General features: G+C 35.8%; 4 protein-coding genes, 1 non-coding gene and 3 pseudogenes across 7 annotated transcripts; 4 read left to right on the forward strand and 4 right to left on the reverse strand.

Annotated features, from left to right (window-relative positions):
* Nucleotides 1-18563: 18563 nt before the first annotated feature.
* On the reverse strand, nucleotides 18564-38230 carry LOC132168153 (uncharacterized; annotated as a pseudogene).
* Nucleotides 29090-36927, forward strand: LOC148587526 (uncharacterized; annotated as a pseudogene).
* A 12936-nt stretch (nucleotides 38231-51166) lies between the features above and the next one.
* Nucleotides 51167-51257, reverse strand: LOC132168339 (small nucleolar RNA snoR8a). The gene has a single exon (XR_009438853.1). It is a non-coding gene; the product is annotated as a small nucleolar RNA snoR8a (small nucleolar RNA).
* Nucleotides 51258-66402: 15145 nt separating this feature from the next.
* LOC132184022 (uncharacterized) lies at nucleotides 66403-101398 on the forward strand. 3 transcript variants are annotated; one of them, XM_059597505.2, is made up of 10 exons: nucleotides 66403-66543; nucleotides 68190-68506; nucleotides 68596-68880; nucleotides 68953-69213; nucleotides 70889-71431; nucleotides 71544-71693; nucleotides 71962-72063; nucleotides 97028-97075; nucleotides 97240-97703; nucleotides 100628-101398. In XM_059597505.2, exons 1-10 carry the CDS (start codon nucleotides 66512-66514, stop codon nucleotides 101276-101278), a joined length of 2853 nt encoding a protein of 950 aa, XP_059453488.2. In that variant the 5' UTR covers nucleotides 66403-66511; the 3' UTR covers nucleotides 101279-101398. The 3 variants fall into 3 exon arrangements, with proteins under 3 accessions (XP_059453488.2, XP_088369243.1, XP_088369244.1); XM_088513117.1 differs by having other exon boundaries at nucleotides 68596-69213; XM_088513118.1 differs by having other exon boundaries at nucleotides 66404-66543; nucleotides 67028-68506; nucleotides 68596-69213.
* Nucleotides 88851-89642, reverse strand: LOC148587527 (uncharacterized). The gene is made up of 2 exons (XM_088513352.1): nucleotides 88992-89642; nucleotides 88851-88906 (listed from the first exon to the last, which is right to left on the reverse strand). Exons 1-2 carry the CDS (start codon nucleotides 89640-89642, stop codon nucleotides 88901-88903), a joined length of 657 nt encoding a protein of 218 aa, XP_088369478.1. The 3' UTR covers nucleotides 88851-88900.
* An 11139-nt stretch (nucleotides 101399-112537) lies between the features above and the next one.
* Nucleotides 112538-115908, reverse strand: LOC132168147 (UPF0481 protein At3g47200-like; annotated as a pseudogene).
* Nucleotides 115909-125126: 9218 nt separating this feature from the next.
* On the forward strand, nucleotides 125127-132836 carry LOC148587528 (uncharacterized). Its single transcript, XM_088512662.1, has 4 exons — nucleotides 125127-125522; nucleotides 125619-128528; nucleotides 128857-129657; nucleotides 132462-132836. The coding sequence occupies exons 1-4, from the start codon at nucleotides 125127-125129 to the stop codon at nucleotides 132834-132836; spliced, it is 4482 nt and encodes a 1493-aa protein (XP_088368788.1).
* A 6595-nt stretch (nucleotides 132837-139431) lies between these two features.
* On the forward strand, nucleotides 139432-140472 carry LOC148587529 (uncharacterized). Its single transcript, XM_088512663.1, has one exon. It carries the CDS (start codon nucleotides 139432-139434, stop codon nucleotides 140470-140472), a length of 1041 nt encoding a protein of 346 aa, XP_088368789.1.
* The last annotated feature ends 3707 nt before the right edge of the window (nucleotides 140473-144179 follow it).

Below are 144179 nucleotides of genomic sequence, written 5' to 3' on the forward strand. Positions count from 1 at the left end.
CCGTTACATGTTCCGTCCTGACGAGGTTCTTGATGAGAAAACAATAGCTTTAGCTATGGTCTCGTTATATGTCCCGTTCTGACGAGGTTCCTGACGAAAAAATAGTAGCTTCAGCTATGGTCTTATTACATGTCCCATTCTGACGAGGTTCGTGACGAGAAAATAGTAGCTTCAAAATCACTCCCTTCACATCCTTGTTCTGACGCAGCTCCTGACGAGAAAACAGTAACTCCCCATTACATGTCTCATCCTAACGGGAGGAAACCAGTAACTCCCTATTACATGTCTCGTCCTGACAGGGCTTCTAATGGAAAACAGTGACTTCTTCAATCAGCCTCGGAGAGCCTAAAATCTATTTTCCAAAGTTTTAAACACACAAAGAATGACAACAACAACAAAGACATTACAAGACAAGTCATTAAATTAGGCCAACCTAAAACCTAACAGTCATCTTTATGTTGTTGCACTTTCAGGTGGTAAAGATCATCAAAATATAATTGATAAGTAGTTGCTATTTGATGAACTTTGTAAAAGATCTGTCATTGTATCCTATGTAAACTTGTATTTGTAACCTCTCATAATTATATATAATGCATCAAAACCTCTACTTTGTGGTGAGGAAATTCACACAAAACTCGGTCTCATCTAATCTAGCTATCTGTTGATAATATATAGACTATTTAAGATCACGATTCATTATGTACTTTAACGTGTTGTTCATATTAAGTGTCAAAATTCCACCAAATCATAATTTCGTAATTGTTGAAATAAATATAGAACATTTTCATTCATTGAATACGTCTAAAACATGGTTACATATTCATTTGGAATCATGGAAATTTGTAGAGATATACTATTTAAAGCAGATGTCCAACAGAGCGACATGTATATATATAGATAGATAAAATCTATTGCTATTCTTTCCTTTCTTTTCTTTTAAAAATATAGCCCAATGATGTTCGTAGGTTCTTATATTTGTCATGGTCCATTGAGGTAATGCGCACTTGCTCAGATGTGCTGGGCGAACTTGGGGAATCCGGTGGGACTCGTCCCATTGGAGGAAAGTCAAACATACTACCTCTACTTCTTGAGGCATAGTAGCTTGCCAACTTCTTCAACCCTTGGCATTTAAGTGTTCAGTTGATTCTTTTCATATGACGAAGCTGAGAATTTTCTCTTGGTTTGGATGAACAGAAAAACTCTTCGGATGCAGGAACTAGAAATAAAGAGAATATGACATATGTTGTCATGAACCTCAAGAAAATATAAAAATAGATTGATGGAACCCAACAACAGAGAACAAAAATATGCTAGATATAATAGCTCCTTTCGGGTAGGAGAGACCACAAATACTCCAATTGGGGCCGGAGATAAACCACAAATAAGCTTTAGCTTAATAATTCTCAATGCCTTGTTCTTTACAAAGACCTCTTATTTATACTACTTAATAACCGACTTCTGTAAGACTTACTTGTAAACGTAAAACTAGTCCTAATTGTAGCAGTAAAACTATTACGTCTAGACTTAGGATTACTACTACAAAGTAAAGTAGAATTAGGACTCTAGCTACTGCACACCGACTTCCTGTACGTTGACATCTTGGGCTGCTATCTCCTCTTGCTATCTCCTCTTGCTATCTCCTCTTGCTTATCCACGTAACCCCTTGCTCCTTGCTTAGCTGTATCATTCTCTTGCTTATCCACGTAACCCCTTGCTCCTTGCTTAGCTGTATCATTCTCAAGGGCCATGTATTTTGGGTTGGGCTGATGAGCCCTCTTGGTTCGACGTGGCAATGTTGAGCTACTATCATAGATCATCAGGTATCATAGATACATGAGACTGGCTTTTAAAATTAAAAACTAACATCTTAAAAATGATATGATTCATAAGTTTTGTGCACTATTCTTTCTTCTTTTAATCCATTCAACAGTTCCCTGTTTCTCTCAATTAGACTGAATTTTATTTTAAGTTAATAATACGCAATTTAATTATTCAATGGAAATATAATGCTCTCAGTAAATACCATTTCTTGTAAAAGAGAGGTTAAAAAGTTCTTATTATCTGTATTTGTCAAGTAACGCCATTGGTTTGTTCTCTCTGTTCTAATATTTTTCCCTTTTTATGCAATAATCTCATAGCTTTAGTGCCTCCCCTAAAGCACCAAAAATCATTTTTAACTTCTTCAGATGGCATCTATATCTTTTACAGAAGTTTGATAATGTTTTTAGTTAAGTTGCTTGGACACATTCTTGTTGAATGTCATTCATGATTTTCTAACACTATTGATGCTGAAAATGCATGCATTTTTATCTGTAAGAAAGATACAACCATGTGAGAATCTAGTATACTGAATTTGCTGTTGAATGCTATTGCTTGCATTTGTTTTATATTAAGTTTTTGATATATGTCTTTCGTATCATTACCTATCGATATTTGTGATTTCATTATCTGATTTTTAGATACTTGCCTTAAACTTGATAAGTTAATGATAATTTACTGATACACACAATTAACTATTCATTTCAGGTTGCTAGACATGGACTCCTCATGTAAGAAAAAACGGTAATAATCTTAATGTAGGTTGCAATTTCAGGAAAAGATCGAGTAGCCTTGAACGCCTTCAATAGCTTCAACTTCAGGTTTCAAGAAGGGGAATGAGTAATTATAGTAGTTTTCATCAGGAACAAACTTATTTTGTTGGGAAATAAGTTTGCTATTTTAGGAATTAGGATGAAATTTCATAGAAAATATAAGTGAAAATTGCGAAAAGGAAGACGATTGGTCGATATTTGGCTGACTAATTTTGAGCTATAATGCTATAGTAACATGATGGTTTGTTCCCAAGGGGTAGCTCAATCGGCTGTAAACTATGCCTCATGCAGCGAAGGTCACTAGTTCGAATCTCCTTCTCCCTTTCCTTATGTGGACATGTCAAAAAAAAAAAAAAAAAAAAAAAAAAACAATGGTTTTATTTATGGTGAAAAGGAATATTTGGATGATCAGCCTACAGAAACTGTAAGATGAAAATAGCCCATCATTTGTGATTTATGTTTATATGTAGGTGTATGAAAACCTGCATATGCATGTATGTTTGTGTTATGCATTTATTATGTATTGTGTGAATAAATAGATGAATTCAAGCTAAACTTTGGGTTTTTAGTGAAAATTGTTTAATGGGGGTACATCTACACTTCTCAGGCTTCCAGTTGTATTGCATATGCTATTCCTTGATCAAAAGTTATAGTAACTTGGTTTTCCTTTCATCAATATCTTTTGATGTTCATCAAAATCCTATGATCACAAGGATACATAACATAGCAACCAAACACGTGCCTTGCACGTGCTTTCCCGGCTAGTGTTGACTGTAAGTGCTAGTGGCAGAGCTAAAATTTTAGTTTAGAAAGGTCAAGATTAAAAAATAAAAATTAATTAAAAATATTAAATAATATAACTAACGAAATAAATAAACAATTCATCAAAAAATGTAAGTTGCAATTTATTTTTCACCCTTAATTTATTCAATTTATTTTGAACCATGCTAAATTAAAATGACACCATATATATATTTTTTAAATTGTGTTTTTGTAAAATCCTAGTTAACGAGTTAATAAGGTTGTTTTTATAGATATGTTATTCGGCTTTGGCGTGTAATTAATTTTTTGTTTTTTAAGCAAAGATCTACTAGTAGATTTGCTAGATCTAACTCAAAACAAGCTCTTTAAAATTTTTGATTGTAGCTCAATAAAATTGTTGTTGTTCTTCATATTCTAAGATAACTACAGTTATATATTTTATATAATTAAAATATATAATAAAAAAAATATACATGAAAGCAGTCTAAATATAAAATATTATATAAACATTTTTATTATTTAATAATAAATTGAACTACATCAATGATTATCAAAAAAAAATAAGGGTTGATTTTTCAATCTGCTATGATCACTGTCTTTCCATACCTCCTAGAAAAAAAATAGCTAAATAAATTTGATTTGTTGATCAAATTTTATGAGAAATTTGGCAAGTTTAAGAGAAATATGGTTGTTGATCGGCAATTGAGGTATGTGAGATTTTTTAATTTTTTTTGTTGACCGGCAATTGAAGGTAATTCTTGATGTATGTGAGAAATTATTTGACAACTTGATAATTGGATTTGACGGCACACTTTCACAATATTCAAGACTCCCCTTCAAAACACATTGTTTAAAGTTTAAACTTCAAGTCTTTAATTAATAATTTTTTTTTCTTAAAAAAAAAAAGTTTGATGTGTCCAAAATAAGTAGGATGTCAGCTACTGTTCACCATCTTCATATATAGCATTCATTCTTAAAAAAAAAAAAAAAAAAACATGAATTGAAATCCCCTCTTATTGAAAAGAAATTGAAAAAATTTTAATCGTTAATCATAACCTTTCATTTTAAATCCAATGGTGTATAAAATGCTAGCTGCTTTTCTATCATCGAGGTATTAAATGCTATCTTTTGTTTTTTCGAGGTTTAAATAATTTTATAGACATTTGAATTTAAAATGAAAGGCCACGATTAACAATTGGAGAATTTTCAATTTTTCTTAAATTGAAAAAAATCTTGAAAAACTTTTAAATTTAATAATGTATAATGTTGTCACTTAAAATTTTTAAATCACATTATGTCATGTACATTTTTTTTTGTAGAAAATGTTATGTACATCATTCAATACAATAAACGAAATTAAAATCATAAATTAGTTTCTTTAATTGCTTTTAACTCAGGAATAAATGTATCCCAATTTGGCCTTGTAAACCGAAGGCCTAAAGCCCATCCATTAGGCCATGATCTAAGTCCCAATCAGCAGGATTCACAATTAATAGATAGAGATCTGGCCCAAAAGAATCAACAATAAATACTGCAGAGGCCCGGTTGACCGAGGACCAACGCCCGGGAATAGACTTCCCGAGAGTATCAAACCTTTCGCTTCCCAGGAATCACTTATCATTACAAACAAACATTGTCGGTTATCCAAACTCTCAGTGCATAGTGGATGACTTCCACTGGGTTAGAAACACTTGTCACAATTATCCAATAGAGAAATGCTAGACATCCCAAATTTTTGTTCTAAAAATTGGTTCCCAAATGATCTGTCATCATCTCATAAGTTGGTGACACATTTTTCAAAATAATAAATCTTATGAGATATTAATACATCATTTAAGAACCAACTTTTGGAAAGAAAATTTAGGATGTGTAGTACTTCTCTATCCAATATCACATAAATAATGTTAGAGTTCGCATACAACTGCTATTCTCAATTCAAATCGAGCTGCACGGATAATACCAAAGAGAGACAAGATCACACTACAAGACTCGGATAGGATCATCGCATAACAAAGATTATATCAAAGGAAGAGTTCTAATACGGGTAAATCTGCTAGCCTATTTATATATAGGCCAAACTCCAGGAATCAAAATTAAACAGAATTATTTTATCACTTATACATATTTTCTCAGAACCTTACTTGAGCGTTGGAGGAAGATCACGCAAGGCGTTTTCTCTTCGTGTTTGCAAGTTCGATCTCTGAAAATGTGCATATCGCACCAATCGGAGATTGTTGGACCAAAAAATGTCCTAACAAACTGGAAATTGAGAGAATCTTATTGTAGATTTTTGAATGACTTTAATAACTGTGATTCCAAAGACTTCCGTGCAAGTTTTGTGCTTATTAATATTAATATTAATATTATTATTATTATTATTATTATTTGTTTTGGGAAATATGGACATTTTTGTTTAGAGAAAGAATAGTTATTCCTTAACTTAAAGAACAGTCATTCCCTCGTGGCTATGAGAATGCTTATTCCAAGCTTAAAAATCGAGATGGTCCTTTTATTCATTTGCCGTTAGTAGACTTTAACGGAAATCAATGTCACTGGCTTGAGGATCAATAACATTTCAACACGTGTCTTAATTGCAAAATCATCAAATATGACTAGATTTACACTCTTGCAAGGTAATAATTTTTTTTTTTTAAAAAAAAGTGATAGGTTAAAATACTATTAATTTTTTTTAGAAAACAAATTGCACAAACCTTTGATAAAAAAAAAGGGTTAAATACTAAAACCCCCCTAGGGTTTCGATACTTTATTTTTTCCCTCATAGATTTTGATTCATAAGAGGTACTTGTGGTTTTGATAAAAACCAAATTGGTCATTCCATCCCTTAACCATTAGTTGACTTAAAGGAAGTCCACGTTACTGACACGTGGACCAATTAAAATTCGACACCTGGTATAAGTGGCCACGTCATCAGTGATGATGTGGCCACCTAATTAAATTTTTTTTTTAAAAAAAAAATATATTTTTTCAAAAAAAAAAAAGAAAAAACCCAAACCCATCTCTGGTGAATCTACCTTACGATCAACCTCAACAGTATGGATGATTTCCTCGAAATAATGGTTCTTGATGGCTGTTTTATATTAGAATGGCTTCATTTCTGTTGGGTCATGGATCAGTTTTATAAGGCCCAACGGGCCCTAAACCCTAAACTCCGTGAGTATGCAGACCTACCAAGGCCTCGATCAGCTTAGCTCAATGAGGTCTCGGACACCCACTCCGAGACACAACTTATGGGCCGAAATAGTCAAAGGCCGAAGGACAAGTCGATCATTCTACCGTGGAGATGCATTCATAATATTTTAAATCAAATGATCTTATCCTATGGTTGGTAAGATCATATACTTGTTATCAATATGTCAACTATCCCTATATCAATGGGAAAGGCCACCCTTCAAATTAGATAAGATCATCTATATCAATCAGGATGCATAACAGCTGTCGATACCTGAGCTGCGCACGTGAGACTGAGTCCTACTCGGACATTCTAACCTAACGTCACACGGAAGCTGTAGCACTTATCCTGTAATCTTAGGTCACTAAGATCACGGAGCAGCTAACAAACCCCGTCCCTATCTCAAATACCTGCATTACAGATATCAAGGGATAAGGCTCCGAGACGTGTGGGAGATCAAACTCCTTTCATACCTCTAAATACAAGTCACCTATCAGTGCAAAGGTAATCACAACTCTCGGAGAATCCCAGCCGAGAGAGCAACGGGGACTCTAATCCTATTGTTTGTTCTTGTGTGAAGGCCCAACGCATCCTCAAACATTGTGATACCATCGAGAGATTATTATGCTACGTCCATCCTCGAAAAACTGTGTATCAACATTTTGGGGCTGTTTGTGGGAAACGATTTTCATTAGTTCCTGACATCAATCGAAAATGGTGACTACACTTGTAACACATCCTCCGCCAGATGGCAGAGCCAAGCTGCCCAGCGCAGCTACAACTCCTCTTAACCTTGCCGAGTTCATGAGGCAAATGACTGCCTCCATGGACACGGTGAAAAAGCAAAATGATGGTCTTGCTACCAAGCTCACGGCTACTGAAGGCCGTAATGGCCGAAGGGAGTGCAAAGAAAAGCGTGAGAGGGAAAGACGGGAACTCATCTGCCAAGGCAAGCAGGTCCATGAAAATAGTGCAAGTTTAGTGCATGGTAGCCGTTATACCACGATCTAAAGCGAGGGTCATCATGTGAAATCCTGTGTTGAGAATGAGGATCATCACGAGAGACCCTGCGTTGAAAAGTCTCATCCTGAAAGACCTCACTGTGAAAGATCTCATATTGAGAGACGTCACGGAAGGTCTCATCGTGACCGATCTCATCGTGAGAGATCCCACATTCAACATACGAAGACCGATATAAGTGTTGAACTGGGAAATCTGAAGAGGAAGTATGCGGAGATGGCTGGCAAGATGGCCAGTAGGGAAAATGGGATAATGGTGGAAGAGTTGATGGAAAACACCAACCTACCTTTCACGGATAGGGTGATGAACTTCCCCTTATCCGACGAGTTCAAAATACCTCATATAGACAAATATGATGGCAATGGAGACCCTACAGAGCATATGGAGAGCCTTCTAGCACACTTCATCTTTCATAGTATCCCAAATGAGATCTCATGCTGGCCGTTTCCGTTAACTTTGGTAGGAGCAGCCAAAGAGTGGTTCTCAAGACTCCCTGCCAAGTCTGTGGATAACTTTAAATCCCTGGGATGTCTCTTTCTAAGCCAATTTTTGTCTACTCGAAAAAGGAAGAAGAGACCAGCTTACCTACTTTCTTTGGTCCAAGGGAAGATGAGTCCCTAAAAGACTTCATGCTCAGATTTAATCAGGAGAAATTGACAGTAGAGAGTCTAAGTGAGCAAACGGTGCTCGACGCTCTAATGCATGAGGTAAGAGCCGAAGGACCATTGATGGCCAAGCTAGCAAAGAAGTCTACGATGGTGACTCTTTGTCAGATTATAAACAAAGTGGAAGAGTACATCAATCAGGAGGAGACTGTTGCGGTCTCGATGAAGTCCCAAGAGAAGGAGACTCGAGAAGAGGGGGGTAGTGTGAAAGTAGCACTAGTAAGCTCCGGGAAAAAGCATGAGAAAAACCTGAAGCAATAGGACAAAAAAACCCTCAAACGGAAGAACGTTTCTTTACGAAAATTTAACAAGTTCACCCCATTGAACACCAATATGACCAAGGTGTTGATGGAGATCAGGAGAGACCCTAACTTCAGATGGCCAACAAGACTTAAGGGTCCCACGTCAAAGTGAGACCACACCAAGTTTTGCCACTATCATAATGAAGTTGGCCACCTGACCGAGGAGTGTGTATCTCTTTGTCAAGAGATAGAATTCTTCATTAAGAATGGTAAATTGGTGAGGTTCCTAGCAAGTGAGAGGGCCAGATGAAGGAATCCTCAGCAACCCCTGTTGCTCGAGGGAAACTGAGAAGCTGTCGGGGGCCGAGACCAGAGGCAAAGGCATGGTAAAGATCCAAGAGATGATTAGTATGCCGAACTAGTGTATAATTAATAGGCTGAACTGAGGAAGGATCGAGATGCGCATCCTCCACCTCGGAATCATGAAGTAGTGGGAGAAATTCTTACTAGGAGGAATAGCTAGTGGAGGAGAGTCTAACTCGGCCAGAAATGCCCATGCTAGGAGGGTGCAGATAGAAGAGATTCTCTTTCTTGAAAGGCCTGCCAAGGCCTTAAAGCGAGAGTCCATGGTCTTATTGTTCTTTGAAGAAGATGCGAAGGGAGTGATGCCCCATGACGATGCATTGGTGGTAACGGTGACAGTAGCCAACCATGTGCTCCGTCGGATTTTAGTGGACAATGGAAGCTCGGCTGACATCCTCTATTGGCAAGTTTTCAAGCAAATGGGCATTGATCCCAGTAAGATCAAACCGTTCAATTCCCCCTTAGTCGGATTTGCAGGAGAGCAAGTCCAACCTATTGGGATTAGTCAACTGGGCCATAGAACTTGGAGAATTCGACATAGAATTCCATCCAAGAACATCCCTAAAAGGGCAAGCAATAGACAATTTTTTGGCCGAATTTTACGACGTCTCTGAGGAAGGAGAGACCAACCCGAGAGAAGCGTGGGTAGCGTCTATAGATGGGTCCTCAACTCAAAAATGCGGCGGGATTGGGGTTGTGCTAAAAGGACCCAACTGTGAAAAGTGTGAATTAGCTGTACAATTGAAATTTAGCACCACCAACAATGAAGCTAAATATGAAGCCATGATCCTTGGGATGAACATGGTGAAGGAAATGGGAGTAAAAAACTTGGAAGTCAGAAGTGATTCCCAAGTAGTGGTTGGACATGTTTGGGAAGAATACGAGGCTTGGGGAAGCAAAATGAAGAAATATTTTGCAAAGGTAAAGGAGATCATGGAATCTTTCGACAAGATAACCTTACAAAGGTGCCCAGAGAAGAAAACTCACAAGCAGACGCCTTAGCTTGTATAGGCTTCGTGGCTGAGAAGGAAATCATATCGGTTGATCACCCAATCCAGGAGCTAGCCGAACCCTCGATTGGTCAAACAAATCAAGTGGTGTGCATTGAAGAGAGAGAGAGAGTAGTGTCCAGATTGGGGCTGCGACATCCTACAGTTTCTCAAGGAAGGCAAGCTGTCATCCGATAACAAGTTAGCACGGAAGATTCGCATACAAGCATCACGATATACGCTAGTTGATTTTGTCTTGTATCGAAGGGGTTACACCCTCCCTCTGCTCAAATGTCTATCAAAGGATGAAGTCGCATACGTGCTTAGAGAAATTCACAAGGGGGTGTGCGGCAGCCACTCGGGAGGAAGAATGTTAGCCCATAAAGCTATCCAAACAGGGTATTACTGGCCAGGAATGAACCTCCCATCAAGTGATAAAGCATTGTGACAAATGCCAACAATTTGATAGAGTGCTAGCCAATTCGCCCGAAGAATTAAGCCTGGTTTTGGCCTCATGGCCCTTCGCGCAATGGGGGGTCGACTTAGTGGGCCCACTTCCAATAGGAAAAGGAGGATGTCGGTTCATCGTGGTTGCTGTTGATTATTTCACTAAGTGGGCAGAAGCAGAAGCATTAGCCACTATAACCTCTAGAAACATAAGAAATTTTTTTTCAAAAGCAATCGTCTGTCGGTACGGCATCCCGCATGCTTTTGTAACTGACAACGGAAAACAATTCGATTGCGAACCTTTCTGAAGTTTGTAATTTTTGACTATTTAAAAATGAAAGTCAATTTATAGCGACTCATTTAAGCGTCGGAGAACCCTTGGTCAAAACGACCATCAAGCCCGATGATAAATTCCCTGTCTTGCAGTAGTCTTGGAAACTAGGGAGTAAACCCTTAGCAAAAAAATCTCCCTCATCGGGAACTAGGGAGTAAATCCTTAGCAAAAAAAATCTCCCTCCTCGGGAACTAGGGAGTAAACCCTTAGCAAAAAAAATCTCCCACCATGGAAACATTGGAACATACCCTTAATAAAATCCAACCAAGAAGACCGAGGATTCATCAACACAGATATTCAAGCATGGCAAAACAAACAAACAAGGCCAAAAAGGGATTCATTACACAACTACAGCGAAAGTCGAACTAGGAAGACAGAGCGCAACACAGCAAAAGAATCAAAGGTAAACATTTCATTGAAGACTTTTACATTAGAAGAAGATTCAATTACAAAAGATCAATTCAAAACAGTTGCGTGAACAATCAAGCTACAATAGACATTTGGCTACTTGTTTATCCAACTACATCGAAGACATCACATCCAGGATCGATTTGGTACTCTACGTTCAAAGTGACGTTATATAAAGAATCACATTTGAGCAATCATCCAGGAATATGATGAACAAAAAATCTAAGGCCCTGGAAAGGCCATTGCCGTTTATATCGAAGGCTACGAATGGTGACCTTCACTGGGCGAACCATTTTTCTCAAGAGCCCTAGCCTTCCAGAGCTGGTATTTCCTGCGAAGTCTCCGGCACTTCTCTTCCTCCTTAAGAAACAGCCAGGTGGCAGAGTACAAATCGAAGCCTTTCTCCCGTCTTTTCTTGTGAATACTAACAAGATATGCCTCGAGATCCGCAATCCGTCAATCTCATGACTCCAGCTGCCAATCTTTCCAGACTATCTGATAATCCTTCACATCGATGTCGGACGTCAACTTTGCCAACTGATTAGAGCGGTCCACCAAGCACCGCTCCCATGCCTCCAACAGCAAGCGTAGTTCGGCAATTTCTGCCTCAAAATCACCAAGAGCTCGAGAATGAGGCCGCTCAGTCGACGAGCAGGATGAGAAAGCCACACCCCCATGAAATGAAGATGAGGCAGAAGCAGCCGATGACTTTGTCTCTGCCAAACTCCCAGATGAAGAAATAGAACCCATGAAGAAAGAAATCAAAGAGAAAGAGTGTAGTCAGCTGAATGAAAATACCTTCAACCTAAAGGGATATTTATAGTGCGTAAGCCCTTGGAAAATGAAGGGTCACCTTTAGATGCGAAGAGACATCCCGCACAGAATCACCTAGGAAATCCAAACAGCGACGCACCACGTGTCCCGCCATCGGAGGCCATGCATCTAATAATGATGGACTCCGGAATCTAAAATGACAGATACCAAAAGACTAACGGAGAATTTAATGACTAAGGTTTACAATCCATTTTAATCCTCGGCCGTGGGGGGTAGGACACCCAACCGCAGAATACAACAACGAGGACATTCAAAGGTGGCCGGAAATATCAAAGCATCTAAAAATACCAGGATTCAAAGATAGTTCAAATATGCATAGAGCAAAAGCACTCAAAGCATCCAAAAAATGTCAGAAGTTCAACAACAATTCAAATAAGCACAGAGCAAAAATCCTTATACAAACAAACCAAAAAAATGTTTAAGTATGGGGAACGGCTCCCACTTCATCAGTATCATCATTTATGATGATCTCGAGACCAAAAGGCTTGGGGGGTAAATTCGCTTCCGGGCAAAACCCATGCAAATTGACTTTCGGAGCATCTAGAATCAACTCCCTGCCTGCGTCAACAACAGCAACTGACACCTCCAAGAAGTTTTACTCCACTGTGGCAGGGTCGATGCCAAACTGATCTCTACGGATGGTGAGGTACCGATGATTCTCAAAACCCCAATGAAACTCGTGGGCCCACAACAAATCCTGAAGCCAAGCAACAAACGATAGCTCTGCAAGGTACTGGACTGCCTTAGCTTTCCAATAGCGGTACCTTTGGCGAAATTGATCACATCAGGCCTGGGAAGCTCCCAAATCACCTACAAGCTTCTCATGAGCATCTTCCAATTGGGATAATTGAGCCTCAAGCGTTTCAAAAAAGTTTTCGAAAGCCCTCTTCGGAAACTCAAACCTTAGAAAGCTCCTCTGCGATTTTCACATTTTCTGCAACTAATCTGGCAGCTGTGGGCTCCGCCTCTGTAACATGCTCCACCAACTCCTGGCCGTCCCGGTTAGCAACGTATAGGCACGTCTGAAGATGGACATTGGCCAACTTTGACTCACAGAGCCTTAGTTTGATTGCAAAGAGCTCGTTCTCCTTCTCTGGCAATAGACGGCAGAGACTCTCCACCTCAAAGTTAGGGTCCTGAGAACTAGAAGCCTCTTGCCACTTGCTCAGCTTCTAAACTAAATCCCGAAGCTCAACCCACTCATTAGCATACTCCCGCTAGCCTTCTGGAAACTCTTTATACCAACTTGCAATGAGAGTGGGGCACTACAGAAAAGGAAATCACGTCAGAAACAGCAAAGGTACTCGAAAAAGGGATACAAGGAGAAAATGTAAACAACTTACCGAATAATGACAATGGATCAACTTGTCCACAAACATCTCTAGAGTAAGCCGACCCTATCCTCGGCTATAGCCCGCTAGAAGCTGCTTAGTGACAGCCAATAAAGGGTTTCCCACAAAACCCGAGGCTAAAGATCTAATAATCAGTAAACTCCTCTCAGAATGCCCCCTAAGTGGTTGTCCTCGATATACGGGAGCCTGGTCGAATAGCTCAACTGGGGGGTCTATAGGCCTATCCTCAAAAGGAGATGTAGTACGAGTCTTACGACGAGTGGCAATTGGCTCTCCCGGCTCTTGAGGTCACTCCTCCAAGGGTACTATATGGAGAAGAGCAGCTTCCATTATAGAAACAGGCCCTAACGCCTCGTTTGAGCCTCTAAGAGGACCGAAAGTCATTGGTACGGAATTAAGCCGAACAGAAGATGACATGTCCAGGAGGTCCCTCGATTTTTCCGCACGCCCTTTCTTTGAAAGCGGTTCCAGGGGCGCTTTGCCTCTATCAGCCTTCCTCTTGGACACCGTCGGGTCCGTTGCAGACATCAAAACTGACAAAACCTGGCCCTGAACATGGGGATCCGATGGCCTAAAAGTTGGATCTGAATTCGTTGAAGCAGACACTGCGGTTGGAACCAGCTTGCCCGAAGATGAGACATTCTTGTGCGCTCGACTCTTCATGCTTGGGGGCCGGGCAGGCAATTTCGAAACCACCTTGTCACCAGTTGGATTTGGACTCTTAGGGTTCCCCTGAAGATCCTAGACAACCTTGTCCTCCAGAATCTAGTGCCCCAGACACTCAAGAAGAGTGGAATTAGTAATGATATTACCAAAAAGCATCCGATCTGCATTCTCAGAAAGTTGAGAATACTCCAAGATGTAGTCAACCTAGCCTTGCTTCTCCGGGTTCAGTGTAGGGCATTCCTTCCCTGCAAAGGAAAGGGAAGTAAGGACATGTAAAGCAGGATAAAGAAGAAGAGAGGAAGAACCGAAAACACTTAAAGCTTTCTCGGGAGACTCCTCATTCTCGAGGAACAGAATGCTGCAAGGGAAAAACCTCGGATGCTGACGCTTCCCAGGCTCCGGATAAGTAAAAGAATTGCTCTGCCCAATGCTTGTTGTTGGAGAAGGTCTTCCCGAGCTTGATAAATTGGTTCTTCCCACGAACCATAATGGTGACCATCTCGAAAGTAGGGTAGAAATGAGGACCAAATATGTTTAAAATTCGGGGATCGACAGGATTTTCCCAGAAAATACAAGGGGCCACAACAGAAGTGTGGCCATGAAATAACACCAGCTGTTTGGCATAAGTTGCAGAGGGGCCACCCCCAAGAAAGATAACATTTCCCTCACTATGGGAGAAAAGGGTAGGCGAATTCCTGCCATGAACATACATTCATGAACGCAGATTCCTCCAGGACCACCAAGCATTCCAATAGAGTCATCTGGAAAATATAGCAAAACCGACGAGGGTATGCCGTAGTTGTGGCAGAGCACCCTCTCGTCCTCCACCGAGAAGTACGATCTTTGCCGAGGCGCAAAGTTTCGGTGCAAGGATGAAGGAGACCCTTCACCATCCGGACGCACTCTGGTTGAAGAGTCACTTGAGCAGCGAGTTACAGGAGTCTTTGATGATTGCTCATCGACGATCTCGTCAACCTATACTAGAAGTTTTTGAGAAGACATGATCACTAGAAAAATCAAAAGCACTAAGCTTTGATAAATGAGTGGAAATCTAGAAGGCTTAAGCAATGAAGGTCGACGGCGAAATCTTTATAGAAGGGGAAACCTCAGACAAGGCGCAAGGCATTTAATGCAAGGACATCATGAGCCTGCCGTCGCGACTGAACCGAAGAGACTCAAGCCAGCTTTCCCTTCAAAAAACGTAACCAAAAGCACCGTTCACACATCGATATTTGTTTCGTCAGTTTTTGAATCACGTCTAGAAGAACACGTGGACAAACAACGGCGCATTTACGTGGGTAGAGACAAAAGATTTACAAATTGCAAGATTGCAACAGATCTCGGAATATCCGGGATGTGCAGATGTCAGGTTCCATAAATGGCTAAGACGCCAAGAAAAACTGCTATAGGGAACCAAGCAGGGAAAGACACTTGAACGGTCTACCTTTGAAAAAGAACACCACTAGAAGATCGAGAGTTTGAATTCTCTCCTCTCGAAGTCTCGGTAGAAGGAATTTGGGGGGTAACTGTTACACATAAACCCATTACCCGAGCCCACGGGTCAAAGGCCCGTGGGCCCAAGAAAGCCCGGTGCATCCAAATGGGCTTACCAAAAGCGCCCAGCACAAAGCAATGGATACAACGACGTCCCCTACACTCTTGGACGGCCAAAGTCCAGGTATGGGGCTACAATGAACCTCCTGCACTTAACATCCAGATGCATCTATCATATCAGGGGCAAGGCTCGGCTAGATAGACAGCTCGCACATAGAAGATTACTGGGACAGTTACAATCCTACTCTTAAAGACACCTCACAGATACATGCCAATGCCATCCTCGGAATCTTGTCAACATATGTAACGACCTCTTATCAATCATAAAGAAAGGAGACACAAATATTAACTATTCCATCCGTTATGCCCAACTCCCCGGATCCTCCGCCCAACCATCATAACCACCTCCGCATGCTCAGCTATAAAAGGCCTTAGACCGAAAGTTTGAGGGACCACAAATACGCATACTAAGCTGATATACATACTAACTTAAGCATCGGAGGAGGAACCATTGGCCAACACCTGTCACATCCTCTAAACGCGTGCTTTGGTTTTGTAGGTTTACAGAAAGGTAAGCAACGAAAGGCATAGCTCGGAGACTTGGATTCCCTCAAATTCACCATACCGAAAACTGCTTCAAGAATTTCTCACTAGGAAAAGAAGCTTGAGGGATGGAAAACATGCCCTGCTCCACAGCTAGTGAATCCAATGGAAAGAACCTAAATGCAAGGAGTTAGTTATTGACATTCCACCTATTGTGCATGGAATTAAAATACAAGATTCCAAAGAAGCAGAAAATAACAGAATAGAAAATAGATCAATCACACACTATACCAAGATTTAAGTGGTTCGGCTTAACAAGCCTACATTCACTGACGGAGACGACTTGGAGAGAATTCACTAACAAAAGATGGAGTACAAAAGAGTAGTAGGGAGAAAACCACTCAAAATTTAAAGCCCTAATACACCCAAATCTCATTCTCAAACAAAAGAAAAAAATAAAGAAAACTAATACAAGAAAAACTCTCTTTGTTCCTAAGTGCCTTACGACACAAACACGTGAGAAAACTAAGTGAGATGGCACAGATTTCTTCGTTATTGTGCTGCTGTACAAAGGTTGAAGTTATGTCCCTTTTATGGATGCTATAGTCGGCCAAAAAGTTTCTCAACAGTAGGAGGAAAAACAAAACCTTGTGGGAGTAGAACATAGGTCTATTAAAACAAGAACTCTAAACCTGCCGGGTATTCCAAAACCAAGTTGAACTAAAGCACCAAAAAATTATCCAAGAGACAAAAGGAATATTGTTGGGCCACTCAAAAGTGACTTGACAATTCAAGTCATACTTCAACACCACCAATATTGGAGGAATGGCCTGAGTGCTGCATTTACAGAGTTCCCAAGAAACTTCGTCAAGTAAATGAAGAAGCTCACACTCCAAAGTTAGTTTCAATCGGCCCATTTCATCGCAAACTTGAAGAATTAAACGAGTTCTGCAATAGGACCGAGGGAAAGAGCAAGGAGGATCTTACAAATATAATTGAAAGCAACAAAGAAAAAGTGGGCCGTAGCTATTCAGAGGCCTTTGAGGTAACTGACCATTTTGTAAAAGATATTTTATTGGATGCTATCTTTATCATTGAGTTGATCTTGAGGTATTCAGAAAATCCAGAAAATCCGATTAGATATTAAGTAAACCATGGCTGCGATCTAATATAGCAGACGACTTGATACTTTAGAATCAGCTTCCATATTTTGTTCTCATAGAATTATATGAATCTGCCTCCAACGACACCCCTTTTATTGAGCTTGCCTGGAAGATTGAGAAGGAAAGACTTGAGGAGATGTTACTCATGGAGAATGACCTCTTCCATTTCACTGATTTGGGGAGAATATATTATCTTGGAAAGCGATCCCTTCTTAAATGGTTCCTGACTCTTGAATTGCTTACCTTGTTTGGGCCGGATTTGACTTTGAGGCCCATGAATCTTTGGATGGGCGGGTTGAGTGGGATTGTTCCCAACAACAATTTTTACCCATTTTTGACATTTGACATTGGACAAATTTGTTGATCACATAACAAAAATATGAACTATGATTTATGAACGGAAGGCGCTGATCGAGAACTATATATACTCTTTTTCTTACATTTATAAGTTACTCAACCAATTACCAAACAGCTTCAGCTAACTCAACAATTAGCCACTACAATAGAGCAGATACCATGGATTAAATTACATTATTAATACACAGGTCTTTTTTTGGATTAGGAGGAGAACTCTGTATGACCTAATCAGATATCAAGTAATGCTTCATTTGTTTCGGTGTAAAATAATTTTTGAAAAATATTTTTTGTATTTTGAAAGGAAAATAATAATCAACGGAAAATATTTCAGTTTGACTAAAAGAGTCTTTTTAATCTTTGTAAAATGATTTTTATTTTTAAAATTCGTAACCTATTTTTCAAGTTTGAGCATCTCATTCTCAAACTTCGCTAGGACCCCACCAAGACTTCACAGAGCTACTGTCAGGACTCGGTTGCAGCACTACCAGAACTCGGTCACAGCACTGTAGATATAGCTTAGGAGTGTAGGGATGCGAGTAATGCCATTTTTGCTCAATTAAATTGAGATGGTTCAATATCATTTTGCTTTCTACAGTATATAGTTTAAGGATTAAATCTTTTTTTTTTTTTCAAAATATTAAATTTAATTTCTTTCATTTGCGTTAATTAAGTAAAATACTTCACAAAAAATTTGAATCAGTCAAGTGAATACTGTCAAAGCTTATGATCTAATTAAATTATATATGTATGAAATAGTTCAGATGTTCACATATTTTCTTCATTTCTAAGTCGAATAATTAAGATATGGACTTTATTGTTTATATCAACCAATAATTATTACTTATTAATTCTATGAACCTTATAGCCTGGGACACTAATACCCTTGTGGCCTAATGAAACTTCTTTTTCTTTTGAAGGTGAAGTCTCATGCAGGAATAGGGTCGACACTTATTTAGAGAAAATATATTGGGTTAAGAAGTAATATATCCTTTGTCAAAGTAACCAACAAATTTGAAAATTAAGAAATAAAAAGCGTAAAAACATCAAATGCATTAGCAACATGAGCCAACTACTGAAAATTCTTCAGTGATCCATCATATTAACGGAACTCAAACGCTTCATTATTTTCTTATTTAAGATACCGGGTCCGTAAGTTGTAATGGCCATGTTGACAAGAAGTGGGAATTGCATCCATATGAACAGGGTGACAAGAACACTTGCCAAACAAATGGCCGGAATAAAAATCCATGAATTTTCACGTAACATAATTAAAAGAGCAGCATAAAATGCTATCATCATGATTGCAATGGAGAAGAAGAGAGTCGAAAGACCTATTATCATATTTGATGGCAAGGATTTCAAAAAATCTTTCTCTGAGTAACGTGACGTAAGAATTCCCAAAAACATTAAGACTGGGGTTGAAGAAGAAAATAGCGATATAGAATCGGATATTATGAAGAACATAAACAGTTTGTCCTTCAAGAACATTGGGAATCCTGTATTTTGGTTATTACCGCCTGGAATAGTAAAGGCTACAACAAACATAATTGTGACAATAAGAGCACCTACCACTGTACAAGAAGTTGTTGTGCTCTTCATCCATTTCTCTCCCTCTTTCATCAATTTCTCGTGGCTTTCCGTAAACAATTCTCTGGGAGTTTTACCATTTTTGTTTTTTTCTTCCTTATGATAGGGATAGACAATGCTCTCCACTGCCTACATTTGCTAAACTAATCTTATAGATAAAGGCTACCAAAATATAAATAAAATTACACTTAGTCAATATTCATATCATATTATGAGCGAGAATTTTATTCCTTGATAAAAGAAATAAATATAGTGTTGTAGTAATTGAACGTCCTTAACATAACCTATAAATAAAGAACTTTTGTATGAGAATAAATGCATAATTAGACATTAATTAAAAGAAACTTCTCTCTCTAAAATTTAACTTCGATCAGCATTTATGTAGCTAGTGATTTCTGTTTCAAATCAAGATCCAGCATGAACAGAAATGAGTAAAGGTATGTCTAAATTATTTTCCACTGCATATTCTTATGAATTTATGTTTTAATATGATGTATCACCTTCATTCACTCTCCAAGTGCCACTCCCTCGCCCAATAACCCATTCTCTCTCCCCTCTACGCCGTTGCTCAAAATTCAAGCTTTTGAGGAGGTAGTACTATTCAAAGTCCTAATAGAAGCCTTATCGTTCCTAAAAGTCCTATTGTATCCTTGTTTTCAAATCACAATTTTACTTTCCTACATGCCATTCTATCTTGTTTCCGAATCAGATTGGGTGGAGTGGATTGGATTTAGAAGCCATTGTATGGGTATGTACTAAGTTTCATAGTTGATATATATGTTAGTGTACAGTTTTAGAAAGTTCCAGTACTAAAATTCCATGTGGTGCTGGGAGATGTAGCATATTATGATACTTGGGATTGGGCTAAGACGCTAAGTTGTGAAGATATTGTATGAGCATTTTCTAAGTCAAATTTTAGTTGTATTTTAGGCCAAATTAACTAAGTAATATAAATAAAATTAGTGAGCTCTAATAATTAGTATTTTTAGGCATCACGTAGTTGTGTTTAACGGAGTCATCATATCTAGTTTTAGAATCAATATAGTAATGCCATATGGACACTGGTACTGTAGCACAGCACATTTAACATGAACCTTTAAAATGGCTTCAAGCATTTGTATGGGAGATAATGATTCCTTGGATTGGATTGTACGGGTGTTGTATTTAGGGGTACATTAACATTGACTTGTCCTCAATATGTATACCACAAACAAGATTATTATAAAGTGAGGGAGGTACCTTATATCATTGTAGTTTGCTTTACATTTGAAAAGCTGCACCAACGGTGCGATTAACCAAAGTAAAAGGTGGCAACTTCCCTGCCATCTGTAATATGTTATTGCCTTGTATATCACGGTCCCATGTTAGCATCTTCAACCCATCAACCCCACATATAAGGCTAAATATTTTAGCTTGACAATGAAAGATAGCTGCCCATAATGCATTTGAAAAACGTTTATCATCACTGCAGCTTGACACAAGTAGTACTTGTGGGCTTTCTTTGGCTATTTTATCAACAAATTTTAAATTCCCATTCTTGATAGCATAGAAGATGGCATCAGAACTTTTACTGTCCCACCACTGTACACTATATGAAATTAAAAACTGCTTGCACATGATGCCCAGAAGTTCATTGGCTTGGACATGGATCAACTTCATGTCATATAAATCCTTGATACTTTTGTCAATAATCAAATCAATGCCAATTTAACCATATTAAACTATAAATAAAATAGACAAATAAAAAAAATTCAAAAAGTTAATAAAGAATTAATCGAGTGGATGCAATTTCCTTTGTTTGTATTTGCTCAAAGAAAAAAAAAAGAAAAAAAAAAAGTACACCAAATATTTTAAGGAGCTTCAGAACTAGTTGGCACAACATAGCTAACACTGCAAAATAAAAGTAAAATTTGCTCAACCATAGACATTAAAAAATCACTATTTACACAAAATGAACAATATGTTTATTATTCAAAATAGAACCGACCAATGTGCAAGTGTTCAAAATTATATTTACTTTTTCTAACAAATTAAAATATCTAAATAACCTCAAATTTTGCCTGCAAAGGAAGCATATATAGGAAGAGATTAAATCTATCAACACATTTGATAAAATGGTGGCATGAAAAATTATTGAGAAGTGCAATAGAAACAAAATATCCTGATGTCATTAAATTGATTAAAGTACCCTTGTAAAGTACTCTCTTTTTTCATGTTTGAACCATAAAAAGGACAATTTGGACATTTCCCGTCCAAAAATTATACTATGTGTCATGCGCTTTTTTCCAATATTTTTGTCATCGGTGGAAGTTGGTTGGAGCCTGGAGGGGAAATCAAATATTCGTTGAATAAGAATAGAAGAAAAAAAAAAAAAAAATTAGTTGAATCCAGCTTGCCAAGTCACATCTTCTGACCAATTTCACTTTCCAATGCATCATTCATTTGAATCATTTCCTTCAATTTTCCTTCTTAATGCATCAATCAAAGAGTTTATCTCTTCTATCTCTTATCTTTCTTCTCAACTCTACAGTCTACACTACATCATCTACAAGACTACAACACACACCATTATTATTATTATTATTATTATATATGTACGTTTGAGAAGACCTTTCATTAATTAAAAATTGTTACATGGATTAAAATATTTATAGATTTATTATGCAGTGAAAGCAAAAGGAAAAAGGCCTTTTTTTTTTTTCCTTGAAATCCTTAATTTCATGAAAAGCAAAGGACAATACTTAACGAAGCTCGCTTTTATTAATAAAATAGTTAAATTTCATATGAAGTTAATTAAGTTGAATTTAGTCATCTAATTAATATTCTAACAAAAATTAATTAAAAGAATTATGATCAAAGTAATTTATGCATTTATATTGTCAACAGAGAAAGAAAGATAGCTATTCAATTATTCTTAACTCTGATAGAAGTGAATCATGGGTTTTTTTTTTTTTTTTTTTTGACATGTTCGCATAAGAGGGAGAGAGAAATTTGAACTAGTGATCTCTGCTTCATTAGGCATGATCTCAACCGATTAAGCAACCTCTCGGAGATAATGAATCATGATTTTAATTATCATTTAAAGTAATTATGACGAGAAAAAAAAAAAGAAATTTCTTAGGGAATTAAAGAGAGTTTAGGTACCAGCATACTTGATTCAAGAATTTTTATTGAATTACTTTGGCGTTTTTTCAAGCTTTGATTAATATTCAAACAAATTTTCTTAATGGCACGAGCGGGTCAAATGTGTATACCTTCCACTCAAAAAGGTCAATGAATCTCAAGTAAGAAGTCAGTGTTACAGTTCAAGTGTCTCGCATGAGCAATTTAATTTCTTTAGAGCAACATAAAAAGATTAAATAAATAACTAATAGACCTCTTACATTTGGCTTTGCCCTATATATTGTCTATATAGATGTACTACCTCTCAAGGTGGAGTAGCTTGTCTACTCAGTGCTTTGATGAGGCTAATTAATCCCAATAAAGTCTAATGAAAAGCAAAGAAAAAATGAATTGTACTAACACTTGTACATCCATCGTTTCCGAAGCACCAGCCAATTTTCACTTGGAAATGTGAAATGTCTAGAAACGCATGCATACAATGGTCTAGAAACCAATGCATACGAAGCGCTACAATCATAATTGTCCCTAGCAAACACCAAACTTGGACAACGCTCAATTAAATCCAAAGCAATATCTGTGGTGTTGAAAAAAATGAAAAAAGAACAAAAAGATAAGTATATATATTGAGAAGATTTTGAAATATTATTCGAAATAGTGGACCAACAGATAATTAGACCAAGAGTTGTTACCTAAATTTCGTTTGTCTATAGCCTCACAACAAAGTGTAGCACCGCTTCAACCTTTTTCTGGCTTTAGATCTTCCTTTGGAGTGAGAGAATAGAGATAGCGAACCAATTTTTCATGCCCAAATAAAAGAGCCGTAACAACCGAAAGTCCATATGAAGAACTTTTAATGCTGACCAAGTTCACGTTCTTTCTAAGCATGCACTCTGCCATTCGGTAGTTTTGCTTATAAATTGTATACACTAGAGCTGTGTCACCCTTATTATTTGTTACTTCCAATTCTTGTTCCGACATTATCACCACTAACTTCTCCACTATATGCTCATGCCTAGCTTGAATAGCAACGTGAAGAGCCGTATTGCCTTCTTTTGTGATTTTCAAACCTACAGAACCGGGATGGCACATCAGGAATTCCTCTACAGCGTTCCAATCACCATTTCGCACAACCTTTTCGAAGTCCTTTTTGAAGGCCTCATGGTCAACATTGATTTGATTCCAATTTTGCGCAACCTTTAGGAAGGCCTCACGGTCAACATGAATTTGGTTCTATTATGAAATTAATATGTAAAAGGTGATTAGAATTAGAATTAGTAGCAACAAGAACTGAAGCATGCTATTGCCACGTCAAGCCAACTCATCACATGTCTGCCTACAACTTCTTTATAACAACATAGGAAATTTAATTGGAGGGAAAATTCTTATTATATTTTATCTGGACTAAAATTTTTGCAGAAACTATTTTACTAATTGATTCAAAGTTTATATTTTACTATAAAATTCATGAGCTCACTAATTATATTTTACTAGATAATTATTCATTACCCGACCATAAAACCAGGGAGAAACAACTGTAATAAAGATTTTAATAAAAAAATATATTATAAAATTTTAAAATAGTATTTTTAAAATGCGAAGAGTGTAACAACAAAGAATCAATAAAAATGCAATGTACGCAACACATAAATACAACTGAATGATTTTCAACAAATCAGATTATATTATGAGCTTATGATTTTCAACTTGTGTAATAAGTAATCTTCATGGTGAAACCCCAAGTGTTACTGATTATAGGAATCGTCATTAAATTGTTTACAAAGTTGCCTGGAGGCGCTGCTTGAGGCCTTCAAACACTACACACTCTCTTTCATGAAACCATGATAAGGTTAAATTACCATCGTATCTAAACCCATGGTTAAACAAAATATCTCCTCTTCAAGTTCTAGTATATAGGAGTTTGTTTGCCAACCCCATCTCTTTTCTTTCTCCCTAAAAAGCTAAAAAAATTAATAAAGAATTTTTTTTCACAATACACTAAATATCACATCAAAATACTATTTCAACCAAAACACAAAAAACACATCATATGATCCTCATTTCATCCCCAAAACTAATGTGACATGCATCGCTCTCATAATAATTAGTGCATAAAAATTGATTTTTTTCATTGGTGAACCACCCTACTTCAATTTAGAGGATGAGAAAGTGATAATGAGATGACTAATAGAATTACTCTATCAGACAGCACCAAAGCTTCCTTTAACTAACTTTTGATGGGTCATGGTTTTAGGGAAAGCTTCCAAAATTTAAATAGTTCTTTTTATTTTTTTATTTTCTTGGGAGCTAGTCTCTACATTTTACCTAACCTTTTGAATTTTTTTTTTTAATAAGTATTCTCTAGTAGAATTCATTTTTATTATACATTAAGATTTGTTGGGAAAATTGATAATTAATTGACAACCAATTTTCTACAAGCCATTTAAGCAAAAGACAAGTTTGGAAAGAAAACACATGAGAACACACACCAATCATACACGTACACAAAGAGTTTACGTGGTTCGGCAATATGCCTACGTCCACAGGGCGTGATCCGATCTCATTCTTTACTATTGAGAAATATTGAGTACAATGGTACAAGCCTGAACCGCTCAAGTTTAATATCCCAAACCTAAGCCCTTAACCCTTTGTACACTCCACTCAACTGTCCCTCTCAAATACTCACTAAAGAAAAACTCTTTACACTTTGTAAATGCCACAAAGTGCTATCACCAATTTGAATTTTTCGGATCCCCACTTAACCAAGGAATGCATATCCTTTTATAGAGGCTTAATCACGAAAAAAGAGGAGAAGCAATTCTAATCCAATTGTTGCTAGGAAAACGAAACCATCATGAATACAAAGTCTTTTCTATGATGAAGATAAGCATTGTGGCCCACATGTTTATCCACACACGTTTTCTCCAAAAATCCAATTCCAAGTTGTTCTTAGACTCTTTTTAAAACTAACATTATTTTCTTATAGATAAATAGGACTTGATCCCACCAACTTGAATATTGATATTTTTCAGCAATTATCTTCACACTTGGTGACAATTTGAGTCATTATCAACAAGATTAATGTTTGAACATGTGCATTGGAGAGAGAGAGAAACCTACCAAAGTATCCCAAGCTTCTTTTGCAGTACTAATATTTTTAATACTAGAAAATGCGTTTGTTTCATATGAAATATGGATAACATGTACTGCTGTGAAGTTCTTCTTGCTCCAAGCCTGTGACATCCCACATCGCCTGAGTATGGAGATGGGGATGTACTTAAATATATACTACACCCTTAATGACAACAATGCGTTTTAAAGCCGTGATGGTCATGATTCCATCAGAACTCCGCAATTAAGCGTGCTTCTACAAGAATAGTACCAAGATAGATGACTTCCTAAGAAGTCTGGTTTAGGGAAGCCAAAAGTGGACAATATTGTGTGTCATTGGGGTGCGGTGTTAGAAATGATATAAGAGCCATTGCCCAGCCTAAGATGGGGGGAGTGTACACAAGCCTATGAAGGTCGCTAGCGGGCACTCGCTAGGACGGACGCTAAGAATGGGCTAATCCCATGAGAGTCGCCAACGGGGATGCTGGGTCCTAAGAGGGGGTAATTGTGACGTCCCACATCGCCTGGGTATGGAGATGAGAATGTGCTTAAATGTATACTACATCCTTAATGACAACAACGCGTTTTAAAGCCGTGATGGTCATGATCCCATCAGAACTCCGCAGTTAAGCGTGCTTCTACGAGAGTAGTACCAGGATGAATGACCTCCTAGGAAGTCTGATTTGGGGGAGCCTAAAGTGGACAATATTGTGTATCATTGGAGTGGGGTGTTACAAAGCCTTAAAAGCAGCTTCATCATCTTCTTGTATAGGAGGTTTAGTGGTTCCTTCAACTATGTCCCAAAGATCATGGGCCATCAAATTGTCTTTTACTTGAACACTCCAATCCACATAATTATATTCCTCAAGAACCTGAATAACATCTGCACTCAAAGTCATCTTTGTTTGAGCCTGCATATGCATTAATGAGAGAGAGAGAGAGAGAGAGAGAGACTTGAGCTAGTATTTTTAGGGAGGTACTTTTTTGCCGAAGTATTCCATGCAACTTTAGCGGAGCTAATCTCCCTAATCTCAAATAATGTGTCCAGTTCGCATGAATTCTAGATCACATGTAAAGCCATAGAATTCCTCCAAGCATGGACAATAGTGTAATCATCTTCAACTATGTCCCAAAGATCATGGGCCACCAAATGGTATTTTACTTGAACACTCCACTCCACATAATTATCTTTGTCAAGAACTTGCGGAACAACTGCACCCAAAGCTGTCTTTGTTTGAGCATGCATGTGCATTTAAGAGAGATAGAGAGACATGAGCTAGTACCTTTAGGGAGGTATTTTTTTGCCAAAGTATTCCATGCAACTTTAGCGAAACTAATCTCCCCAATCTCAGAACATGTGTTTGGCCGGCATGAATTCTTGATCACACGTAAAGCCATGGAATTCTTGTCGCTCCAAGCCTTGAAAGCAGCTTCATCATCTTCTTGCTTAGGAGGTTTGGCGGTTGCTTCAATTGTGTCCCAAAGATCTTTAGCCATCAAATAGGTTTGTACTTGAATACTCCATTTCACATAATTACACGATCCCTCAAGATATTTAAGAACAACTACACCCAACGCATCCTTTACTTCCATGTTTAATCTATCGGTACGTATATACAAATGGTGTTAAGATCTAGTGAAAGACAATTAGAGGAAGATTGATGATAAAATATTTGTTGGGAAATACCAACTTCAAACCGTTATATAAAATGTCCTTATGGGCTAAAAAGACATATTTATCATATTTTAACCTTACCTCAGATTCCGGAGCAAAGAAAATTAATAAATATAGAGTGCAAGGGAAAATAAATGAAAGCCATTATGTTTACCTCTTGGACAAGAATCACTTTTTCTTTAGGAGTTTGCATGCGTTGGAGACCAAAGAACCAAAAGGGGGTTTTTTTTTTTTTCCTATAAGTAATTAACGTAGGTACTACTCTTTCTTAGTGCACAAATTTTATATCACGTTTGAATGAGATATTTAAGCTCAAAGTATAAATGAAAGTTATCAATTTTAAAATTAATATTATATGTTTAGGCATCTAAAACTGTAAGTTCAAATTCTATATGAAAACAAATCCTACCAACGTAACCATTCTCATCATGGAAATTAACATCATTGTTCACATTGTCATGATCAGTACTACTTTTGTTGCTCTTCTAAAAATAGTGGATTTTTTAATTATTTTATCCTTACTCACCTAGTAAGCCAAAAACCTTACAATGAGATAATTTAATTATAGGGAAAAATATAAAAAAGCCCCCCAAACTACCAGCCGTTTTCGATTTAGCCCCCTGATGTTCTAAAAGTCATAAAGTAGCCCCCTAAACTACCAAACTGTTGCATTTTGGCCACTCCATTAGTCAACACCGTCAGTCTGGACGGAAACTACAAAACAACGTCGTTTGGCTACGGTTAAGTTACAAAAATGCCCTTCTATATATATATATATAAGGGGGAGCAAAACGGTGCCGTTTTGCTTAGGGTTAATAGAACCCATTTGGCCTTCTCGATCAGTCCCACGCAGACATCGCCCCCCCTCCCCCTCACGCACGCCGTGGCCGATTCGCTTCTCCATGACCAGTACTCCGGTGATCCAGCCCCTCACGTTGAGCGTCCGTCGTCCCGTCGTCACGCCATCGTCTTGCAAAACCCAAAAACCCAGAAATCATTCCGTCCAAACAGCCCAATCGGATCTTCCCGTTGTCACGCCGTGGTCCTACAAAACCAAAAACCCAGCAGGTCGTGCCATTCGTCCCCCTCAACTCCGATCGTCCCCTCGTCACGCTGTCATCCTGCAAAACCGAAGAAGCCACAAATCTTTTCCTCCAAACAGCCCAATCGGTCACTGAAGGTAACCCATTGAGTTGTTCCTATTTCTTTTTGGGTTTGTGGAGAATGATTTTGGGCGTTTTGCAGATGTATTGATGGTCTGATTTAGTGTGAAGAAAGATTGACTTTATAGTGTCCGAAAGTGATATGGGTCCCTATGTTTTTGTATATTTTTTTCCTTGTCTGTAGACCCATTGTTTTTTTCTGTATAATATAATATTTGAAGTTATTGGTTGATGATGAGTTTATTGTCTGCTTATTGGCGGATGGGTTGGTTGTATGATTTGTTTGGGGGCATTCTGCCTTCCCTTTTTTTCTGTGGTCCCCTTGTTGTAATGCATGCCATGCATGCCATCTGTGGTCCTTTGTTGTCTGCTATAAAGGAAAAAGAAAGAAAAATGTGAACAAACTCTGTGGTCCCCATGGGCTAATCGAAAATTAACAAAAAAAAATAAATGAAATTGTCCAAATGCAGCGCACCCACCTTGCTTCTTTCAACCTATGGACGGACCGGCATTTTATTTAAAATGCACTCCCAAATGAGGAACTTGCAACAAATTTAAATTTAAATTTATTTATTTAAGAACACATATTTGGCTTGCAAAATCTTAAATGAACTCCAATAGAAAGTAGACATTAACAAAGAACCTTAGCAGTTGTATATATTTTGGCACGAGAAGGGAAAATTATTCTTGGCCCACCCTCCCCCCAACTTACACATTGTTTACAAAAGCACTATCAAACTTTAGAAAGCGATAATCAACCTTCCACTTTGTGAAACAAAATTGTGTGGTCATTTCGTAACATAAAAAAGTTATCTTGACAAAAATATGTATCGCACTTAGTTAATTTGTACTCTTTATTTTTTTTTATCGCACATATAAAATCACGATAATTAATTTATTTTATAGTGTGGAGTAACCCTACATCCCATTACTATTTATGAAATCCATCCGCAATGGGTGACGTGGATGTAGCATTACTTTGCATTAAATGGTAATAATGTATCTCTATTTTTTTTTTTTTCCTTCTTCTCCTCCCTTTTGAATAAGCAAAGACGCAAAACCAAAGCACATGTGAATGCCACCAAACCCTCACACATTTGAATTGAAACTACATGCTCGGTTTTTGTATATAGGCACAGTAATAAAAAACCATAAAATTCGGGTAGGGTGTATTCAATTCTAGAGCCATTAAATTTATAACTTGTTTTTTTACTTGTATGTTTTTCCCTTTTTCTGTGGTCCCACATTTATGCAGTGGTCAATGATAAAATAAGTAGGAATACCTATGGCTCGGGTGTATACGGTTTTGTGGTCCCTATGAAATAACGCCGTATAAAATAATGTCATATCAAATACTCATATGATCATATAAAGTTGCATGTGCCTTTATAATTAGGTGTACATAATTAATGAACATATATTGTCTAGATTTGTTTCCGGGATGTTCCTTTACTTTATATTGAATGCCTTGTACAATTTAACTTTAATTATTATTTTTATTTTTCTTGTAAAGTGACTTTAATTAATTGAAACCAAGGTTAACGCTGTACTTAATACTTGTTGATATTTACTTAAGCTCAAGACAATATATATATATATATATTTTATTGAGTTGTTAATTTTCATTAATTCTTTTATTGTGTAGGATGACTATACGAGAGCTTGTGTTTGAGATGCATTACGGTGGTAAGATTAATAGGGGGTTTATGTGCACATATGTGGGGGGTGACGTAGATGTGCATGATGAGACGTATGACGAGGATAAGTTGTCATTTTTTGAGATTGAGGGTATAGTAAAAAAATATGGATACAAGTCAGGGGATTTGGTGTATTACTTAGAGCCAGGTTGTAGTTTTCAAGGTGGTTTGAAATTAATTTCATCAGATCATAATGTCTTGAAAATGGTTGCTGCACATAAAGGGGTACCGGTTATTGAGTTGTATCTTGTGTCATTTGATGAGCCTGCAGTTAATGATGATAAATATGAAGACGACAATGATGATAATGATGGTGAACATGGTGAAAATAGTAGGATTGATCGAGATGATCCTTATTGGGAAGAAGTTTTCGAACCGGACTTGTTTGATGAAGATAACAACCTCCCTGGGCCATCCATGGCAGGGGGAAATGTTGAGGAGGGTGGTGTTGAGGGTAATGAGGAGGGTAATGAGAGTGATGATGGGGATGAAGATAATGATGAGGAGGATGAGAATGATGAGGTGGCGCAGGATGATAACCAAAATGCAAATGTAAGGGGAGCTGGAAAAAAGAGTGGAAGGGGTAAGTGCTATGGTGATGAGATTGAGGATGATGATGCAAACTCTACCACGGCCCGAAGTGACATTCTTGTATCCCCTCCTATAAGTGATGAGGAGAATGAGGTTTCATCTGTTGCCAGATTTGTAACTAGGCGAACAGAGTTTCAACAAACTCACATGTCGAATCCACAGTTGAGTAATGGCCAGATGTTTCCCTCAATCAAAGTCTTTAGACAAGCAATTAGGGAGAACAATTTGAAGAAAGGTAAGGATATAAGGTTTTAAAAAAATTACCTGGCCAAATGTATTATCGTATGCAGGGATCCAGGTTGTAGGTATCGGGTCTACGGTCGTAAATGCAAGGATCAAGATTCATTTGAAATTAGATCTATACAAGACAAACACACTTGTACAAGGCAGCATAGGAATTCGATTGTGAAATCTAGATGGATTGCTGATAGACTTATTGATAAGTTTAGAGTGCAACCTAACATGCCGTTGAAGGCAATTCTTGGGGAAGTGAAGGACAAGTGGGGTGTTGATGTTAATAAATGGCAATTGTATAGGGCTAGAAGAATTGCAAAGGAAATGCTTCATGGCAAAGACAAGCTGCAATACAAGAAGCTTTGGGATTATTGTGAAACCGTTAGACAAACAAATCGGGGCAGTTGTGTCATGATGAAGGTTGATAGACCTTTACCTAACCATCCGACATGTTTCCAAAGGTTGTATTTCTCATTGGCTGCTATGAAGAAAGGTTTTCGAGCTGGTTGTAGGCCTATCATTGGGTTGGATGGATGCTTTTTGAAGGAGACTTATAAGGGACAGCTTTTGTCGGCCATTTCGAGGGATGGCAATAATAACATGTACCCAGTGGCACTTGCAGTTGTTGAGGCAGAAACCAAAGACAGTTGGATATGGTTTCTTGAGACTTTGGTCTCAGATCTTGGCACCCCTCCTGCACAAGGTTGGACATTCATTTCTGATCGTCAAAAGGTAACTATATTATAAGTTCATTAGGTTCATTTGTTTTTGTTTTTCATTGTTTTCATCAAAAGATAACCAAGTGTTGTTTATTACTCATTGTGGTTGTAAGGGCTGCAACCAGCGTTTGATGTGGTGCTTCCTGGGGGTGACCATCGGTTCTGTGTGAGGCACTTGTATGCGAACTACAGAGATGCAGGTCATCGTGGTCTTGCGTTGAAAGACAAGTTATGGGCTGCGGCTGCAGCATACATTGAAGCTGAATTCCATAAGGAAATGGATGAATTGAAGCATATAAGTGAGGATGCATACAACTACTTGTCAAATGTTGACCCAAGCTCATGGTCCAGAGCTTGGTTCAATACATTCTCGAGGTGTGATCTACTTGTCAACAACCTCTCTGAGTGCTTCAATGCTTACATCCTGAATGTGCGTGACCTGCCGATCATATCGATGCTGGAATTCGTAAGGAAGAAGTTGATGAAGAGATATCAAACGAAGAGGGATGGCATCCGCACCATGATTGGGAGGCTATGTCCAAGGGTTGTTGCCAAATTGGATGAAATTGAATAGGTTGCTGGGCATTGCTACAGTACATATGCTGGGACTGGATTATATGAAGTCACACATAATAATAAACAATATGTTGTGAATTTGTTGAGGAAAACTTGTGGCTGTAGACAGTGGGACATGACAGGAATCCCATGTGCACATGCAATGTCAGCAATTTGGTTTTTTAACGCAAACCCCGAAGACTATGTAGATGATTGGTATAGTGTTGAGATGTATAAAAAAGCCTACGATGACATTGTGTATCCAATGCACGGAGAGGACCAATGGGTGAAGACTAACTACGACCACGTGGATCCCCCCATAAGTAGAATACAACCAGAGAGGCCGAGAAAAGTAAGGACAAGGGGTCCAGAAGAGCCGGTTAACCAATACCGTATGAGGAAGGGTGGAGTGAGGATGAGATGCGGCAAATGCAGAGGGGTTGGACACAATAGCAGAACATGTCCACGAAACAAAGTAGAGGCGGTGAATTACAATAGAGGAAGCAGTAGTGCTAGACAACATGAGCTGACTTACTACATGTTTTGTATTATTATTATTTTTATTTTTTTAATATATTGTATTATGTTAATATTTGACAAGTTTATTATCATAGGTACAAGATGGTAGTGGTCGAACTGTACATGGTCAGAACCCAACTCCCCAGCCAACCATTGAGGCTGAAACAGTAAGTGATAAACTGTTTATAGGTCATTACTCATGACAATTAGTTCATTACATTTGATTTACCAAGTTTACATCATATCTGCAGGTTTCGCAAGAGACTGGTGCATCCTCTATAGGTAGAGGGAGTACTAGGGGTAAGGGTAAGGGTAGGGGTAGAGGTAGAGGCAGAGGTCAGTTTCAACCTACCCCAGAAGGGTCTACTAGACTGCAAAGGGGTGGACCAAGGACTAGGCGAGGGCCTACTGGAGTGCATATTGGTGGACCAAGGACTAGGGGTGGAGGTAGAGGTCAGTTTCAGGGTACTGTCCACACAGTCAGATTATATGGGCCTTCTCAACATCAAACACTACAGTCGCAGGGCAATGCTAGTGTGAGCAAACTATTTATAACATTATCTCATTGTGGTGCATTTTGATTTTGGATCACAATGAAATGTTGTTTCAATATTTCAATTATAATAGTATCTCAACTATTTAATATTGTACTTATAAAATGTTACATAGTTTCAGGGTACTGTCAACACCATAAGGTTGTATGGACCACCTAATATACAGTCCGCACAGTCAAAAAGGAATGCTAGTGTTAATGTGAGTACTTCAACCCACTTGGTGTTTCTTTTGTTAAATTATGATACACTTCAATTCAACTTGACGAATGATGTTAATTAAATGATATTATTTTTATGTTTAGAAGAATCGATACAGTTTGGCACGTGGATTATTATAGTTTGGGTTGGATTTTTTTTTGTTTTGTTTTGAAGAGCATGAATGAAGTTAATGAAAGCTCCCAACAAAAAATTAGCTTGAATATATCGTTTAAAGTGTGTACGTTTAACAGGTAAAATGAAAATTAGGTGGTTAATGTGGTTAATGTGGTAGGAGGCTGTTTGTGTGATTTATGCAGGTGTGTACGTTTAACAGGTAAAATGAAAATTAGGTGGTTAATGTGGTTAATGTGGTAGGAAGCTGTTTGTGTGATTTATGCAGATGATTACCGATGATGTAATGTAATCATTAATAGAGACTTTGATATTTAGTTGAAAATTTTCTGATTTTGCCTATTTTTGTTTATGTGATTTTTCAATTTTGATAAGTAGATGTTACAGTGAAGTGACGTTTTGATAAAGATCTTACAGTGCAGTGACATTCTATTTTTTTTTTTTTTGTGATTTTTCAAATTTTTTTTTTTTAATGTCACACGACTCTCAATCGACACGTTAATTTTTTATACAATTTAGAATATGAATTGTATATAAGGAATGCTAATGTGAGCCCATACTTGTCGACGCAGGAACATGGAACATCGCAACCAGAAGGGTCTGCTCAACCAAGTGGAGCTTCTCAGCCTTCTCAACCACAGTTGGGGCGTACTACTGCATGTACATCAACGCCTGCAAGAAGAGGTAAAACTGTTGTACATACCATGCAGAAGGCAATTGCAGTAATGGAGGATAACAAGAGAAAAAGGAAGAAGCCAGATTGGCAAAAATATTAGATCCAAGGAAAGGGATTACTACAAAGACAATTGGTCATTTTGGATGTGTATATATATATATATATATATATATATATATATATATATATATATGACATTGTATATATATGGTTGATGCTACAATTTGATTTGATCATTTTGAATGTGTAATATATATATATGGGTAATGGCAAACACATTTACATTGTCAATGCTACAATTTGGTCATTTTGGATGTGTAATATATATATGGTTAATGTTTAGACGCATTTACAACTTATTATTTGTGATAGAAAATTGAACTTGAACTTAATTTCCCAAAATCATTTCCTTATATCATGAACATACTCTTGACTACAATTGCACAGGAAAAACACCAATTAGACCAGTATTACGTGTAAACACTGCTTTGAAGAACACAAGCAATACAATTCAGTTGGAATAGGTGAATGTACAAACAATTGAAACTCCTCAAATTGTCATATCAGGAAATTGAAATCGAAACATCTCAAACATATAATTACTAAGAGATAGGTTTCGTACTTCAATACAACCCACTAACTAATAGTCCTTAAACTACATAGGTTTCTCCCTCTCACGGCAACATTGCCCTACTAATAGTGCAGTAACGTTTCTCTCTATCATTAACAAAACAAGACAACAACAAAAAAGCTAAGATCAAACAAGTGGCCAATGACATCCTTAAGTTTTTTTCGATGCTACTGTTTTTGCACTTTTCAACAGCAATCTGCAACGTCAACTTCGCCAGTTCAGTTTCAAAACCTTTCTTCTGATAAGCTATTTGGGCATTGAACTGTGACACAGGGAGCATAGCTTCTTCGTCAACTCACATAAAATAATCACAACCACGATCACCTTCACTCTGCATATTTGGTAAATGAGAATTACTAACCAATTCACAAACATAGTGTAATATAATTTAGTGCTAACTGAAAAACAATGGGTTCTTCAAAGTCATCTACTAATAATTTATTTTTTCAAATAGTTTAAAGCTTATAGTTTATATTACTTCATTTAAATATACAGATAATGGGTTCTTCATAGTTTATATTACTTCATGTAAATATACAAACAATGGGTTCTTCATAGTTTATATTACTTAATTTAAATATACAAATAAGTTCAATATAAATTCTCACCCAAATAAATATTCCAATAGGTTCACATTTGATGAGTGCCACTCATACAATTGTGGATATTCTAATCTTTTTTCTCCTCACGGCCACAGAACTAAAAAACATGGAACATGTCACCTCAACTAATAACATTTAGAATGTGAAATTATAACGTAGGATTAATGACCACAAACCAATTTGGTAAAATATATATATATTTTTTACTTGATTAATGAATGATGATCCTTACAAAAAAAAAAAAAAATTAATGTCTCCTCAAACAATGGAGTTCTGCATGAACTATTTTAGCACTCCGTTTCCAAAAGTAAATAGCATTTATTGAGCACAGGCAATAGCAATAATTGAGCATTTGGAGGAATTAAGCATTATTGTCAATTTGTTGAACATTCTCGTTCAGCAATTTTGATTGTTGTTGCCTTCATAATTCTGCAGTGTTGGGTAAATTAATAATTTATTATTTTGTTGTCAAGATGTTTAACTTTTAAACTCCATTTTTAATAATGGTAACGAAACTTCCCAGTCATTTTTTATTTACTCACCTTTCATTTTTATATGTAAATATTTGACTGGGGCTGCTATTTGTTTTGATAGCTCTACTGCTATGATTAAATGGGTTCGGCTGGACTTGATTTTGAGATTTTGGGGAGCAAAATAAAATGGAGTTTAAAAGTTAAACGTCTTCACAACAACAATTAGAATTATGAAGTCAATTCATTCAACATTTTTGAATTGACTTCAATGCTTAATTCCTCCAAATACTATTTAAACAAACGGAGAAATGAAATTCAAACCAACAATCCCACTGTACAAAATTCAAACCGATAATCACTGTACAAAATTCCCACAAATACAAACCAACAATCAATGTACAAAATTCAAACAAACGAAGAAACGAAGAAAGTAAGAAATCGAAAACCCCTAATTTTAAATCCCTAAATTCGCACATTGTATTTACCTCATCCAATAAACCTTCTACTAAGATTTTTCTGCGTGCGAGAAGTCATCACTGGTGATTCAATTCCGCACAGGCATTTCGTACACGCAGAGGTAGACTTCGCCGGTGAACTTTCCATAGACAGTACACAGCCACTCGCATCATCGTCAGCGAGCTCACTTCCAATCTTCTCCATTGTTGACGAGTTGTTGGCCGAAATCTTCACACTATAAAGTCAATCTTTCTTCACACTAAATCAGACCATCAATACATCTGCAAAATGCCCAAAATCATTATCCACAAACCCAAAAAAAAATAGGAACAACTCAATGGGTTACCTTCAGTGACCGATTGGGCTGTTTGGAGGAAAAGATTTGTGGCTTCTTCGGTTTTGCAGGACCACGGCGTGACAAGGGGACGATCGAAGTTGAGGGGGACGAACGGCACGACCTGCTGGGTTTTTGGTTTTGCAGGACCACGGCGTGACAACGGCAAGATCCGATTGGGCTGTTTGGACGGAATGATTTCTGGGTTTTTGGGTTTTGCAGGACGACGGCGTGATGACGGGACGACGGACGCTCGGCGTGAGGGGCTGGATCACCGGAGCTGTGGGCGTGGAGAAGCGAATCGGCCACGGCGTGCGTGTGGGGGAGGGGGGGAGATGTCCGCGTGGGACTGATCGAGAAGGCCAAATGGATTCTATTAACCCTAAGCAAAACGGCGCCGTTTTGCTTAGGGTTAGTTAACCCATTTGGGAGCAAAATGGCGCCGTTTTGCTCCCCCTTAAAAATATATATAAGGACATTTTTATAACTTAACTGTAGCCAAACGACGTCGTTTTGTAGTTTCCGTCCAGACTGACGGTGTTGACTAACGGAGTGGCCAAAATGCGACAGTTTGGTAGTTTAGGGGCCTACTTTATGACTTTTAGAACATCATGAAGCTAAATAAAAAACGGCGGATAATTTGGAGGGTTTTTTTATATTTTTCCCATAATTATACAAACGCAAAATTTCACAATCAAATCAAATTTTCTTATTTACAGACAAGACAGAGAAGACACATTCTCCTTTCTCTCTCCCTCTTCGCCTGTCAAACGTCCTTCTCTCCAGATAGAAGAAGCGACTTCCCCATTCCTTCTCCAGCAACATAAAAAAATTATGCTTTAAGTGAAAATTCAAGAGGAAACTTGAGAGCAAGAAGTTTGAAGGGACGGAATGGATTTGAGGTACTTCTCTTTCTCTCATTGAGGAAAATGGGTTGTTTATTATCTTCTTTGCACATATATCCTTTTGCTCCAAGACAAAGCAAAAGCACACCTTTCCTCTTTCCAGATCCATTCGGTCCCATAAGCACACAAAGTGGATTTCTTGCTCTAAAGTTTCCTCTTGAAATTTCACCACTACCCTAAGCTTAATTTTTCTGCTGGACAAGTAATATTGGGAAGTGTCTTGTCAGTAAGGGAAGAAGAAGAAGACTATTGAGTTTAAAACCACAAGTTTGGGTTAAAAGAAATTTGATTAAATCTGAGCCCTACAATATTTTAACACCATCTGTGCTGTAGTGTGATTTTTGGGGAATTCTGATACTAGAAACACATGATTTTCCCAAAAAAAAAAGAAAAAGGCATACGACGATTTATCTTTCCCTTCCTAACCCTAGGAAAACCAACCGTCATATGCCTAGCTAGAAACACAACGATTTTGTAAAATAAATTTGTATTATCGCTCCCTTTGGAAACTCTATAAGTACTCCCATATAAAAAAAAAAAAAAAAAAAAAAAAAAAAACGCAACCGTCCAAACCAAAAAACACAAATCTTATTTAAGAAAAAAAATAAAAATTAATTACTTTTTTAACAATCTTTCATCAGCAAAGTACAAAAATTACTCTGTAAAATGCGGCATTCAAGACGTAAGAGCCGCAGAACCACCAGCAAGCTCTGGTCACCAACCTCTTTCTGTCTCTCCGTTCGACAAGCTCTCGCACCGTTGACCCAAGTTAAAATATAGAGAAACAAACAACACCAGTGAGGTATTATTGAAATGAAGTATTCAAATATTATTATCTAGACAATGGATGAAAATATGAGAAAGGCAAAGTCACCTCCTTTTCTTATAATTTTGAACCCATTCCAAACAACACGTGGTGTTGTCAGACAAATTTAATACAAGCAACGTAAAGTTAAATCTCAAAAAAAAAATATATATTAAATTAAATTAATATAAAAAATAAAAATAATATTGATTTAATATTTAAATATAAAAAGGCATCTTCTAAAGTTGTCACCATTATAGAGCCATCCAGCCCTTTACCCACCACAAAACTCTGGATTCGTTTGGTAAACAGTTTAGGCAAAGGCAATTTTACTTTTTTATTTTTTTAACATTTTCTTACTTTTTACATTATATTAATTATTTCTTATTATTAGCCAAATAAAAAAATTACTACAAAATAATTTTTTTTTTTTAATTTTTTTTTTCAATACTAAAAATTTTTTTAAAAAAAATCTTCATTATAACATAGGAAAATTAATTGGAGGGAAAAATTGTAATAAAAAATTGTGAAAAGACAATTTTGCCTGTGATTAGTTTCTGTAGATTTTGGGACGCCCGAGTATAACTCAATCAATAAAATCCATTTTATTCTATAAAATCTGTGTCTCTGCATACTTCTTCAAACCAATTTTTCATGTCATAAAGAAAAAATAAAATAAAAATTTTAAAACACGGTTAATGTAAAGTAAATATAATAAATGTACATAAAAAGTAGCATTGCTTTTATGTAACTATGTGTTACTTGTCATGTAATGATATGGGTCATTTTAAAGAATTTGGTGAAGAATTAAACAGTTAGAAGATAAGCATATGTATGAGACAAAAATGTTTAATTCTATTCATCCATAAAATTAGTTGAAGCAATATTATTTGGCGTTTGGTAAAACATAGAAATGTCTTAGAGTATTATCAATAGAAGAGTCAAATTTTTATGAAAAATAGCTTCTCAAAATTGACTTTAACTAGTTTAGCTAATGAATTTATAAAGGTATCTTATATCCGATTAGTTATATTTTTATCTATATCATTTAAATATTATTTTTTTACTCTTTATTGATTCCATCTTTATTTCTTTTCTAAAATTTGTATTTCACTATTTATTTTTTCAATTATAATTTATTTAACACAATAATTTTTCAACGATTATTATTTTTTAAGTAATCATTTTTGTAACTATAATATTTTAAAACGGTTGTATTTTATAAAAGTTGTATTTTTCAAATGTCGTATTTGTCAACGCTAAGTATGAAAACCATATTCTCATAGTAATGTCAATCATATTAATAAAATATCTTTTTATTAAAAAGTTGTGAAAGAATATTTTTATAATAATTTCTTGAGAAAATAAAACAAAAAAAAATAAAAATAAAAAAATAGATAAAAGAAATAACAAAAAAAAAAAAAAACTCATTTTAAAAGTATCATTTGGGTCTTCCCCAAATTTTTTCGCAATTGTTAAAATCTTTACTTTTCATGTCAATTTATGGGAAACAGTGTTCCGGGATTCAAGGTGGCCTTTTTAACTTTTGAAAAAGCATGATTTCATGTCAATTTATGGGAAACAGTGGTCCGGGATTCAAGGTGGCCTTTTTAACTTTTGAAAAAGCATGATGTACTTTAATCTTTTTATTATAATAAAACGGGAGAGAAAGACCTTTACCTCACAAAATTAATGAGTGGAGCGAGGCGGTAAAAAACAAAAGTTTTTTTTTTTTTTTTACACATAATTCACAAAAGTTTGTGCTATTAAATTTATCCGTTAAAATAGCTACTGTTGATTTCTCTTGTTTAATTTTTTTAATAGAACATTAATATAAGGCACAAATTTTCTTCAAATTGAATTGAAAAAAAAAAAAAAATTCTTCAGCCTATTATAATAAGCAACAAGCGTTATCTAATATATTTGATTTTCTAAAAAATCAATATTTAAGTTCATAAGTTAGTAAAATTTCAATAAATAACCGTAATCATATTATATATATATATATATATATATATATGACACTTGACATTTATGATAATTGGATGCAATATCCTCCAAACGAATTTTTAGGAATCTATTTTTTCGTCCACATATATATATATATATATATATACACACACATACTAACTTAGCATTAACTAACATATTAAATTATAACAAGTTGAACAATATATATTAATTTAATATTAGGGAAAACTTCACAAAACCTCCTGAACTTCCAGTCATTTTGACAAATCCCCCCTGAATCTTCAAAACTCTCACTTAGGCCCCCCTGAACTTTGGTTTTTTCTCACATAACACCCTTCCCGTCCATATGAATCGTCAAACCCCAACGGACGCCCACTCACGTGATATTCACGTGCTATTTTTCAGCTTACTAACCCATTTTGCCCTCATTATTACTAACTGAAATTCACAAACTACCCGCATTCAAAAAGTAGGAAAAATTAAAACCTAATTCCGCAAATTATTGAGCCGAAATTTCCAAATGCTTCTAGAAGGGTTTGCTCGTGCAAACCATCGTCTTCGTCGTCGATGAACCATTTTGGCTGGAGTTTGGGTATTGATCTGCAACGGTTTAGTCAGAAATCTCATCTAAATCATTTGGGATCCATGATAATCAAATAAGATTCGTTATCCGTAAAATATACATTTAGGGTTTGTATTAGAAATTTTTTGGGATTTGTGTTTGACCAACAATTTGTATCGGATGTTTGGGGGGATTTGCATGTATCGCCTTTGGAATGGATTTTGTGGAGATTTTAGTTTAGAGTATTATTTTTTTGAAGTGGGTCATACTGTCGTCGTTTTTGAAATTTGTTTAGGGTGTTTGTCAGACAATGCGTTAAAAGTTGTCATGTGTTTATGGTTTAGGATCGTTTGTTTTGTTGAAAGTTGTTGTTCTTTTGTCTGATGTAAATGTGGTCCCCTAGACTCGACTTGTGTTGGACACGTGAGTAGCACCATGAGTTTTATACTACGAATAAAGTTGTAAAGTGGTCCTTTCCATTACCTGTAAGGGAATGAAGTGATTATGCTTTATCATAGAATTTTTGGTTGCTGACCTTATAAGGGACAACTGTGCTTAATGTATTGGCAGAGAGCTTCAGTTGTTGTGGAATTGTTGCTTTTGGCTTAGGGGTAATGTAGTCATTTGGGTATAGGAAAAAAGGGGACCACAACCATACTGCTTACATTTGGTTTTGAAATTACTACTTAAACCTTGTGGTTTGTTTGTGGCTGCTATGAGTATAGGGGTAAGATGGATAATTTTTCTTAAAGGGACAATTATATTAAACGTTGTGTTTGTGATATAAATTAGGATAAAATATCTACTTTAGGGTTGTTTTTACTTTGATGAAATTGTGGGTTGGGTTGTTTTTACTTTACTGAAATTTAGGGTTTGGTTGTTTTTACCTTGCTGGAATTGTGGGTTGGGTTGTTTTTACTTTGCTGAAATTTAGGGTTTGGTTGTTTTTACTTTGCTGGAATTGTGGGTTGGGTAGTTATTTTTACTTTGCTGAAATTGTGGGTTGGGTAATTTGTGTATTGTTTTGGGTTTTTATTTTGGTTTAATTTTTACTTTGATGGATTTTAGAACAATGATTGATTACTTTAAAATCAATTTGGGTTTAGTTTATTGCAAATGTCTAACTTTGTGTGTTGTTTCGGGTTTTTACTTTGGTTTAATTTTTACTCATTTTTTGTGGTTGGAATTGCGTGGGTATAATATTAAACTACCTTTCAATGTAATGAATGTGGCAGAATACGCGATGGGTACACGTTGTATCATGTTTGAGCTACATTATGGGGTATTTTTAACAGGCAATGTAGGATTAATTATGTTGGGGGTAATGTTAGTAATTACCCAGACCTATATGATGTATACAAGTTGAAATTTTCTGACATAGAGGATGTGTGTAGTACATATGGCTATAGGTCTGGGGACCTTCTTTATTACAGTTTACCAGGATTGCCTTTAGACCAAGGTTTAAGACTTATGTCATCTGACTACAATGTGAATGAAATGGTTGCAAAACATTTAGATCATGATCTGGTAGTGTTGTATATAGTAAGTTATGGTGTAGTGGAGGATGTAGTTGATGAAGAGGAAGAGGAGGATTCAGAGAATGAGAGGGCAGCTGTGTTTAGGAAGGATGCTTTCTAGGATTCAGTGCTTAGTGATGATACAGATTGTGTTGATTCTGAGGATGATGCTACTCATCTTAGTGGGGACATCCATGAGGGGGTTGAAAAGTTTAAAGGGGTTGTTGAAGAGGCAGATGTGGATGGAGATATTGGGGATGCTAGTGAGGGTGATGCTGGTGAGGATGCTGGTGAGGGTGGGGCTGGGGAGGGTAGGGAAGAAAGTGATGGTAGTGTAGAGAAGTATGATAGTGATAATCTAGAATCACCCCTTCTAGTGATGATGATAGTACAGTTCACAGAATCTGTAGGTAAAGGATATATGGGAGGTAGTTGAAGAATGAGATGAAATTCCTTTTAGTATCCCTTAAGCCCAAACACAGCTGTTCCAGGAAGTACCAAAATCATATGGTCACTTCAAGTTGGATTGCTGAGTGGTGCATGAATTTTTTTAGGGAGCAGCCAAATATGCCCATAGATGTATTGCAAAAAAGAGTGAAATCCATATATAATGTGGATGTCTATGTCAGTTCTTTGTATAGGGCAAGGAAAAAAGTAAGAGAATCAATCTATGGAAAATTGGATGAGCAGTACCATCGGGTGTGAGATTATTGCTCCATGGTTAGGAGCACTAATGTAGGTAATTGTTTGCTTTTGATGATTGAGAGACCAATGCTTCAGGTGCTATGCAGATTTTGGAGGCTTTACATTTCGTTGGCAGCTATGAAGAATGGTTTTCTGGAAGGGTGTAGGCCTGTTGTAGGTCTTGATGCATGTTTTCTGAAGGGAACATATAAGGGGCAGTTGATGTCTGCTGTGGGCAGGGATGCCAACAACAACATATACCCTATTGCAATGGCTATCGTAGAGGCTGAGACGAAAGATAGCTGGACATGGTTTCTTGAGGCACTTGTTGCAGATCTTGGTTCTACTCCACATGGGTTGACTTTCATTTCGGATCGACAGAAGGTAAAATACTTGTATTCATTTGTTATTCATATCAATTTAGTATTTAATGTAATGCAACTAATTATTTTTTCAACTATTGTGCAGGGTCTCATTCCGCAGTCTGAGCATCGTATATGTGTTAGGCATTTGCACGCGAATTTCAGAAGCGCTGGTCATCGGGGGGGTGCTATTGAAGGACCTTCTTTGGTGAGCTGCCACATCATACACAAAGATTCAGTTCTACGGAGTAATGGATGAGTTGAAGATGGTTAGCAAGGATGCACATGCTTACCTAGAGAAGATAGATCCTAACACTTGGTGTAGGGGATGGTTCAATACACATTGTAAGTCCAACCTCTTACATAACAATACTTGTGAGAGTTTCAATTCATGGATCAAAAAATTCCGTGACCAGACAATCTTAAGCATGTTGGAAGGGATTAGATGTAAGTTGATGAGAAGGTATGTGAGGAAGAAACAGTTGATAAGTTCAAAGGAGGAGGCCTTAGGGCCAAAGATTAGGAAGAAGCTAGAAAAAGAAGAGGATGAAGCCAGTAACTGTTGGTGTACATATGCCGGTCAGGGTATGTTTGAGGTTGAGTACCTTGGGAGAAAATTTGTTATAGATATGGAAGCTAGTACTTGTGGTTGCAACAAATGGGATGTGACTGGTATCCCATGTGCGCATGCAATTTCGGTCATTTTACACCGAGGTGGGGAACCAACTGATTATTTGAGTGAGTACTATGGTAAGGAAAAGTACCTCAAGGCTTATGACCATGTTGTCTATCCTGTGCCAAGTGAAGAGCAATGGCCTAGAAGCAGCCAACCAAAGATTGAGCCACCCAAGGCGAGGGTAGCTCCTGGTAGATCTAAGAAAGCAAGAGAAATGGCTATTGATGAACCAAGAAATCGTAATACAATTAAGAAGGGGGGGAACAAAAATCAATGTGGGTACTGCATGAAGTTTGGCCACAACAAGAGGTTATGTGTTGCTAGGCAGAGACGAGATGAAAGAAGGGCACGTGTCAGAAAGTACTACAGAGATAATGCATCAACTGACTGGAATTTGGACATGGTATCCACTCAATTGCTGATTATTGTTTAATTGAATAAATTTGTTTACATATTTAATTATTTATTTATTTCTTCATTTTTCCTGTCAGTTGATGCAGGATGGATCTTCAACTGCCACTACAACTACCAGCAGGAAAAGGGGAAGAGTGAACACACCATCAGGTTCACAAAGGGCATTAGGATCACAATCTGGTGGTTGTTCAACAACCACAACTCAAAGACCTTCACAGCGGGAATCAGAGCCTGTCTCACAGCCTGCATTTAGGCCAGCATCAGAGATTGCATCACCTCACAACTCCTGGCAGCCTACATGTAGGGCAGCATCAGAGATTGCATCACCCCAAATCTCACAGCCTACATCCCATCCTGCAGCACAGGCTGCATTTAGGCCATGTTCAGAGATTGCATCACAGCCTGTGGGAGTAGCAACCTCTGCCACCCAACCAGGAAATGCACTTGCTGCCACCCAACCAGCCAAAACAACAACATTTTATGCCTACAAACAAAATGTGAGTCATTCTTCATATCCATGTAATTAAGAGTGAGAAAAAAATATAGGGGCCTAATTGTATACCACCTAACTTGCATGCATATACTATTTTTTCGAACAAAAATAAAAGAACCCTAGGGTTGGCAACAAGGACGAGAATAGGTGGTAGGCTGAGGGAACATGTTAGAAGTGGAAGAGAACCTGCCAACATGCAGAAGCTTGTTGTTGATTTGACTGGCAGCCTTACTGGGCCACCACCAATTCCAGGGGGTGGACCATGATGCTCTTGGGGTCCTCCCAGAGTTGGCGGTATAACATTTAGAATAGCCCCGTATGATTTCGACATACAAAAGGGCCAAGGGACAGCTGCTAACCATCCACCAGGTTTTGATGAACATGTTCGAAGAATGAAAAAAGGGAAGAAGAAAATGCATGGACCTTGACTGTTTTGTGTGAACTAACTTTTTTTTTTTTTTTTGTTTTTGTGTTTGGGGTGGTATGTAAGCATTGTAAACCCTAAACTTTATTAGAACTTGTAGCTGTTTGAGGTATTTTGTACACATTGTAATGGTTGACCTCTTTGGACATGTGGCTGTTTGGTGTCAACTTCATTTTGTGCTTGACCACTCACGGCTTGTAATTGTTTGGGCTATTTTTGTAAACAATGTAATGGATGAATTCTAGATGGTTGTCATGTACTTGTTTGGTGTCAAATTTATTTTGTGTTTGACCACTTACAGCTTGTAAGTATTTGAGGTATTGTGTAAACATTGTAACGGATGAATTGTAGATGATGGTCATGTATTTTTTGGATGTGGATGAGGTAACTTTTAATACTTTTGGATTTGGATTGAGGTATAATTTCTAAGTACTAAACACTATCTACATATAGTTTTTGCTATAAATTCTTTAGTACTTGTTATTTTGGATTTGGATTGAGGTATAATTTCTTAAGTACTAAACACTATCTATATATAGTGTTTGCTATGATTTTGATAGTTTGATTAATTTACAAGTGCTTATACATTTAGTGTTCTTGTGGTATTAATTAGGTTAAATTGAGTAAATGTCGATGATGTAATTTTTCAGTGGTATTAATTAGGTTAAATTGAGTAAATGTAGATGATGTAACTTCTCATACTTTTGGATTTGGATTGAGGTATAATTTCTTAAGTACTAAACACTATTTACATATAGTTTTTGCTATAAATTCTTAAGTACTTGTTATTTTGGATTTGGATTGAGGTATAATTTCTTAAGTACTAAACACTATCTATATATAGTATTTGCTATAAATTCTTAAGTACTTGTTATTTTGGATTTGAATTGAGGTATAATTTCTTAAGTACTAAACACTATCTACATTTAGTGTTTGCTATGATTTTGATAGTTGGATTAATTTACAAGTGCTTATACATTTAGTGTTCTTGTAGTATTAATTAGGTTAAATTGAGTACATGTGGATGATGTAACTTTTAATACTTTTAGATTTAAATTGAGTTCAATTGACAACATTTTGCCAATGTTTTATTTTCCAAGCTGAAGGTAACACAGCATCAAGCAATAAGAGAAATTGCGGTCACAAGTGGGTTGGAAAATTTAGTGAACAAATCAATTTGGATACTTGTAAATTTGTACCAAGAAAATTCATACAAACCATGCCAAATATTACACAATAGTTGGATACAAAAAGCCTAACCATATGGTCAATTGATACAAGTCTGATACAAATAAAGACAACAAAATGTCTTTTTCAGCTGCTTAAACAAGACACCAACAACATGCAAGTGCAACTCGAAACTTCAGCTGCATCGAACGATACTTATTCTCAACCCTTTTAAGTTTAAGTGTAAAATTAGCAGCATCAACTTCAATTTTTGGCTTGTACTCAACAAGTTCAATCTTGCATTTCAACACTTCCATTGCCCTTTCGGACTTCAAATCGTGCTGCCATGCCAACAACATCGACATCAGTCGATCACCGCACACACAAAATTCTGGTTCAACCCATTTAAAAAAATTGCAACCACGATTTGTTTCATTCTGCATAATCATACAAATTAGGGTCTAATCCATCATTAAAGTATTTAGGCATAACAGGAAGAGCAGCAAATTTATGTGAAAAAAATAAATAAATTCTCAAAAACATCTTACCACATAATTTACACCGACATAAAACCTATTTCCATGATTTTCAATTGTTGATGCTATTTTGACAACGGTTTTGCTCCCACATTTGCAAATTGGATAGCTCGATCTTGAATCGCTTAACTCACCATCGGAGTGCTCCATCTTTAACCGTCGTCACCTCGTCGGTACTGGACAGTGAGTAATTTTGCCGGTGGATGATTTTTGCCGGTCTGGGTCTCGTCGTCATGTGGGATTCTTTGCCGCCGGATGTACTTAAATTCAGCTTTCTTTCTTCGACTTTCTTTCTAAGCCTTCGAATCAATGGCTGGAACCCATTTTGCCATCAGCTTTCACATTTTTTCCGCAAGCTTCGGCCGTGGGTCTTCGTGTTCGAGTTTGGTATGCTTGGACGAGTGAGACGAGTGAGCGTGTGTAAGGGTGAGGGTGAAGGGTTAGTAAGACACTAATGAGGGCAAAATGGGTAAGCAATCTAAAAAATAGCACGTGAATATCACGTGAGTGGGCGTCCATTAGGGTTTGACGATTCATATGGACGGAAGGGTGTTATGTGACAGAAAACCAAAGTTCAGGGGGCCTAAGTGAGAATTTTGAAAATTCAGGGGGGTTTTGTCAAAATGGCTAGAAGTTCAGGGGGGGTTTGTGAATTTTCCCCTTAATATTATTACTAAGCAACTAAAGGTGGGAATAGGATCCGCTCCATTTCAAATGAATGGAGAGAGTATCATGTTAATGTTTTTCAGATGGGTAAAATTGTCGTTTTAATTTTTTGAATATTTGTAAGTGTTGAGTCCTACATTGAAAAAATATAAAGAAAGAAGAGTAGTTAATATATATAAGTAGACCAGAGTCCACCCATTTAAAGTTTTAGGGTGCGTTTGGGAGTGCGTTTTTTAAAAAATAATCTACGATTTTAAACCAAATTGCAATTTTAGAGTGTTTGGGATTGCGATTTTAAAAACGCAAATTTTAAAATCACAAAAAAATCTCTGATTTCTATAAACTGATTAGATGATGCTTATTTGAAAAGAGAATAACTTCTATGGGGTCTTGGCACAAACTAAGGCCTTTGTGCCCTCCAGTAAGAAAGCGACACATCAACATGGAACACTATAACAAAAATATGATGTTCCACTTAATCTTTTTTCTAGAATACCTAAAACAAAACATCTTCTAGAATAAACTTTTCATATTTTTCTCTAAAACCACCCCAGCTACCAACCTGCCACCGGAGACAACGCCGGAAACAACACCAGAGACAACGCCTGCCAGTACAGAGAAAGCCGAAGATGACGCCGTCCGATACAAAAAACGCTATGTAAGAACGGTGCTCCTCCTCCCTCTCTCCGGTGCCCTTCTCTATCACCTGCGGCAACAGAGAAAAAATTGTTTCTTTGCTGTCGGTGCTCCCTCTCCCTCTTCCTCTCTCTCTCTCACACACACATTGGCAGTAGAGAAAAAATTTCTCTGCTGCCGGTGCTTCCTCTCTCTCCCTCCTTCTCAAATTAGAAATTTCTCTGTATCTCTCTTGCATTGGGAAGAATCGAGACTTGGTGGAAAGGAAATTGGGAATTTTACTGCCAAAAATTTGTTGGGTCTGGTGGGATTTGGGATAATTTGTCGAACTTAATGGTGGGTTGGTGATAATTTGGGGGTTTCGGACATAATCGTTGGTGGGTTTGTGGGGGAATTGGTATTTTTTTGGGCAATTGTTGTGCTTGGTTGGTGTTGATTAGGGTTTTGGGAAGGATTGGAGATTAAAGTTGAGGTTTTTTGTGGGATAATCTCTGGCGGATAGCGTGTATTGGTGGTACCAATGCTAGGTCGATCACAGTTAGTGTCATTTTCCGTTAAAATCTTTGTTGACGCCGGTGAGAGAGAGGGGCACCGAACAGCGTCATCTCCGGCTTCCTCTGTACCGGCCGGCGTTGTCTCCGGCGGCAAGTTGGTGGCTAGGGTGGGTTTGGATAAAAATATGAAAAATTTATTCTAGAAGGTGTGTTATTTTAGGTATTCTAGAAAAAAGATTAGGTGGAACATCATATTTTTGTTATAGTGTTCTACGCTGATGTATCACCTTCTTATTGGAGGGCATAAATGCCTTGATTTGTGCCAAGACCCTATAGAAGTTATTCTCATTTGGAATAATGCAAATTTAAAACAAAATCACGATTTCTATTAAAAAGATATTTGGTGCAATAGTTACCTTTTTTTTTAACGGGAAAGAAAAAAATACCAAGAATACTCACCTAAAATATATTAAAATCCTTCTTTTATCTTTTTCTCTTCATCTTCTCTGTCTCATTCATCCTTTTTCCGCCCTGTAGCAGTGTGCGTCGTTGTTGTTCATCTCTTCGCCCATCTACCAGGTAATAATCTCATCTTAATATTTTCTTTCTCTCCATATAACTCCTATGCTTTTGTAAAACTTTCCACTGTTTGGTGTTCGATGTTGTATTATATGGTTTGTATGATTATTGTGCCTTTTTATATATGCGTTTATGTTCTTCGATCATTTCTACAGAGTAAAGTTGTGATTTTTTTTTCTTTCAAATTTTTATTAAGATTACCGTGCATTCATAGTGATTTGCAATCTATCATAATATGCAGTGATAGATCACTGTACACACACAGTAATATGATAGTGTGTGTAGAGTAACAGTGTGAGGCTTTTTCTTTAGAAAAAAATTATACTGTACAGTGACCAAGATGATGATTTTTCCTAGGTCATTGTGCACTGCATAGTGATGTGCACAATGACGATTTTTTATGGCTTTTTTTTTTTTTTTTTTTTGGTACTATACAGTAACAATTTGTGATGGATTTTTATTTTTATTTTTTAGTAACAATTTGTGATATATATATATATATATATATATATATATATATATATATATATAATGGGTAATAAACAGTGATAATTTGTGATTTTTTTTTATTTTAATTTTTTTTATTGTGCAGTGCACAGAGACCGAAGTATTTTTCTGGATCATTGCGTTACTGTGCATTGCACAGTGATGTACAGTAAAAATTTAAAATAATGACTTTTTAATTTTGTTTTTAGTGCTATTACGTTTCAATGTTTGTATCAACTCCACATGGAAACATATATTTTACCCCCCAAAAGCATCACCACTATTGCATTTAGCCCCTATAATTTAAAAAGTGACATTGGATCTCACAAATTATCAAATTGTCCAAATTTAACAATTCGTTAAGTCTTTTCATCTTTTTGGATAGAATGAAAATCACATGTGTTACACAGAGAGACAGACCTATATACAGATGGGGCAGCCATGGACCCCCTGTTTTGAAAATTTTTCACTTTACATCTGAATCCACGTTATTTCAACTTTTAGTGCGCATTATTTAGTGTGTGATGTGTATCTTTGATTACATTGATTCATTGTATCAACATTTTGTCCAATAGTCAATAGTCAAAGGAGGTTGAGCCACCCCCTATGTCCTTGGAATACACGCCAAACCACTCCCATAGTCATTGGAGGTGATTTGGTCACACCTGATGGTTTGAAAGTGGTTTTGGCTTCACTAGAAGTAATTAATTTTGTCCATTCATTTTTTAAATCTATGTAAACCTATTTTGGGTAAAATCCACTTAATCCTTTCAAACTACCAGCCAAATGACAATATACTTAATCCCCTCAAATTACTACCTCAATGACAATCTATCCTAAAAACTATCAATTACGACAATTTACCTTCAAAACTATAAATTACGACAATTTACCCCCCAAACTACCAAAACAATGACAATGTACCCCTAATGCTAGCAAAATGACGAAATTACTCCTATACAATTTTCAATAAGACAAAAATACTCTTACCTTTTTTTTTTAAAAAAAAAAAATAAATATATTTAAATTATTATTATTATTATTATTATTATTTTAAGAAAAACAAAGTTGAAAAAAGCAGGGATGACTTCGAACCACCCCATAGGGTGGCTCGACCACCACTGAAGGCAGGGATTTGAAAGCGTTACTTCTCTTCCAAATATATAATTAATTTTCCATTTACGCAACAAATTTTCAAACTGAATCATCAAGAAACTGTGCAGGATCGAATAGTATGTGAGCGAATGAACGTGTAATAAACTAAATGTAATTGAAATTGGGCGGCGCTCATATTCTACGGGTGTAAACGTGTCTGTCATCATGCCATGGCAATAGCATTCAGAACGAGGAATTTTTATAATCATCGCAACCAGCCCCATGTATTTGCATATAGCAAAAAAAGAAAAATGAAATCTTTCAAAAACTTTGAAATTCATGCAGGAACTGGAAAAAAGAGAGAACAAAGAGGAAGAACCTAGTCTTTGATGTGTGGCGCAAAGGCTTTGCTTAGGCTATGAACTTGGTAAATGGTAGCCATTGTTTATTTATAAAGTAAATATTATAGTTTGGGGGTGGCTCACCCCATTAATGAGACAAAGGTGGCCAAGTTGTCCCCGAAAATTGCTTGGTGGGTGGCTGGACCATCCCCAGTTACCTAGGGGTTGTCTAGCACCCCTGTTTTGCTTTTTATTTATTTTTTAGTTTTTTTATTCTTTTTTTAATTTTTATAAATTTTAGTATTTTTGTTTTTATTTTAGTAAGGGTAATTTTGTTATTTTGTTAAAATTGGGGGTACATTGTCATTGTATTGGTAGTTTAGAGGGTAAATTGTCATTAAGATGGTAATTTGAGGGGATTAAGTGAACTTTACCTTTTTATCTTTTTTGTTCCGAGTAAATTTTTATTTTGAGTAGTCCATGAAGGGCTTGGGGACCATCCCCCTCTCCCCAAGCTAATCCATACCAAGAAAAAAAGAGAGCAGGAAATTACACAAAAATGGTTTTTTATTTATTTTTTATTTTTTATTTTAATTATCTCTTTTGTATTCTTTAAAAAATTATGTGACTTTTAAAATTATTATTTAATCAAAATTCAATAGTAATCTTAAAAATTACATCAAATTTAAGGGACAAAAAAAAAAAAAAAAAAAAAAAAAACACACACAATAGAAAAGGGAGGTGCGGTGAATCTGTATTTTTAGCTAATAAAGATGTACAATCGTTTACAAATAAAAAAAGGTTTTTCTGTAAACCTAAATATATATAAACTAAATAATAATAATAATAAAAACCTAGAAAAAATTGTTTAGTGGTCAACCACCCCGGTGTCATTCTAGTACAATTCCAAAATATTACCAGTAATTTTGTTTTAATGTGGGTATTTTAGTAATTTTTGTTCAATTTGATTAAGAGCATATGCATTGTTACCAAATTGAGTAATAAGAATATCTATTTTTTTCCACCAAATTGATTTTATCTCACCACTTATCCTAAGAGGATTCGAAGATAAGTAATGGTGAAATATTTAATTAAAATAGAAGTTGAATGATGGAGATTAAGTTTGAATTCAAGACTTCTACTCTAATATCATGTTAAATTACTACTTAATTGTCTGAAAAAACTTAAATTGATAGGGATTATAACTATAATCACATAAATAACACTTTAACAAAATGAATTTATTGCACAGCAATATAATTGTGGTACTATCACGACTTCACTTTATTTGAGATAAAATCAGGTATTTGTTCTGCTGGTTTTCCTAAAGTTGCTTTGAACTTCAATCCTATACATATTCAAATCATGTACTTGGGATTCTTATGGGAAAATAATAGGGATGGACCATTGTCTTCCTCTTTAAGCCTGGTGTAATTAATTATATATATACTTAACTTTAAAGAGATTAAGAGTCCTTTAACATTCACTTTGTGATTTTACGTTTTACATTGGTTACCCATCACGGAAACCTTTGGACTGTAAGCATAGTTCGAAATTTACAAATTAGAGAAACATCACTTTTAACACCTTAAACTTTCATTTTATTTGCAATTATTTTTCTAAACTTAAAAAAGTTTTAATTTAGTAAATCCAAGTTTAAATAGTTTGCAATATCACTCATACCGTTAGTGTTTGAGTTTAAATCTGATCAACACACTTAGCCATCAGATTGTTGAACATGAATCCCATTACGATGATATCTACCAACAACTACTCTAGTCAACACACTCTGATAACTCTTGGAACCGTCTCATGGCAACCCGGAAATGTTTTATTTTCGTGATTTTTGGAGAGGCACTACAACTGTTGTTGGATTTGTGGTCCTAGCTATCACTTTCCAAGGTTCATTCGGCCTCTTGTCATGAATATTTGAAGCATTTGTTGGTGTTTGTTGGAGTGCTTTGCTTTTACCTCTAAGGGATTGCATCTCAACTCTGTAATCCTTTTTAATTAGCTTGTGATATGCTTAGTCTTAATAGGTTTGCCAAATATTTTCATTTCTAAGTTTGTCACTCTGTTTTAGCATCTATGTAGTTTGTATTACAGTAATTACAAATCTATGCTATGATATAATTAATTAGAGCAATATATTCTATGACATATATATATCTTATTATCGTTTTTCATGTCTTGTTTGTTAGACTATTAATTAAATGATTAAATTTATAATATTAATTATAGCAGAAGATTCATGCTACTATGAACTAAGCCAAAACCTTAATGGCACTGCGACGACTTCTGGAATCGGAATATGGCAACCTCGACAACAACATATTTCTGAGACATTTGTTGAGAGAGTCACTGCGACGGTTGTTGGGATTATCTTCCTGTTATTAACTTTCTAGAATATAGTCCTCAAGCATTTTGTGAAAATGCCCAACAACTTCTCTCGCTTTGGTAATTGAAGTTGGCTTTGGCCTTTTGAGTTGCTTTCTGCTACTGCTTTTTAATTTTTCGAAAGTTGATCAAACGTTTGTTCCAACATCTATTGAGTACTTGTATTTTCACTGTTCATAAATAAGAAGGTTTTATCGTCTGTAATTTTACATTAGGCATGTAAATAATAAGTGAGATCGATTTTCATCTTTCATAAGACAAATTAAACAGCCTTATTTGTCGTTTTTCTTGAGCATATTACTTTCTCCAAAAAGTAAAAGCAACTAATTATTGGAAAACTTTGTCATATGGGTCAACAACTAATTAGATCAGATGCCTTTAGGGTCATTTATTATTATTGTTATTATTTATTTATTTATATTTTCTACATAATGAATAGTCAAAAAGAGAGAAATAATGATGCTGAGAGATGAATAAGAAAAGAGAAATGCTTCAAAGCGGGATCATTTACATGCACCGGGATCCTTTCCGGTTGAAAACAACTGCAGAGGAACCGGTTTGTTGTAATATAGGGATAAAATGGTCCAACCAAGAAATAAAATTACTATTTTATCCATACATTACAACTCAGTGGTTCCTCTCCGGTTGTTTTCAACTAGAAAAGATCTCAGTCCCATTAGCATACCTCATCCAAATAATTGGATATGACGCTTAAGAACACAGTATTCTCTTTGGCCGATGTGGGACTAATCACATTTCTTTTTCTACAAAACACTAGGAGAGTAAAAAGTGGAAAAAACGACACCGGAATAGAAAGGAGAAACTAATGCCTCGAGGGGTAACTTTAATTATATGAATCATCTTACTCTGATAGTAAGATGCCAAAACGATCAATGCGCGAATCTCATTATCAAAATTAATTTCCACTGAGGACAATTGATTTGTGATGGTGTTGAACTCATTGAGATGATGTGCCACCGAAGCTCCTTCCGTCATCTTTAGGTTGAACAATTTCTTCATCAGATGCACCTTGTTGTTAGCCGACGGTTTCTCATACATGCTTGACAAAGCCGCCATTAGACCTGCTGCGGTCTTCTCCTTTACAACGTTGTGTGCAACTGATTTTGACAGTAATAACCTGATAACTGCTAGGGCTTTACGATCAAGCAGAGCCCACTTGCTATCATCCATGTCGTCGGGTTGTTCTTCCAAAAGAGGTTGATGAAGATCTTTTCCATAAAGAATATCTTCAATTTGTACCTTCCAAAACCCAAAATCTTTGCCGTCGAATTTCTCGATTCCTATCTTTCCTTCTTCACCTGCCATCGCTCCCACTCGAACCAACAGCTCTGATACCAGTTGTTAGGAAATTAATCCTATTTTCCAAGACCTGTGAGATGCGAAAAATAAGAAGAATGCGGAATAACAAAGATTAGGCAATCATACACGATACAAAGATTTAAGTGGTTCGGCTTAACAAACTTACATCCACTGGCGGAGACGACCCAAAGAAAATCCACTATCAAAAGATGGAGTACAAAAATAGTAGAGAGAAAATCACTCAGATCCCAAATCCCTAATACATTCAAATCTCACTATCACACAAGAGAGATTATTCCTAAAATAGAATACAAAAGACATGTACAAACTCTTCTTTTGTTGGAACAGATGGCGGCTGATCTCTATTTTCTTCTCTTACTTTGCAGCACATTTTTCTTCTAATCATTTGTTTTTGGCTCCTCCAAAAAACCACCAAGAAGAAAACACCGTTGCTGCCCTTGTACCTCCTTCTCTCAAATTCTCTCTTTTTTCTCCTCTCTTTGGTGCTTCACGTTTTTGGCACACACACAAATTCACCTTATGCTTTATTCCTTATATAGAAGCTTAAGTCTCCTTTTACATGTTGGTCTAAGATTTCTACTATAAGTCAAACAAAGAGTCCAATAACACATAGGAGAAGGACTCCAAAACAAACTTGGACAAAAGTCTCCTAAACCCAAAAAGAGTAGAGAACTAGTGAGACCCACGTGTGATGGGTGGCAAATCATACCTAACACTTTAATTATATGAATCATCTTACTCTGATAGTAAGATGCATTATTGAGCAATAATCGGTGACTGAGAGTTGATGTACATCATTATTGGTGCCATACATCTCATTTTTCAACTCAAAAAGAGGAGCAACTTTAGGCTTAGCAATTAGGCGCGCACACCTGTACGTACCTGAATCATTGAAGGTATTTCTTGATAAGACAACAGGACCATCCTCAATATTGCTCTGTGCTAATGTGTGTTTTTTCTTAAGCAAAAGTTAAAAAACACACAAAAGAAACAAGGGGAAGGACCACTGGGGATCCTTGAAGATATGCGATGTGGAATTTATTCTTTTATATTAACCAATAGTTATTATTTATTAATTCTAAGAATCTTATAACCTGGGACACTAATAATTAACATTGTTCGGCTTTGACAAGTCGAGATTGAACACACATTTTATTGTTTGGCTCAAATATCTCATAAAGGAACTAGCCTTCGAATCTTAAAATTCAGCTCAATTCGGCTTGCATTACAACTAGGGGTGTAAAATGACCCTAGTTGCTCATGTACTCAACTCGGTTAAACTCAATTTGGTCTTGGTTCAATAATAAATGAGTCGTTTGTGAACACAATAATATGTTCGATTATTAAACGATATATACTCGTAGTAACTCGGCTCGATTTAAATAATCTTGTATAAACTCATATAATTTTACTTAAGATCGTAACCCAGTTGTTTACTAATAAAAATGTTTTATCCTCTGTAATTTCACATCAAATATGATGTTGACAAATTTTTTTGGAATAGTTTCTTCACAGTTTTTGCACATTATCCTTGCCCATATTGCTTTCCCCCAAAAAGTGGAAGCAACTTATTGGGGAACTTTATCATACGGGTCAACACTCAACAGCTAAATGAATTGGGTGCCTAAAGGGTAACTTGATTTAAAAGCCAATGCTGTTTCGGATTGGATTCATGAACCCACAGTAATCATGATTGGATTCATGGATCCACACTATTTATATAATTTTAGAAATATTTTGTATTGATATTGTTTATTTTGAAAAGAAAAAAACAAAAAGACAATAAAAATTTCAAACCTGCACACACAGTTCATGCCAGAATGCCGAGGTGATCTTTTGAGAGAGAAAGTGAGAAAGGGGGTAAGAGCATCTTTGGAAAGCTAGGTACTCTGGAGGGACACGTGGCTTGACTCTATACGCTAGCATCGAGTACAGTTTTCGGATTGGATTCATGAACCTACACTAATCCACCTCCATTTCATGATCCTATTTATTTAACGGCAACTTTGATGTGCCATAAGAATAGAATCTCATGTAAATGATTATTTTGAGACAAATAATTATTTCTTAATTTAAGGCACAGGCTTTTCTTAATGGGTAATGTGAATGACTATTCTATTCTATCTTCTTTTAATTTTAATAAAAATTATCATTTTAATTATGAAATAGTAATTCTGCGTATCAAATGTAGCCTAAGGGTAATTTGGTTTCAAATCCTTTTCTTGTTAAAGAATTAGAATAAACATACCATAAGTAAAGAAGGTTAGGGAGATGAAAACTGTTTTTAGGAGTGTTTTTGGTTTGAAATTATGCTTTAATGTGACGTAAAGGTAAAAACTGGTTTTTAGATTTTTTTTGCAAAAAGGTCCTTATCGCTCTCAGCTTAAAAATAAAAATTGGTTTTCACGAAAACAAATATAGAAAAATATATTTTGCCCTCTCAAAGTATCACTACTATTCCATTTAGTCCCTATAATTTAAAAAGTAACATTTAATCCCACGAACTATCAAATTGTTGAAATTTGACAATTTGTTAAGTCTTTTCATCTTTTTGGACGGAATGAAAATCACGTGTTATATATGGAGACAGACCCATATGCAGATGGGATGGCCATGGACCCCCTATTTTGAAAAAATTTCACTTTATATCTGCATTCATGTTATTTCAATTTTTAGTGCAAATTATTTAGTGTGTGATGTATCTTTGACAACATTGACTCATTGAATTAACATTTTGTCCAGTAGTCAATAGTCATAGGTGGTGGAGCCACTCGAAGATGCCAAACCACTCCCATAGCTGTCGGAGCTTGTTTGGTCACACCAAATGCTTTGAAAGTGGTTTTGACTTCACTAGAAGTAATTAATTTTGTCCATCTATGTAATTTTATTTTTTTTGTTCCAAGTAAATTTTATTTTGAAATTTTTAAGAGGTTACTCCAACTCATATATATATATATATATATATATATATATATATATTGAGAGCTTGAGTAGTCCATGGAGGACTTGGCCGCTTGGGGACCATCCCCCTCTCCCCAAGCTAACCCCATACAGAAAAACCATAGCGGGAAATTAGATTGGTGTAGGCTTTTTTTATTCTTTTAAAAATGATATGACTTTTAAATTATTATTTGATCAAAATTCGTTAAATTAAACGAAATATTCTCTTTTAGATGTTAAATCTCATTAAAAGACAAAACTACCCCAAAATAAACAATTAAAACTAAAAATATAAATATAAAAATTAATTTTTTAAAAAAAAATAGGGGGCCACACTCCCTTTGGGGAGGGGGTGGCGTGCTGCCACCCCTAGCCACCCTGGGGTGGCTTGTGTGCCATCCCTGAGGCGATGGCCACCCCCAGATCTGCCCAGGGGTGGCCCGACGGCCCAACAATACAAAAAAAATAAATTATATAGAATGAGTCTTACAAAACATGATATGATACATAAGTTTTACGTACTTTTTTTGTTTGCCTATTTATTACTGTTCTTTGTAGCTTCATTCCCTCTTAAATGATACATATTACATAAAACTAAATCCTATAAGAGACTCTGTATTCAACAAATCATATTCCTCTAGCTCTTTTAGTTCTAATCTCCATCTCCACTTAGCTAATTTCATTTTATTATGTTATTTTAATTGGGTCACAAATAAGGTTAACTACTTTAGTTGTTAACCTATGATTATTAGGCTCCCACACTGGCCATGCTCACTTGGGCTATATATGTTGATGCGGATGCATGTGATTATTGGTAATATAATTGCATCTGTGCCTGCCTGCATTATGTGGATATTACTTTTAGGTAACCGCATCCATATCAAGTGATTAGTAACCACTATTCACACGGTTGTTAATTACTATCCATATATTAAATAATAGGTCTTTTGGGACTATTCATGCCTTACACAATTAGCAACAATCTCATGCCTTACACTTGGAAATCTTCAAAGCTTTCCAAACAGGGATAGAAAATCTTCAAAGCTTTCCAAACAGGGATAGAAAGCAGGAGGATCTGGACATTAGAAATAACAGGAGCAGAGTTCCGATCCATAAAGAGATGAGGATCCTTAATCGCAAGGATGGTGTGCAGTGAGTCCCCTTCAATGAGCAAGGGAGAACAACCACAACCATGGGCAGCAGCCATATTCTGACGGCCAGAAAGTTTCCATTAGATGTGCTAATTTTGATGTACATCTTGTTATTAGATGAGCCGCTTCCCACCTTGTGTTTGGAAGCATTCCCACTTTTTCTTTGTTATTGTCTTCTATTAGATTAAGGAGTGGCAAAGACCCTCATTTGTAATTCTTCCCTTGTTTCTTCTCCCTTATTTGAGAAAAAAATAAAATAAAATAAGAACTCATGACTTACTCAACATTCACATTTGAGTGATGTATGCTTATCTTACGTCATTGAATGGTTTCCCTTGGCATTCATTCATTTCACAGGAAGCTAAAATGTGAAACGAATGAATAAAGACCTATTACCTAATATATGGATAGCAATTAAATTGTGAGAGCTCCATTGCTTAGAAAAAGAAAAACAAATCAAATCTAAGTAGATGTTAGTCCATTTTTCACATGTATTGGTCGTGCAGGGTGCATGCACGGTTCACATTAAAGGTCCACATAGGGCCAGATTATCATATGAATGATTGTCTTATCTTTTATAGGGCGATTTTCAACCCAATTCGGACTCAAGAATATTATCAAATAACCCCATAAAACTTGCTTATAAAAATTTACCCAGATTAACAAATCAAAGAAAATAAGTAGTTTTTTTTTTTTTTTTGAGTTGGTACGGTAAAAAGACGGTGCTTAGAACAGAAGGAAAAGTTTGCCATTTTGCCATTTTGTCCTTCAAAACTCTAAAAAGACAGTGCTTAGAACAAAAATAGCCATTTTTACGCTGATTTAATAAATATGTCTACATAAGCTTTTATATTTAAATTGCTCTTTTAGATTAATTGTTTATGAATGTACACACATACAATATATAGTTAATTTTATGCGACTGTTAGAGTTCGAGGTATTGCGTGAGGCATGACATCATCTGCCCCTCCTTCACCTCCCATTACATGGGAAAGATGGACTTAATTAATGAACTAGTGATATTAAAGATAAAATTTTCACAATTTCATGTCTTTCTTTTTTTACATGTCAGCATAAGATGAGAGAAAAGAGAGAGAATGATTTGAACTAGTTACAAAATTGTAGGTCTTGATTAGTGCTAATAAAAAACTCTTAATTTTATGGCTTGCTTGCCTTGGATTCTATATATCTATTGAACAAGAAATATACTCTCTGCAGATAGATTAAGAAAGTGGGGGAAATGAAACGAGCACAACTTTTTCTTTTCTCTTTTTATAATAATTCAAAAATATTTTTGAAATTAAATTATAATATAGGCATTGAAAAGAAGCGTGGGAATTTTTTTTTTTTTTTTTATTAAAAAAAAATAGTTAGGCGGGAAGCTAAAGAAACTTTCTGAAACCCAAATATTCTACTGACAATAAAAAAAGCATCAACATGCACTCAATAAAAAATTGTTAAACAGTGAACTAAAAATAATAATATAACCTCCCCAGTAACTAAAATTTAACATTTTAAATAGTTTTAGAGTAGCTAAGTAGCTAAAACTGTTAAATAGATTAAAGCTTTTCAGCCCACCCATTCTCGGTATATTGATCACTTGTAATCATTTTCCTATTTAATTAGACAAAAAAAAAAAAAAAGTTTAAAGCTTTCCAGTGGTTTCATACTTAGGTGCATATAATTGAAAACATTTCACTAACAATGGTTTATAAAATATAAAATAAAAATAAAAAAGGTTGGAAAAGAACAAAAATTTAAAGAAAAAGTACACATATCTTTGAGTAATTTTAAAAGTCTATTTTGTATTACTCAAAAAATGATGCGGTTTTTAAAATTATCATTTGATCAAAATTTAATTATGATTAATCACAAGTTTAATTATGATTTTAAGAGCCATATTTGGATATGTCATAGGACATAGCGCTAATACTAGAGCATAAAATACTAATTGCTGAAATAAAGAGACCACGAATTCTAAAACAATGTGACAACCTTAAAAATAAAAATATTGGGTAAAGCTGTAATTAGGACGGAAGCATATCGATCAAAAGCTAAAAAGGATTACAAATTAAGTTGTGATACAATCCATTAGAGCTAAACTTCTGTTTGGTTGTCTATCATAAGTTGTGGGACTTTTAAGATATATTGCAATTAACCGAAGGATTTCAAGCATGGTAAGCAAGAGAAGACCCGTGAGAGCTTTCTAGATTGATCAATTATCCTTAGAATTATAACAAAAATACTAAACACTTTCAAAAACACAAATATAATAATAATAAAAAAATTAATCACTTTTATGTCGCGTCATAATATTTTTTAAATAAAAAAATACTCTCCAAAACACATTAATATGCAAATATAGCCTAAATTCATTTAATTTTTGTTTCCCTCAAAGGGAGTAGGATCATCTCTATTTCATTTAAAATGGAGAGTATCCATTTATTATAAAATAATGAGTAATATTGTCTTAATATTAAAAATGAATGACAAAATTTATATTATTATTCATCATTTTACACTAAATGAAAACTCTCAATTTCAAATGAAATTGAGAAGATCCTATTCCCCCTCCAAAGACGAATGGTAAGCAACTTGTATTAAAAGAAATACAAAAAAGGGTTTTGTTAGGTTACTGATATCTGATATCAGCTTGTAAAAAGAAGAACCATCAATTCCTTTCAAGAGATTAAATTGTTAGAACTCCATTGCTTAGGAAAAAAATACAAATAAAATCTAAGCAGATGTAATACGTCCATCTTCAACATTTAATGGTCGATTCTCTAGTGATCAAGAGTGAATGGTTCACATTAAAGGCCAACATATATAGGGCCAAATTATGATATGAATCACGTATCTTGATCTCTCCCAATACATGTGAGTGTCAGTGATGTATGCATATCTTATATATGTATTCCGAGAGGCAAGATTTTTTTTGTCCTAATAGCATGATGCTAATACACCTGAAAATGGTACCATTTCCTTCATAGGAGAATGAGGGATTATCAAATGAATTAGATTTAATTACCATTAAAATCTGATTACAATCAAATCTTTTAAATTAATACAATCAAATCAGGTAGGATAATCAAGTATACTCTAACATTCTCGTCAAACTCAAGGTAGAATATTCTGGAAGCTTGAGTATAAAAATCTCATTACAATTAAATTTCTGAAATTAATACAATCAAATCCCAAAGAATAATCAAATATACTCTAATATAATATTCCCCTCAAAAACTTAAGGTAGAAGATTTTGGAAGCATGAGTTTGAAAAGATTTTAATTTTTTAATTTTTTTCTTGTGGTGGAGATGACAACGGTTGGTGGAGATGAGTTTGAAAGGATTGACATGGACAACTCAATCCACTGAAAAATTTCCAAATTTGATGAGTTGATTGTGCATTATGCGTAATAATCTTTGATAATATGAGTATGTAAATATTATATATATATAATAGAATTCGGTTACCCGATTATTAATTTGATTTTTAAATATTGCCAATAACCAGTACCGCAAGCTGTTTAGGCAGTTATTTAACGATTAACAGTTATTAGTAGTTAATAACCTCCCCGCTTGTACAAGCTTAATTAGACCCCAAAATTGTAGAGATAGAGATTTCATAGAATATAACTTTTAAAATGGCTATATTGATTGAGTTATAATCTGGCGTCCCAAAATCTACAAGGCTGTAGATGAGTCAAGAATGCTATCGAAGAGAAAATATTTATGAATTATAGTCAGATCCTCTTCCTTTTGCAAGCCGAATCCATTGAATTTCATACAATATATATATGTTGGTAGATTGGCCACACAAGGCCAAAAGCATGGATTAATCAAGGGTGCAGTTGGACAAGTTATAAATGTCGTTCGGATTAAAGAGATTTGAGATTTCTAATTTTATTGTTAACAACAATAAGTTCTAGTTTCAATTTAAAATTTTCTTAAAAAACAAATGATTTTTTTTTTTTTTTTTTACATGTCTGCACAAGAGGGGGATAAGGATTCGAACTAGTGACCTCCACTTCATTAAGTGTGGTCCCAATTGATTGAATTACCTCTTGGGGTAAAAAACAAATGATTGAATGTGTGTGTTGAAAAATCATGATTGAATGTACAGCGCTAGCGATATATAATATGAGAACTAATAGCATTCTTAGCAATTTCACCAGGCTTTACTCACCAAAATAACCAAAAGTATATATATATATATATATATATATATATATATATATATATATATATATATATATTCTATTTTAACAACTCACTTTTTTAGTTTTTTAGAATACTCCGACAGTCTCATTATTTTAACAATCAATTTTCACTATTCCATTTAAATATTATTTTTCAAAGATTTGTTAAACTTTCACTAAACCTGATCCACCCCCAAGGGCAAGGGGTGGTCGGCCACCACTTGTGGTGGCCAATTACCCCATTTCTTTTTAAATTTTTTTTATTAATATATATATTTTTTTAATTTTGATTTTAATTTATTTATTAAATGTAAATAATAGTTTATTATTTTGTTATTAGTGGAATGTTCCAAACTGTTCGATGAAAATGGACAGTCTAGATCGAAGATTGGAGAGAGCGGAAGGAAGAGAGAATTGCATTTTTTTTTTTTTAAAGGAAAAAATGCTTGCCACGTCATTTGGGAAGCATTTTGGAAAGAAAGTCTTGAGATGTGAAGCATTTCCGGAAATCTAAAGAGTTTATTGTTGAGTTCTTTTAAAAAGTTGCTAATTAAATTAAACATAAAAAATAATTTTTTTAACCAAATTTTAGGGAAAGTCTACATTCCTCCTCAAACTAGTCTCCAATTGACAATGTCCCTTCCAAACTTTCAATTGTGACAATGTTTTTCCAAACTACACAAAATTATCAATGTTTCCCCTAATGACGAAACAACCCTTAGTAAAATAAAAACAAAAAACACTAAAACTTTTAGAAAAAACTTATATCTAAAAAAATATATATCAAATCTAAGGGATGGCCAATATTTATTTTTTTAAAAAAAAAAAAAAAAAAATCTTTTTTTTATAAGAATTTTTTTTTTAAATTTTTTTTTCGTTTTTATAATTTTTTTTAAATTAAAAAGTTCAGTTTTAAAAATTTAAAATTTTCATTTTAAAAAATTACAATTTTCGTTTTTTAAATCAACTTTTTTTTTTAAAAAAATTAAATAAAAATTTCCCTTTTAAAAAAAATCGTTTCAAAAAAAAAATTAAAGAAAAAAAATCGTTTAATATAATTTTTTTAAACACAATTGTTTTTCTTTTTTTTAATTTATACTAATATTTTTGTCTTATTTAAAAATTTATAGGCGTATTTTTATCTTTTTGTTGACTTTAAAATGATATTAATAATGTTTTAATAATTTAAAAGATATTATCTCAATTAAAAGTTTAAACAAATATTATTAACTGAGTAATAATTTTAGAAGATAAGTCAACTTTTCAATGGTAAAAAAAGGCGGCTGAGCTTTATTGAATACTGTTTCCGTAAAATTGACATGACAAGCAGACATTTTTGCCTTTTTATGTAAAAGAGTGCTCGAGATTTTAACAATTGCGGAAAAAAATAACAAGAGATCACCGCATCAAAAGTTAATATTCTCTGTTTTACCAAACGCCAAATTGCTTAAACTAATTTTATGGATGATTAATCAGAATTAGATATATATATTTTTTTGTAAGTACATTAAAAGCAAGAAAAAACAAACACAACAGGAATTAGACATTTTTGTCTCATACATATGCTTATCTTTTAACTGTTTAATTCTTCACCAAATTCTTTAAAATAACCCATATCATTACATGGCATGTAACACATAATTACATGAAAGAAATGCTACTTTTCATGTACATTTATCATATTTTATTTTATATTAAAATATTTTAAATGTTTTATTTTGTTTTTTCAGTAAGTTGACATGAAAAACAATTTAAAATAAAAATGATAAATACTAAATAGGTACGAAGAATAGGTTAACTCAATTAACTTTACCCTCTCACCCCCCTTTTATATTTATTTTTATGTTTTTGACCTTTTTTGAATGTAAATTATATTTTATCCTTCAAACTATTACCTTAATTTTACATGTTTTTTCAAATTACATCTCACGCGCAATTTCGAACCTATAAACTACCAAAAATATTATCATTTTTTTTCTTATGGAATTTGGAGGTAGCTCCAACACCTCTCCGGTGGGATTTTTTTTTTTTTTTTTCTTTGTAATTAAAGGTATTTTTAATAAAAAAAAATGATCTAAAATATTTTTAAAATTTATACGTTCGAGTTGCAATCATTTATTATTTAAATTTACAAGTATATTATGGTGATAGTTTTTTTCTTCTTTAATTCTAAGCCGTTTTGTACTTGGTGATAGTGTTTCACCTGCCACTTGGCCAACTCAGTTAAAGCTGAAAATGACGTGTCCCTGTTTATAGCCGTTAACGTGTAAGTGTCACCATCTTGGTTGTTGAGCATTAATCATGACCGCAGCCCATAACTGTCACCAAGGGCGAAAAAAATCTTCTCCCATCCATAATAGACTGAAAAATATTCAATTTATAGTTAAGATTTATTCTTAAAAATTATACAACCACAAATAGAACATCTACCCTACTAAAAAAAAAAAAATTCAGATTAAAAAATAAATTAATAAAAAAATAAAGAGTGGCTAGCTACCCCATCTTGACTATAGGGGTGGCCAGACACCCTCAAGGGCCAAACAATTTTTTTTTTTTTTTTTTTTTTAAGATCTGGTGCCAACCCATGCCCCAACTAGGGTGGTCCGGCCACCACCAATGGATGACAATCACCCCTTAATTTTTAATATATATATATATATATATATATATATATATATATATATATAATTTTATTATTATTATTTATTAATGGGATAAATGTCATATTTATGGCTTCAGGATCTCTTTAAAGAGATTCTATCCATTAACTGAATATTCTTCAATCTATTTTGGACTGGATAGAACCTTCTTCCCACCAAGGGAGATAGTTTTGTTGTTTCATTGCAGAAAAAGAAATGCCATTTGCAAAATAATAAAAACTTTAAAAAGATTTTAAAAAATATATATTATTTTATTATTATTTTTATTAATAAATAAGTGTCTCATTTATAGCTCAGGATTCACCAGATATTTATAATTAAAAATATTTATTTATAAATACATAAAATTACATAAAAAATAATTGAACATGATTTATGAAGGCACTTCCCTATATAATGAGCTCATCATACGCTCTCGTTCTCAAAGAAAAAAACAGGAAGCGAAGTCTATCACATCTCATTACCTAGTAACAGGGAGAGATTGTCGAAGTGATTGGAGGCTTGAGATGGCCGGTGATCAATCGGGCGAACTTCTAAGGTAGTCTTCCCACTCTTACCTCCTAACTGCCGGAGGAAATTGCAGCTCATTTTATGGATAAATTTTGGTAACTTGCTGGTGAAAGATTGTTCAAAAATAAGAGTTTTGTTTTGTTTTTTTTTTGTTTTTTTTTTTTCCTTAAATAAGATTTGTGTTTTTTGGTTTGGACGGTTGGTTTTTTTATATGGGAGTTATAGAGTTTCCAAAGGGAGAGATAATATAATTTTATTTTACAAATTCGTTGTGTTTGTAGGCATATGACGGTTGGTTTTCCTAGGTTACCAAGGGAAACATAAATCACTCTTATGTCTTTTTTTTTTTTTTTTTTGGGCAAAATCATGTGTTTCTAGTATCAGAATTCCCTACCAGTCCCCCTACAGCACAGAAGCTTTTAAAATATTTGAGGGCTCAGATTTAATCAAATTTCTTTTAACCCAAACTTGTCGTTTTAAACTCAAAAGTCTTTTTTCTTCTTCCCTTACAGACAAGACACTTCCAATTACTTCTCCAGCAGGAAAATTAAGCTTAGGGGAGTGGTGAAATTTCAAGAGGAAACTTTAGAGCAAGAAATCCACTTTGTGTGCTTATGGGACCGAATGGATCTGGAAGGAGGAAAGAGGGTTTGTGTGCTTTTGCTTTGTCTTGGAGCAAAAGGATCGATATGTGTAAAGAGGATAATAAACAACCCACTTTACTCAATGAGAGAGAGAGAGAGAGAGAGAGAGAGAAGTACCTCAAATCCATTCGGTTCCTTCAAATTTCTTGCTCTCAAGTTTCCTCTTGAAATTTCACATCAAGCATAATATTTTTTGCTGGAGAAGGAATGGGAAGTGGCTGGCTTCTTGTTTGTCTGTAAATAAGAGAGAAAGGAGAACGTGTCTTCTCTGTCTTGTCTGTAAATAAGAAAATTTGATTTGATTGCCGTAATTTTGCTTTTGTAGAATTAAAAAGTATCTCATTGTATGGTTTTTGGTTTACCAGGTGAGTAAGGAGAAAATAATTAAAAAATCCACTATTTTTAGAAGAGCAACAAAAGTAGTGATGAAAATGTGAACATTAATGATGTTAATTTCCATGAGAATGTTTATGTTTGTAGGATTTGTTTTCATATAGAATTAGAACCTAGAGTTTTAGATGCTTAAATTTTTATCAAATTTTTAAAGTAACTATTTTTCTTGACCCTTTTAAAAAAAAATATATAATGTTAATTTTAAAATTGATTACTTTCATTTATACTTTGAACTTAAATATCTCATTCAAACGTGATATAAAAAATTTTCACTAATCTTGAGTAGTACTTAAGTTAATTACTTATAGAAAGGAAAAAAAAAAAAATGCTTTTGGTTATCTGGTCTCCGACGCAAGCAAACTCTTAAAGAAAAAGTGATTCTTGTCCGAGAGGCAAACATAATGGCTCCCCTTTATTTTCCATTTGTACTCTATATTTATTAATTTTCTTTGCCCCAGAATTTGGGTTAAGCTTAAAAAGGGAACTGCGATATATATCAGAAATATGTCTTTTCACCCATAAGGACATTTTATGTAACGGTTTGGAGTGGGTATTTTCCAACAAATATTTTATCATCAATCTTCCTCTTATTGTCTTTCATTAGATCCTAACACCATTTGGATATACGTACCGGCAGATTAAATATGGAAGTAAGGGATGCGTTAGGTGCAGCTGTTCTTAAATATCTTGAGGGATCATATAATTATGTGGATTGGAGTATTCAAGTACAAACCTATTTGGTGGCTAAAGATCTTTGGGACACAATTGAAGCAACTGCCAAACCTCCTAAGGAAGAAGATGATGAAGCTGCTTTCAATGCTTGGAACGACAAGAATTCCATGGCTTTACGTGTGATCAAGAATTCATGCCAGCAGAACACATTTTTTGAGATTAGTGAGATCAGTTTCGCTAAAGATGCATGGAATACTTTAGCAAAAAAATACCTCCCTAAAGGTACTAGCTCAAGTCTCTCTCTCTCTCTCTCTCTCTCTCTCTCTCTTAAATGCACATGCATGCTCAAACAAAGACGACTTTGGATGCAGTTGTTCTACAAGTTATTGACACAGATAATTATGTGGAGTGGAGTGTTCAAGTAAAAGACCATTTGATGGCCCATGATCTTTGGGACATAGTTGAAGAAACCACCAACCCTCTTTACCAAGAAGATGATTACACCACTGTCCATGCTTGGAGGAATTCTATGGCTTTACATGTGATCCAGAATTCATGCGATCTGGACACATTATTTGAGATTAGGGATATTAGCTCTGCAAAAGTTGCATGGAATACTTTGGAAAAAAAGTACCTCCCTAAAAATACTAACTCAGGTGTCTCTCTCTCTCTCTCTCTCTCTCTCATTAATGCACATACATACTCAAACAAAATGGCTTTGAGTGCAGATGTTATTCAGGTTCTTGAGGAATATAATTATGTGGATTGGAGTGTTCAAGTAAAAGACTATTTGACGGCCCATGATCTTTGGGACATAGTTGAAGAAAACAACAAACCTCCTAGGCAAAAAGTCGATGAAGTTGCTTGTAAGGCTTGGAGCAAGAAGAATGGCACGGCCTTACATGTTATCCAGATTTCATGTGGAATAGACGCATTTTCTAGAATTAAAAAGATTAGCACTGCAAAAATTGCTTGGAATATTTTGGCAGGTCTCTCCCTCTCCCTCTCTCTCTCTCCAATGCACATGGTAGCAACTCGCTCCCAAGAAAATTCAAAAATTAAAATAAAATTAAAATGAAAAAAGGAACCAAAAAAAAAAAAAAAACTACCGAAATTTTGAAAGCTCTCCCTAAAACCGTGGCTTGTCAAAAGTTAGTCAAAGAAAGCTTGGTGTTGTTTGATAGAGTAATTTTATTAGTCATCTCATTATCACTTTCTCATCCTCTAAATTTGTGTAGGGTGGTTCTCCTATGACGTGTATTTTGTGTTTTTGTTGAAAAAGTATTTTAATGTGATATAAAGGTAAATAAAGTTTTGAATTTTTTTTTTTTAAGTGTTTTGTGAAAAAAATTGTTTATTAATTTTTTTTTTTTTTTTTTTTTTTCGTATTTTAAGAAGAAAGAAAAGAGAAAGGGTTGGCAAACACTCTCCTCTGTACCAGAAGTAGAAGAGGAGAAATTTTGTTTAATCGTGGGTTTAGATACGATGATAATTTTAAAGTAAACCTTATCATGGTTGAGGCCCATGAGGGCCTAAAAGTAAACAAATTTAAACTCCTTTGAAAGAGATTTTGTAATGTTTGAGGGCCTCCAGCGATGCCTCCAGGTAACTTTGTAAACAATTTAATCACGATTTCTATAATCATTAACACTTGTGGATTCACCATGAAGATTACTTATTACGCAAGTTGAAAATCGTAAGCTCATATTCTGGTTTGTTGAAAATCATTCAATTTTATATATTGATAAAATTGAATGAATTTGTTTATTTCATCACTTTTTGCCATTATATTGATTCTTTATTGTTACACCTTGTATACTCTTCACATTTTAAAAATACTATTTTAAAATTTTATAATATTTTTTTATTAAAATCTTTATTACAATTGTTTCTCCTTGGTTTTATGGTTGGGTAATGAATAATTATCTAGTAAAATATAAGGGGTAATTACATTTTTTTCCATCAACTATCACGTATTGTCAATTTTCTCCCATGAACTGCCAACCTTACTATTCGTCCCTATCATATTACCATTTTCTTCCCAAAACCCCCCTTCCGTCAATCAAACTCGTTCAAAAAATTGAAATGACCTAAATACCCTAACTTTATAAACAAAAATTACATATAATATCCTTAAAATTAAACAAATATATATATACCCTTAATATATTTTTTTAAAAAAATTAATTTATAAATTTTATACATTTATATTTTTTTGAATTTTTTATTTGGGAGTCTTTCTGTCTGTTAATGAGATTTAACGGCTAAAAGAGAATATTTCATCCAATTTAACGAGTTTGACTGACGGAATGAGGATTTTGCAAAGAAAATAGTAGTTTGATAGGGTCGAACAGTAAAGTTGGCAATTCATGTGGGGAAATTGACAATGAGTGATAGTTGATGAGGGAAAAAGTAGTTACCCCAAAATATAATTAGTGAGCTCATGAGTTTTTATATATATAAACTTTGAATTAATTAGTAAAAGAGTTTATGCAAAACTTTTAGTCGAGATAAAATATAATAAGAATCTTCCCTCCAATTAAGTTTCCTATGTTGTTATAAAGAAGTTGTAGGCAGACATCTGATCAGTTGGCTTGACATGGCAATAGCATGCTTCTTATTGGTACTAATTCTAATTAATCACCTTTTACATATTAATCTCAGAATGGAACCGAACTAATGTTGACCGTGAGGCATTCCTAAAGGTTGCGCAAAACTGGAAGCATATTAATATTGACCATGAGGCCTTCAAAAAGGACTTCAAAAAGGTTGTGGAAAGTGGTGTTTGGAACGATGTAGAGGATTTCCTTATGCGTCATCCCGATTCTGCGGGTTTGAAAATCACAAAAAATGGCAAGACGGCTCTTCATGTTGCTGTTGATGCTGGGCATGAGTCTATAGTGGAGAAGTTAGTGGTGAAAATGTCGGAACAAGAATTGGCTGTAAAAGATGAATATGGGGACACAGCTTTATTTAAGACAATTTATAAGAAAAACTACCGAATGGCAGAGTGCATGCTTAGAAAGAACGTGAGCTTGGTCAGCATTAAAAATTCTTCAGATGTACTTCCAGTTGTTAAGGCTCTTTATTGGAGTAAAAAATTGGCTCGCTATCTCTATTCTCGCACTCCAAAGGAAGATCTAAACCCAGAAAAAGGCACAGACGGTGCTAGACTTTGTCGAGAGGCTATATACAACCAAACTTTAGGTAACAACTCTTGGTCTAATTATCTGTTAGCCCACTATTTCGGATGATATTTCAAAATTTTCTCAATATATATACTTCACTTTTTTTCTTTTTCTTTTTTTCTACACCACAGATATTGCTTTGGATTTAATTGAGCATTTTCCAAGTTTGGCTCATGCTACGGATGAAAACGATTGCAGCCCTTTGTATGCATTGATTACTAGGCCTTTTGCATTCCCGAGTGAAAATCGGCTGGTGTTTTGGAAACGATGGATATACAAGTGTTAGTACAATCTCTTTTTTCTTTGCTTTTCATTAAACTTAATTTATTGGGATTAATTAGCCTCATCAAAGCACTGAGTAGACGAGATACTCTGCCTTGAGAGGCAGTATATATATAGACAATAGGGCAAAGCCAAATTTAAGAGGTCTATTAGTTATTTATTTAATCTTTTGTGTTGCTCTAAAGAAATTAAATTGTTCATGCAAGACACGTATGAACTTTAGTACCAACTTCTTACTTGAGATTTATTGACCTTTTTGGCTTGAAGGTATATACATTCAACCAGCTCGTGCCATCAAGGAAATTCGTTTGAACATTAGTCAAAGTGTGGAAAAACGCCAAAGTGATCCAGTTAAAATTCTCGAATTCGGTATGCTGGTGCCTAAACTTTCTTTAATTTCCTAAGGAGCTTCATTTTTTTCCTTTGTCATAATTATTTTAAATGATAATTAAAACCATGATTCACTTCCCCTAGAATTACGAATAATTGAATAACTATCTTTCTTTCTCTATTGACAATATAAATGCATAAAAATTATTTTGGTCATAGTTCCTTAAACTAACTTTTGTTAGAATATTAATTAGATGACTGAATTCAACTTAATTAACTTCATATGAAATTTAACCATTTTAATAAAAGAGAGCTCCTTTAAATGTCCTATGCTTTTCGTGAAATTCAAGGATTTCAAGGAAAAAAAGAAAAAGAAAAAAAAAAGAAAAAAAAAAAAAGCCTTTTTCCTCTTGCTTTTACTACATAATAAGTCAATAAATATTTGAATCCATGTAACAATTTGTAATTAATGGAAGGTCTTCTTCGTGCGTGCGCAAACGTACATATATAATAATAATGGTGTGTTGTAGATGATGTAGGCCCCGTTTGGTTCGCGGATTAGACCCTTGGATTGGACTAGCTAACACTAGGTATAGCTAGTCCTTTGTTTGGTAACACTCTATTCCTGAGAATAATCTATTCCCATGGGATTACTAATCCTATACACACAGGATTGGCTAAGCCATTAAAAAACAAGTGGCTTAGCTAATCCTTTCCTGTGGGATTAAAATTATCGTGTAAATTGCCCACAAAAACTCCACCCTTCTAGCACCCACGTCTCTCAAGGAGACTCTGCAAAACGATCTCCATCTCTTAAAGAGCAACTGTAACATCCCCAGTCCGTTAAGACTGAGTTTGCCACTTTTCTTTTTTTTCAACAAAAATTCTTGCAAAGATCTATAAGGTCTATCAGAGTACTTGATTTTAAAAGATACAATAAATGCGTAAAACATTTTTTTCAAGAGAATTTTATTACAAGCGGAATTAGAAAACATTAGATTTTAGTTGCGGAATATCATATCATTACAATAACTTATATGAAAAGACTTTGAAAATTAATAATTATTCCCACCCCATTCCGGCCTCCTATTCCAGCATCCTTTCTACCTGAAAACAAGAAATAAAACTGAATGAGCCCAAAGGGGGCCCAACAAGTAAAATCCACAACCATAAATAGTTTTACTCCTTGTTCTCAGTTTTGAAAATCGTTTTCACAAATAAATATACATCCAGCCATAATAATATATGTACGTACGGTTGCATCTCCCGTAACATATACATACTATTACATCTAGTAATAGATCATCGTTGTAAATCATCTTTATAAATCATCATCATAATGCATCATTATAAATAATCTTTGTAAATCATCTTAGCATATCTTCGTTGAAAATATAGTATCATTTTCTCATAATAAGGCCCATGTACACTATTACCCCTGTATTACCTTGATTTTCCATTCCTGCAAGCACTACAAAAAACTGTGAAGTAGTGAGTCAATTGATTTCCGACAATATAAATCATTGTTGAATCATATATAGCAAAATGCTAGACAAGTTATAAAACCACAAAAATCCGTATTATTGGATATCAATATCATACTCAGTAAGTAAGAATACTTACAGTGGATTACATGAATGGATCATCAAAGGTAATTACTTGAAACCCGTTCTGCTGCAGTCGGTCCATACCCATAACAATCCCTTTACTGACTTTCTCTCTCTCTCTCTCTCTCTCTCTCTCTCTCGCCTAAACTCTCTTTCTTCCTCTTCAGCTCTCTGTCTTAAATTTCCCATCTCACTCTCGGTTTCTCTTGTGTTCTTTCTTTCTTGTAGCGCTTGGTCTCGCCCTTTCTCTCTCTGTTCTGAGTAAACACTCTTAGAAAGAAGAAAGACCGAGTAAAAAGCGGAGGAAGGAAGAATATATGCAAGAGATGGGAGAGGAGATGAGTGGTGAAAATTGTGAAGGAGAAGAGCTCTATTTATAGGAGAAAATCAAATACTATTCTACCTTCAATTTACAATTATACCCTCATTTTACTATTTCACCAACCCTATACTATTTCACCAACCCTATACTATTTCACCAACCCTATACTATTCTACCTACCCTATACTATTCTACCTTCTTATTCTACCATCCTTATACCTACCATTTACTATCCTATTATTTCACCAATTACCATTCTCTAATTACCACTCTCATAAATTTCCCAAGAATTTAAAATCCTTAGCTACAATGGATATTAAAATAACATCATTATCAAAATAATCTATTTAAATAGCTTTGAAAATTCTGGGGCACTACAATCTTCCCTCCTTATTAGAATTTCGTCCTCGAAATTAAAACCTATAATATTATCGTCCAATCTTCAAGTTGAGGGATTCAGATTTAAAATATTCCTTTCAATCCTTCATCAAAGCCTACTCTCTTTTATCATATTGAAATTTTATCTCCTTCTACTAGGAGTAAATCTTATTCACAGTCTAAAGTCTTGATTTCTGCAATCATTCATCAATTCACACTAAAATCTTACCTCAAAATCTTTTCCATTGTTTCTTTCCAACCTCAATAACAACAATCGAGTTATTCATCAACAGTCTACAATCAAGGTTTAAACATCAAATTAATAAATCATGTGATCAATAGTTCATACCTCCAAACATCATAGTCCTCATTTCAAGCCTGCAATAATTCTCTCGATCTAATTTAATCAATCTTATCAAAAAGGTGTAAAAATCATCCCCGCCTATATTCTCTTTAGTATCTCAGTATTCCAAATCATGCATACGAAATTTTAATATGATGCTCTAATAATTATTAACTTCTCACCATCATAAACCTGTAAAAGTAAATAGCACCAACATTCTACAGTTTATATTTTTCAAAAACATCATTACATGAATATACCTCAGAAATGACATCATAATTCGATTCATTCTAAATACACAACCGTTTCTATTTTCTCATCCCAACTTTTGTGTTGATGCTACAATATCAGCAAAAATCTTTCAGTACTACATCTTTACTTGATAAATCATAACTCAATAATAGAAACTCGTAATTATGATTTCAACTCAAATGAAATACACGATTACATCAAATGTAAGATTCTCATCCATTCTTAACTAATACATATTGTGCTTGCTGCGTTCTAGAGATGAAATTGATAAGCAAGCAAAGTAGGATATGGGTAAGTTTCCAAGCTAGATGTCCCAAAACACTCATGTTATAATTTCTCTCCCTTGGGTCTTGCAAGGTCAAGAAGAGAAAAGAGAGAAAGATAGTCCTGTTACTTTCTAGAAATGAAGATTTGAAAAGCATTTCAGGACATGGCATGTATGTGAGACTTTCAAAATACCCACATCGGATGCTCTCTCTCTTCTGTCATTTACGAAGACTGAGAAGAAAAGAGAGATATTTAGCCTGAGAAGCATGATCAAGGATAATCTTGCTTCCGCAGGACATGATCAACGATAATCTTGCTTCAATGGTTTACTACTGAGAGTATAAGGAGTTGGGTTTGTGAATCAAGTCGTGAGGCTGCATTTTTCTCTTGAGGATACGCTCAACTAGGAGGAAAAGTCGAGCTTTCATTGTATGGAAGGTCATTAGAAGATTTCAGGTGAAGGAGTATGATCAGAAGGCATGCGTTGCAATGGAGAAAGAGGTGTGAATTTATATGAAGGGTTTCTGGATAATGAACGAGCGCGTGGTGCGCGTTGGCATGACAATTTATTCAGTTGCCCACGCATGGTATTTGAAGTCGTTGATTGAACAGTGGGTTTGAAAAATGAGCTCAGTCGAATTTATGACAGGAGACAAGATCCTACTTCTACGGGATCTTTTGACAAAATTTCCATCGCGGCCCGAGGTCGCCTAACGCTTTGTTGTTTACTGTTTATTTCACCTGAAGTGAAAAAATTCCTTTAAAGCCACTCGTCTGCTGCTTCGAGAAACTTCACAAAAATTTCTTCAGTTCCTAACGCTTAGTCTCTTCTCAGTACTTCATCTCTCCCAATTTCTTCGTATTCTCAACTATTTTTCCTTACTCTCCTAAATATGGGAGCATCATCATCATCTGTTAACAACCTCGATTTGAATGTTGCTCCTGCAGCACAACCCATTGTTATGCCTGACGTGCAACCGGAGGTGCCTGTTGTTCCCCCTGAAGTGTCTGCTATTCATCCCGTCGTACCTGTTACACACCCTAATGAACCTGCTGTATATCCTAACGTATGGCAGCCAACTTTTGTCTTTGACAATCGTCCTATCACTATTCACGATTCTGTCATGCTCCATGATTCTACTGCTGTAGCAGTGGCCAAAGGTTTTGTAATTCCACGGGATCAAACATTCTTAGCGGATAGGTCGGATACTGATGCTATTAATAATTCATTGGCATTCAGTATCCAAGGTGCTGCTTCAGTTTCTGACATGGCACAACAAAAGTTACAACAAAAGTTATTGCAAAGATCTATAAGGTCTATCAGAGTACTTGATTTTAAAGGATACGAAAAAATGTATAAAACATTATTCAAGAGATTTTTTTTAGAAGCGAAATTAGAAAACATTAAACTTTAGTTGCGGAATATCATATTATTATAATCACTGATATGAAAAGACTTTGAAAATTAATAATTATTCCCGTCCCCATTCCGGCCTCCTATTCCAGCATCCTTTCTACCTGAAAACAAGAAATAAAACTGAATGAGCCCAAAGGGGCCCAGCAAGTAAAATCCACAACCATAAATAGTTTTACTCCTTGTTCTCAGTTTTGAAAATCGTTTTCACAAATAAATATACATCCAACCATAATAATATATGTATGTACGGTTGCATCTCCCGTAACATATACATACTATTACCTCTAGTAATAGATCATCGTTGTAAATCATCTTTATAAATCATCATCATAATGCATCATTATAAATCATCATTGTAAATCATCTCTGTAAATCATCATAGCATATCATCGTTGAAACTATAGTATCATTTTCTCATAATAAGGCCCATGTACACTATTACCCCTGTGTACGAGGGTTGCGGGTCCTTGTGACCATGGCACTGAACTGTGGCCACAGCCATGCCCGACCGTCAATTAACTCTTTCTTGGTGCACTCAACGGTCTAGTTGATGGAATACCACCTTCTGGCATAGCCTCCTTCAGTGGTTTCGCCTCCATCCGAGTATCGGTACCGAACTCTTTCTCATTCTTACTTATCTTGGGGCCAAAAATACTCTCCTCCATACATGTGCCCTCATTTCATAAACATTTATCTCATCTCTTGTACTTTTCTTTGTACTTCTTTTGATGCATCTTAGGGCAACATGTAGGAGGGTTTATCATCATTTTTCTTTCTTATAATCATCATCATTTCTCAACTTTCTTTTCTCAAATTGAAAACCTTTTCAAATATAAACTTGTTGTACTTAGAAAGCGTTTAAATAAATAGAAACTTTCTAGATAATTCTTTTAGAAATCCTTCATGCATGCAACATAACTTCATAATACATAAATAAAATAATCATTTACAATTTACTAAAGAATGAATAAATAGCATGACATGAAGTAATTTTAGAAGGGGTAGTGAATTTACTTACCTCTAGACTGAAGCTAAAAGTGGTATGAAGGAATCTAGTTGCTCCAATATGACTAACACCACTAGTATATCTTTTGAAACTACTTTCTAAAGTCCGCTATCTCTTGTGTTCTTTCTTTCTTGTAGCGCTTGGTCTCGCCCTTTCTCTCTCTGTTCTGAGTAAACACTCTTAGAAAGAAGAAAGACCGAGTAAAAAGCGGAAGAAGGAAGAATATATGCAAGAGATGGGAGAGGAGATGAGTGGTGAAAATTGTGAAGGAGAAGAGCTCTATTTATAGGAGAAAATCAAACACTATTCTACCTTCAATTTACAATTATACCCTCATTTTACTATTTCACCAACCCTATACTATTTCACCAACCCTATACTATTCTACCTACCCTATACTATTCTACCTTCTTATTCTACCATCCTTATACCTACCATTTACTATCCTATTATTTCACCAATTACCATTATCTAATTACCACTCTCATAAATTTCCCAAGAATTAATATCATTGCCTAATATGAATATTAATATAATCATAGCATAAATTTAATATCTCTAAAATAAGACTTTAAAAATCTGGGGTGCTACAATCTTCCCTCCTTATTAGAATTTCGTCCTCGAAATTAAAACCTATAATATTATCGTCCAATCTTCAAGTTGAGGGATTCAGATTTAAAATATTCCTTTCAATCCTTCATCAAAGCCTACTCTCTTTTATCATATTGAAATTTTATCTCCTTCGACTAGGAGTAAATCTTATTCACAGTCTAAAGTCTTGATTTCTGCAATCATTCATCAATTCACACTAAAATCTTACCTCAAAATCTTTTCCATTGTTTCTTTCCAACCTCAATAACAACAATCGAGTTATTCATCAACAGTCTACAATCAAGGTTTAAACATCAAATTAATAAATCATGTGATCAATAGTTCATACCTCCAAACATCATAGTCCTCATTTCAAGCCTGCAATAATTTTCTCGATCTAATTTAATCAATTTTATCAAAAAGGTGTAAAAATCATTCCTGCCTATATTCTCTTTAGTATCTCAGTATTCCAAATCATGCATACGAAATTTTAATATGATGCTCTAATAATTATTAACTTCTCACCATCATAAACTTGTAAAAGTAAATAGCACCAACATTCTACAGTTTATATTTTCCAAAAACATCATTACATGAATATACCTCAGAAGTGACATCATAATTCGATTCATTCTAAATACACAACCGTTTCTATTTTCTCATCCCAACTTTTGTGTTGATGCTACAATATCAGCGAAAATCTTTCAGTACTACATCTTTACTTGATAAATCATAACTTAATGACAATTCATTCAGTTGCTCACGCATGGTATTCGAAGTCGTTGATTGAACAGTGGGTTTGAAAAAAATTAGCTCCGTCGAATTTATGACAGGAGACAAGATCCTACTTCCACGGGATCTTTTGACAAAATTTCCATCGCTGCCCGAGGTCGCCTAACGCTTTGTTGTTTACTGTTTATTTCACCTGAAGTGAAAAATTCCTTTAAAGCCACTCGTCGGCTGCTTCCAGAAACTTCAAAAAAATCTCTTCAGTTTCTGACGCTCAGTCTCTTTTCAATACTTCATCTCTCCCAAATTTCTTCGTATTCTCAACTATTTTTCCTTACTCTCTTAAATATGGGAGCATCATCATCATCCGTTAACAACCTCGATTTGAATGTTGCTCCTGCAGCACAACCCATTGTTATGCCTGACGTGCAACCGGATGTGCCTGTTGTTCCCCCTGAAGTGTCTGCTATTCATCCCGTCGTACCTGTTACACACCCTAATGAACCTGCTGCATATCCTGACGTATGGCAGCCAACTTTTGTCTTTGACAATCGTCCTATCACTATTCACGATTCTGTCATGCTCCATGATTCTACTGCTGTAGCAGTGGCCAAAGGTTTCGTAATTCTACGGGATCAAACGTTCTTAGCTGATAGGTCGGATACTGATGCTATTAATAATTCATTGGCATTCAGTATCCAAGCTGCTGCTTCAGTTTCTGACATGGCACAACGTTTGAGTGCCAGAAATGTTGAGCTGAAAGTCTCAAGAAACCAAATCGGGGTCTTACAGCGACTGCTCAAATACTACAAACGAAAACACGTGGATTTGAAGCAGGAGAATACTCAGCTGAAAAAGATGATGTTATCTTACGCAGAATACTTGGGACCAAAGATGCTAGAAATGGAGAAGAATACCGAACGTCTCCAGCGACAGCACAAAAAACTCCGGGTCGATGTTCAGGGGTATTGCAAGTCCCTCCGCACACGCTCTAGTCAGGTACCTCATTAGAAATAAATATTCTCTTTGATAATTCAATTAATAAATATATACGATTCTGCTCATACTAGGTTTTCTCTATGCAGAAATAATTTTCCTGGAGCAGCTCTGAGGAATCATCTGCTCATCATTACCACGTGTCTCTTTATGCAACAAATTCCCTTCTTTTTTTTTTTTTTTTTTTTTTTTTTAATAACCAAAAAAAATTTATCCCTCAGAAAATGCCCATGCATCATTTATTAGAGACCACTCAAAAATACATACTCTATTTGGCCGGAATGTGGCTCCCATATTTAGGAGAGTAAGGAAAAATAGTTGAGAATACGAAGAATTTGGGAGAGATAAAGTATTGAGAAGAGACTGAGCGTCAGAAACTGAAGAGAATTTTTTTTGAAGTTTCTGGAAGTAGCAAACGAGTGGCTTTAAAGAAATTTTTCACTTCAAGTGAAATAAACAGTAAACAACAAAGCGTTAGGCGACCTCGGGCTGCGAAGGATTTTTGTCAAAAGATCCCGTTGCAGTAGGATCTGGTCTCCTGTCATAAATTCGACTGAGCTCATTTTTCAAACCCACTGTTCAATCAACGACTTCAAATACCATGCGTGGGCAACTGAATGAATTGTCATGCCAACGCGCACCACGCGCTCGTTCGTTATCCAGAAACCCTTCATATAAATTCACACATCTTTCTCCATTGCAACGCATGCCTTCTGATCATACTCCTTCGCCTGAAATCTTCTGTTAATAGCCTTCCATACAATGAAAGCTCGACTTTTCTCCCAGTTGAGCGTATCCTCAAGAGAGAAAAAATGCAGCATTACGACTTGATTCACAAACCCCACACCTTATACTCTCAAAAAACCATTGAAGCAAGATTATCGTTGATCATGTCCTGAGGAAGCAAGATTATCCTTGATCAAGGTTTTACTTGATCAGCGAAAATCTTTCAGTACTACATCTTTACTTGATAAATCATAACTTAACAATAGAAACTCGTAATTATGATTTCAACTCAAACGAAATACACGATTACATCAAATGTAAGATTCTCATCCATTCTTGACTAATACATGCTGTGCTTTGCTGCGTTCTAGCGATGAAATTGATAAGCAAGCAAAGTAGGATATGGGTAAGTTTCCAGGCTGGAGGTCCCAAAACACTCATGTTATAATTTCTCTCCCTTGCAAGGTCAAGAACAGAAAAGAGAGAAAGATAGTCCTATTGCTTTCTAGAAATGAAGATTTGAAAAGCATTTCAGGACATGGCATGTATGTGAGACTTTCAAAATACCCACATCGGATGCTCTCTGTCTTCTGTCATTTACGAAGACTGAGAAGAAAAGAGAGATATTTAGCCTGAGAAGCATGATCAAGGATAATCTTGCTTCCTCAGGACATGATCAACGATAATCTTGCTTCAATGGTTTTTTGAGAGTATAAGGTGTGGGGTTTGTGAATCAAGTCGTAATGCTGCATTTTTTTCTCTCTTGAGGATACGCTCAACTGGGAGAAAAGTCGAGCTTTCATTGTATGGAAGGCTATTAACAGAAGATTTCAGGCGAAGGAGTATGATCAGAAGGCATGCGTTGCAATGGAGAAAGAGGTGTGAATTTATATGAAGGGTTTCTGGATAACGAACGAGCGCGTGGTGCGCGTTGGCATGACAATTCATTCAGTTGCCCACGCATGGTATTTGAAGTCGTTGATTGAACAGTGGGTTTGAAAAATGAGCTCAGTCGAATTTATGACAGGAGACCAGATCCTACTGCAACGGGATCTTTTGACAAAAATCCTTCGCAGCCCGAGGTCGCCTAACGCTTTGTTGTTTACTGTTTATTTCACTTGAAGTGAAAAATTTCTTTAAAGCCACTCGTTTGCTACTTCCAGAAACTTCAAAAAAAATTCTCTTCAGTTTCTGACGCTCAGTCTCTTCTCAATACTTTATCTCTCCCAAATTCTTCGTATTCTCAACTATTTTTCCTTACTCTCCTAAATATGGGAGCCACATTCCGGCCAAATAGAGTATGTATTTTTGAGTGGTCTCTAATAAATGATGCATGGGCATTTTCTGAGGGATAAATTTTTTTTGGTTATTAAAAAAAAAAAAAAAAAAAAAAAAAAGAAGGGAATTTGTTGCATAAAGAGACACGTGGTAATGATGAGCAGATGATTCCTCAGAGCTGCTCCAGGAAAATTATTTCTGCATAGAGAAAACCTAGTATGAGCAGAATCGTATATATTTATTAATTGAATTATCAAAGAGAATATTTATTTCTAATGAGGTACCTGACTAGAGCGTGTGCGGAGGGACTTGCAATACCCCTGAACATCGACCCGGAGTTTTTTGTGCTGTCGCTGGAGACGTTCGGTATTCTTCTCCATTTCTAGCATCTTTGGTCCCAAGTATTTTGCGTAAGATAACATCATCTTTTTCAGCTGAGTATTCTCCTGCTTCAAATCCACGTGTTTTCGTTTGTAGTATTTGAGCAGTCGCTGTAAGACCCCGATTTGGTTTCTTGAGACTTTCAGCTCAACATTTCTGGCACTCAAACGTTGTGCCATGTCAGAAACTGAAGCAGCAGCTTGGATACTGAATGCCAATGAATTATTAATAGCATCAGTATCCGACCTATCAGCTAAGAACGTTTGATCCCGTGGAATTACGAAACCTTTGGCCACTGCTACAGCAGTAGAATCATGGAGCATGACAGAATCGTGAATAGTGATAGGACGATTGTCAAAGACAAAAGTTGGCTGCCATACGTCAGGATATGCAGCAGGTTCATTAGGGTGTGTAACAGGTACGACGGGATGAATAGCAGACACTTCAGGGGGAACAACAGGCACATCCGGTTGCACGTCAGGCATAACAATGGGTTGTGCTGCAGGAGCAACATTCAAATCGAGGTTGTTAACGGATGATGATGATGCTCCCATATTTAGGAGAGTAAGGAAAAATAGTTGAGAATACGAAGAAATTTGGGAGAGATGAAGTATTGAAAAGAGACTGAGCGTCAGAAACTGAAGAGATTTTTTTGAAGTTTCTGGAAGCAGCCGACGAGTGGCTTTAAAGGAATTTTTCACTTCAGGTGAAATAAACAGTAAACAACAAAGCGTTAGGCGACCTCGGGCAGCGATGGAAATTTTGTCAAAAGCTCCCGTGGAAGTAGGATCTTGTCTCCTGTCATAAATTTGACGGAGCTAATTTTTTTCAAACCCACTGTTCAATCAACGACTTCGAATACCATGCGTGAGCAACTGAATGAATTGTCATGCCAACGCGCACCACGCGCTCGTTCATTATCCAGAAACCCTTCATCTAAATTCACACCTCTTTCTCCATTGCAACGCATGCCTTCTGATCATACTCCTTCACCTGAAATCTTCTAATGACCTTCCATACAATGAAAGCTCGACTTTTCCTCCTAGTTGAGCGTATCCTCAAGAGAAAAATGCAGCCTCAAGACTTGATTCACAAACCCAACTCCTTATACTCTCAGTAGTAAACCATTGAAGCAAGATTATCGTTGATCATGTCCTGCGGAAGCAAGATTATCCTTGATCATGTCCTGCGGAAGCAAGATTATCCTTGATCATGCTTCTCAGGCTAAATATCTCTCTTTTCTTCTCAGTCTTCGTAAATGACAGAAGACAGAGAGCATCCGATGTGGGTATTTTGAAAGTCTCACATACATGCCATGTCCTGAAATGCTTTTCAAATCTTCATTTCTAGAAAGCAACAGGACTATCTTTCTCTCTTTTCTCTTCTTGACCTTGCAAGGGAGAGAAATTATAACATGAGTGTTTTGGGACCTCCAGCCTAGAAACTTACCCATATCCTACTTTGCTTGCTTATCAATTTCATCGCTAGAACGCAGCAAAGCACAGCATGTATTAGTCAAGAATGGATGAGAATCTTACATTTGATGTAATCGTGTATTTCGTTTGAGTTGAAATCATAATTACGAGTTTCTATTGTTAAGTTATGATTTATCAAGTAAAGATGTAGTACTGAAAGATTTTCGCTGATATTGTAGCATCAACACAAAAGTTGGGATGAGAAAATAGAAACGGTTGTGTATTTAGAATGAATCGAATTATGATGTCACTTCTGAGGTATATTCATGTAATGATGTTTTTGGAAAATATAAACTGTAGAATGTTGGTGCTATTTACTTTTACAAGTTTATGATGGTGAGAAGTTAATAATTATTAGAGCATCATATTAAAATTTCGTATGCATGATTTGGAATACTGAGATACTAAAGAGAATATAGGCAGGAATGATTTTTACACCTTTTTGATAAAATTGATTAAATTAGATCGAGAAAATTATTGCAGGCTTGAAATGAGGACTATGATGTTTGGAGGTATGAACTATTGATCACATGATTTATTAATTTGATGTTTAAACCTTGATTGTAGACTGTTGATGAATAACTCGATTGTTGTTATTGAGGTTGGAAAGAAACAATGGAAAAGATTTTGAGGTAAGATTTTAGTGTGAATTGATGAATGATTGCAGAAATCAAGACTTTAGACTGTGAATAAGATTTACTCCTAGTCGAAGGAGATAAAATTTCAATATGATAAAATAGAGTAGGCTTTGATGAAGGATTGAAAGGAATATTTTAAATCTGAATCCCTCAACTTGAAGATTGGACGATAATATTATAGGTTTTAATTTCGAGGACGAAATTCTAATAAGGAGGGAAGATTGTAGCACCCCAGATTTTTAAAGTCTTATTTTAGAGATATTAAATTTATGCTATGATTATATTAATATTCATATTAGGCAATGATATTAATTCTTGGGAAATTTATGAGAGTGGTAATTAGATAATGGTAATTGGTGAAATAATAGGATAGTAAATGGTAGGTATAAGGATGGTAGAATAAGAAGGTAGAATAGTATAGGGTAGGTAGAATAGTATAGGGTTGGTGAAATAGTATAGGGTTGGTGAAATAGTAAAATGAGGGTATAATTGTAAATTGAAGGTAGAATAGTGTTTGATTTTCTCCTATAAATAGAGCTCTTCTCCTTCACAATTTTCACCACTCATCTCCTCTCCCATCTCTTGCATATATTCTTCCTTCTTCCGCTTTTTACTCGGTCTTTCTTCTTTCTAAGAGTGTTTACTCAGAACAGAGAGAGAAAGGGCGAGACCAAGCGCTACAAGAAAGAAAGAACACAAGAGATAGCGGACTTTAGAAAGTAGTTTCAAAAGATATACTAGTGGTGTTAGTCATATTGGAGCAACTAGATTCCTTCATACCACTTTTAGCTTCAGTCTAGAGGTAAGTAAATTCACTACCCCTTCTAAAATTACTTCATGTCATGCTATTTATTCATTCTTTAGTAAATTGTAAATGATTATTTTATTTATGTATTATGAAGTTATGTTGCATGCATGAAGGATTTCTAAAAGAATTATCTAGAAAGTTTCTATTTATTTAAACGCTTTCTAAGTACAACAAGTTTATATTTGAAAATGTTTTCAATTTGAGAAAAGAAAGTTGAGAAATGATGATGATTATAAGAAAGAAAAATGATGATAAACCCTCCTACATGTTGCCCTAAGATGCATCAAAAGAAGTACAAAGAAAAGTACAAGAGATGAGATAAATGTTTATGAAATGAGGGCACATGTATGGAGGAGAGTATTTTTGGCCCCAAGATAAGTAAGAATGAGAAAGAGTTCGGTACCGATACTCGGATGGAGGCGAAACCACTGAAGGAGGCTATGCCAGAAGGTGGTATTCCATCAACTAGACCGTTGAGTGCACCAAGAAAGAGTTAATTGACGGTCGGGCATGGCTGTGGCCACAGTTCAGTGCCATGGTCACAAGGACCCGCAACCCTCGTACACAGGGGTAATAGTGTACATGGGCCTTATTATGAGAAAATGATACTATATTTTCAACGAAGATATGCTAAGATGATTTACAAAGATTATTTATAATGATGCATTATGATGATGATTTATAAAGATGATTTACAACGATGATCTATTACTAGATGTAATAGTATGTATATGTTACGGGAGATGCAACCGTACGTACATATATTATTATGGCTGGATGTATATTTATTTGTGAAAACGATTTTCAAAACTGAGAACAAGGAGTAAAACTATTTATGGTTGTGGATTTTACTTGCTGGGCCCCCTTTGGGCTCATTCAGTTTTATTTCTTGTTTTCAGGTAGAAAGGATGCTGGAATAGGAGGCCGGAATGGGGTGGGAATAATTATTAATTTTCAAAGTCTTTTCATATAAGTTAGTGTAATGATATGATATTCCGCAACTAAAATCTAATGTTTTCTAATTTCGCTTGTAATAAAATCTCTTGAAAAAAAAAAATGTTTTACGCATTTATTGTATCTTTTAAAATCAAGTACTCTGATAGACCTTATAGATCTTTGCAAGAATTTTTGTTGAAAAAGAAGAAAAGTGGCAAACTCAGTCTTAACGGACAAGGCATTTATACAAATCTATCCGACAATCTAAACTCTAGACAAAACTTAACCAACTTGGAATCTCTGTACATCTCAATATGAATCTCTAATCACAACTGCATAATTACCTTGATTTTCCATTCCTGCAAGCACTACAAAAAACTGTGAAGTAGTGAGTCAATTGATTTCCGACAATATAAATCATTGTTGAATCATATATAGCAAAATGTTAGACAAGTTATAAAACCACAAAAATCCGTATTATTGGATATCAATATCATACTCAGTAAGTAAGAATACTTACAGTGGATTACATGAATGGATCATCAAAGGTAATTACTTGAAACCCGTTCTGCTGCAGTTGGTCCATACCCATAACAATCCCTTCACTGTCTTTCTCTCTCTCTCTCTCTCTCTCTCTCTCTCTCTCTCGCCTAAACTCTCTTTCTTCCTTTTCAGCTCTCTGTCTTAAATTTCCCATCTCACTCTCGGTTTCTCTTGTGTTCTTTCTTTCTTGTAGCGCTTGGTCTCGCCCTTTCTCTCTCTGTTCTGAGTAAACACTCTTAGAAAGAAGAAAGACCGAGTAAAAAGCGGAAGAAGGAAGAATATATGCAAGAGATGGGAGAGGAGATGAGTGGTGAAAATTGTGAAGGAGAAGAGCTCTATTTATAGGAGAAAATCAAACACTATTCTACCTTCAATTTACAATTATACCCTCATTTTACTATTTCACCAACCCTATACTATTTCACCAACCCTATACTATTTCACCAACCCTATACTATTCTACCTTCAATTTACAATTATACCCTCATTTTACTATTTCACCAACCCTATACTATTCTACCTACCCTATACTATTCTACCTTCTTATTCTACCATCCTTATACCTACCATTTACTATCCTATTATTTCACCAATTACCATTCTCTAATTACCACTCTCATAAATTTCCCAAGAATTAATATCATTGTCTAATATGAATATTAATATAATCATAGCATAAATTTAATATCTCTAAAATAAGACTTTAAAAATCTGGGGTGCTACAATCTTCCCTCCTTATTAGAATTTCGTCCTCGAAATTAAAGCCCATAAATTACCACCTATCTTCAAATTGAGCAACCCAAATTAAAAACAAATCATACTTGAACCATAACTTACTCAAGTTACTATAAAAATTTTTAAATTCAATCTGTTCATAAATAAATATCATAACATATTCCATACCCAGGCGATGTGAGACTCTACAAGCACTCTTCTTGGGCACCAGTGTCACCGTTGGCAATCCTCAGGGAATTTCTTCATTCTCGGCCCTTAACTTTTGGCCCTTATACATTTCATTGTGTCTTAACTGACACCATTATAATATAACCCACTTTTGGCATCACCAACGTGTGTCCACTAGCGACCCTCATAGGCTTGTGCACACTCCCACCATCTCAGGCTGGGTAATGCTTTGATACCATTTGTAACATCCCAGGAAAAAGCGCTAGCCACATCTGCGATATTACCCCAAAAGGACTAGTCAATTTGGAGCTTCCCTAGAATTCATTATAAAGCCCAGTTTCACCTAGTAACTAGGCAATGTGGGACTTAGCACCCATGACTATCTCTATAAACTACCCACTCAATGTGGGCTTCTTCTCATCTTCCCAATATGGGACCGGGTCCACGTCATGTAGTGCTTCAATACCACATGACCTGGCGTTACTAGGTGGCTCTGAAGTGAATGCCTAAGTATTGCAGGGATAAATGCAAATAAGGTATACCCTAGAATCTATAAGATATTTTGAGATATAAAGTTGTGGTTTAAGGATTTTGATATTTTCAAATGATTGTGATGACTTTAAGGTACAATTCACGAAATCTTTGAGGTGATTCTTAGAATTTGAGGTGCTAGGTTTTCTGTAATTGAGGTAAATTATATTGAAGTGATGCTTAAAGTTTTGAGGATGAGTTAGTGCTCCTAGGTTGTGGATAATATTTAAATTTTGAGGCATTAGTGGATATGAAATTATGAGAAATTTTAGTTACATGCCAAAGCTTTTGATATAATTTTCTTTTACTAAGTAAAGATAATGGATCATTATTCTTGAGGTAAATTGAAGCATAAAGGTAAGAGTTGAAAGACAATATAATACAGTGATATAATATAGTGACATGATCTAAATTTCTCTTATAAGATATATGTTCAATGATATTAAAGTATTTTAGAGGTTGATAACATGTGATGGTGCATACTTAGATGTTTTATTGAGTGATTAACTTGTTAAACAGATTGTTTGTTTAAAGGAAGTTATTATAATGACAGGATGATTATATAATGAATATTGAATGAGCACTGAATGATTACGAAAAGAAATGTTTGGAGAACAAGCTCCTTATAATATTACATACCAGTGTCCATCAAAAAAAAAAAAAAAAAAAAAAAAAAAAAGGGAATTTGTTGCATAAAGAGACACGTGGTAATGATGAGCAGATGATTCCTCAGAGCTGCTCCAGGAAAATTATTTCTGCATAGAGAAAACCTAGTATGAGCAGAATCGTATATTTATATAATTGAATTATCAAAGAGAATATTTATTTCTAATGAGGGACCTGACTAGAGCGTGTGCGGAGAGACTTGCAACACCCCTGAACATCGACCCGGAGTTTTTCGTGCTGTCGCTGGAGACGTTCGGTATTCTTCTCCATTTCTAGCATCTTTGGTCCCAAGTATTCTGCGTAAGATAACATCATCTTTTTCAGCTGAGTATTCTCCTGCTTCAAATCCACGTGTTTTCGTTTGTAGTATTTGAGCAGTCGCTGTAAGACCCCGATTTGGTTTCTTGAGACTTTCAGCTCAACATTTCTGGCACTCAAACGTTGTGCCATGTCAGAAACTGAAGCAGCACCTTGGATACTGAATGCCAATGAATTATTAATAGCATCAGTATCCGACCTATCCGCTAAGAATGTTTGATCCCGTGGAATTACAAAACCTTTGGCCACTGCTACAGCAGTAGAATCATGGAGCATGACAGAATCGTGAATAGTGATAGGACGATTGTCAAAGACAAAAGTTGGCTGCCATACGTTAGGATATGCAGCAGGTTCATTAGGGTGTGTAACAGGTACGACGGGATGAATAGCAGACACTTCAGGGGGAACAACAGGCACCTCCGGTTGCACGTCAGGCATAACAATGGGTTGTGCTGCAGGAGCAACATTCAAATCGAGGTTGTTAACGGATGATGATGATGCTCCCATATTTAGGAGAGTAAGGAAAAATAGTTGAGAATACGAAGAAATTGGGAGAGATGAAGTACTAAGAAGAGACTAAGCGTTAGGAACTGAAGAAATTTTTGTGAAGTTTCTGGAAGCAGCAGACGAGTGGCTTTAAAGGAATTTTTTCACTTCAGGTGAAATAAACAGTAAACAACAAAGCGTTAGGCGACCTCGGGCCGCGATGAAAATTTTGTCAAAAGATCCCGTAGAAGTAGGATCTTGTCTCCTGTCATAAATTCGACTGAGCTCATTTTTCAAACCCATTGTTCAATCAACGACTTCAAATACCATGCGTGGGCAACTGAATAAATTGTCATGCCAACGCGCACCACGCGCTCGTTCATTATCCAGAAACCCTTCATATAAATTCACACCTCTTTCTCCTTTGCAACGCATGCCTTCTGATCATACTCCTTCATCTGAAATCTTCTAATGACCTTCCATACAATGAAAGCTCGACTTTTCCTCCTAGTTGAGCGTATCCTCAAGAGAAAAATGCAGCCTCACGACTTGATTCACAAACCCAACTCCTTATACTCTCAGTAGTAAACCATTGAAGCAAGATTATCGTTGATCATGTCCTGCGGAAGCAAGATTATCCTTAATCATGCTTCTCAGGCTAAATATCTCTCTTTTCTTCTCAGTCTTCGTAAATGACAGAAGAGAGAGAGCATCCGATGTGGGTATTTTGAAAGTCTCACATACATGCCATGTCCTGAAATGCTTTTCAAATCTTCATTTCTAGAAAGCAACAGGACTATCTTTCTCTCTTTTCTCTTCTTGACCTTGCAAGACCCAAGGGAGAGAAATTATAGCATGTGTACTTTGGAACTTCCAGCCTGAAAACTTACCCATATCCTACTTTGCTTGCTTATCAATTTCATCTCTAGAACGCAGCAAGCACAATATGTATTAGTCAAGAATGGATGAGAATCTTACATTTGATGTAATCGTGTATTTCGTTTGAGTTGAAATCATAATTACGAGTTTCTATTGTTGAGTTATGATTTATCAAGTAAAGATGTAGTACTGAAAGATTTTCGCTGATATTGTAGCATCAACACAAAAGTTGGGATGAGAAAATAGAAACGGTTGTGTATTTAGAATGAATCGAATTATGATGTCACTTCTGAGGTATATTCATGTAATGATGTTTGAATGTTGGTGCTATTTACTTTTACAGGTTTATGATGGTGAGAAGTTAATAATTATTAGAGCATCATATTAAAATTTCGTATGCATGATTTGGAATACTGAGATAGTAAAGAGAATATAGGCAGGAATGATTTTTACACCTTTTTGATAAATTGATTAAATTAGATCGAGAAAATTATTGCAGGCTTGAAATGAAGACTATGATGTTTGGAGGTATAAACTATTGATCACATGATTTATTAATTTGATGTTTAAACCTTGATTGTAGACTGTTGATGAATAACTCGATTGTTGTTATTGAGGTTGGAAAGAAACAATGGAAAAGATTTTGAGGTAAGATTTTAGTGTGAATTGATGAATGATTGCAGAAATCAAGACTTTAGACTGTGAATAAGATTTACTCCTAGTAGAAGGAGATAAAATTTCAATATGATAAAAGAGAGTAGGCTTTGATGAAGGATTGAAAGGAATATTTTAAATCTGAATCCCTCAACTTGAAGATTGGACGATAATATTATAGGTTTTAATTTCGAGGACGAAATTCTAATAAGGAGGGAAGATTGTAGTGCCCCAGAATTTTCAAAGCTATTTAAATAGATTATTTTGATAATGATGTTATTTTAATATCCATTGTAGCTAAGGATTTTAAATTCTTGGGAAATTTATGAGAGTGGTAATTAGAGAATGGTAATTGGTGAAATAATAGGATAGTAAATGGTAGGTATAAGGATGGTAGAATAAGAAGGTAGAATAGTATAGGGTAGGTAGAATAGTATAGGGTTGGTGAAATAGTATAGGGTTGGTGAAATAGTAAAATGAGGGTATAATTGTAAATTGAAGGTAGAATAGTATAGGGTTGGTGAAATAGTATAGGGTTGGTGAAATAGTAAAATGAGGGTATAATTGTAAATTGAAGGTAGAATAGTGTTTGATTTTCTTCTATAAATAGAGCTCTTCTCCTTCAGTATTTTCACCACTCATCTCCTCTCCCATCTCTTGCATATATTCTTCCTTCTTCCGCTTTTTACTCGGTCTTTCTTTTTTCTAAGAGTGTTTACTCAGAACAGAGAGAGAAAGGGCGAGACCAAGCGCTACAAGAAAGAAAGAACACAAGAGAGGAGAGAAACCGAGAGTGAGATGGGAAATTTAAGACAGAGAGCTGAAGAGGAAGAAAGAGAGTTTAGGCGAGAGAGAGAGAGAGAGAGAGAGAGAGAGAGAGAGAGAGAAAGACAGTGAAGGGATTGTTATGGGTATGGACCAACTGCAGCAGAACGGGTTTCAAGTAATTACCTTTGATGATCCATTCATGTAATCAACTGTAAGTATTCTTACTTACTGAGTATGATATTGATATCCAATAATACGGATTTTTGTGGTTTTATAACTTGTCTAGCATTTTGCTATATATGATTCAACAATGATTTATATTATCAGAAATCAATTGACTCACTACTTCACAGTTTTTTGTAGTGCTTGCAGGAATGGAAAATCAAGGTAATTATGCAGTTGTGATTAGAGATTCATATTGAGATGTACAGAGATTCCAAGTTGGTTAAGTTTTGTCTAGAGTTTAGACTGTCGGATAGATTTGTATAAATGCCTTGTACGACATAGCTTTGGGTATTTTTGTATAAAGAAAAGTATTTTAACAGTATTTTTTTGTATTGATAATTACAGTTTTTCCGCTATATGAGATTATTTCAGCGTAACATTCGTGTTTATCTATAAGATAAAAGAAGAGAAATATTGGGATGTTACAATTGATACCAAAATTGTAACATCCCCAGCCCGTTAAGGCTGAGTTTGCCACTTTTCTTCTTTTACAACAAAAGTTCTTGCAAAGATCTATAAGGTCTATCAGAGTACTTGATTTTAAAGGATACAATAAATGCGTAAAACATTATTCAAGAGATTTTATTACAAGCGAAATTAGAAAACATTAGATTTTAGTTGCGGAATATCATATCATTATAATCACTGATATGAAAAGACTTTGAAAATTAATAATTATTCCCGTCCCCATTCCGGCCTCCTATTCCAGTATCCTTTCTACCTGAAAACAAGAAATAAAACTGAATGAGCCCAAAGGGGGCCCAGCAAGTAACATCCACAACCATAAATAGTTTTACTCCTTGTTCTCAGTTTTGAAAATCGTTTTCACAAATAAATATACATCCAGCCATAATAATATATGTACGTACGGTTGCATCTCCCGTAACATATACATACTATTACATCTAGTAATAGATCATCGTTGTAAATCATCTTTATAAATCATCATCATAATGCATCATTATAAATAATCTTTGTAAATCATCTTAGCATATCTTCGTTGAAAATATAGTATCATTTTCTCATAATAGGGCCCATGTACACTATTACCCCTGTGCACGAGGGTTGCGGGTCCTGTGACCATGGCACTGAACTGTGGCCACAGCCATGCCCGACCGTCAATTAACTCTTTCTTGGTGCACTCAACGGTCTGGTTGATGGAATACCACCTTCTGGCATAGCCTCCTTCAGTGGTTTCGCCTCCATCCGAGTATCGGTACCGAACTCTCATCTTTACTTATCTTGGGGCCAAAAATACTCTCCTCCATACATGTGCCCTCATTTTCTAAACATTTATCTCATCTCTTGTACTTTTCTTTGTACTTCTTTTGATGCATCTTAGGGCAACATGTAGGAGGGTTTATCATCTTTTTTTCTTTCTTATAATCATCATCATTTCTCAACTTTCTTTTCTCAAAATGGAAACCTTTTCAAATATAAACTTGTTGTACTTAGAAAGCATTTAAACAAATAGAAACTTTCTAGATAATTCTTTTAGAAATCCTTCATGCATGCAACATAACTTCATAATACGTAAATAAAATAATCATTTACAATTTGATACAAGAATATATAAATAGCATGACATGAAGTAATTTTAGAAGGGGTAGTGAATTTACTTACCTCTAGACTGAAGCTAAAAGTGGTATGAAGGAATCTAGTTGCTCCAATATGACTAACACCACTAGTATATCTTTTGAAACTAATTTCTAAAGTCCGCTATCTCTTGTGTTCTTTCTTTCTTGTAGCGCTTGGTCTCGCCCTTTCTCTCTCTGTTCTGAGTAAACACTCTTAGAAAGAAGAAAGACCGAGTAAAAAGCGGAAGAAGGAAGAATATATGCAAGAGATGGGAGAGGAGATGAGTGGTGAAAATTGTGAAGGAGAAGAGCTCTATTTATAGGAGAAAATCAAATACTATTCTACCTTCAATTTACAATTATACCCTTATTTTACTATTCTACCTACCCTATACTATTCCACCAACCCTATACTATTCTACCAACCCTATACTATTCTACCTACCCTATACTATTCTACCTTCTTATTCTACCATCCTTATACCTACCATTTACTATCCTATTATTTCACCAATTATCATTCTCTAATTACCACTCTCATAAATTTCCCAAGAATTAATATCATTGCCTAATATGAATATTAATATAATTATAGCATAAATTTAATATCTCTAAAATAAGACTTTAAAAATCTGGGGTGCTACAATCTTCCCTCCTTATTAGAATTTCGTCCTCGAAATTAAAGCCCATAAATTACCACCTATCTTCAAATTGAGCAACCCAAATTAAAAACAAATCATACTTGAACCATAACTTACTCAAGTTACTATAAAAATTTTTAAATTCAATCTGTTCATAAATAAATATCATAACATATTCCATACCCAGGCGATGTGAGACTCTACAAGCACTCTTCTTGGGCACCAGTGTCACCGTTGGCAATCCTCAGGGAATTTCTTCATTCTCGGCCCTTAACTTTTGGCCCTTATACATTTCATTGTATCTTAACTGACACCATTATAATATGACCCACTTTTGGCATCACCAACGTATGTCCACTAGCGACCCTCATAGGCTTGTGCACACTCCCACCATCTCAGGCTGGGTAATGCTTTGATACCATTTGTAACATCCCAGGGAAAAGCGCTAGCCACATCTGCGCTATTACCCCAAAAGAACTAGTCAATTTGGAGCTTCCCTAGAATTCATTATAAAGCCCAGTTTCACCTAGTAACTAGGCAATGTGGGACTTAGCACCCATGAAGAAAGACCGAGTAAAAAGCGGAAGAAAGAAGAATATATGCAAGAGATGGGAGAGGAGATGAGTGGTGAAAATTGTGAAGGAGAAGAGCTCTATTTATAGGAGAAAATCAAATACTATTCTACCTTCAATTTACAATTATACCCTCATTTTACTATTTCACCCACCAAATACTATTCTACCCACCCTATACTATTCTACCTACCCTATACTATTCTACCCACCCTATACTATTCTACCTACCTTATACTATTCTACCTTCTTATTCAAAATTCTACCATCCTTATACCTACCATTTACTATCCTATTATTTCACCAATTACCATTCTCTAATTACCACTCTCATAAATTTTCCAAGAATTAATATCATTGCCTAATATGAATATTAATATAATCATAGCATAAATTTAATATCTCTAAAATAAGACTTTAAAAATCTGGGGTGCTACAGCAACAATCTCTCTTCTCTGTGCAAGGTATCTCTCTCCCCCTCTCTTCTCTTCTATTTTTCTTCTTTGTTTCTTGGTTATTTCATTATCTCTTTGTTTCTTGAATTTTTTTTTTCTCTGTAATGTTTCTCAGTTTTTTTTTTTTTTTTTTTTCTTCAGTTTTTTTATTTCTTTTGATTCTCTGTATCATTTCTCTTTATTCTGTTTAGGTTTTTTTTTTTTTTTTTTTTTTTTTTTTTTTAAATTATGTTTCTGCATCTCTCTTTCTCTATACTTTCTCAGTTTGATTTTTAATTCAGTTATATATATATATATATATATATATATATATATATACCCAAAACGTTTCTAAGTTTTTTTTTTTTTTTTTTTTTTTTTTTTTTTTTTATTTATTTATTTCTTTTGATTCTCTGTATCGTTTCTCTTTGATTCTGTTTAGGGTATATTTCTTTTTTTATTCTGTTTCTCCATCTCTCTTTCTCTATACTTTCTCAGTTTGATTTTTAATTCAGTTATATATATATATATATAACCTGTGTTCAAGCGTATATATATATATATATATACACGCTTGAACACAAGTTGTTCAAGCGTACAACCTGTGTTCAAGCGTGTATATATATAGACACACACACGCTTGAACACAGGTTATTCATACATGTTCAAGCGTGTATATATATATAAAATTATATATACATGACATAACTAAAAAAAAAAAAAAAAAATTATAGTAAAATTGTTTATCTTTCAATAAAAAAAAAAAAGAATGAAAGTCCTTAATAATATAAATTGTATTTATATTATAAGGGTATTTTAGGAAATAAGATCATAATACGATTCTATTCATCAACATATTGCATTGTACCAAACGAAAGAATGAGATTAGGTAGTCTATTCCAGCGTTACAACCAAATAAAAGAATAGGACTAGTTAATCTATTCCCAGTGGTAGCTAATCCCAGTGGTAGCTAATCTTTTTTCAATGGACTAGACAATCCGCGAACCAAACGAGGCCGTAGTGTAGAGTTGAGAAGAAAGAAACGAGTTGGTAGATATCAAACATAATATATTAATATATTTTGTATTTATAATTTCATCTCATATTTTAGCATATTTTTTATTTGGCCCCTTCTTATCAAAATGTCTGGCTTCGTCCCTGCACCTTGAAATAACATCCTATTTACATTTACCACATTACCACTTGTAACACTTTGGTGTAACACCATTTTGGTGTAAAGAGATTCCTCCATTTGTTACTGGTGACAAAAAATAATGGAAAAAAGCGCATGACACACAGTAAAATTTTTGGACTTGAAATGTCCAAATTGTCCTTTCATGGTTCAAACATGAAAAAGAGGGAGTACTTTACAAGGGTACTTTAGTCAATTTAATGAAATCAGGATATTTTGTTTCTATTGCACTTCTCAATAATTTTTCATGCCACCATTTTGTCAAATGTGTTGATAGATTTAATCTCTTCGCAGGCAAAATTTGAAGTTATTTAGATATTTTAATTTGTTAGTAAAAGTAAATATACTTTTGAACACTTACACACTGGTCGATTCTATTTTGAAAAATAAACATATTGTTCGTTCTCTATAAATAGTGATTTTTTAATGAGTATTGTTAAGCAAATTTCATTTTTGTTTTGCAGTGCTAGCTCCGTTGCACCAACTAGTTCTGAATCTCCTTAAACTATTTGGTATACTTTTTTTTTTTTTTTTTGAGCAAACACAAACAAAGGAAATTGCATCCACTCGATTAACATCTTTATTAATTTTTTGAATTTTTTTATTCTTTTGAATTTGTCTATTTTATTTATAGTTTAATATAGTTAAATTGGCATTGATTTGATTATTGACAAAGGAATCAAGGATTTATATGAAATGAAGTTCATCCATGTCCAAGCCAATGAACTTCTACGCATCATGTGCAAGGAGTTACCAATTCCAAAATATGGATGGCTTTGGAAAAAATGGATGCCATGGACAAAGAGCAAGACTAAAGGTTCTGATGCCATCTTCTATGCTATCAAGAATGGAATTTTTAAATTTGTTGATGAAATAGCCAAAGAACGACCAAAAGCACTTGTGCGGAGCCTCAGTGGTGATGAACGTTTTTCAAATGCATTATGGGCAACTATCTTTCATCGTCAAGCTAAAATATTTAGCCTTATACGTGGGGTTGATAAGAAGAATCAGCTATCGGCTGGCTGGGATAAACAAGGCAATAACATATTACACATGGTGGGGAAGCTGCCACCTTCAACTTTGGTTAATCGCACCGCTGGTGCAGCTTTTCAAATGCAAAGAGAACTACAATGGTATAAGGTACCTGTCTCAATTTATATTTCTCTTATACACTTTCACTTTATATTAATAATGGTTGTGTTATACATATCTTGAGGACAAGTCAATATTGGAACTCTAAAAAAAAAAACTTACATAGTATATACAACACCCGTACTTACAATCCAATCTAAGGTATCATTATCTCTCCCATTAAAAATGCCTGAAGCCATTGTAAAGGTTCATGCTATATATATGTATGCTGTGCTACAATACCATTGTCCAAATGGCATTACTATATTGATTCTAAAACCATATGTGATGACTCCTTTAACCAGATCTACGTTATGCCTCTAAATGACTAATTATTAGAGCTCAATAGTTTTATTTATATTACTTTGTTTGGCCTAAAACACAACTCATATTTGACTAATTAGCATATACTCATACAATATGTTCACAATTTAGTCCAATCCCAAATATCATAATATCCTACATCTCCCAGCACTGCATGGAATTTTAGACTAGTTCAACATTTGCCACGACCTAGTTAAGTTAGCTAGTCATATTTGCATTATACCGTAAAAGAACAAATTAAAGAAAATTTCATTTAACACTCTTAAGCTTTTATCACTTTTGCAATATCTCTCATAAAGTTTAAAAATTCTCAAACTTATAATTTTTTGCAATCTCACTCCTCCCATTACGATTTGGGGTTAAATTACAAGGTCAAATGGTAAAATTGCTATTATACCCTTATAAACTTCAATAAAAATACAAAATTACCCTTAAGTTATATTTAAAATTTGATTAATTCAAGGACATTTTGGGAATTTCTTATCCATTTGTTAGTATTTAAATGATGGGCAACATTGCAAATCTTTTTAAGTTTGTTTTACGAAATTAAGAGTTTTTGAATTTTGGGAGACATTGCAAAAGGGATGGAAGTTTAGGGAAGTTAAGTGAAGTTTTCCCAACAAATTAGTATTAAAACTTTCTAAAACTGTACACTAATAAATAATCCACTCCACAAAATCTGATTCGGAAACAAGATACAATGGCCACAAACGCATGTGGGGTGCACATAGGAAAGCAAACTTGTGATTTGGAAACAAGGAGATTAACACAATAGGACTTTTAGGAACAATAAGGCTTCTATTAGGACTTTGAATAGTACTACTTCTTCTTCCTCAAAAGCTTGAATTTTGAGCGACGTTGTAGAGGGGAGAGAGAATGGGTTATTGGGCGAGGGAGTGGCACTTGGAGATCGGTTGAGAGTGAATGAAGGTGGTACGTCTTATTAAAACATAAACTCATAAGAATAAGCAGTGGAAAATAATTTAGACATAACTTTAGCCATTTTTGTTCAAGCCGGTTCTTGATTTGAAAGAGAAATCCCTAGCAACATCAATGCTGAAGTTAAATTTTAGAGATAAAAATTTTGATGGAACCCCACAACTAATAATAGAAATATATTGATAATAATGACTCTTTTCGGGTGGGAAAGACCTCAATTGAATCCAATTAGGATTAGAAACAAACCACAAACAAGTTTTTGCTTAATAATAATTTATTGAAAATAAACTACAGTTACTATCCCCTATTTATAATATAAGGAATACAAGATAAAAATGGACTAGAAAGACTAATTAATATTGGACTCAAAGACTAAATAACGTAGACTAGGACTCAGACTCATACTTGGAAGATAAACACTAAATAGACTCCTTAGTGTAATAAAGCTAGTAGATCTCTATCATTCCTCCCCTTTAAAAAAAAAAAAAAAAAAATACCGTCCGCAAGTTCCAAGGTGCGTACAACATGGGCTTATTAGTACCTACAACATGGCTTATTACTTATTAGGTGAGTTATGACCCCACTTTTTATTTTTTTTCCTTTTTCGTAGGAAAAAAAAAATGAAACGTCTTCTCTTTTTTTCTTTCGCTATCTAAGCCACTTGAACAAAGATGGTGTGAGGAGACGATGCTGCGACACTACAGATGTGTGACAGTGTTGATGGCGCAGTTTGAGGATGCGGAGATGTGGAATGGCACGGTGGTTGACGGCGCAGTTGGGATGGCATGCACGTTTGGAGGGTTGAGTCCGGTGTTCTCTAGATCTACGACTGGTGGGGCGGCGACCGTGGGTTGTGAATGGCTCAGACTCTGGACGATGTCGCGATACTGTTGATCACTGTAAGTCGTTTGTTGATGGTGGCTTACAGTGGACCCAAGCTTTTTTAAGAGAGATGAGTGATGATTCTTCATCCTCTTTCAGTGCCTTCAGGCCACACAATAGTTCATCTAAATTTCTCTCAATTTGTTTCACGATTTGGCTTTGATGGGCTAGCCGACGAGCGAAAATCTGCTCAAACAATGAATTAAAGTTGAGAATCCGACATCCTTACGAAGGCTTTGATACCAGGTTGATAGAACCCCATAACTAATAATAGAAATATATTGATAATAATGATTCCTTTTGGGTAGGAGAGACCACAGTTGAATCCAAATAGGGTTGGGAACAAACCACAACCAAGGTTTTGGTTAATAATTCTTCATTGAAAATAAACTACAGCTACTATCCCTTATTTATAATATAAGAAATACAAGATAAAGATGGACTAGAAAGACTAATTAATATTGGACTCAAAGACTAAATAACGTAGACTAGGACTCAGACTCATACTTGGAAGATAAACACTAAATAGACTCCTTATTGTAATAAAACTAGTAGAACTCTATCAAGTTTCTTCTAATTTATGTCTAATTATGCATTTATTCTCATGCAAAAGTTTTTTATTTATAGGTTATGCTAAGGACCCTCAATTTTATTCCTCGATGGAACTATATTTATTCTTTCCATTGAAGAATAAAATTCTCGCCCATAATATGATATTAATGTCACTAACATGTAATTTTATTTTATTTTGGTAGCTTTTATCTATAAGATTAGTTTAACAAATGCAGGTGGTGGAGAGCATTGTCCCTTCCCATTTTGAGGAAGAAAAAAATAAAGATGGTAAAACTCCTCGAGAATTGTTTACGGAGAGTCGCAAGGAATTGGTGATAGAGGGAGAGAAATGGATGAAGCGTACAACAACTTCTTGTACAGTGGTAGGCGCTCTTATTGTCACCATTATGTTTGCTGCAGCCTTTACCGTTCCAGGCGGTAATAATCAAAATACAGGATACCCAATATTCTTGAAGGACAAACTGTTTATGCTCTTCATAATATCCGATTCCATATCGCTCTTTTCTTCTGCGACCTCAGTCTTAATGTTTTTGGGAATTCTTACGTCACGTTACTTAGAAGAAGATTTCCTGAAATCCTTGCCATCAAAGATGATAATAGGTCTTTCCACTCTCTTCTTCTCCATTGCAACCATGATGATAGCTTTTTCTGCTGCTCTTTTAATTATGTTACATGAATATTCATGGATTTTCATTCCAGCCCTTTGTTTGGCAAGTGTTCCTGTTACCCTGTTCGTATGGATGCAATTCCCACTTCTTGTCGAGATGGCCATTTCAACTTTCGGACCAGATGTCGTCAATAGGAAAATAATGAAGCGCTCGAAATTATGTATCTACTTATCGTCTTTTTGTCCATGCCTCTCCTAGAAGAATGCCTATGGTTAAAAAGATAAACCCTTATTGGGGTTCATTAATGTTTGACGAACAATCGGAGGTGGTGATTTTGTTCTTTTCATTTTCTTAGATAGATGACTGATGAATTTTTAGTAGCTGGCTCATGTTGCTAATTCAATAGATGTTTTTACGCTTTCTATTTATTTATTTTTTCTAATTTTTTTTGGTTAATTTGACAAATGATATATTACTTCTTAATCCAATATATTTCCTCTAAATAAGTTTCGACCTATTCCTGGGACTCTACCTTCAAAAGTAAAAAGAAGTTTCATTAGGCCACAAAGGTTATTAGTGTCCCAGGTTATAAGGTTGTTAGAATGAAATAAATAATAACTATGGGTTAATATAAAAGAATAAATTCCATATCTTAATTAGAAGTAGAAATGAAGAAAATATTTGAAGATCTGAACTATTTCCTATCTGGTATATATATATAATTTAATTAGATCTTAAACTTTGACAGTTTTCACTTGACTGATTCAAAATTTTTGTGAAATATAGTATTTGACTTGACGCAAATGAAAGAAATTGAATTTAAAATTTTGAAGAAAAAAAAAAAAGATTTAAATCTTTAAACTGTTATCGAAAGCAAAATGATACTCAACTATATATCTCGATTTAATAGAGCAAAAATGACACTACTTACACTAAATTACTCTCTCTTTACTTAATTATTGTCTTACTTATCATACTTGATGTACAGGTTCAAAACGAAATCGGTAATAGATGAGTTTTTACCCATTTAAAGAATTCAAGTCTCCAATATTATCTTTTACTTTTACGTGGAAAAATAATTCAACAAAAATTACATACGTTCTTGTGTCAAATACATTTGACAATTTTTACCCATTTTTCTTGTGTACAGCCTTGTTTTCCTCTCTTGTATGACACTTGTTTGTTGTTTTCCTTTCCTTCAAGACAGATTGCTTGACATTCCTTTCTTACATGGTCCACATGATCTGATGATGTTAAAGTATTAATTAAATGATTAAATTTACATATTCCTATCGGCTTAAGACAGAGGACATTGATTGTCATTCTTGATTAATGAGTGATCTGCGGGACCATCCACTTGATTGTTGGGTGATAGATTACAATATCAAAGTGGATTCCTTCTTTGGTGGCTCAAGCCCAACTAAATCCAATGTGATCTTCCATGATCAAGGTCCCATTTCTTACTGCCATGGTTTTTTTTTTTTTTTTTTCCCAAGCAGCTCACCCGACGACTTGATCAATTTGGTTTCTACTTCAAAACTGTCATACTTTCCGACAAACCTTTTCTTGGCTTATGAGCCAATAATCCATTAGATTGAGCTAATATGGTTTAGCCCATTTACATCTTTTTTTTTTTTTTTTGGAGAGGGGAGGGGGGGGGGGGGGGGGGGGGGGGGTGTGGGGCGGGGGGGGAGGGGCTGTATTGACTATACTTAGATGATTGTTGATTGTTAGGGCTCCCCACCTTTGCATTTTATTTCATTGTTTTCATGTATTTCTCATATGAATTACTTACATAAAATTAGATGATTGTTGATTGTTAGGGCTCCCCACCCTAGCATTTTATTTCATTGTTTTCATGTATTTCTCATATGAATTACTTACATAAAACAAAGATAGAGGAAACTTTACTTACCCTTCTTGAATTAATATTGTCACTCATTTTGCAATATCCTCTATAAAGTTCAAAATTTTTTAATTTAGGGTATTAAACTTTTAATTTTTTTTCAAAGTTTCCTGCGGCAGGATTTTCAGTTAAATCCCAATAAAATTTCCGAAATACCCAGTTTTTCTTAGAAAAAAAAAAATATATATATATATATATATATATATATATATATATATGAAAGGACCTTTTGCAAAAAAACACAGAAACAATTTTTACTTATCATAACGTAATTTCAAACCAAAAAAAAAAAACTCCTAGAAACAGTTTGCAGCTCCGGAGCTCCCTAACCTTCTTTACTTATGGTCTGTTTATTCTAATTGTTTAACAAGCTAGAAAAGGATTTGGAACCAAATTACCTTTAGGCTACATTTGGCACGTGAAATTGCTATTTCATTAAGAAATGAATAATTTTTAAGGTTCAATATCTTATTCATTTTTGGGGTTTGATAACTTTATTTTTTGACCACTAGAGTTTACTTTTGATCACAAGAGATTCATATGGTTTGCCTAAAGATCGAGATGGTCCTTTCATCCATCTGCCGTTAGTAAACTTAATGAAAATCTACGTCACGGACTTGGGGACCAATTACATTTTGACACGTGTCCTAATTATCAAATCATCAAATGTGACTGGATTTACACCCTTGCCACCTAATAAATTTTTTTTTTTTTTTTTCTTACAAGTAACAGATTTAAATACAATTAATTATTATTATTATTTATTTTTTTTTTTTTTTACTTCAAGCTCTAATGGAAAACAGATAGCACAAACCTTTGATAAAAGAAATAAAAAATAAAAAAAAAACCCATTCTTTTACTTGTAAAATTGACCGAACCATGTCCAGCAAATGTAAGCGCTCGGTTTTTTTTTTTTTGGTCTAATTAAAAGGGTGGGAATGAACGACCAGTGTAATTTTTCCCCTTGGGCGTTACCATCGGGGTCCCCACCCGCTGTGAAATGTCCGGTTTGAGCCATAGCTACTGCCGGAGAAGGCGAGCCCCTCACCACAACCCCACCAAGGTGCAAGCCGGTAAAGCCCCTTCAAAGTAGCATCTGGTTCACGCATCTACTACCGCAAGCGGATTCGAACACGCGACCACTAGGATGAAAGGAATTCCATTACCAACTCGACTACCACCTTGGTAGTAATGTAAGCGCTCGTTGAACCTAGAGTAAATGTCTTCGGAGCATCGAAATCCCATTATCGCTGAAAAAACTTCTACAACCATAGAGTACAAGGATGAATCTGTACCCTCCAATTCCAAAGTCATCTTGGAAGCTTCAAATAATTTTTTGAGAACAAAAAGCGGAATCTGATTCTCAAGAAGTAGCAGGTCGCCGTAGATCTTCAGTAATATTGCCCTCCCCATCTGGGCGAGAGCGTGGTCTTCCTCAACCTTTTTACCCCTTCCATCTAAGTAAGCGAAACGAAGCCATTCTAATATAAAACAGCCATCAAGAACCATTATTTCGAGGAAATCATCCGTACTGTCGAGGCCGATTGTAAGGTAGATTCACCGGAGATGGGTTTGGGTTTTTTCTTTTTCTTTTTTTTTTTTTTTTGAAAATTTTTTTTAAAAAAAAAATAAAAAATTTAATTATGTGGTCACATCATCACTGATGATGTGGCCACTTATGTCAGATATCGAATTTTAATTGGTCCACGTGTCAATGACGTGGACTTCCCTTAAATCAACTAACGGTCAAGAGTAAATCAACTAACGGTCAAGGAATAGAATGACCAATTTGGTCTTTATCAAAATCACAGGTACCTCCTATGATACAAATCAAAACCTAGGAAGGAAAAAATAAAGTGTCCAAACCCTAGAGAGTTTTTAGTAGTTAACCCTTTTTTTTTTATCAAAAGTTTGTGCAATCTGTTTTCTAAAAAAAATTAATAGTATTTTAATCTATTACTTGTAAAAAAAAAAAATTATTACATGGCAAGAGTGTAAATCTAGTCATATTTGATGATTTGGCAACTAAGACACGTGTCGAAATGTTATTGATCCCCAAGCCAGTGACGTTGATTTCCGTTAAAGTCTACCAACGGCAATTGAATAAAAAGACGATCTAGATCTTTAAGCTTGGAATAAGCATTCTCATAGCCATGAGGGAATGACTGTTCTTTAAGTAATTAAGGAATAACTATTCTTTCTCTAAACAAAAATGTCCATATTTCCCAAAACAAATAATAATAATAATAATAATAATAATAATATTATTATTAATATTAATATTAATAAGCATAGAACTTGCACGGAAGTCTTTGGAATCACATGCAGTACTACGCCCAGCTATTAAAGTCATTCAAAAATCTACAATAAGATTCTCTCAATTTCAAGTTTGTTATGACATTTTTAGGTCCAACAATCTCCAATTGGTATGATCTGCACATTTTCAAAGATCGAACCTGCAAACATGAAGAGAAAACGCCTTGCGTGATCTCCCTCCAAGGCTCCAACACTCAAGTAAGGTTCTAAGAAAATATGTATAAGTGCTAAAATAATTCTGCTTAATTTTGATACCTGGGGTCTAGCCTATATATAAATAGGCCAACAGATTTACCCATATTAGAATTCTTCCTTTGATATAATCTTCGCTATGCAATGATCCTATCCGTGTCTTGTAGTGTGATCCCCTCTCTTTGGTATTATCCGTGCAGCTTGATTTGAATTGAGAATAGCAGTTGTATGTGAACTCTAACATTATCCATGTGATATTGGATAGAGAAGTACATATCTCAAATTTTCTTTCTAAAAGTTGGTTCCTAACTGATGTGTTAACATCTCATTAAGATTTATTATTTTGAAAAATGTGTCACCAACTTATAAGATGGTGACACATCATTTGGGAACCAATTTTTGGAATAAAAATTTGGGATGTCTAGCATTTCTCTATTGGATAATTGTGACAAGAGTTTCTAACCCAGTGGAAGTCATCCACTATGTGTTGAGAGTTTGAATAACCGACGATGTCTGTTTGTAATGATAAGTGATTCCCGGGAAGCGAAGGGTTTGATACTCCCGGGGAGTCTATTCCCGAGGGTTGGTCCTCGGTCAACTAGGCCTCTGCAGTATTTACTGTTGATTCTTCTAGGCCGGATCTCTATTAATTGTGAATCCTGCTGATTGGGACTTAGATCATGGCCTAATGGATGGGCTTTAGGCCTTCGGTTTACAAGGCCCAATTGGGATACATTTATTCCTAAGTTAAAAGCAATTAAAGAAACTAATTTATGATTTTAATTTCGTTTATTGTATTGAATGATGTACATGACATTTTCTTTAAAAAAAAAAATTAAAAAATAATAATGTACATGACATAATGTGATTTAAAAATTTTAAGTGACAACATTATACATTATTAAATCTAAAATTTAATCTAAATTATAAAATTACTCTTAAATGAAAAGGATCTTGATCCCACTTTTGCGGTATAATGTATTTCTTTACTAAGCTATAGGCAAGATAAGTATATTGTGTTACAAGAATAACTATTTTATAACTTTTCACATGTCTTAGAGCATTTATAATGGAGGAGCTAAATTTTTATGCAAAATGACTTTTTAAAACTCACTTTTATTTAGTTTAGTTAATTAATTTTTAAATGCATCTGCGTCATTAGCTATATTTCTATCTATTCTATTAAAATATTATTTTTTTACTCTTTATTGGGAAAAAAGTGGGAAAAGTTTTGGGAAAAAGAGAAAACATGTGAGAAAAACAATAAAATGGCTCAATTGAAAAGTGCTGCTACATTTAGCTTTTTTTTTTTTTTTGGCTCTTCCAATCAAATATTTATTTTGTATTTTTTTTTACTAATCCAATGTAGAAAGTTTTTTATAAATCTGATTAGTCATTTTAAATAAAAGTAACATTTGGCTCTTCCATTAAATTTGAAATTATTATGTCTCTTTTCTCTCTAGCCACCAGAGAGAAAAGCGAAACCCTTCAGCCACATAGGGGAGGAGGGTTGGTCGTTTGGCTGCCTCCCTCCTCCCCTCATCCTCCTCGCTTTGGTGCTAGTTATTTACCTGATGCCCTAGCCCTAGTGCCTCATCTCTTCCCCTTCCTTGCCGCTCCTTTCCCCCTCTATTTTTCTCTGTTTTTGCCCCTTCCCTGCCGCTTTTCTTCCCCCGCCTTCATTTTCTGCAGCGGGCTCCTTGGCCTTGTTTTGGCTCTTTGTGGATTCGGATTTTGTCTGTAGTCACCGCCGACTTGTGTCGCCGCTTCGCTGCCCGCTATTAGGGTTCTCTTTCATGCGTCCCCACCGCATTGAGCTCCCACGCTCCTTACACGGCGGTTTCCGGCCTGCACGGGTCCGGCTCCCTTCTAGCTACCGTCTTCCCACTTTATGCTCATTTTCCTTGTTTTTTTTTTTTTTTTTTTTCTGTTTTGGTGGTTCCTTGTTGTTTTTTTCCCTTTTTTTCTTGTTTGTGGTTGTTTTCAGGTCCTGCTTTGCCGGTCTTCTCTACGCCTGTTCGCCGCCCACCGTCCACTGTTGGGCCTTTCGACGAGTCCCCGCCGCGATGAGCTTTCAACGCCCCTTCGGTTTTCGGTTCCCGACATGTGCGTGATCGGAGTGTGCTGTTTCTTTTCTTGTTTTATTTCCCTGTTTTGTTGCTTTTTTAAGATGTATTTGTGTTTTGACATGTGTTTTTTCCCTGTACTATTTAATTTCTCTGTTTTGTTAGGCTTGTAATAAGGCTCTTTCGTCTCTCACTCGATCTATGTCGCCTTCGGGTTAATTAGTTTTGGTCCAGACCTTTGGGTTGTGGATGTGATCATTATCCTAGCCTTTGGGTCGAGGATGAAGAGTTTCGGCATGAGAGTCTTTCCGCTCTTAGGGTCGAAAAATAATTGTTATCCATGCATTTGGTTGAGTCTGTCTGTCACAGATCTAGTACTAAATTTGAGTTTAGTCATGGGTTAGCGGATTGGTCTCGAATCTTGTACTAAACCTGGTAATCTTGTAGCTTTATGTTATGGTTGTTTCATAGCTTTGTTCTGTGATATAAGAACATTATGCTCGTGGTATTATTGACTGAAATGTTATCTTTTTCTAAAAAAAAATATATATTATTATTAAATTTTGATCGATCTATTGGTGATTTAAAATGACACAAAGAGAACTAAAATTCTCCTTCTAGCATTACTCTAGCATGTAATTAAAGACATCGTCTGTTACTAAAAAAATAATTTTAACATCATTTAATAACATATTGATACGTGAGGATCAAGTTTGTTAGGACATTTAATTAACACTTTTATATCACCAATATGTATAAGTGCAACATTTTTTAGAAAATAGTTAGAAATTAAGTGCAACATTTTTCAAGTATATTAATTATTAGAGATAAACAACGTTAGAAGGTGACTTAAACCAAAGTATCATTACAAATAGCCAAAACAATCACGTGTGGAAATCTTTTGTTTTTTTTTTTTTTTTTCGGACTTTTTAACTTTTCTTGAAGTAATGAAAAGCGATAGCTTTAGATTCGGTTGCTTGGTTGAATGAGGCCTATTGCAGTGGACTCCACTTCATGTGATTGAACAAAAGGACTCGAAGAAAAATCAAATTATTTACGCAGGAAACTGATCATATTTCGACACTTGCATTATTCAAAAAAGTAAACTTGAAATTGAAAGGAGACTCGAACAAAACTATGTGGTGTGTCACCACCAAATTAATAGACATCGCTAGAACCATTTAGGGAGGTTCAATTGTCTAAGAAAATGTTTAAAGTAATTAGATTAAGTTCAAATTATCTCATAATGAAAATCTCAATGTCTAATTAATGTAAATCACTTTGATTTTTATTGATACTCTATTAGGGTTGGGTCAGGTTCTGGCTTAATTAATCAAACTTGAGAAAACGACTGTGATTCGCCGATTCTTGTTATAAGTGTACTTGTGAGTGTTGAGTCTTACATTGACAAAATATAAAGAAAAATAGTAAATATTTCTAAATGGACTCAAACCTATTAGCTTACGCTTTTGGGTTACAGTAGCGTTAAATATGCATGTTAATGTACTATTGATAAAAACTCCCTAACCGTTAATCTCCCCAACAATTTCCACCTTCTAGGATTCTCTTATTCTAGCAAATAAGTGCTATTATAGTCGCGCTAATCTAGAATAGCTACAATTGACTCTTCAACCTACCATTTTTGTTGTGTATGCACGTGTAAAATTTGTATCATACATAATAAAGTATAAAGAAAAAGAATATTTAATATACTTAAGTAGACCTAAGCTCATTAAGTTAGGCTTTTGAGCTAGCAGCGGTGTCTTAATATGTATATTAACTTACTCTTGTTTAACTTCTCTTAATATTTGTCTCACCAAGACTTTCCATTAAAAACAAAAAACTCCTTAGACATCATTTGGCAGTGAAAACCATATTTTTTTTTTTTTTGTCTTTACACTGTGAAAGGAGATAACGTTAGATTCGATCTGTTGGTTGATGAATGGTGGCCAATTGTGGTGGATCCTGTACACCTTGGGATTGGATTAGGATTCATAGAAAAATGAAAAGTAGGAAACATTTTTTATACTTCTATTATTTGGCTAGAGAACTGTGGGTTTCAATCTTCTATTTTTTAGCCGTAGAGTAGGTCATGCTTAGAAAGGTGGCCGAGTAGGTGGCTAGCTAGAAAGGTTAGTTGGGAAGTCGGTTCATTTTAGAAGCTTCGAGCGTGGCTCCTCTATCCTTAATGTGATGCATTTGGATAACAGAGTGGGAGCACTTTCGAGATTGTTAGAGATTGGTATCAGAGTTAAAACTTGTTATGTTTTATGTTTGGATGATGGTGTACAATATTCTTCACTTTTCAAAAAATAAGTAATTTCTAGCTTTTTTTTTTCTTCTACTTTTACTCCCTTATATTCAGTGGCGGAGCCACGTTAGGGATTTTTTTTTAAAAAAAAAAAAAATTTGCTGTTTATATACATAAGTTCCACACTGCACCCCCAAAAAAAAATTATTTTCTCTTACTTACGATCGACACTCACTCATCAAACATAAGAGGCAAACGACTCAAGCAGTGCCGAATCTCTGGAAATTTTTCTGCAACAATTTCAGTGTTTATGGCTTTTAGGTTTAGGTTATATGAAAAGGGAAAGAAGACAATGACAAACATTTCACTTGTTAAACGCATCGTTTAAATAAATTTTTGTCTGTTTGTGGACTATTACAGCTTCTTTATTACAATAAGTCAATCGGTCAATGGGCTTAATGCATCAGTGGACCACTGCCTTACCTTCTTTCTTTTAACACATGAGTGGGCCACTAAGTTTGGTTGAGAGACCAAACTCCAAATACTTTCCAAAAGTTCAAACCTTTTAAACTCTTATAGCAGCACTTTACAACATGATTAAAAAAAAAAAAGAAAAAAAAAGCCTAACGTTTATACTTAAAAAAAATTAAAATAAATAAATAAACCCCCAAGTATAGGTCTTAAAGCCTTCAATAAGTCATACCAATTGCTTGTAAAATTTTATGATTAAAATTTTTATATTTAGATTGTTCAATTAAATTATTTTTCTAATGAATATATATTTTTTGTTACATGTTTTAATTGTATGAATTACATAATTCTAATTGCCAACTATCATGAAGATCACCAATGATTTTAGTAAGTTCCAATCAAATTCTAACCAAGTCATGTCGAGGCAATAAGTATGTCAATAGATCTTTGCTTAAGGAAAAAAAAAAAATCTAAAATAGAGACCAAATTCTAAAGACATATCTACAAAAAAGACCTTATCAACCAATTATGAAGACTTGTAAAGGATAATTGTTTTTGTTTTGACTCTTCTAGTGTCTATAGCAACTACCGAACAACCATTTTCAGCAATAAAAATTGTTAAAACACGATTTCCCAACAAAATGAGGACGATTTTCTTGCAAATAGTATAGTTCTCCATATTGAAAGGGAAAGTGCTGAGAACTTCAATTTAGATTTGCTACTTGAAGATTTTGTACTTCTAAAAGACAGTAAAGTGCAGTTCTAGATACTTTTTTTGTTTGTATTTTTGTCTTTTTGATATAGTGCCGACATGTTACATTTATAATATATTAATTCGAGTACATATTTATAAACTTTTATAGATATTTTTTTTTATGAGACATATATTGTTTGAATTACCAAATTTTTAGGGTAGAAAAAATTGTTAGGACACCAAAAAAATTTTAGTGGCACCCCCAATATAAGTTGTCTGGCTCCACCACTGCTTATATTTGAATTGTGTCCCTCTGTGATTATAATTAAATTGAATTACTTATATAAAAGAAAAAAAATTTCGTTTGTCTATGAATATTTTTCTTTTTCTATTTGTCTATGTATGCACATGTTGTTTGTTCATGTGCAGAGTTTTTTCTTTCCTCTATCTGGGGTAGAGAGTGGCTTCCCCAAAGAGATAATCGTTTCTATGATTATATATAAGTAAACATATCGAAGTGTTATTCCAACATATGCACACATTATTACTGAGTATTTAGAATAAAACTGGTCCGTATTGCCCACATACATGTATTGTGCCAAGTACTAGATATTGCAAAGATTACCATGTAACCCGGAGGGCCAAGAAGCTCGTGATCGCTCGTGCGTCATGGATATATGGAAGAGCTCGGGATTATCCCCTTTTCTAGCTTTACCTCTGAAATATCTTCAAGGATCCTCAGTGATCCTTCCCTTTGTTTCTTTTGTGTGTTTTTTTTTTTTTTACTTTTGCTTAGAAAAAAAAAAACCACACATTAGCACAAAGCAATATTGAGAGGATGGACCTGTTGTCTTAGCCACCCTCCAGCAAGACATGCCTTCAATGATTGAGGTACATGTGTGGGCTCCTAATTGCTAAGCCTAAAGTTGCTCCTCTTTTTGAGTTAGAAAATGAGATGCCACCAATAACGACAGCAACTCTCAGTCACCAAGTATTGCTCAATATTGCATCTTCCTATCAGACTCGGATGATTTATATAAAGTTACCCTCGAGGCATTATTGGATCTCTCTTTTTTATTCCAGTGTCGTTTTATTCACTTTCTACTCTCCCAGTGTTGTGTAGAAAAGGAAATGTGATTCGTCTCACATCGGCCAAAGAGCAGAGTGTGTTCTTATGCGTCATAAGCAATTATGTGGATGAGGTACGTTAGTGAATCCCGCTTCTATGCATCTCTCCTGTTTATTTCTGTCAGTGTCATTTCTCTCTTTTTGACTTTTAATTCTGTAGAAAAATAAATAATAATAAATTACCCTAATGGTACCTTTTCTAATTAGCTGTTGACCAATATGACAAAGTTTCCCAATAATTAGTTGCCTTCACTTTTTGGAGAAAGTAACACGCTCAAGGAAGACGACAAATAAAGCTGTTTTGTCTTATGAAAGATGAGAATCGATCTTACGTTATTATTTCCATGCCCGATGTAAAATTACAGACGATAAAACTTTCTTATTTATGAACAGTGAAAATACATGCACTCCATAGATGCAAGAACAAACGTTTGACCAATCTTCGAAAATTTAAAAAAAGTAGCAGAAACCAACTCAAAAAGCAAATCCAACTTCAATTACCAAAGCGAGAGAAGTTGTTGGGCATTTTCATGAAATGCCTGAGGAAGATATTCCAGAAAGTTAATAATCGGAAGATAATCCCAACAATCGTTGCAGTGCCTCTCCAAATGTCTCAGAAATATGTTGTCGTCAAGGTCGCCATATTCCGATTCCAGAAGTTGTCGTAGTGCTCATTAAGCGTTTGGTAGCATGAATCTTCAGCTACAATATGAATGTCTCAAAAAGATATTCCAGAAAGTTCATGGTAGCATGAATCTTCAGCTACAATATGATGGCCAAGTTTGTTAACAAGTCTCGCCAGTGCCTCATCGCTGCCGAGCTGATTAACAATAACTTTTTTCTCAACCAGCAAATTCACAGCTTTTTCAGTGTTGATAAGACAATCCAACAATAGAATGTAATTGCAGATGTATGCTTCTGTTGGATAATGACACTGCTCCAAGGCCATGATGTTTCGGAAAACACAATTGGTTTCGTGATCTACTACAAATTCAGGGAGATCCAAGAAAGGTTGCATGTGCTCCAAGAAGAATATGCATTTCAAGCATGGTAGGCAATTCAAGAGCCATGAGCAATTTAGGTAGGGACAGTGCTCCAAGCATTTACTTGTAAGAATATAAATTAAATAATTAAATAAATTATTATTATTATTTTTAAGTTAAAGTTTTGACATAAGTTATGATTTAACATGGTATTAAAGCTAAAAAGTTATGAGTTCAAACAACTTTGTCTATATTGGTTCACATCGCACCAGAGAAGGAAGAGCCATCCACGTGAGTAAAGGGTACTATTGCACCTTAACAATCTCCTTCAACATAAGGTTTTTACAAATTGAATTCATGACCCTAGCTTTGATTTCATTTGTTAGATCAAGTATTTAACTATCTCATTTGAAAATCAATTGATGTCTAGTGAAAGAAGCCAAAATCTTAATTTTAGGGTATTCAAAATTGCACTCGCAAAGCATGTTTCAACAGCCGTCCACGTGAACAAAGAGGCATTGTTATATCTCAACACATGTGTTAGGCCTCACTAATTAAGAGGGAGTAACATTACCCTTTTGGAATTGTATGTCAAGTAGGTGTCTTTTTTTAACTTCTTTGAACTTCACCCCAGCCTTGTCAAGCTTTGTGGCACTGCATAGTCGATCAATGGCCTTCCTATCTTTATCCTCCAGGTGTGATGGATAGAAAAAATATCTCAGCAAATCTGTGAAATGTTTAATTACTTTCCCATTTACGATCCTGGAATCTGGCTGCCGGTCATTTTTAAAAAAGTACTTGCGGCAAAGCTTAAGAAAGGGAGAATCCGTGTGCTCTTCTTTGGGTTTCTTCATTTGGTGGCCTTCTTTGCAACTGGAAGAGCCATGGCAGAAGGGATTATATAAATCCTCGAGAATAAAATAAGGAAGCTGATTCTCAAGAAGAAGCAAGCCATGCTGTATACCATCCCTCAGCCATGGTTTGCTTAATATATAATCTTCATTTTCTTTCCTTTCGTCTTCTTTCTTTCCTTTTGTCTTCTTTCTTTTCCATTACTTTCTTTTCCTTTTCTTTCTTTTCCAAGAAGTCAGAAATCCTCAAGAAGAGCTCAATTATAAATATGCCATCCAATAGAATCATGTTTACAAACTCTTTACTGCTGAGTGTTGAGGTCTCTGCATAACAATGGCGGATTTCTATTTCTTATTTTTCAATGATGCTTGCAAGATCCTCCTGGCTCTTGCCGCTCTTCCCGGTCCTAAAACGGAACTCCCTCAAATATCTCACTTTCTGCATTTCCATTTCCCTGAATTCTTGCCTGCAGTAATTATGAAGAGGGCCAGTTGAGATTAACTTAGAAGTATAGGCTTCTTGGTTTACCTTGCGAAGTTTCTTTGGAACCCTGTAGATGCAGTACTACGGCCATGCGGGAGGCTCAAGAACAAATGGGATGTCAATCACCAACTCTTTGCATTTAGAACCCTTTAATTTTTCTGAACATGAGTTGCATCTTGGTAAGCCATCTTCTTTCTCCCTCAGGTACCTTTTTCTAGTGACAGATTCAGCAATAAAAAGTCAAGACTTGTTAAAGTGTTAATTAAATAATTAAATTTATTATTTTTATTGATTAAATATATGAAATAAGTATTGTGAATGCAAAATAAGATATATACGAAATAAATTCTAATATATAAAATATTTTCTAAACATTCTGACACAAACAATTAACCATCACTATCCATAGAATAGAATCAAAATCTACAAAGCTTTTTTTTTTTTTTTTCTGACCACCAAGTAATTTCAATAGCACACACAATTCGCAACGGTTTCCAATTTTGATATATCCATGGTGAAGATCAAGCCTAGTGTTATAGTAGCTAGCCTGAGTCCTCTATTATTATTTTAAAATGTTATATATAACCTTGTGAGATTTGTGTCTCACATTAAAAAAAATATATATAGAATATGAGTGGTTAATATATTTCAATTGATCCAAGCCCATTAGCTTAAGCTTTTGGATCAAAAGTAATATCCTAATATGCATATTAATTTACTCTTTATTGGTCTTTCTCTCCGTTATAAAAAAAAAAAAGAAAACATAAAAATCATGCAATTAGTCTTCTAGTGCCGATTAAAGGTCATATTTTTCTCCTTTATTTTGGTATAAATCCACTACAATATAAAGAAGGCCACCATGAATATCCCATATAAAGAGCTTTACTGAAAACTACTGTTTCCCATACATTGTGTAAAAGATTGTTGAAAAATTAAGGTTCTATTTGTTTCGTCATAAAATGAGGAAAATGTTTTACATATTTTCGAGTGTTTGACATGACGTAAAATAATAACCAACGGAAAATATTTTTCCTTTAACCGAAAATTCTTCTTTAATTTTAGGAAAAACCGTAAACCATTTTTCGACTTTAAATATCTCATTATAGAATCGACAGACCATGCCAACACCCCCCCAAGACCCCGCAAGGACTTTACTGGAACCCGCTCGAGACTTGACTGAGACCCACCGAGACCCGCCAAGGACTTCATCGGGACTTGTCCAAGACCCGCTCGGGACCCCGCCTGCACCTGATCAGACATGCCCAGACACCCGAGTGACTAGACCTACCCGGGACTTGACCGGGACCAGCCTAGAACTTACACAGGACTTAACCGGGACTCGCCCGGGGCCTTGCCGGGACCTGATCGAGACCCGCCCAAGACCCAACCGGACTTTCCTGAGACCCCACCAAGAGCTAACCGGGACCCGCCGAGACTCACTCAGGACTCACCTGGGACCTCACCGGCACCTAATCCGGACCCACTCGGAACCCGACGGACCTGCCTGAGACCGCTCCGAGACCTGATCAAGACCCGCTTGGGGCATGCTCGAGACCCACCCAGGACTCACCCGACACTTGACTGGGACTCACCTGGGACCTAATCGGGACCCGCTCGGGACTTGATCGGACCTGCTTGGGACCCGACCTGACCTACTTGGCACCCCTCCGAGACTTGACCAGGACCCGCTCGGGACATGCCAAATCCCTTTTTTACCCACGCCAAATTCCTTCAACTTTTATGTTTGTTTAATCGGAAATGGACATTTTTGTCTCTTATGCTTAATTATCTTTTAACTTTTTACTTCTTCACCAAATTCTTTAAAATAACTCATAATATCATTACATGACAACACATGATCTGATAGGACTAACGTTAGTTTTCACACTAATTTTTCACAATTATTTTATGTTTGATAAAGTAAAGTGTTTTAAGTGATTTTTTTTTTTTTTTTTAATACATGACATGAAAAACTATTTAAAGTATGTTATGACAGTCGCTATAAAATAAGTACGAATAATAGGTTTAATCAATTAAATAGTTTATCACCCTCCACGGCCCCTCTCTATGTTTTGGTACTTTTTTTTTTAGGTAAAATATATGTCAAGCTCTGCAATGTATAGTAGAGGAATGCAAGAAGAAGAAAGAAGGAGCTAACTAGAGGTACAAGATGAAATCAAGAGAGATAGGTTGAGTGAAGATGAGAAACAAAGTTCTTATTCTCTGTATGATCAACCTTACTTACAATGAAGGATCAAACCTCTTTATATACTTGGCTACATAACGAAACTAATAACTAAACTAACTAATCTTCAACTGCACAAGAAACAGAAATAACCAAGTAAACTGAAAACGTTACAAAAGAGTAGTTAGTTCTATATATACATTTGTGCAGCCAACTCTCAACTGAGTTGTCTGATACCCCTCAAGATGGAAGATAAAGATCTTTGACAAACACCTTGGATAGCAAGTGAGTAAAGTCTTTAAAGCCAAGTCCCTTGATAAAAATTCCTGCCAACTGATGTTGGGAGGGAACATGTAATGTTTTGATAAGGCCGAGTTGAAACTTTTCTCTAATAAAATGACAATCAAATTCTATATGTTTAGTTCTCTCATGATAGACAAGGTTGGCTGCAATATGGAGAGCAGATTGACTATCACAAAATAGCAAGATAGCCTTTGGATGAGAAATATAAAAGTCTAGAGCAATGAAAATAACCGAATCAACTCACAACAAGTAGAAGCCATTGCTCTATATTCTGCTTCAGCATAAGACCGTGAAATTGTTTGTTGCTTCTTAGATTTCCAAGAAATCAGTGAATCACCAATGAATATACAACATCCAGTAACAGACCTTCGAATATCAACACACCCTGCCCAATCTGAATCTTAAAAAGCCTTCAACTGAAAATTTGATTTTGCAAAAAACAGAAGACCTTGAGCATGAGAATTTTTGTTGTGTACAGCCTTGTTTTCCTTTCTTGCATGACACTTGTTTGCTGTTTTCCTTTCCTGCATGACAGATTGTTTGACATTTCTTTCTTGCAAGGTCCGTATGATCTGATGATATTAAAGTGTTGATCAAATAATGATTAAATTTACATATTCTTATCAGCTTAAGTTAGAGAACATTGTTTGCCATCCTTGATTAAGGTATGATCTACGTGATCATCCACTTGATCGTTGGGTGATAGCTTAACAATATCAATGTGGATTCCTTTAGTGGCTCAAGCCCTACTAAAACCAATGTGATCTTCTATGATCAAGGTCTCATTTCTTACTACCAAGGGTTTTTTTTTTCCAAGCAGCTCACCCGACCACTTGATCAATCTGGTTCCTACTTCAAAACTGCCCTTCTTTCTGACAAACCTTTTCTTGGCTTATGAGCCAAGAACCCATTGGATTGAGCTAAATATATTTTAGCCCATTTCCATTTTTTTTTTCTTTTTATAATGTCACTTTTTGCCAATATATTGTTGTCGTTTGCACTTATTATGAGAAATAGACGGATTAGTCGGCCATTTTGTGTTGTTTCAACATCATTGCATGTGTTCCAACCAAATAGAATCATTGCATAAAAAAATTCGTTACACCAAAAGTTGTTATCTAAAAACAATTTTTTATTGTTCACAACTTTTAAGTAATTACACTATGCAGTCTCTGCATCAATGGAATTGAATTTAAATGAAGACATGAAAGTAGTGGCTAGCAACAGAAAAATTAGAACATTCCAAAACATAAATAATAACCAGGGCCAGGGGCTGTCTCTCAGAACCTTGCCTTGACGTTTCTCTTTATGTTGGCTGCCCAACCATGAATACTCACGTCACCGGCCACTAAACAGCAATATATAGACAAGCCATAAATCCAAAAAGTGAGACCATTTTTTCTTGTCGATAGTTTTCATATCCTCAAATATGTCAATGACCATTCTTAGAATATATTACGAGATGTCCCCAAGAGGTAGCTCAATCAGCTGGGATCACGCCTAATGAAGTGGAGGTCACTAGTTCGAAATCTCCTCCCCCCTTTTGTACGGACATGTAAAAAAAAAAAAAAAATTACGAGATTTGATTGTAATATGCTTTAATCAAATTTAATTGTGTTCAAATTTGATTTGATTTGATCTCACCTATTAATAAATATGGACATTTTATAAATAAATCAGATGACCAAATTAATAAATATTCTCTCCACCTCCCTATAAATATAGATCTTTTATATTGTAAATTATGCAACATGAGAAAATGATTTTTTTTTTTATTTAGATTTATTTAGGTTTTATTAATTATTGAGTGAGGCCATTAGTATTTTTAAGAGTTGTATTATTTTATAATTCAATAATGGGTTTGGCACAAAGTCGGTCAAATTAGGGTTGGATTTTTTGTCAGTGTCTATTTCAGTGAACTTTTGTACTCCCATGCATGGAGAGAGATTAAGATTAATGAAAAAAAAAAACATATGTTTTCTTTGAGGTGCGACTCTTCTCTTTTAGTGTTGAAACACTACTAAGGCTAATGAGACTCTAGTTCAACCCTTTCTTATCATTATTTAGTTGAGACTTTGAATTAACGTAAGTTTTATCTTTATTTGACCACATTGATCATGCATAAAACTTCCAAGGGTCAATAGGGCTATGAAGAATGGAAAAATGGTTCTAGAATCTCATCCTTAGCCCCTTAAATAGGGCAACCATTAACTCATATGTGGATAACAATTAATAACAGCATGGATAGTGGTTAATAATCACGTATGCGGTTACCTAAAAGTTATATTCGCGCACATAATGTAGATACGGATGCAGTTATATTTCCAATAACCCCATCTTCATCAGCATATACAACTCTAGTGAACATGGCCAATTTGGAAGCCTAATAACCATAGGTAAACAACTAAAGTAGTTAACTTTATTTATAGCCTAGCCAAAATAACACAATACAATGAAATTAGCTAAGAGGAGATGGATATGAGAACTAAAGAGAAAAAGGAATATGATTTATTGAATATCGAGACTCGTGAAGAAATGCTTAATGATAGGGTAGTATTATTTGAGTACCAACCTTTGTTTTGTTCGCATCTAATAAATGTCAAATGAGAGTTGTACGTGTATGAGAATCTTTTAATGATACAATTAAGAACACTGCTTGTCCTCGAGGAAGACAGCACTGTTAGTAGTTAGCACCATTTCTTTCGTAGGAACATTCATTGTTTTGGACCATTCACGTACATTTGTTTCACTCCACAAAAAAATGTGAACCAAAGTGATAAGATTAAGATTAAGATTAAGATTAAACATCACATCATGTATTGCTACCTCTTTTTGGATCTATTCACTCATGGAGGATTCCTTAATTATAAAGAGTTTTTTCAACACCAGCTTAAGCATCCTCATAAATGAGGCTCATCAATCTGAAGAACAAGGACTTCACCAATTGTTATGGCTATCTCGATTGAGATAAATTTGAACTCTTAAGAAATAATTCATATATGGGAGGTGAATTAGAAAGACAATATTAGAGATATCATGTTTAATTACTACTTATTTTAAAAAGTTAAGTTGATATCATGTTTAATTAATGATCTACGTGGCAACCGCGAAAGAATGATATTTGGATATGTCATAGGATATATAGTGCTAATACCAGAGCATAAAATACTAATTGTTGAAATAATGACTCCACAAATTCTAAAACAATGTGACAAACTTACAAATAAAAATATTGGGTAAAAGCTATTAGGACGAGAGCATATCACAAGCTACAACGGATTACAAATTTACTTGTGATACAATCCATTAGAGCTAAACTTCCATTTGGTTGTCTATCACAATTCACAAGTTATGGGACTTTCAAGATAGATTGCACACTCTTACACCAACCAAAGGATTTCAAGCATGGTAAGCAAGAGAGGACCCGTGAGAGATGATTGATCGCTTATCCTTAGAATTATAACGTAAACACAAAAAACTTTAAAAAACACAAAAATTAAAAAATAAAAAATAAAAAAACTTTCATGTCACATTAGAATATTTTTTAAATAAAAAAATACTCTCCAAAACACATTAACAAATATTATAGCCTAAATTCCATTTAATTTTTTCATATCTTGTAAAAAGAAGAACCACCAATTCCTTTCAAGAGATCGATTAAACTGTGAGAGCTCCATTGCATAGGGCAAAAAACAAATAAAATCTAAGCATATGTAATAAAGTCCATCTTTCACATTTAATGGTCGATTCCCTAGTCGATCAAGGTTGCATGGTTCACATTAAAGGCCAACAAAGGGCCAGATTATCTTGATCTCTCCCAATCACATGTGAGTGATGTATGCATTTCTTACGCAATTGTAAGGCGTGATTTTCTTTTAATTTTTCTTTCTTTCTTTCTTACTTTTTTCTTTTTTCCTACATTTTGCTTTTATTTTTTTGTGTAATCTTACAAGACTAAATATTTATATTTATAAGCGAATTGAGGCAGATAAGAATGGTTATCAAATAAATTAGATTTGATTAGCATTAAAGTCTCATTATAATCGTCCCCAAGGGGTACCTCAATCGATTGTGGACCACGCCTAATGAAGCGAAGGTCACTAGTTCGAATCCCCCCTCCCCCTTCACTTGTGTTGACATGTCAAAAAAAAAGGCTCATTATAATCAAATCTCTGAATTTAATATACTCATATCCCCTAGGATAATTAAATATACTCTAACATCCTCTCAAACGGGAGGTAAAAGAAAATATTTTTTCCTTTTCCTTTTGTGTTGGAGATGACACCAGTTGGCAGTGGAGACCAGAGATGGTTTTTGGTTCACATTTTTGTGTGGAGTGAAACAAATGCATGTGAGTGGTCCAATGTACGTATAAGAGCACTCCTAGCATCGTCAACAAATTTTACTCACCAAAATAACCAAAAGTACATTTTTCTCTATTTTAACCACTTTTTTAAAGCACATTTAGCAACTTCACTTTTTTAACTATCAACTTTCATTATTCCATTTAAATATTCTTTTTCAAATACTTCCTTTTATATATATATATATATATATATATATAGGCTTGATACGAACACAACACAAACTCAACTCATGGCCAACTTCTCTCCTACGTGTAAAAAAAATTTGAATTTTAAACCAAACAAATTGTTTTTTTTTTTTCCCAAATTTTTAGAATCTCAAAATCCTCTCTATCAATTTTTTTTTATTTAAATGACACGTAGGAGAGAAGTTGGCCATAAGTTGGATTTATGTTGTGACCTTAACATTTTCCATCTTTTTTTTACTTTTTCAAAGAATATAGGAGGAGATATAAAAGTTATATTATTTTTTAGGAGTAATTACCTTTTTCCCCATTAACTACAACGCATTGTCAATTTGCCCCCTTGAACTGTTACAATTACTGTCCGACCCTATCAGACAATCATTTTCTTCCAAAACCCCACTTCTGTCAGTCAACCTCATTAAATTGGACGAAATATTCTCTTTTAGACATTAAATCTCATTAAAAGACAAAAATACCCCAAAATAAACAATTAAAACTAAAAATACAAATATAAAAATTAATTTTTTAAAAAAAATAGGGAGCCACACCCCCTTGGGGGAGGGGGTGGCACGCTACCACCCCCGGCCACCCTGGGGTGGCTTGCGTGCCATCCTTGAGGTGGGGTGGCCCGACGGCCACCCCTAGGCCATGGGGGTGGCTGCGCGCCACCCCCAGCGGTGGTTGGGTGCACGGCCATCCTTTAACCAGGTCAAGGTTGGCCCACGAGCCACTCGCACCCCTCATTTTTTTGTCAAGTTGGTCTCATTTATTACATGCAAACAAAACAAAGGTTGGTATATTGAAATATGCAAATACCCTAAGCATTTCTCCATGAGTGATAAGCTACTAGCAAGCCACCAAAGTTTCTGAAAAAGAAAAAGTAAAATTCAGAGGATGGCCCAACACTATGAAAAAAATAAATTATATAGAATGAGTCTTACAAAACATGATATCATACATAAGTTTTACATACTTTTTTTGTTTGCCTATTGATTATTGTTCTTTGTACATATTACATAAGATTAAATCCTATAAGAGACTCCGTATTCAATAAATCATATTCCTCTAGCTCTTTTAGTTTTAATATACATCTCCTCTCTTAGCTAATTTCATTTTATTATGTTATTTTAATTGGGTCATGAAGAAGGTTAACTACTTTAGTTGTTAACCTATGATTATTAGGCTCCCACACTGGCCATGCTCACTTGGGCTATATATGTTGATGTGGATGCATGTGATTATTGGTAATATAATTGTATATGTGCCTGCATTATGTGGATATTACTTTTAGGTAACCGCATCCATATCAAATTATTACTAGCCACTATTCACACGGTTGTTAATTACTATCTGTATATTAGATAATAGGTCTTTCGGGACTATTTCATGCCTTACGCCTGGAAATCTTCAAAGCTTTCCAAACAGGGATAGAAAGCAGGAGGATCTGGACATTAGAGATAACAGGAGCAGAGTTCCAGTCCATGAAGAGATGAGGATCCTTAATCGCAAGGATAGTGCGTAGTGAGTCACCTTCAATGAGCAAGGGAGAACAACCATGGGCAGCAGCCATCCTGACGGCCAGAAAGTTTCCATTAGATGTGCTAATTCTGATGCACATCTTGTTATTAGATGGGCCGCTTCCCACCTTGTGTTTGGAAGCATACCCACTTCTTCTTTGTTACAGTCTTCTATTAGATTAAGGAGTGACAAAGACCCTCCTTTGTAATTCTTCCATTGTTCCTTCTCCCTTATTGAAAAAAAAAAAAAAAAAAAAAAAACTCATGACTTACGCAACATTCACATTTGAGTGATGTATGCTTATCTTATGTCATTGAATGGTTTCCCTTGGCATTCATTTATTTCACTAGAAGCTAAAATGCGAAATGAATGACTAAAAACCTATTACCTAATATATGGATAGCAATTAAATTGTGAGAGCTCTATTGCTTAGAAAAAGAAAAACAAATCAAATCTAAGTAGATATAAGTCCATTTTTCACATTTATTGGTCATGCTGGGTGCATGCATGTTCACATTAAAGGTCCACTGAGGGCATATTATCATATGAATCACTGTCTTATCTTTTATAGGGCAATTTTCAACCCAATTCGGATTCTAGAATATTATCAAATAACCTCATGAAACTTGCTTATGAAAATTTACCCAGATTAACAAATCAAAGAAAATAAGTTTTTTTTTTTTTTTTTTTTTTTTGTGAGTTGGTACGGTAAAAAGACGGTTCTTAGAACAGAAGGAAAAGTTTACCATTTTGCCATTTTGTCCTTCAAAACTCTAAAAAGACAGTGCTTAGAACAAAAATAGCCATTTTTACGCTGATTTAATAAATATGTCTACATAAGCTTTTATATTTAAATTGCTCTTTTAGATTAATTGTTTATGAATATTCACACATACAATATATAGTTTTATGCGACTGTTAGAGTTCGAGGTATTGCGTGAGGCATGAGATCATCTGCCCTCCAACCACCTTCACCTCCCATTACATGCAGTGGCGGATCCAAGAATTCATTTTACCGGGGGCGTCAATAAAATATAATGATAAAAAAAAAATTTATCTTTATATATTATATTGTTATTATAATATGGTAAATACAAGCAAAAAAAAAAAATTATATCACAATATATGTATCACAAAAAGCATATTTATCTGACTTCATAAATATATGCTAAATTGATATATCAGTTACCATGTAAACACTCGCAAGAGAGTAGCACAAAAAAAAAAAAAAACAAAACAAAACAAAACAAAAAACAAATTTGATGCCTTAATTATTCATGTATCTCGTGTCTCTAGGAACTAGGAACCAAATATATTTATAAACATAAAGCAAGTTAAGCAACCAAGGAGATCTCAGATATTCATTACTCACAAAGTCAGTCAAAAGTGGAGTGTGGAGCCCAATTCAAGGTTTGTCTCTAATGGGTATTTGATGGCTTCAAGAGTGTGATCACAAATAGCCTTCCCAAGTTCCCATCTCAGAAATATCTCTCCCCACTACGGCACTATGGCACAGTCGGCACTACTACCAATCCCTTATCCCTATGTTTCTCACCACTCTCACACTGTCACACACACACAATCAAACTTTCTTTCTCTGTTTCCCTTCTGAGTTCTAAACCAGTGAACCACCAAAAACCAAATCACCATGTTAGACAAATGAGTTAAACCAACAAAACTGTTACGAGTGCTGTTGGTGGAGCTGGGCTATGGTGGTGAGTCACTCAGTGGTAGGACACGTGTAAAGAGGAAGGGGAAGACTCTAGAAGATTGTTCTGCACAGCTGGCATCCCTTATCATTTAAATGCTTTATTTTATTTGCCTTGTCATTTTACTTTGTATTTACGTTTTGTGTTCACGCTGCTATGTTTGTAATATTCTTTCAAGCTATCGTTTGTCAGCTTGTGTGAATAGGTGGAATTCTGTTAGAAATGATTCTGACAGAATGCTGGATATAAGGGCTAGGCTAGAGGGGTAGAAGATCAGATTTGGGAATATTTGTATTACGTGTGTCTCTGGAGAGTAGCTCTCTCAAAGCATCATATCCTTAATGTTATTGCACTGTGTTTTCCTCCATTATCATCTTCAACCTTCCTTCATTTTGCCATAAATCTGCACTGCCAGTAAACACCCCTTACATTTGGTATCAGAGCCCTCCGTTCCTCCCTTCATTTGCTGCCATACCACCAAAAATTTTTCTCTCTTCTCCATGGCTAACGGCACTCGTTTAGCTCAAATATCAGACTTGGTGAAGGAATGCCAAGATAGCTGGACTCAGCAGCAAGTTGTCAATGACACCGTGGATGGGAAACTTAATGAGCTCACTGAGATGATTCGTACTGTAGTGGCAAACCAGACTAATCAACCTCTTGAACCCCCACCAGACAGACGAGATGAACCACCCCGCCGACATGAACCACCCCGCAGAGACGCACAACAAGAGAGGCATGTCCATGACAATGATCGTAGGGAAGACAGAGATGATAGATGGTTCCAAGAGGATGAAGATAACGAAAATTTTAGAGACAGACAAATTCATACCAGGGGTATTCGCCTTGATTTTCCTCGCTTTAATGGTGAAGATCCCGCAGGCTGGTCTTATAAGGTTAACCAGTTTTTTTGCTACTACCAGACTCCTCTGTACTAGCGCCTTTGAATCGCCTCCTTTCACATGGAAGGTGAAGCACTGGTTTGGTTCCAGGACTCAAATGAAACAAGTCAGTTCCTTACTTGGGATATTTTTCTTCAAGCTCTGCTCACTCGATTTGGTCCAACATATGACGATCCTATGGAGTCCATGGTCAAGCTTCAACAGACCTCTACGGTGGCAGAATATACAATCCAGTTTGAGTCTCTCTCTAATCGCCTCTGTGGACTCTCAGATGCATATAAACTGAGTTGCTTTCTCAATGGTCTTAAAGATGAGGTTCGTCTTCCCTTGAGGATATTGGCACCTCGCACTCTAGTAGCAGCCTTTGGGTTAGCTAAGTTGCAAGAGGAGTATCTGTCCAGCTCCCGCAGAACCTTTAAACCTCAAGGTTCTTCCTTTTCCTATAGTCGGCAACAATGGGGACCGCCTGGAGCTTCTTCTAGCCAACATAAGGGGTCTCAAATGTCTCAATACTTCTCTACATCCAAAGCTTCAACTCTGGTACCTGTTCAGAGAATTTCACCAGCTCAAATGCGCGAACAAAGAGAGAAGGGCTTATGTTACAACTGCGAAGAAAAGAGGAGTCACACTCACAAATGTAAGGCCCCTAAACTCTATCTTTTGCATGGAATTGAATTATCTGCTGATGACAAGATTGAGGAAATTTTCTATGATACCTCTGATAAGGTAGAACCTTTGTCGGAACCTATTATTCATGAGATGTTAGAACCTGAAATTTCATTCAATGCTATATCTGGCTCATTGAACCCTAATACTATGCGAGTAGTGGGGGTCATTAAAAATCAGAGGGTTGTGATTTTAATCGATTTGGGTAGCACTCATAATTTTATCGATACATATGTGTTCAACAAGGTCTCTTTGGGTTTAATTCTACCACACAACCTACAAGTGAGGGTAGCGAATGGGGCAACAATCTTGAGTGAGGGTATGTGTAAATCTGTTTCTCTAAGGGTGCAAGGTCATTCCATTACTACAGATTTTTACCTTATTCCATTGGGAGGTTGTGACATTGTATTGGGAGTGGAATGGTTAAGAACCCTAGGTCCTGTATTGTGGGCTTTCTCTCGCATGACAATGCAATTTGGTCAAGGTCCTAACCTCACACTGTTCAAGGGTTTACACCCTACGGGTTTAATGATGGAAGATGGCCACCATTTTCTAAGGTCCTCTAAATCTGAGAATAAGGGGTTCTTCTTACAAATTTTGACTCAAGTAGTGGGCTCTGACACTCCAGATTGCCCTGTTCAGATCAGGGAATTATTGGAAGGGTTTAAGAAGGTTTTTGAGGAACCTAAGGAGTTACCACCACCTAGAAGTCAGGACCATCAAATCCAATTTAAGGGGACACAACCTATAAGTGTAAGACCCTATAGGTACCCTTACTTCCAGAAGTCAAAAATTGAAAAGATTGTGAAAGAACTCTTGCAGACAGGGGTAATTCGACCTAGCCAAAGTCCTTTTTCCTCCCCCGTCTTGTTGGTTCGTAAGGCGGATGGAAGTTGGCGTATGTGTGTCGACTACAAGGCTTTAAATCAAGACACTATCAAGGATAAACATCCTATTCCCGTCATCGATGAGCTGCTGGATGAGCTCTTTGGAGCTCAAATTTTTTCTAAGCTGGATTTGCGATCCGGGTATCACCAAATACGAGTCCGACCAAAGGATATGCCTAAAACTGCATTTCGGACTCATGAAGGGCACTATGAATTTCTTGTCATGCCTTTCGGTCTCACCAATGTACCCTCAACATTCCAAAGTTTAATGAATGACCTATTCAAGCCTTTCCTACGGAAATTTGTCTTGGTTTTCTTCAATGACATATTGGTCTATAGTAAGTCATTGGAAGAGAACCTAACACACTTGGAAACAGTTTTGGGTGTATTACAAACTAACAATCTGTTTGCTAAGGCTTCTAAATGTAGGTTCGGCGTCTCGGAGATTGACTACCTGGGTCATTTGATATCCAGCCAAGGTGTACAGGCTGACCCATCTAAGCTTGACTCTATGTTGCAATGGCCACTTCCTCATTCCATCAAGCCCCTACGAGGATTTTTAGGATTGACGGGCTACTACCGGAAGTTCATTCGCGGTTATGGGGTGATAGCTGCCCCTCTCACAGCTCTCTTCAAGAAGAATTCCTTTTCTTGGACCCCCTCGGCTACTGCAGCATTTAACAAACTCAAGGAGGCTGTCACAAGTCCTCCGGTATTGCAACTCCCGGATTTCACTCAAACCTTCACTATTGAGTGCGACGCATGTGGTACATGCCTAGGGGTAGTTTTGATGCAGGGTGGGAATCCTATAGCTTTCTTTAGTAAGGCTTTGAAAGGGCAGGCTTTGTATCTCTCCACATACGAAAAAGAACTCCTTTCATTGATCTCGGCCGTCCAAAAGTGGCGTCCTTACTTACTCGGACGATCTTTCAAGGTGAAGATGGACCAGCAAGCACTCAAATTTCTCTTGGAGCAGAAAGTAGGTACAACTTCCCAACAGAAGTGGATTTCTAAACTCTTATGGTATGACTTTGTGATAGAGTATAAGAAGGGGAAAGAGAACTTGGTGGCTGATGCCTTATCAAGGAGGTTTGAAGACACAAGCAAAGAGGGGGAATTATCCATTTCCCTCATCTCCTTTCCAACTCCATCTTGGGTTGCTGAATTGAAAGAATTTTATTCACAAGATCATGCGACAAAGGCCTTACTCATTGCCTTACAACAAGGCAACTCTGCGCCTAACTCCTTACAACAAGGACTGATTTTGAGGAAGGGGAGGTTATGGATTGTTAAAGGTTCTCCATTCCAACTACAACTCCTCACCTACATTCACTCTAATCCCACGGCTGGCCATTCTGGTTACCACAAAACTGTTCAAAGTGCCAAGATGGATTTTTATTGGAAGGGTATGCGGAAGGACATCAAGAAGGTAGTCAAGGAATGTGAGGTATGCCAACTCAACAAACATGAGACAATTCATCCTGCTGGGCTACTACAACCACTCCCCCATTCCATCTAGAGCTTGGTCAGATATCTCGATGGATTTCATAGAGGGGTTTCCGCCCTCTTATGGGTGTAATGTAATCCTAGTAGTTGTGGATAGGTTTACAAAATATGGCCATTTTCTATCTCTCTCTCACCCTTATACAGCTTCTAAGGTGGCCCATATTTTTTTGACTCATATCTTCAAGCTCCACGACATGCCTGAGACAATCGTTTCTGACCGAAACCCTACCTTTACTAGTACTTTTTGGAGAGAGCTCTTCCATCTTCAGGGTATATCCCTTGCTTTCAGTTCTGCTTATCACCTACAGTCTGATGAGCAAACCGAAGCACTAAATAAATGCTTAGAGACATATCTAAGGTGCTATGCAGGAGCCAAACCTAAGGAATGGAACACATGGCTTCCTATGGCAGAATGGTGGTACAATACCAATCACCATTCCTCTACAGGATTGATCCCATTTGAGGCTGTCTATGGGTATCCTCCACCCTCTCTATTATCTTATGTTCCTGGCACCTCAGCAAACATGGCAGTAGACACTCAACTCAAAGATCGCAACACTGTCATTACTATTCTGAAGGAACACCTGCAGCAAACCCAAAACCGTATGAAGACCCAAGTGGATAAGAAGAGAACAGAGAGAGAATTCCAGGAACATGATTGGGTTTACCTTAGGTTGCAGCCATATCAACAGAAATCAATTGCTATGCGAAAAAATCTGAAGCTGTCTCCTAGATTTTTTGGCCCATTCCAAATTCTGAAAAGGATTGGTTCTATCACATATAAACTAAATTTACTCCCTGATGCACACATCCATCCCGTCTTCCATGTTTCATGCCTTAAGAAAAAATTGGGCAAACACTCCACACCACTACCAACACTGCCTCTTGTTGATAATATACATGGAGAACTCAAACCAAAGCTTGAACTACTTCTGGATCGGCGTTTGATAAAAAAGAAAGGCAGGGTTGTTACCGGAGTTTTGATTCACTGGAAGGGCGCTCCGTCTGAGGATGACACTTGGGAAAACCTCTGGAATTTACAAAATCAATACCCACACCTTGTGGGCAAGGTGCTTTGAAGGGGCGAGACTTGTTACGAGTGCTGTTGGTGGAGCTGGGCTATGGTGGTGAGTCACTCAGTGGCAGGACACATGTGAAGAGGAAAGGGAAGACTCTAGAAGATTGCTCTGCACAGCTGGCATCCCTTATCATTTAAATGCTTTATTTTATTTACCTTGTCATTTTACTTTGTATTTACGTTTTGTGTTCACGCTACTATGTTTGTAATATTCTCTCACGCTGTCGTTTGTCAGCTTGTGTGAATAGGTGGAATTCTGTTAGAAAGGATTCTAACAGAATGCTGGATATAAGGGCTAGGCTAGAGGGGTAGAAGATCAAATTTGGGAATATTTGTATTACCTGAGTCTCTGGAGAGTAGCTCTCTCAAAGTAGCTTATCCTTAATGTTATTGCACTGTGTTTTCCTCCATTATCATCTTCAACCTTCCTTCATTTTGCCATAAATGTGCACTGCCAGTAAACACCCCTTACAAAAACCCATAAACTAGAACCAAACAAAGTTCATGAAAATCAATCAAAGAAAACAAAAAACGAAAATCAGTCAGATGGGCTATCTCACCGTGGGCGGCTGTGGCGTGAAAATGTCGGTGGTGCGGTAAGCAATTCAAGGTCGATGGCGATGGGAGACGGAGTGCTGCATAGCCTGCACAGTCCACGCTTGAGCCGTAGGACAATTTGGAGTCTGGAAGAGGGGTTAGGGATTTAGGGTAAGATTAATTTTTTTTTTCTTTTGTTTAGTGTATTGCCGTGGACACTGGAAAGTTGAGACTAGATTTTTTTTTTTTTTTTTTTTTTAGGGCAGTAAAAATATTTTACAAGGGCTGAAATTTTTTAGCAGGGGCACCCTCCAACTTTTAACTTAAAATTACTTTTTTTTTTTTTTTTTAACCAGGGGCGCCCACCCCTTGGTCGCCCCCCTTGTCTGTCTACCACTAATTATATGGGAAAGATGGACTTAATGAACTAGTAATATTAAAGATAAAATTTACACAATTTGAGGTCTTTTTTTTTCTGTTTATTTTGTTTACATGTGAGCACAAGATGAGAGAAAAGAGGGAGAATGATTCGAATTAATAAAAAACTCTTAATTTTATTGCGTGCTTGCCTTGGATTCTATATATATATATTAAAATTTTGAGCAAGAAAAATACTCTCTACAGATAGATTAAGAAAGTGGGGGAAATGAAACGAGCACAACTTTTTCTTTTCTCTTTTTATAATAATCCAAAAATATTTTTGAAATTAAATTATAATACAGGCATTGAAAAGAAGCGTGAGAATTTATTTATTTATTTTTTTTTAAAAAAAAAAATAGTTAGGCAGGAAGCTAAAGAAACTTTCTGATACTTGAATGGCATGAAGTTGTACCCTAACAAGTCACACCTAAGAGCATCTCCAGCAGTAAGAGGTATTCTACCTAGTCAAAAAACACAATTCTTTATTTTAGCTACTCATTTTTTAATACCAACTCTAACTGATTCTTTATTTCATTCTTTATTTTATTAAATATTATTTTTTAATCCTTTTTTTTTTTTTGATCCGTGACCGCTTTTGCATCATCTTGTAAATTGCAATAGAATTGATTCACGCAACATACCTGTGTGTTATTTTTATTTTTTCCATTTTTAGTTTGTCAATTATATGCATGCTATTCAATTTTTTTGGGGAGTTTTTAGTGATTCAAAATACTTAAATTTGTATCATAAATTCATGAACAAAGAAGAGAGAAGACAGAGAAACGTTGAGGGAGGGAGAGAAGAGAGAAGAGAAAGAAACGTTGAGGGAGAGAGAGAGAATAGAGAGAAAGTAATATGAAAATAATATTATATTCAACAATCTAGTGTGCTACAGTGAATAGCAATATGAAGCTATTCATTGGAGCAAAAAAAATTACAAAAATAGCTAAATATAGCTAATATCTTCATTTTAGCTACACTGCTGGAGATGCTCTAACAAGTTACACGGGGTAGAAGCATAATTAGTATCAAACTGTGACTCTTTATTTTCGAATTTACCACGTGCACTCATATTTGTATCACCTAATTAAATTATTACCATATTGGTTACAAAAAGAGCATTATTGGCACGATGGATGCATTACCATAAAAATATTAAAATTTTGTTTTATTTTAGAGGGTGGACTTCCAATGAACGTCAATAACAACAAATGCTGGTTTTTCATAATTTTAAATATTCTTTAATGGAAAATGGTGATCTCTTAGTGTTCTCCTAATATCCTCCTAGTCCTACGTGGATACCAACCTCCAATTTTTTCTTTTAACCCAGGTAGATCTACTCCTAGGCCCTCCTTGCCCACCCTTGTTGTTGACATTACCACCAAGCCCTTCTGCTGGCTATCAATCATTGAGCTGCATTTGCAAGGGGCTATGGGGACTAAATTGCATTTTTGCACGGCATATCATCCGCAGTCCGATGGACAGTTTGAGAGGACTATTCAAACCCTTGAAGATATGTTGAGGATATGAGTGCTCGATTTCAAGGGCAATTGGATAAGATACATACCACTAGTTGAGTTCGCTTACAATAACAGTTTTCAAGTGACTATTGGTATGGCGTCGTATGAAGCATTGTATGGGCGTAAATGTATATCGCCTTTGTATTGTGATGAAGTTGGTGAAAGACAACTTTTGGGTCCAGAAATGATATAAGACTCAAATGATAAAATTGCACTAATCCGGAAGAGAATGCTCACCTCTCAAAGAAGGCAAAAGAGTTATGCAGACAAGCATCGTCGCAAGCTCGAGTTTTAGGTTGGTGACCATGTGTATATCAAGGTGTTGCCGTTGAAGGGTGTTGTACAATTTTGCAAAAAAGGGAAGCTTCGCCCAAGGTATGTTGGGCCATTCCAAGTGACAGGTATCGTTGGCCCCGTGGCATACAGAGTTGAATTGCCATCTAGCATGACCGGAATACATGATGTGTTTCATGTATCTCAGTTGCGGAAATGTATACAAGACCTATTGTATGTAATTAGCTATGAGCCACTTGACATTCAACCAGATTTGACTTATGAAGAGGTTCCAGTTCGAATTCTTGACCACAAGGTGCAACAATTGAGAAACAAGACTATACCATTGGTGAAGGTGTTGTGGCGAAACCATAATGTTGAGGAAGCTTCGTGGGAGCTCGAGCGGGACTTGCACAAGTGATATCCTCATTTGTTCGAGTGAACCTAGGTATGTACATGTTTACAATACTATATAAATGAACATTAATGAAGTTGAAGCAATGCCTTGGTTGTAAGCATGTTAGTCAAGTATGATCTAAATTTCGATGATGAAATTTTTATTAGGAGGGAGGGATGTAATGTCCAATAAATTTATTAATAGGTTTATTGTGATTAAATAAATAATTATGGGTCTTAATGTAAGCCCAAAAGAAAATGAGAGATTAAACTACTCATGCTTAGCTTAAGTGTCAATTTCTATTTGAGGACCCATTTTCTCCAAGGTTCTTTTATAGTAGAAGGGTATTCTTGGAATTCCAACACAATTCATTACCTACTCACTTGGCTCACGTGAGCCACACCTTGTGGTCCCATTTATTCCACATACAAGTATCTTTCTTTTTTTTCTTTTTTTCTTTTTTTGTAAGAAAACTACAAGAAACAAAGAAACAAGAGCAAAACATAAAGCTAAAAGGGGGGTGGATCTTTTCCACTACAAATGGGGAAAGAGGGAAGATGGGTTAGGTAAGTGGGAATGCAGCCGGAGAAAACTCTTGCTACAGCCCAATAAGCCACATGGTGGGCACAGAAGTTTGCACTTCTGTTAATTTTTCTTGCCTTCCAGGAAGAGGAGGAAGGAATGAAGGAAATGGAGTCCGAGATGACATTCGCAATTTTCCAATCTGGGACTATGGAAGGTGGAGAAGAGTTGTAATAACCACCTGCGAGTCACCTTCCAAAGAGAACACTAAGAGCTTCAGAGATGTAGCCATAGAAATTGCAAAAGAAGCTGCCAAAGCTTCCCCATACGTTGGGTCACATAAGGGGCTGATTTGAGAAATAGCCTTTATAATTCTCCCATTTGAGTCCCTGCAAATAGCACTTTGAGTAGAGAATGACTCACGAATTGTTGTATCAAAATTTATCTTGAAAGTATTAGGCTCCGGAGGGGACCAAAGTTCAGCTGGGAAACTCCTTTTCCAAGCCTCAAAATGATCCAAAGAAACTTTTTTGACAAAGCAAGAGAGGGACTTTGCATCTAGGATTACGCCATTATGAACTGCCGTGTTTCTGCTGAACCGCATTAGATCACAAAAAACAGAAGCAAATATTTGAAATAAATGAGCATCTTTTTTAAGGATGCTCAGACCAAAACAAGGATTGATAATACAGTTTAACCATTTAGACATATTTAAGTTAGCCCAGACCAAAGAATCAAGAGGCCAGAAAGAGTCCCTCTAAATGATCCTTGCAAAACTGCACCGAAAGAAAAGATGCCCAAGAGAATCTATATCAGTTTTGCAGAGGGGACAAAAAATATCAGAATGAGAGATATAAAAAATCTCAATGAGCCTTTCTTTGGTTGGAATGATGTTCCAAGCAATCTTCCAAAGGAACATCTTTAGTCTATCACTGAGATTTAGCTTCCAAAGCTTTTTCCAAAAATGGGGGGGGAGGGACGGATGGGGGGAAGTGGGGTGGGTTACTTAAGGAGAAAAACAGCCCATCAAACAATCTTCTACTTTCTCCATCTCTCTCTTATTTTCTTCTTTCTCCGTGGCTGGAACTTGAACCTTGCACCCCTTTCCCCTTTTCTTTCAGCATCAAGTGAGAGCTATGGTTTGGATTGTGAACTGAAATTTGCTCATGGTAATATAAGAGATGGATTAGCACCGTAAGTCTTCTATTTCTCAAAAGTTTTCCTTTCCTTCCACATGAACTTGTAGTTAATTTTTATGGGTTTGTGAACTCAAAATCTTATTCAACAGGAGCTGTACAGAGCAGTAACTAAGTGGATTTTTCCTAATTTTAATCATCACTCTCTTTCATGTATACTCTAGGTTTTGCTTGGGTTTGTTCCAAATCAACTTTCTCATCATCATTGAGTGTGGGGTAATGTTTATAAACATTAGAGCTTCCATTTTACTGATTAGATTGAGGTAATTTTGTAAGCCCTAATTTTTCTCTAAGTTAGGTCAATTTTTGGGTGTATGGCTAAATTCCTAAAATTGGCTTAGGGCTTTTGTGTAGAGTGAATTGCTACTCATTATTTAAGTATTGGGTTGTTAAATTAATGGAATGAAACTTCAATTTTGCCAATGGCTGAAGTATGGGTGTAAGTCCTAATTGCATAGTTTGAATTAAATTTAGGGCTTTTGGTATAGGGGCACTAGGAATGCTATTTAAATGGATTAATTATATTTAAGGTGTTAATTAATCTTAGATTTTCATGGATTCCCTTGTAGAGAGAGATGCTTGTGGGATTCAAGTATCTTGGTGAAGTTTGAGTTGTTAGAGCCTATAAAAGAGTTTAACTATGTGTTTATCATGTAAATACATAGGTACTCGCAAGTGGGTCAAGGTTACTAAGAGAACCCAAGCGGATCATTGTAAGTATTTTACTTACTTGGCAAAAGATACTATGTTTTAAGGTTTAAAATATGTTTTGTGATACTTTGTCAATTTAATGATGTTTCATGAAATATTTGATGAAAGGTTTCTTTGAGCTTTTATGAGTTTATAAGATAAAATGATGATTTTGTCATGAGTATGATTCTATGAAATGATTTATAAATAGCATATGAGCATTTATGGTTTGAGCATGAGCATGGATGATATGAAGGAGATGATGATATATATGTATTATGCATGGTGGGCGATATGAAGGAGATACTGTTATGTTATGTATATATGTATAGTGGATGATATGAAGGAGATGGCGTTATATTATGTATATATGCATGGCAAATGATATGAAGGAAATGATGTTATATATGTATATATATGGATGATATGAAGAAGATGATGCTGTATGAGCATGCATACCATATGATTTTATGATAATGATGATTGGTTTTATATGAGCTCTTACTAGGCGTATCCTTATGCCTATGTGCAGGAGATGCAACTGTGCATAACGTATATTGATATGAATGGTTGCATATGATGATTTTTATATTAGGCGTATCTGTATGCCTATGCGCAAGAGATGCAATTGCGCGTAGTGTATATTGATATGAATGGTTGCATAAGATGATATATGATGACTTTCAATATGTTTTATTGATTAACGATGCTTATGGAATTGTGTTCACCCAAAATAGTGAATGCATGTCTATAGGAGTAACTAAGCTATAGATATATAATATGTAAGCATGTATAAAGTTAGATGGGTTAGTATGCGCATGTTCCGAGAGCGGAAGATCGGGCTTACGTATACTCTCACACCTGATTTAGTATGTTTTCAAATGATGGTTATTTGGGGAAAGCCTAGTGAGTTCTATGCTACTGAGCGTCTCTATTTTTATGGAGACGGCGGGCTCATAAATCCGCCCGCATCATGGGTGGTGCAGGTGCAAGGACTTTTGATGATGACCCAGTGGCTATGTATTTGGGTTACTACGATGTTTGAGGCATAGATGCGTCGGATGCTTATTTTGTCGGACTAGTAGATAGTCCTCTTTTGCATAAGCATTCATGTATATGCTTAGACATTGATTTTTGTATATGGCTCGTGTCGCATGTGATACTTTTGTATAGCCATTCTTTTGTATGTAAAACTTTAGTAACATAAATGTATTTGTCAGCTGGAATGTGTTACGTAAGTCTAATGTTATTTATATTCCACTGCAAAAATACGAACTCTGATGAATCATTGATGATGCATGTAGCTCTGTGTGGCATATGATATTGTCAATCAGGTTAATGCATGGGTTCACGGCATATTGCGGTATCGTCATACCACTGTGACAATCCGCTTTGTTGTGGGTTATCAGTTTTTAAAAGAAAAAAAATTTTAGTCATGTTTTTATCAAGCGGGTCGTCACACATGGAGATAGGACTACTAAATATTTTCATGCTTGTGCCAACCAGAAGAGACGTAACAATCGGATCACCATGATTGAAGATGAACGTGGCTAGACATGGGAGACTGAAGAGGGTATTAGGACAACATTTACTACCTATTTCAACAACCTATTCAAAACAGAAGCTGTAAGGGATATGCAATGTTGTTTGAGAGCTATTGATGGTCATACCTTAAATGAAATCACACCTCTTGAAAGAGTTTACTGTGGATGAAGTTAGTGCTGTCCTCAGTCAAATGGCGTTTTTGAAAGCTCTAGGTCCACATGGATTCACTTCTTGCTTTTATTAGAAAAACTGGGCAACCGTGGGAGAGGAGGTTTGTAAAGTTGTCATTTTCTCTCTAAATTCTGGTGTGTTGTTGACATAATTGAATTCTTAGCTCTCATTCATAAGGTTAAAAATCCTGTTTATGTCACTGAATTTCGACCGATCAGCCTTTGTAATGTCATTTACAAGATTATTTCATAAGTTCTTACCAATAGATTAAAGGTAGTGCTACCATCTATTATTTCCTCAAATCAAAGTGCGTTCATCCTGGGGCAACTTATTACTAATAATATTCTGGTTGCTTACGAGACCATACATACCATGCATTCCCGCATGTGGGGTAAGGAAGGTTTCATGGCCATTAAATTGGATATGAGTAAAGTTTATTATAGAGTGGAGTGACATTTTTTGGATGCTGTAATGCAATAGATGGGTTTCGCTCCTAGGTGGATAAACCTCATCATGATGTGCGTTAGCACTGCTAACTATGTTGTTCTTATTAATGGTTGTCCTACGGGACAAATCTTCTCCACTTAAGGAATACGACAAGGTGATTCTATCTCACCATATATGTTCCATATTTGTGCGGAAGCCCTTAGTTCCATGTTGTCCTGGACTGAATGCAAAGGCACCCTGTTAAGGGTCCCGATGTCGAAAAAAGGGCCTCGATTAAATCATCTCTTTTTTGCTAATGATAGCTTGTTATTTTGCAGGGCAAATCTCAGCCATTGGCACCGTTTGACAACTTTTGAGCACTTATGAGAAAGCATCTAGACATAAATTGAATAAAGAAAAAGGTCTATTTTTTTTTCAGTTGAAATACAACCCAGGTGGCAAAGGAGAAAATCTTGGAGGTGTTAGGGATCCCATCCACACAACGGTACATATCTGGGTTTGCATGCACTTGTAGGAAAGTTTAGAACTACAACCTTCAAGAGTATTCAGGACCGAGTCTGGAAGAGATTGCAAAATTGGAGAAGTTTCTCTCTCAAACAGGAGAATAAATTTTACTAAAGGCAATAATCCAAGCGATCCCTACATATAATATGAGTGTTTTCTTACTTTCAAAAACACTTTGCTCAAATATTAACTCCCTTATGCAAAAATTTTAGTGGGGTAACAAAGCACATAAGAAGCGTATCGATTGGATGGGCTGGGAGAGGATGTGTGTACCTAAGTCCAGAGTTGTTATGAGATTCAGAGATATGACTTGTTTTAATAAGGCTCTTCTAACAAAACAATGTTGCAGATTATGGCAGTCAACAAATAGCTTAACATCAAAAATTATGAAGGCAAAATATTATCAGGGATGCTTTTTTCTGGATGTACAATTGGGTTCCAAGTCATCTTTTGCTTGGCGAAGTATCCATGGTGCAAAAAACCTAATTCACGAGGGGTTATTGTGGAGAATTGGGAATGAATTCAAAGTCAAAATATGGGGGGACAAATGGTTACCGATCCCTAGTACGTTTACAGTCCAGTTACGGACAAAACTCCTAGTAGCTGATGTGCATGTTAATGAGTTGATTGATAAAGATACACATTGGTGGAACCATGCGCTTATTGAGGCTATCTTCAGTCCGACAGAGGCTTAGGTTATTAAATCTATACCAGTTAATAACACAAACCAGCAAGATGTGCGAATATGGAGGGGTACAACCAAAAGGGATTTTTTAGTCCGGAGTGCATACTATTTAGTCAAAGAATTGGAGGTTTGTTACAAAGCTGAAAGCTCCTCATGGGTGGGGGATAATCCTTTTTGGCGGGACTTGTGGAAATTGCATATTCTTAATGCTGAAAAACATTTCTTGTGCCTTGCATGTCATAATTTATTGCCTACTAACGAGAACTTCTGTGTATAAAGATTGTCCAAGATCCTAGTTGTCCAATATGTGGTTTAGAAGTGGAAACCACCTTTCCTATTCTTTGGGAATGTCCATCATCTATGGACGTATAGGGTGTCAGTGCTAGGAAATTCCAGAATTTGTACCTAGCAGCCCAAATTTCTTGAAGGTAGCTTCATATCTTTTTCATGGTTGTGATAAGGAGGATTTCAGGCTGTTTGTGATAGTGAAAATCATGGAGTAATTCCTAGAAGGGCATGCATCAAGGAAGTGGGGGGTAGTAGCTTAGTGGGTAGTTATTATCCTTGTTTATGTTAGTGCTACATGGGTAGTTAGTATTCAGCTGTTAAGTTATGTTAATGGGTAGTTATGTGTTATGGGCTAGTGGGTATCATGGGTGGCTACTAAATGTGTTATGAGTAGTGGGTTGTAAGCCTAATATAAACCAAGAGTCTAGAGATTGGTTGGGGGTATTGAATTGTAATCTGACTTGTGTCTTTGTGGTTTGTCTCCAACCCTTAAGTGGAGTTCATTATCTATCACTTATCTACATATTTCTGTTCAATTTATCTTGGGTTCCTATCAACTTGGTATCAAAGCATGGCTACCAACAAGGATCGTCTCGAGAAATTGGAGTTGGAAATGCAAGAGCTAAAAGAAGGAATGCAAAAGATGAGTGCAGAGTCACAGTCCAATTTTTGTGAGCTTAGAGAATTATTCTCCAATTCTCTCGAGAGGGGCAAGTCGTCTGCAACAAAGGAGAAGGGGCCATTTCAATTGGCTGGGGAAAATTCCTCCGGACATTCGAATGGATCCAAGGGGTCAGGTGGTTTTGCTAAGCTGGATTTTCCCCGTTATTCGAGAGATGATCCCACAGTTTGGTTGGACCGGGTAGTTCAATATTTTGACTACAAACAGACATCGGAGGATCAAAGGGTGTCGTTGGCTGCCTTTCATTTAGAAAGTGAAGCCAATCAATGGTGGCAATGGATGAAAAAAGTGTATAAGGAGGAACGGTTGCCCATTACATGGGAGGTGTTTGAAAGAGAGCTATTGATCCGATTCGGTCCTACCGAAGTCGAGGATTATGATGAGGCACTCTCAAGGATACAACAAGATGGGACGTTGCGAGAGTATCAACAAAAATTTGAGCGTTTGGCAAACCGAGTGGATGGATGGCCTCAAAAGGCACTCGTGGGAACATTCCTTGGAGGGTTAAAACAAGAAATTGTGTCTACCCTTAGAATGTTCAAGCCGAAGACCCTTCGTGATGCCATTGAGCTAGCACGGATGAAAGATGATAATCTCTCTAAAGACCGGAGGACTTTACGAGATGAAGGGACGAAGCAACAACAAGCTAACACCATGCAACAACCGACGTCCAACACACCTACTGCACGGACGTATTCCTATGGAGATGCTAAGAAGCTCTCATGGGAAGAGATGCAGAAACGAAGAGAGAAAGGCTTGTGTTTCGGGTGTAATGAGAGGTTTACGCCGGGACACCGGTGCCAAAAATCCCAAGTGCTTTTCATTGAAGCTCGTACAAAGAACGAGATGCATGATGATTTCGAAGAAAGTGATGCAGAAACGGTGAGAGGCAAAAAAGGTATAAAGAGGAAGAGCCGCTCATCTCATTGAACTAACAACAACAGTTTTTCAACCAACAACCTTGCGGACAAGTTCCTCTTCAAGGGGAGGCAAATGATAGTGAAAATCATGGAGTAATTCCTAGAAGGGCATGCATCAAGGAAGTGGGGGGTAGTAGCTTAGTGGGTAGTTATTATCCTTCACTACAAAAAAATTGCTATTTTCTGACGTGGTAAACAGTACATAAGTTTTGCCACGTCATCATTTTCTGACGCACCAATCTGGTGCGTTAGAAAATTTAGTGTGTCAGAAAAAAAAAAAAAAAAAAAAAAAAAAAAAAAAAGTCCGAAATTTTGAAATTTTTCTCTCTTCTTATTTTCCCTCCACTTTTTTCCTCTTTTTATTCTTCCCTCCTCATTTATTTTTCCCACACTCTCTCTCTCTCCTTTCCCTTCTCTCCACAGCAGATCAAAGAAATTAGGCAGAAGAAGGAGAACAAAAAGAAAAGGAGAAGAGAAGAAGAAAAAGAAAGGGAGAAGAGAGGAAGAAGAGAAGCTGCAGAAGAAAAAGAAAGAGAGAAGAGAAGCTGCAGAAGAAAAAGAAAGGGAGAAGAGAAGAAGAAGAAAAAAAAAAAAAAAAAAGGAGAAGAAGAAGAAGAACAAGATCGAGGAAGAACAAGAGCATGGACGTGCACCATCTCTGCACCATGGTGTGCAGAGATAGATCTCTGCACACCATGGTGCAGAGATGGTGCGATCTCTGCACCGGTGCAGATCTGCACCATGGTGTAGCTGTGTTGAGAAACACAGATTTGCACGGCAGCGTGAGGGAGCTGCCGTGCAGAGGAATTCCAAAAAAAAAAAAAATTAAAATTAATAAATTTTTAATTCAAAAAAACAATTCCAGAAAAAAAATTTTAATTAATTAATGAATGAATTAAATAATTTTTTAATTTTTTATTATTCTGACACACGTCAGAACTATCACGTTAGAAAATTTTTTAACGTGGCAGAGATGCCACGTTAGAAAATTTTCTGATGTGTGAGACAGTAGAACATCAGAAAATTCTGACATTCTACCCACTGGCACGTCAGAAAATTTTTCTTCCTGTCACATGTGCTTCTGACAATCAACACGCGTCAGAAACGCCACGTCAGAAAACGCCAGTAAGAAAAAAATGGTTTTTTTGTAATGCTTGTTTATGTTAGTGCTACATGGGTAGTTAGTATTCAACTGTTATGTTATGTTAGTGGGTAGTTATGTGTTATGGGCTAGTGGGTATCGTGGGTGGTTACTAAATGTGTTGTGAGTAGTGGGTTGTAAGCCTAATATAAACCAAGAGTCTAGAGATTGGTTGGGGGTATTGAATTGTAATCTAACTTGTGTCTTTGTGGTTTGTCTCCAACCCTTAAGTGGAGTTCATTATCTATCACTTATCTACATATTTCTGTTCAATTTACTGGTTGGAGTTAACCAATTCTCCTAGAAGAGCACCAACAACACAAAGGAAAAAAGATCAACAATATCTCATGGCTCCCCAACCGGAGACAAGTCACAGCAGGCAACACCCCCATTGAAGCACCTTAAGATGGATTTCCCATGTTATCAACATCTCACTGGAGGGCAATTACAAATCGTCAACGTCAATTTCACACATTCCACCTTGAGGACAAGGTTCTCTTAAGGGGGGGTGAATGATAGGATTTCACGTAGGACTCATCATACACATCAGCCGAACCCACATTATTTGGTCATGCATGGAGATGGATAAGGAGAACCAACATTGAAGATCATGGGCAGTAGTGGTTTTTGCCATGGGCCATGATGTGCAACGTGGCTTGGGTAATGGGGTTAGTTTTAGTCTTATCTTATAAGAGGAATTAGTGGGAAGTTTATTTACTAGGAGGTTATTTAGTATGGGCAGTTATATGTTGTAGTGTGAGATAGTGTGAGAGAAGTGGTAGTGGTTAGGTAACTACTAGTAATAGAGTATTTAAAGGTCTTTGTATTATGTTACGAGAATGATGATTTGTGTAGAGGCATAATTATGTTGTGGTTCAACTCCCACCCTAAGTGGAGTATTATCTTGTTTATCTTGTTCTGACTGGGACCCACTAGGGTATCAGAACGTATTATCTTGTTTATGTATTTGTATTGTGGTAAAACTCCAGCCATAAGTGGAGATTTGTAACGTATATTATATTAAATATTAGTTGTGTTTTTATTCTCTGCTTGGGACCTATCAGTTTGTAGGGCTGGCAAGGAAGATATGGTTTCGCCGAAATGAGTTTATCCATGAGGGAAAGTTTCTGCATCCCAATGATATGGTGTGAGGAGCCAAGATTTTGACCGAGGAGTTCCATACAATGGCTATGCCAGCTACTAGGTCTTTTCTTGTAACTAGGGCATGTCAAAACCAACGATGGGAAGTACCTCATGTGGGTTGGCATAAAGTGAACAGGGATGCTGCCATTGATAAAAAGAATAGGCACATGGGAATTGGAATTGTGATAAAGGATGCTGCCGAAAGGGTGGTTGAGGCTAGAATTTCAACGAGGATGGGTAACCTTGAACCCACTATGGCAAAGACATTAGGAGCTTTTTTTTTTTTTGCAATGAGCTTCAGTAAAGATGGTGTGCACAACATCCTTCTAGAAGGTGATGCCTTGATTGTAATGAATGCCTTAAATTATATGACTTATAATGGCAACCGATAATAGAGAACTAGACCCATATGGAAATAAATCCCACACACCAGCCACACATCAAGCAATGGCTACAGCACACAAGGCAACCCACAAGCCAGCCACAAATCAAGCAACGGCTACAACATACAAGGAAACCAAAATCAAATCAAGACAAGCAACGGGCAGAACATTCTAGAAAAGAAATCTCTCATTCACTGTGTATTCCCTTGCCTATTTTGTAACCTCAAATATTCTGTATATATACCCAATTGTAACAATGAAATAAACAGGTCAAAATATTCACAAAATTCCTATCTCCTATATGGTATCAGAGCCATAAACAAGCGACCCACGTCGTTCCTTGCTGCTGATTCTTTTTTTTTTTCATTGAAACCTTTTGTCAAACACCTTGCAGCCATGGCCTCCTCATCTACCACAGCTAGCCCAACCACGCCCGATCTTACCCCAACTTCAACCACACCCAATATCACCCAAACACAGCAGCCCATTCCCACCACCCAACTCTCAAGTTTTGCCCAATATATTACCAAACTCAATAAAGGAAATTACCTGACCTGGCGTGGCCTTGTAGAGCCCTTCCTCAAAGGTCACGACCTATATGGTTTCCTTGATGGCACCAAAACTCCACCAAGCCCACAAACCTCCACCTCTCCAAACGGCACACCCACTGTCTCCACCAATCCAGACACTCTATGGTGGCTTCGCCAGGATCAATTGATCCTCAGCATGCTCATGTCATCCATATCTGATGACATGTTGCCTCAAGTCCTTGGTTGCAAAACCGCCCAAGAATTGTGGAAGACACTTGATCAGACTTTTACATCCGAGTCACAAGCTCGCACGTCGAACCTTCGTCTTCAACTCACCACGGCCAAGAAGGGCAACCTGAGTGTTTCCAACTATTTCTACAAAATCAAACAAATTGTCGCAACCCTTGCCGCAGCCGGCCATCCAGTCATTGACTCTAAATTCACAGCCTCTCTGCTCGGCGGTCTGGGTCCTGAATACGACCCCTTTGTGATCTCAATCACCACGCGTGTAGAGCCCCTC

The sequence above is a fragment of the Corylus avellana genome, chromosome 2, assembly GCF_965113065.1.
Source record: "Corylus avellana chromosome 2, dhCorAvel1.hap1.2, whole genome shotgun sequence".
Lineage (NCBI taxonomy): Eukaryota > Viridiplantae > Streptophyta > Magnoliopsida > Fagales > Betulaceae > Corylus > Corylus avellana.

Excerpts from the sequence above, each read along its gene's own strand:
- LOC132184022 (XM_088513117.1), top strand. The coding sequence starts at position 66,512 with ATGGCCGGTGATCAATCGGGCGAACTTCTAAG. Across the intron at positions 72,064-97,027 it reads AGTTAAAATTCTCGAATTCG|TGCTAGCTCCGTTGCACCAA; the intron begins GTATGCTGGTGC and ends TTTGTTTTGCAG. Across the intron at positions 97,076-97,239 it reads GAATCTCCTTAAACTATTTG|GAATCAAGGATTTATATGAA; the intron begins GTATACTTTTTT and ends TTATTGACAAAG.
- LOC148587527 (XM_088513352.1), bottom strand. The coding sequence starts at position 89,642 with ATGGGAGCATCATCATCATCCGTTAACAACCTCGATTTGAATGTTGCT.
- LOC148587528 (XM_088512662.1), top strand. The coding sequence starts at position 125,127 with ATGGCTAACGGCACTCGTTTAGCTCAAATATCAGACTTGGTGAAGGAA. Across the intron at positions 125,523-125,618 it reads CCGCAGGCTGGTCTTATAAG|GACTCAAATGAAACAAGTCA; the intron begins GTTAACCAGTTT and ends GTTTGGTTCCAG. Across the intron at positions 128,529-128,856 it reads AGGTAGTCAAGGAATGTGAG|GGTATATCCCTTGCTTTCAG; the intron begins GTATGCCAACTC and ends TTCCATCTTCAG.
- LOC148587529 (XM_088512663.1), top strand. The coding sequence starts at position 139,432 with ATGGCTACCAACAAGGATCGTCTCGAGAAATTGGAGTTGGAAATGCAA.